General features: G+C 46.3%; 1 protein-coding gene across 1 annotated transcript; it reads left to right on the top strand.

Moving 5' to 3' along the window:
- Positions 1-77,777: 77,777 nt before the first annotated feature.
- celf2 (cugbp, Elav-like family member 2) lies at positions 77,778-138,898 on the top strand. Its single transcript, XM_061094909.1, has 14 exons — positions 77,778-77,797; positions 78,118-78,314; positions 90,184-90,266; positions 103,907-103,955; positions 107,641-107,775; positions 113,345-113,424; positions 120,503-120,664; positions 122,461-122,524; positions 126,900-127,034; positions 130,234-130,335; positions 133,498-133,677; positions 134,944-135,087; positions 136,464-136,636; positions 138,590-138,898. The coding sequence occupies exons 2-13, from the start codon at positions 78,137-78,139 to the stop codon at positions 136,589-136,591; spliced, it is 1,440 nt and encodes a 479-aa protein (XP_060950892.1). The 5' UTR covers positions 77,778-77,797; positions 78,118-78,136; the 3' UTR covers positions 136,592-136,636; positions 138,590-138,898.
- Positions 138,899-144,179: the final 5,281 nt, after the last annotated feature.

Here is a 144,179-nt window from a genome sequence, read left to right as displayed (position 1 = left end):
GTCTGGATAATATTACAGCTTATTATTTTTCATATTTCTACCGCTCCCTTTGCCCATACCGGCCTGTCAGTCAAGCTGTCATGTGTGATTTGGAGCTGTCACTCCAGCTCGGGGTTCTGGGCGTGTGGGTTCGATGGCTTGTTTACTGAGATGTGACTGGAGGTGTCACGCTGAATAAGCCCACCTCACCCGCCTCACCCCTTCCTCCTCCTCCTCAAACCCCTGCACTGCGGGTCCAAGAACCCCCCCCCCCCCCCCCCGTGGACGCCAGGGCTGGGTGGCACAGCACACGCGCCACGTGGGATGTGGTTAATGACCATCTCCCAGTGCCACCGTCGATTCTGGGTGTCGGGCTTAGCTCGTGGGTGCAGGCATGTGATCGGGTGTGCGTGTCAGAGAACGTGTGCAGACTCATTCTCTCAGCCAACCAATTACTGTCCTGAGGAGCCGACAGCTGTCGCCACCATCGTCTTCTCTTTCACCGCCATTGCTCTTCCTCCTCTTCCTCCTCCTCTTCCTTCATCCCTCTTCTCAGTTGACAGAGGGGAGTCGGAGGGGAGCCTCAGCCCCAGGTCCTGCTCCCTTGGGGAGTCATTACACCACAGTGGGACTCTCTTGTGCACACACACACACACACACACATACACACACACACACACACACACACACACACACACACACGTGCACGGAGCAACACACAACTTGTCTCTTCTGTCCCCTTCTATCTATCACTATGCTTCCTTCAATTAAGCCTGTGGCTTTTGCTTTGGGGATTTGATGCACATGTGCATGCACACACACTAACACACACACACACACACACACTCATCTAATCCTAATGCTCCCTCTATATTTGTCATTACCCGCTCCACAGATGGGACTCAGTCCATTGGGTTTTGTATATAATAGAGCCTTGCTTATCGGGGGAGGTCGTATGGAGCTGACACTTTGTCCTCGGACGCTCTGACTCTTCGTTGTCTTTTGGACAAATCCATTGAAAACGTCAGCGTTTTTCTTTCTCGTGCACACTTTGACTCTCAGTGGCCGTGGGTTAAAGAGTTTGTCGCCGCTGAGGTGCCATCACCTCGGAGGCGCTCCGCTATCTTCCCCTCGCCACTCTCTTTCTTTATCTGAGACTGTGATACAAAACCATATTGGCCTTATCTCACGTCTCACCCTCCAAACACACAAACACACACATATATATATATATACACACTCTCCAACCTAGCCTGCGTCTCACTCGCTCGCTTGCATCCTACATGTAAGCACACTCACCCGGAGCTTACACGTGCTATCGCTCTCCATCTGAGAGTGGATTTTCAGCTTTTTCACTTACCCATGCAGGGGAGGGTTGTTGGCGGTTGGAGGGAAAAATGGAAAATTTGGAAGCGACGCGGAATATTTCACTTCAACCGTGAACGCCGGGTGTAGATAAGCGGCGCCTCGCTCCGAGTGTGTAACTGTTTGTACATATGTGCTTGCACGTGTGTGTCGGCCTTGTTCGAGATTTACCGCCGACACACTCGTTAATCACAGAATTCATTAGTCGCTGATTCTCTAATTGTTTACTTTCCCCTGCGGCGGCGGCACTACACAAGGTTGCCGGCCCTCCCTGTTACAATTTTGGAAGAACATAATGGTTAAATTAATTTTCCAGGTAGCTCCGATTCGATTAGTCATTTCCCGAGCACACTCTATTAGCGGGGAAACGGTGCGTTCGGAAGTCGGAATGGAGAGACTTGGTTTGATCGTGTTGCTCACCTGGAAGGAAATTCAAAAAGACAGAGTGGTGGAGCTTGGGGGGGGAGGGGGGGGAGACAGAGATGTGGACACAGGCCCAGAGAGACAGAAGTGGGAAGATGAACAATGGCTCCATCACTAGAACCATAATCTACTCATAAAAGCAAATTGTTTGGCTAATTGGTAGGTACATCGCCAATGATTCAAATGAAACAAATACAACTAAAACTAATAGATGGAGATAAAATACAACTTCAAACACACTTTACTTTCTTTTCTATAGCACCTTATAACTTGTGCTATAAAAGAAATGTGATTACTTATTATATTACTTCTAAAAAAGCAAAATATTACAACTACTGTCATTGATGCCTGTTTCTATTAGGTAACATTTTTATAGTTTGTAACTTCCACTTACACACAAACAATCAACGTCAGAATAAAGTTTTTTCTCTTTGTATATTCGGGTAAAAAGACTGAACCAACTAGTGCATATTTCTTCATTAGCTCCATGTTGTCATCAGAGGCAATAGTTTGATTCAAAGAAAAATGTTTTAGATGTCAAGGTAACATTCATCCTAACCTTTGGTTTCAATGTCAACGACTAAGAACTGCACATGTTGCAGAGAATGACCTTCTCAGCTGGTTACCGATCATAACAGTGTCCAAAGCACCTCCACACATTTAAATAAAGGTTTGTTTAATGCTCTAATCGTGCAATATGCAAAGATGATCTAGAAGCATCAGCTGAACAAGTGACGAGTAGTTTCAAGAGCTTCAGTGTTGTATAGACAGGAAAGGAGCTCACTTTACTGCAGACTTTGACACTAGAGGAAAGAAAATCTCCTTTAAGCAACATATAGTGAATATCTTCAAACTGATTTGAACTCTGGGCCTGTTGACACCTCTGGCCCTGAAGCTGGGACGCTGACCACCGGCTCCCTCCCCGACAGCCTCTGCCACCGATGCTGAATCAGCCTCTGATAAGCGCCGCTGATAAGACCCAGCGGTTAAAGCTGCGGGTTCAGCTCCCGACCGTCAGGGATGATCTGACAATCTGCTGGTGTCAGGCCTCTGTGCACTCCCCGGGAATCATTCATGTTCCCGTTGCTCGGGAAAAGAAACTGGTGACTAATTGGCTTTGTAGCGTCTGCGTTGACCGGCGTGGAGAGAGAGCAGCTGTGGAAACGACTCCTCTGCATGTCAATGTATGGACGCACACTATACGGGCGTCACCGCGGTTTGGTGAGTCCCCGGTTCCAAGTTGCATATGGATGAGCTAACACAAGGCAATCTGCGCTTCAGGGCTCACGTGCACTGGAACCCGCACGCGCACGTCCACTTCTTTCTCTCAGCCCTGAAATACAGATGCAATAGACTATATCACAAGTGAACTTACTGAAACTATGCATTATAGATCAACACACACTCTCTCTCTCACACACACACATACCTCTTCTTCCTTATTCCAATGAATCTCCACTCACGCTCACACGCCACATCACAAATGATGGGATTTAAACATCAACAGTATGAAATATTCATGTGTCAGCGCCAGCCGCTCGAGCAGAACTAACACCGAGGGGGATTTGCCTTCAGATCTGAGGATACTACTGCATTCATCCCCCTCTCTCTTTCTGTAACTCTCTCTCCCTCCCTCTCTCCCTCTCTCCCCCTTGTTGTGTTGCTGCATTCAGACACAATGTCACAGTGTTGTGTACCAGTGTTTTCCTGAGTATTGTTCTGGTTTTCTATGATACTGCCTTTTCACTCTCAAGTGCTGCGATGTGTCTGTCTTGGGGCTGAAGAGTGACGCACATCCTCCCCCCCCTGTTTTTACTCTTACCATGTGTAGGGGGGGAGGCAGGGGAGGCCCGTCGAGAGAGATTGAGCAAGCAGAGGGGGGGGGGGGGGAAGAATTTAGAGAGTCTGTACTTTATGAGTTTTAATAGTGTTGTGTCTCAAAGCGTTTATTAAATATTGAGCAAAAATTATTGCTTCAAACTAAGTAAAAAAACAAGAAAACATTTGCAGAAAAAACAGTAAGAATCAAGAAAACAATAAGTAAATGCGTTAAAGTAAAACTTTGTCCTCGATAAATTTTGTCTAGAACAGATTGAAACTCTAGGTTGAGTTATGACGTTCAACCCCTATTTTCATAAATTTGTTTATAAATAATGAAATATTAAATCCACCTTTAATGTATTTCATCAAAGAAAAGTCATATGATTTAGTTTACGGCTTAAAAACACATACAAGTGTGCATTGCTCTATAAAGAGCAGATATCTCTGTACCTTGTGTTCTCACAGGTTTTTGTGTTCTTGCCAAAGGCCGGATGGTCGGCTGGTGTGTTTAAACTCAGAATCAACACCATTTCTATTCCCGTTTCCTTTATTTCATCTTCGCTGCTGCTTCCCAGGGAGTCGAGGCTACATATATTAAAAACAAACAATTAAAAAGCGAGCGTTTGCGATTGCTCCCAGTGCCGAAAACCGCTGCATTCTGGGAAAAAACAACCCACCGTGAGTAGCGTTATATATACATGGAGTCTTCGGAGGGTTTGTAATGGCGCCTTTGAATCAATTCTGAGGCTATTTTTAGGCCTTGAGATAGAGGTGAAGACTAATGGGTCATTTCTAAGTGGCGCAACTTAACACAGTAATAATAAAGAGCCATTACACACGACTGGAAATGGACTGTTTACTCCCTAAAATCATATTAGCTGGGTTTTAGTGGAGTTGAACAACTGAGCGGATGCTTCACTCGATCAGACAAGCAAGGGGTGTGATTGTTTTATTATTAGATTTCCTGTTTACACCTTCTCCTATCAGCCAGGATCATTGGGTTAAGATTTTAATAACCCGGTGGTCTTGCAGAGAAAATGAGAACGCCGTGAAAAACTTTGGATGGAAAAGTATGAAACCACGTCAGCACAAGATTTTTAAAAAAGTCTGTGGAGTTGCGGGCCGACAGTTGTGGAGTGTTTGGCTCAAGAGGCGCGAGGCAGAGGAGTTTTTTCGCGGGAGTCTTAGATTGCTGCGTGAAAGCGAGTGTGATGGAGCACACTGAGCTACAAAGACCGCCAGTGGGGGGACTGGCGAGTCAGATATGGGTCCAGTGGTCATCGTTCCTCCAGAGATTCATCCCCCTTTTCCATTTAAAAGATGTGATTACACCGCAACAATGCGCGCACACACTTTCACACTCGCACTGCCGGCGGTGGTGATCCAATTTAGGAGGTGAGAAGGGAGGGATAAGGAGATAGAGGGAGCAAAGAGGGGAGCGGAGGAGAAGGGCGCTCTCTCTCTCTCTCCCTCTTTCTCTCTCTTTCTCTCTCTCTCTCTCTCTCCTCTTTCTCTCGTTTGTCATTCTGTCTGCGCTGTATGCAGATGAGGAGCTAATATAATATCTCTGCTGAGCTGATGGTTGTTTAAAATGATATGGCAACCCTGAGCTGCCTCGCCGCACGACGCCTGCCAGGGATGGTGTGTGTGTGTGAGTGTGTGTGTCTGTGCGTGTTTGTGTTTTGTCTCGCTTAGTGAAAACTATCCAAGTCGTCGCAGCAATGACACAAACTTCAACAACATCTGTAATTTTTTGGCTGCTTGTAATTAAAGGATATCTCAACACGTTAGGGTAGGATGGCATGGCGGTAATGAGGAGTTGTGGTTGGATTTTCTGGCAACGTCAAACTTGCAGGAATTCACTTAATTTTGAGTTCAACAACCCCAAAATCTGCAAAATACAAAGATTCAACACCGGAAAAGGAAGCGAATCCTCACATTGGAGAAGTTATGTTTGAGATTCTGACCTTTTTAGGAGCATCTCCATTCAATTTCATGTTAACTTCTGTGGAAACAGGGGTCACAGCACCTCAAATACTACGATGACTTTTTGTGCCTAGTTTGTCTAAATCAAACAAAAGTATTTATTTGCTGATCTTTATTCTGTTTGTATTCCTGACCCGACTGGAATATCATTTCAAAGACTTTGCCCAGACCACTTGTCCTACAGGACGCAGTGACCTCTCCCGACATTATGTTCACTCTAACATCGGCAGGCGATCAGCAGTAAAAATCATAAAAAGATCATTTTAATGCCTCCAACAACAGTTCCCTGATGTTTTATCATCAAGATCCATGAATTATTCTGTTTGGAAATTGATGAAAACGTCGAAACAACAATGTCCCATCTCACAATGTTAAAGGAAGTAAAACAACATCCTGTATCTGCTTTAAAGTTTAATAATGTCTCTCTCATCTCTCCACTAAGTTTTATATGAATCCGTCCGGTAGCTTGTTTCTCATCCTGCTGTAAAACAAACGGAGGTAATAACACGAGCTAATTTCTCAGCACTAGATTACCTCTCACTTCCATCGATAGTCGTGATTTGTCGGCGGAGACGGGGAAACGCACGTCGATGCCTTGTAGCGGTGAAACCTGAAACTGTGTCGATCAATATTCAATCAAACTGCATAATATCCATCATATTAAAGGTCAATTAGAGGCGCCGGCCGTTTTCTTTTTTAAAGAAATCGCTACCGCCGACATAAATCATAGTTTTTAAAATCCACAGCACTAACTGCCTCTGAGCCGGTGTTTACAGCGAGCGTCTGTCTGTGTGGATTTTCTTTCCCCCACGTTGTCATGGTGGTAATGAGAAGTGAGGGTGGCAGCGGAGAGTGAGGTGGGGGGGGGTGGTGGAGTGGTGGAGGGGGGCTGGGCAGGACTGATTGGATTCTCCACAGACTTCATTAGTTAAAACAAAGCCAGTTGTCCATTTGGGCTCTTTAACAGCCTAATTGATATTGATTTACTGATTTGCTCAAGGGTGATTTAAAAGCATGTTTGGCGTTATCGTCGATGCTGCTCCCCAGCCCCCCCCCGCCCCCCCGCCCCCGCTGGGTTTGAGAGTGTTTTCCACAAGTTGACTTTTCTCCGTGGCTCTTTACATCGCGTCCCCGCCCACTTTCCTCGTTTCATCACCGCGACTTTATGCTATGACATAATTGAGGGAGATAATTCTCTTCTCTACCTAATTTCCTTAGCCGGTGTTATCTCTCTCTATCTTTTGTTTTATTAATTTTTTTTACGTCGTGAAAACTCGTCAGCGACGCTCGCGCTGATAGATCGTCGCCATTCCCCATAACTGGATAATGATAGTTATCATAAATGGTTAGCGGTCGGCTAAGTGAGGCATTGAGATCAATGGCGCTGGTGTTAGCGTTAGAATGAAGGAGGCCTTTTATCATGTTGATGGATGGCAGGCCCATCTTTAATGTGACATGTTATGATCATATCAATTTGTCCCCGGTTCTCATCGACATCACTTTATTGCCTCTCGCTCTCTCACAGTCCATCAGCCCGCTCTGTAAATTCACACTTGAAATGGCAGCGTGCCAAAACGCCCCATAAACCAACCCTTTCTCTCCCTCCACCACCTCCTCCTCTTCTCCCACCTTCTGCTCCTTTCTCCTCTTTTAATACACCTCATTCTCTCTCTCTATATATATATTTACTCCTCCCCTCAATCCTTGACAGGCATCGGCCCTGAAAGAAAGAGTGAAGGAATCAGACTGGGATTAAAATGTAATATCAGACTATTAAAGAGATTAGTGGTTGACATTTCGCCGTCTGAGCCACCCCCCAATCTGAGGGGTAGCTCAAGACTCTGGCATTCATGATATTGATTTATTCTCTGGCTTCTTTTTTTTTTATCTGTTCACATTCACATTGGTGCAGCGATAGATCTGATATGGTGGCCTTTTATGAGGCACCTTGTCACCGGGGCCTTTGGCGCTAAGTAACCGCCGACCGGCTGCCGGCGAATGATTGTTTAGGGGGGAAGTGAAGTTTATTCATCCTAGTTTTGAAAGAGCAGCGACACGAGGGCGGGTGGGGACATGACAGATTTTTCTGTCGCTCGAGTGGACAAAAGCAAGGTCCCGCTATTGAATCTGCTAATGAACGATTCAGACGGAACAGCGTCGCCACAAAAGGGCCGTAATTATTTCCAATTATGACGAACCATCATTTCAGCTCAATTATTGTGCACATCCGTCAATGCTAACAAGGTAACGGGACGTGATTGAGGTTCCCTAGTAGTCTCTTTGTCAACACCTGCACAAAGAGACCCGAGCACGGCTAAAAGAGAACACTTGTTACATTCAAACTCCTAAATATCTTTCCATTCATACAGTTTTTAGGTGCTATTGTTTTCCCCGGATCGTGATTCAAACCCCTCGTCCACCTCTTCACCTCTCGTTGATGCAGCCTTTCAATCCTCTCGTCCGCTGATTAATCTAACAAGTGCCTCTGCAGGTGTTTTTAGAAACTCAACAGTGAAACATACATTTAAACTTGAACTTTATTCTGCAGTTTATAACTTCGGCGTTTTCTGTTTTTTTCTGGCCACAAACATCTGGGATCCACAAAGCATGTTGAACTACTTAGACGAAGACATAACATCATATTTAAAACTTTTTATAGCTGCATTTCCAGGTAGTAACTCAGAGTTTAATCGGACAATAAAGCGGTCGGCAGCGTTATTTTCTGCTCTGCAGCGTTTATCTTCGTCCTCCTGCAGATTTTTCAAACATGTCACTTTTCTGGACAGGCTCCGTTTACGTTATGCAGCGGAATCTACATTCTTAAGGTCAAGGAAAGGTCGCTGTCTTCGTTGTCAACACAAGTCGGCATGAGATGAAAACTGCGGACTGTGGCGTTCGAAGCCTCACGCTCTGCAGAACCTGTCGACCTCCACGTGAATCCTTTGTGGCGTCTGCACGTGTCAGAAACACGAGACAGTTCTGTGCAGTTTCGTATTTAAACTGAAAACATTGAAACTCTCTGGACTGTAAATATGTTCGGTTCCATTCAGCTCTGGCTGCATCAGATCTGCTCCTCTCAAAGTCTCTGAGTGCTTTTATGAACTTTTTGGAATTAGTTGTGTTGAATTCCTTTTTGAGTCTATATATAAAACATGGAGTTTTGTAAAGAGGCAGGGAAACAGTGGAGGCAGAGATCCTGTGAACTCAGCTACAAATTAACAGGCACTATGACCCTCATGCCATCGATTATAAGTGTTGTTCATCTGTGACCTTTAACCTCACGAGTTGGACTTCAACAACTGCAGGAAAATCTGTGTTGAATACGATTAAACAAAGTGAGAATAATATCCGACATTGAAACTACTCAGGTCTCTCCTTTGATTCGCCCTGTGTGTCTCGGTCCCGCCTCCTGCTCCTGTGATTGGCTGCTCCTCTCTGATAAACATCACCTGGGTCCAATCATCTCTCTGGTTGCTCTGGGGTCGTCTCTTTGGTTTGGTTCCTGAGTTTCTCTCTGTTTAGTTTGGAACCCTTTGCTTCCATGTCTCTGTGAGACTGTGAGTCTGTTTCCTTTTTATTAAACCCATGGATTTTCTAGCAGTTTATAATCTCGGATCAGAGGTTATACAAGTGGAGTGGAGGCCTTTAAGATGAGTAGAGGGGGGAAATAAAATAAGAATCTTTATATGTTGAATCTGTTCTAATCTTATCTTGACTTCACACGTGTAATTATCCCTCCTCCAACCTTGGTCCTCTACCCATGTTCACTTTGTACGATCTTATCATCCGGCCACCTGGGGAGGGCATCTCAATTTAACCAGTGTTGTAACACGACACACACACACGTGCACCACTCTCTGACAGACACACACACACACACACACACACACACACACAGTTTATTGTGTTGAGAGCACGGGTTTGGGGTGGGGGGTGGTGGGGGCGGCATCAATGCATGGTGCGTGCCTCCATAACGCCGGCCTCATTTGCATGTGTGAGGAGGTCTGGGCTAATGGAGCTGATCTGTTGGGCTGTTATTAAATGGGGGGGGAAGAGAAAGGGGAAGAGAAAGGGGAGGGGGGGGGTTGTTATTATTAAAGAGGGGGAGGAGGAAGGAGGGAGAGACTAAAAGAGGGGAGGTCTCCTCTCTTCTCCCAGAGGCATGATGGATGATCCAGGAGTCTCTGCTTCCAATGACTCGAGGATGTTGGGCAATTTGCAGTGGTCACACACGCACACACACACACACACACACACACACACACACACACACACAGCATCAGTGTGTGTGTGTGTGTGTGCGTATGTGTGCCTGTAACTAGTTCCCTTTTGAATATCAAGTGGTAAATTGGGCCTGACACACTTTAACCACCTTAACCTCACCTCACCACTCTTACTCCAAACACACATACACACACACACACACACACACACACACACACACACACACATCCTTCAGGTCGACGATCGCATTATTCATTCACCTTTTTTGGAGCAAAAGTAGAGTTATTGTTTTATGAGTGACTCCGAGTTGCATCTTTTCCAACTCACAGTGAACGCAGCATCAGTCAGATGATGATTAATGAAGCAGTCGCTCGCTGGAGTCGCCCCCCCCCAGATCCTTCGGGAATAGGACTGTAGGCCGGCGCATGCTTCTGCGTTTTCACATGCCCGGAAGCGCAAGAGCCCTTCCGGGCCCCTTACGTGCGTCGGCCAATTTTTCTAACTAGACGGCAAAGCCCCGCAAGCGTCACCCGCCCGCAAGGGCTGTGATTGGTCTGCTGACTACATCATTTCCGGAGTCACATTTCCGGTTCATGCCCGATAATACCGGCGGAAACCACGGAAGATTTAGAAGAACGAATATGGACCAGATAGAAGAGCACTTGGCAGAAGAGATCCGAAAACTATGTCCACTAGTATAACTCGTCACTGACCGGCGGATTTTTCCGCCAGAAAAAGGCTCTGAGGAGCCGCCGTGGCGATGTAAATAAACCGCTCTTCTTCGTGCCACACACGAAGAAGAGCCGACTTCGACAAAAAACATTACTCCACCTATTGTTCTGGCGAGGGAATTGCATGGCAACTCGCGCAACGCATGGAAAACCATGAATGACAACGAGTCCTGCGTCACAACTGCGTGAAAAGCCACAGACGCCGTTGCAGAAGCATGCGCCGGCCTTGTGTCGTACAGTCCTACCCCCCCCCCCCCCCCCAACAGCCCACAACTGACATCATCTTAAGAGTTGGCACAATTAGGCAGAATGACACTGAACGCACACACACATACACATACACAGACACACACACACGTACACATACACACACACACACACACACACACACACACCCAACATGTAGATAAAACTGAGGAGGAGGAGGTGGGAATTGTTGGGAGGGTGTGAAAGTCAAGCGTGTGAATGTATTTATCGAGATGTGTGTGTCTGAGTGTGTTGATTGGTCGGGGATTTGTGGGTACGGTATGCAAAGCAGGTTGTGTGTATGTGAGAAGGAGAGAAGTGTTAGAAACGAGAGAAAGAGAGAGGGGGAGAGAGAGAGAGGGAGAGAGTGTGAGAGTGACACAGATGGGACGCTGAGAGGATGAGGAGGATGAGGAAGGGGAGATGAACACGTTGGAAGACGAAGAGGAACCGAGCTGGAGACGTTTATCTATTCAAACACATTTTAACGACACACAAATCCTTAAATTATCTTATCCAGTTAAACAACACAAGGCTGTTTGTCCAGCTTGTTAATGTATGAATGTGCATTTGATTCATGTTATTGTAAGTTTAATATTTTCTAAGCTTTTCTCTGAGATAAAACAATAAAGACAATCTGTCATTTAAAAAAAATAATAGATTAATTCAAAATTAACAGATTAAATCAATAATGAAAATTATGTTACTTGAACGGAAACGTACATGAAAGCTTGAAAATTGTTATTAGGTCTTTTTTCATTTAGTGTAAATCAGTGATTCAGTTTCCATTATGAGGATTTAGAGAAACGTGCACAATAATAACAGCAAAAATATTAATAACAAACTTTAATTTATTTAATGGATCAAATCAAGTCAAACAAGCATCTGTTTCTAAGAGTCTTTAAGTCTATAAGACTTCTCACTCTGCTCTTTTCTCTGAAATAATTATCTTACTGCTTGAAAAATCACATTAAAAATCAAAATATATTATAGAAAAATCCCATACAGTGAAAAAGAAGTGTTTATTAAAGGAAGATATTGTTTCTGTGAGGAGGTTCCTGTTCGACTCCATTTTACTTAGTGGTGACAGAAAGGCTGGGGGGGGGGGGGGGGGGGGACTTTAAAAGCTGTTCCGAGGTGCAGTGACAGCTGGCTCATAGTGTCCCCTTCATGTTGTACTAGCGCAGAGTGTGTGTATGTGTGTGTTCGTGTCAGATCTTCTGTTAATCACAATGTGTCCAAATCCGCCCGCGGTCCTCGCCGGGTCGCGCCACCTGCTCCGTCCTGCGTGGGGCGCTGGCACCGCCGCCCTCGAGGACTCCCTCACGTTTTCAGCTTCGTTTTACGTCTCTGCCAGGCCGGCAGCGGCGAGAGGCCGGCAGGAGTTTGTGCACGGGTTTGCACGCGGCGCCAAAAAGCTGTCGGCCGTGAACCGCAAGTCTGGCTCTCCTCCACCTGGACGCTGTTTTCCCATCTGCTTCCATATCGGGGATCAATTCAGGCCCAAATGTGGTCGGCCTGTGCCGTCCAACGAGGGGCGATTGATACGCCAGGAATCAAACTTGAAAGCTCTTTGTTTTAAACTGTTAACTGTTTTGATTTTGATTGAAGCACTGTAGTGGGGGTGAGTGTAGATTCTGGTCACTTTGATGAAAGTGTGGAAAGGGTCAAATACTGTCTGAGGCTGAAATAGTCAGGTTTTTTTAAGCAATAACGATATTGACACATGAATAAAACTCATGTAGAAACCAGATTGTGTCCACATTTTCGTGAACCGGGGAAACTGTGAAACTTGGACATGTGGGAAATTATTTTCTCCACACGAAGCTCAATTTTGTCGATGAAATGATGAAGATCTCTCCAAATTCCCTGTAAAACTAGAATGATTAGAAATAGGCTTCGAGAAGAACATCTGCGGTTTGCTTTGATAGATGTAAACTCAGAGGACCGAGCAGATCACAGAGGCCGAACCATAGATGAGAGGATTTCTGGGATTTGCGTCACCAGCTTGTCCCGCCCGATGTCGCCTAGCAACAGAGACACAGTTTGAAGACGTGTTTTGATGCCGAGTTGAGCCTGAAATTTACATTTAAAAGTTTAAATATCAGACGCCACTATTGCCTCCTTTTTAAAGACAAACATCAGGTCTTTAAAAGTCACGATAACACTTTATGAATCCATACGTTCTCCGTGCAGCTCCATTTCTCTTTCCGGAACTTTCCCGACACTGTCATCATCTCGATGTCCTCTTGCGTCACGTGAAACGGCGAGGAGCGAGAAACGATATTTCATCCTCACAGCCAGAAGAAGGACGAGCTCCTCACTTCAGATTCCAGACATTACATCTGGCAAAGTTTTTCTAAAAAGTTAGTGAAATTCGTGTTTTTAATCTCAGATCCCGAGGCTTTGGATTCACCACATTTCATCATCCTGGACTCGTATCGGCTGCATGAGGCCGCTCTGCGTTGCGTGACCGAGTCGGAACCGTAAAATGACTTTAATGTAGTTTTATTAGCATCTTTAAAAACGGCTCCTGTAATCTGCAGCGGGCGTTTTAATGTGCCGCAGTATAATGGCAGTTAATAAGTAATAGGAACCATGGAGTGTAAACGTTTTGCGTGTTTATATGTATGTGTAGATTCAGGGAATATGAGCGATGGCGTGTGTATAGCGCAGCTTTTTTTATGTGTAGTGCTTTATCAGACTTTTGTGTCTGTGTGTGTGTGTGTGTGTGTGAGCGTGTGTGTGATGTGTAAAACCGTGAGTGCGAGCAGAGTGTGTTTGATGTTCCATTTACCCTCTTTCATAATTCATGGCATTGGGAAAATGGACTGAAGCGGAGGTGGCTATCGTGTGTGTGCGTGTGCGTGTCTGTGTACGTGCGTTTGTGAGTGTGTGAATTGTGTGTGTGTGTGTCGCAGCATAACAGGATGAGCGTTCTGCGGTTGGAGATGAAACAGACAAGAGTGTGTCTTTGAAATGCAAAGAGCGGTGATAGCAGTGATTGGCCACCGTGTTGAGGAGGAGCAAGGAGTTTTTTCCTGTCATTTCATCATAACATGCACACACACTTGCACACACACACACACACACTTGCCCTCACACCATCTCTTACACACACACTTGTTATTAATGACTGCATTGTTAATTCATTATTATTTTATTTACCTCTGTGACATAAAACTCAGACTAATTTGGTGCAACTCTTAGCTCTGGAGGGTTTTGTGCATGTGTGTGTGTGTGTGTGTGTGTGTGTGTGTGTTTGTGTGTGTATTTGACACACACACACACACACATACACACACACACAGTGTCTAGTGGTGGGGCCTGGGGACCAATTTATTTACATGCAGTGGAAGAGGAACTGAAAAAAGGATAAAACAAAATGGGAAGGAGAGAGAAGGAGTAAAAACAGCAGGGAATTATGGAGAAAACCCACTGGAACGAACCACTCCACTGTTCCCAAGGACGGACCAATTTACTATTTGGATGGCTCACTGTTTTAGTAGGTGTGTGTCTGTGTGTGTGTGTGTGTTTTGTTTTGTTTTGCTGGCATCATATTTCCAGACAGAACACAGGAGACAGTGTTTGTCTCGTGTTTCAGACGGATCAGACGTTTGTTGTTCCTCGAAACGAAGAACAACCTTAATTGCTTCGTCTTTATCGTAACCATGACGATAATGGTCCTCAAACCTTAACGACGCACTTAAATTAACCTACAGCTGTTTCCCTAAACATAACCTTGTTACCGGGACCTTTCTCTCATGTTGTTCAAATAACATAGAATGAAAGATTTCTCTTTAAAAAACTCTTTGTGTCCATTCCAGTGGTTGAAGATATATTTATTTTACCAGTGGAACTTTATTTTGGAATAATTCCAGAATAAGAGTTTTACACCGTCCTTTGTTTCAATTCCAGCTCTGACAACTGAAAGTTTTATCACGAACACGATGTTCTTTTCCCTTATTTTGACTTTATTCTATTAAGTAAATGATTTTTAAACAGTTTTTCACGAGTCTCTTTTTCTTCTTGACTTGCAGGCAGGACGCCAGCGACCTCTCTGGACCGATACAAAGGTACAGTTTTACATCTTTTATTCTCCTCCGCCCCCCCCCCCCCCGCCCCATCCCCTCTCTCTCTCCTCCCCCCTCGCCCCCCCGGCCTGGTTCTCAATGAGGCACGCAGTGTGTCTCCAGGCTTCCGGCCAGACTCCTGACTGCTGGTGTCGGCGGTGTTGCTGGACGGGATAACGCAGACAGACGGGACGCAGATGAGACGAGGTGCCGGGTTAAGAGCGAGAGGAATAAAAGGAGAGAGAAAGGGGAAATTGGAAGGGAGAGATGTGACGAGGCTCAGATCCGCGGCCGAGGAGGGTCATTAAACCAAACCCTTCGGCGACAGAGCGGCAGATCAAGCGAGGGGAGGGCAGGAGGGGAGAAGACGGTTTAAATAAGGGCCGCTCTTAAAATAGCAGCACCTATTTCTCATCTGAGGCCGAGTTAACATGGAAAAGGACGAATATCCTGTCCTGAAAATCATCAATGTCCCCTTCAATTTCCTCCGCCGGCGAGAAGAAGCGCTGGATGGGGATAAAAGGGGTCGGGACACTTTCACCACCTGTTCTATTCCACATCTTAAAGAAACACTCATGAATATTTATAACACAACACAGAAACACACATCAGTCTGTGTAAATATGGTTATTAACCGTTAGAGTGTTATTTGTTTTTTATTGTATTTCCCCCCTTTAAATCACGCACTTCACATAAGAACAGGGTTTGATTATTTTTGCTTTTGAGCGGCGGCGGTTTCCTCTCGCCGCGGCTGAGTAGCTCGTGGAGTGCGTGCTCTTCTCCGAGCAGTTGTCGAGATGAGTTTATTCTCCAGTGGTTTTTTTTGAATGAAGTGTTGTTGCATCTGAGTAAACCACCGCGGGTTCATGGTCTCACGTGAGTGTTCGGCGGTGTGATGCGTAGCGTGCAGAGCAGGATGTCACCGGGGCGTCTTCAAAACCATTCAAACCATTCAAACCAAACCAGACCGACCACGAGGTGACGAGACGTTGGCGGTGATGGATTTCCTGTGTTAAGTCTCCGAGCTGTTTTCTTTTATTCCCGCGGTGAAATGAAGTGAATCTAATGTCTCTGAAATCCATTTAACAAACTTTCAGTGCATTCGGGAACAGTCTCCAAGTTAATGTAAAGAATATGCGTTTTTAATGTGCCGGATCATAACCGACCCCTGATGGCGTCCTTCCTGTAAGTCAGAATTTAACTTGAGCTTTTCTTTTAATCGGTTTAATCTCTAATTAAGTGCTTTGGCTGTGCAGGAGGGAAAAGAGATGAATTCTTGTTGCGCTGTCACTTTGGTTTCTGGAAAAGTTTGCATAATTTTCCTCATAAGAGAATTGAAGGATTTGTATTTTCTTATAATAACGCCGCCTGAAGAGAATCCGACTGCAGCTTCACCTGGTGTCTGCTCGGATCAGAAACCGGATCCAGCCGAGCAGGAGGAACACGGGAGGAGAAGAAACAGGCGACGACTGTGCCTGTGAATAATTAGGCAGAATACTTTGCTTTTGTTTTTCTGTCTGATTGGAGAAAAGAGGCGACGCTTTGACTGTCGGATGAGCTCTCACACACACAGTCACACACAGACACACACAGACACACACAGACACACACATGCACGGTGTGCGTAACATGCTAATCCACCACACAGCTGCGTCATCTGGAACGTGTGTTTACTTCCTCTCTGGCTTCGCCCGCCCGCCACCATCACCACCGCCGACCCCCCACAATCCCCTGCAAACACAAATACACACCATTGCACGTACACTTACACACAATCACACAATCACACAAAAGAGAACTGGGCGTATAATTTGATCCTGTGTGCTCTCCTCCTCTAATGAAGCTCTCTGGCGGTTTGACTGACACCCAGCTCGTTATTTAAGCGTCTGTTTTGGGCCAAGAGGAGGAAGAGGAGCTGGGAGGAGGAATAGGAGGAGATGGGGAGAAACAAATGGGAAAAGTGGAAGCAAGAGAGCTGAGAGAGAGGAGAGGGTGTGATTTGGGAGGAGGGGGGAAAGACACATCGGCAGGAAACGAAGACAGGCTGGAAAGATGGAGGAGGGATGGAGGAGGAGAGGGGGGAGGGGGTGAGTGTTAGGGAGCAGAGAAGAGGGGGAAGTTAAAAAAAAGGAGGGAAGGACGGAGTGGAGTTTTAAAAATGAAGACAGCGGCAATCATGAGTAAAGAGGAGGGAGGAGGAGTAGGAGGAAGAGTTGATGCCGGAAACAGGGATGATAAAGGGTGTGAAGGGACAGTGTGTAGATCTGTGTGTGTGTCTGTGTGTGTGAGTGTGTGTGTGTGAGTGAGAGTTTAATTGCAGGTCTTTGTGCTGATAATGTTCTTTGAAGGCGCACAGCTGATAATTAGCGTGCGTGCTGCCACAGATGCCTTTCAGCTTCGGTCATTATGAGCCGAAAACCCACTATTGGCTCTGACATGACCTCGTGAGACAGGAAGGACGGAACGCTCGTGCACGCTCATGTGCTCTCGTGCACGCTCACGCACACTCACACATGTACCGTCCTCATACGAAATGAAAAAATTACACAAATTGGCGTAAACAGGCGTTGATTAGTGTGTGAATAGCATCAGCTCACAAGTGGAACAGATACAACAGCTCTCTAAAGGCCTCAAGTTCCTCTCTGGCACGAGGGCTGCAGGTGTGTGCGAGACGCACAGATGCACACACACACACACACACGTATACATAAACACACAGTCACACACACTTCCTGTTTACAGAGCCAGACGCACAGACAGCAGAGACTATAATTACAGGGATTCACACAATGTGGCGTCCCGGTACGCTGCGTCCGTTATTGCCTCCCCGGTTGCCACATGACAACAGCGGTCCCTCGCTGCCACGGCTGCTCTGCACGCCGCTCCTGGCCCCGCCTCCCTCGGCATTTCCACATCTGAATATGGATGAGACAGAGTCTGGCTCGCTGCAGTCGGAGACGCTGGAGTTTTCTCTCTCGTCACCGGTGGCAGTGAGCAGAGTCGGAGGCTCCGTCCTGAGCTGCACCTTTGTCCCGAAGGGAGAATCTGTCCGACCTTGTTTTTAATTGACTTCGTCTTTGAAGCCTTATTTCATACATAGTCATACATCTGAGTCCAGAACTTTTCCAGAGTTTCTGTATCCCATCTTAAGAACAACACAACTTTTTTGAGAATATCAGCGTCGGCCCTTGGGACCAAACGCTCTTATATCTCCGCTATGGTATCACCAGCTGGTTTGGTAACCTATCTGTTAAATCTAGAGCTGAAATCTCAAGCCTTGTCAAAACTGCTGGCAAGATTATGGGAATAACACCCCCCCTAAATCCACAGGACCTTTTTGAGCAGGCGACGATCAGACAGGCAAATGCCATTTTAACAGATAGTTCTCATGTGCTGAATAGTGAATATACTCTCCTGAACTCTGGAAGGAGATATAGGCTTCCCTTGTGCAGGCACAATCGATACAAACATTCCTTTGTGCCTGTATCAACCAAACTTCTCAACAGCAGGAAATGATTGCAATGTTTCTGTATATGTATACGAACATAGGCTATGTGTATATGGAAATGAATGTATTATGAGTCAAACTATGGACATACTGTATGTGAGTGAACGGATTAATGTATGCTTGAGGTTATGTGATGCTGATATGAATGTATATTTATGATTACAGTTAGAGTAGCGGTGTGGAAGCATGTGAATGCGTTCACGTCGGCTTGCTGCATGTGCAGGATTGTCCAGTGGTCTGTTTACTCCACCAGACTTTTAACTTGATGTTCTTTTTGTACTGTATGTGTTTTTATGAATGCAACATGTTCCCTGTCTTCACGACAAATTTCTCCCTGGTGGAGACCAATAAACTAACCTAACCTAATATCTCTTGTCTTTCTAAATCTTCGTCGGTTTCTTCAATGTGTATCGCTCTTCTTCTTCATCCTGTTGTGGACACTTGGATTCCTCTGGAAAATGTTCCAGAGCAACTTATTGTGCTCTCACATTCGGCCTCTCAGGAAAATGTCCAGAGTTCAGAGCAGATCTGAAAGCAGCTGGAGAAGAGATCTTCTTCTTCTCCTAATCACACGAGCTTTGTGTTTATCTCTACAAAATACCATGTCTGTATTTTTTCATTTTTCTCCTAGTGCCTCATGTCATCACCACCGTCGCAGCAGGGGACATGGGATGGAAAATTCTCATTGGGTTTTTTTTAATTGTGAGTGACTGTGCCGGTGTCATGATCACTCTTCATCCATTTTTCATCCAAACACATGAATTATGAAGGACTGCTAATGGCGGAGAGGAGAGGGGGGAGTGGGCTCTCTCTCTCTCCCTCTCCCCCCCTCTCTCTCTCAGAGGAGTGTTTTCTTTCTCGCTGAGTGACACATACACACACACACACACACACAGGGACACACACGTCTACACACCGGGTGGCAGGTGAACACACAGTGGCTCGGGAGCAGCGCACGTCTGTGTGTGTGATTCAGACCATTGACCTGGAACACACTGGGTAGTGAGAGAATAAAAAACCATTACACACACGTGCGCACACACACAGACTCACACTGCTGGTGTCTCAGCTCAGAATCATTATTACTGCCATTACAGTTCCTTCCGTAACTCTCACAATAATAATAATAACAATAAAATGTATTTTTTTAATTAGTATTTCTAACACAGTTTGTTTAACATCTTTAATTGCATTATTTTTAAATATTTTAGTCCTTGTTACGAAACTGCAGCAACAAAAAAATAATTACAAAACATAATTTGATTTTATTGTACATTTTAGGTCATTTATTTTTTATATATTTATATGCCGGTGAATCACATGATTAAATAGGCCTACACACGGGGGTAGTGTCGGGGGGTTACCATGGTGACGTTCTGTCGCTTGTGAACCGACGCACAAACACTTTCCAATCCGTACTTTGTCACGTTGTCCTTTCGCCTGAAACACTGCGGGTGTGAGAGCACGAACCACGTCTTACACACACACACACACACACACACAGACACACACACATGCCCTCAGTGCATTCTGGGATATTGGAGTGTTTCTTCTTCCAGCTGATGCTCTCTGAGGTGGAGGGAGGGGCGGTGGGGGGGAGATGGAGCTGGAGTCGTGGGTGTGTCCTCTTCTTCGTCTTCTTCTTCTTCACATTCCAGTGCTTCTCCAAAACAAACATTTATTTATTATACATGACTTGTAGTAACTGAACCTTCAGCTGCTGGCTCCCACAAGCTGCTCACAGTCGACCAGCAGAGAGAGAAAAGTCGTCATGGTCGTAATTAATCGCAATCACGCTAATTTCGAGTCTTTTGTTTGATTATAGAACTCGTAATAAAGAAGCATTGGGAGGTTTATGGTTATTAAATCACTTCTGCAAGTGAAATCTCTTCACTCACAAGAGTGTGACGAGGAAAAAAACGTCTTCAGAAAAATATCTGTCTCTCTGTTTCGATTGCATTTCATCGTGTGCTCGGCTCCATGTTTTTCTTTTTCATTTTCTGCACATATGCAAGCTTCTGTGCTTGCGTGTACGTGTGTGTGTGTGTGTGTGTGTGTGTGTGTGTGCGTCTGTGTGTGTGTGTGTGTGTGCGTGCGTGCGTGCGTGCGTGTGTGTGTGTGTGTGTGTGTGTGTGTGTGTGTGTGTGTGTGCGTCTGTGTGTGTGTGTGTGTGTGTGTGTGTGTGTGTGTGTGTGTGTGTGTGTGTGTGAAGCCGGGGGAACTCGGTGTGACTTTTTTTGAAAGGCTCCAGATGGTTGAGAGACAGGTGAGCCAATTAGCAAGTCTCACTACACAGCAACATCATCACACCGGCGAAGCACGACAGCCCAACACACAAGTGCACACAACACACACACACAGACACACACACCACACAATACAACATTCCACATGACTCTGCTGTTGTGTTAACATTACCGACCACAACCCTCTGATGTGTCTCCCAATCCGTCAATACGCCGTCACGTGCCCGTTGATATGAAATTGATTTTACGAGACGTTGTTGGAATGATGACAAACGATCCTCCTGATTCCTCCTCGTTATTGTTCCTGCGACACACGGCTCCTTGGTGCCCGTGGTGCGTCCCCATTATGCAGGTTTTATCCGACCCAGAAAACAGGCATAATGGGCAGATTTGAATTGATTTGCTTGTATATTCATTTATTTTCAAGGAGCCAAAAATATTTCAGCAAGCCTCGCCGATGTTCATTATAATTCTAATGAAGTCGAAGCCTTCACAAAAGAGGAGAGAGCGGCAGGAAGACGGCAAGTCTAAACACAACGACGACAACAACAACAACAACCTCCGTCTCTCTCTTCCTCCCTTCATCCCTGCGCCCTGCTTCTCTTTACATCCCCCTCTTTTTCCTCTCACGTCATCTCTTTCGCTCTGGTTCTGTGCTGAGTGGCTGGATATTAGATGTAGAAAATGCAGATTTCGCCGGTAATGAGCCATCAGCCGCGGTGGAAAACACTGTAACACCTGACCCCGGCGTGCTCCTCTTCCCCCGGAAATCTGTGCTCACAAACGTGTCCCCATGATGCAACACGGCGCTTGTTATGAGAACACCGCCCTTTTATTCCAGTTGTAGATGGAGATGTTAGATTTCTCCATCTGTCTGTCCGTACTGTTGACTGGAAATAAAGATGGATGACGCGTCTCAACGTTGTCCCGTTTCACCTTGTTTATATATCCTCAAAAACACTTAATTACGTATATTTTATCAGCCACTAGGGCCGATAGAAATGCTTTGCTTCAACTATCATTTCGTCCATCTTTGTTTAAAGTCGAATCAGTTTCTTTTTTCCAACACGGAAAGAGGGACGTTCTTTGATTTCTGAACAATGAAGTGTTTAGATTTTGACGGTCGATGTCAAGGCCACTGTGACCTCACCATTATGTCCATAACTGGGACGTTACTCAAGTGTCCCCACCTCAAACTGGCTGATTTTACCGATGGTCTGTGCTGAGAATCCATCGCTGCACTCAGTGTGTGACACGAGTCTGGATGTTCGTGGACGTTTGGTGGAACTTGGCTGCTCGGCGGAGGCGTTCAGCCGTGAGCGAGTGATTGGAGTTCTTTTTGTTTAGGGATAATTGAGCGGCAACGACGGCTGCTTTCCCACCTAATGGAAAGGGACAAATTAATCTCCCTGTGCTAATGTCTGCAAATGGAACAGGACCACTCCTGCCACCACCTCACTCAGCCGACCTGCGCATGATTGAGTGCACAAGGTTAAGGCTGAAATGAACCTCTGTCGGCACCGATGATGGATTCGATGCAGATTTATTGTTTTAATACACGTAAATATATTTTACAATTCTTCTAATGGACTTTGTTACTCACCTTGGAAGTAATGTACGACTGTTGTGTTTGGAGAATGATCCTTAGCACTGCACCTTAAAAGGTGTTCCTAACTGCAAGATTGGGGGGAAAGATAACTTTTCTGGGAGAAGTAGCCCCATGGCCTCAATCTGACATGAGTGTCTGTCGGTGTTTGTGCGTAAACATAACGATTTGTGGAGGAGAAGGAGGCGGCGGTTCGGGTGAAAGTCATCTACACAGCTTGTGATCCTGCAGCCGCTCCGCCCGCTAAGCTCCTTCCAGGGAACGACCTCCAGGGACGAGCGTGTTGCCATTGCTTGAGTTCAGACGAGTTGATTACGCCGCACTGCCGGCGCTTTGTTCCAAGCGTACGCTTGTCCTTGGCTTTAGAGAGAGCGAGAGAAAAGAGGAAGATGAAGAAGAAGAAAAACGAAGGGGAGAGGAGGAGTCTTATCTCTCCCTCGGGTGGTCTTGGCATCCTTTCATTCCAGATTGTCTCGGCGACCTTCTGGCCCCGCCTGGTTCATCCCGACCCTCCGCTGCATCGCTTGTTTACCGTCCCATAATGACATTGTCAATGGCGACAATACTTCCGCTTATCGCGAGGTGTCGGCCGCCACAATGGATGAATGGCACCGTAATGGAAAGGCGAATTCGTCCTGTTGTCGTTTCCGAGTCTTTGAAAGCACTCTCCTCCTCGGCCGCGCGTGTCGCTGGAAGATAAGATGAATTCCTCATAACGCCGGCTGATTGCAGGATCTCAAATCTAATGCTATTTCGTTTTTTTTTTATTTCTCACTCTCTCTTTCAAACTGCAGAGTCAGTTTTTTTTATTTCTGACTCTTTGGGGAAAAGAAATCTAAATAATTTATCTGTGTTTTGGTGCATTTTTCACCCGCCTCCCTTTCCCATCCTGTACTTAGAGGGAGAGTGAAGAGTAACGGAACGGAGGCAGACACAAGGAACGGCGGATGAGTGGGCTTTTTTTTTTCTTTCAGTTTTTTGAATGGGACGAACGTGAGCAGCATTCTGACGAGAGTAAGAAAGGGGGGGGGGGGGTGGACCCTCGCTCGGCTGGAGAGGGGCCTAAGAGGAGCCGGCAGACTTTGGTAATCCCTCTTTTATTAATGTGAAGCCGAGCTCAGCAGAACGCCGGCTCACAGACGGAACAGAGCTGCTCACGACTGACGTCCGACCTCACTCTCCGTCTCCTCTATGCAGATCCACCTCACTGGCCGGACTGGCCGAGTCCCACCCTTCCCAGTCCCACCCTTCCCAGTCTGCGGGCCAGGAAAGTGCCAGTCAATTTCTCCGGCCCCAGTCCAGCGCCCTTCCTCCCGCCGAGTCGAGCTCTCGAGCCTTTTGATCCCGCTGTGGTCACGGCCCCGGTGTTTGGCACGGAAAGCATCCTGCGTCCTTGCCGAGCCCTGCACGTTACCATGACAACCTCCCTTACATCACTCAGTGCCCACCATGTAGCCAATGGGCGATGACCTTTCGCTGTCAGAGCGTGTTAGGGAGCGAGAGACAAAGAGAGAGAGGGAGAGAGAGAGAGAGAGAGAGAGAGCGTAAAGCGGGCGCTCGCCGGAAACAACAAAACACAAATAGGTCATTAAATTGTAAACACACTTTAAAAAGAGACAGAGGCTCCTCGGTTTGAGCCGTGGCCTCGAGTGACTGCGATGTCAGCGCCAGAGTCTGAGCGTTTCCTGCGAATGACAAATGCAAGATGCTCGTCTTCGGGTTGCGTGATGTCACGGCTCAGCGGGGGGGAGGTGGGGGGAGACACTCCAGACAGATAACGTGTAAAAACAAGCAGTTAATGGGCTGAATTTGGCGCCGTACAAGTCGGAACCTTCTGGATTACTACGATGTGCTCCTCCCAGTAACCTGGAGCGCCTGATCCTCCCAGACGCCGCCATATGGTCCCTGTTCTCTAACCCTTCACCACAAAGGCAGGTTGACACTGTCATGTAGATACAGGCCTGATGAGAAGTCCCTGTTAGATTGAGTTCATCTGTCTGTGTCAATCTGTTGCAGATAAGTTGTCAAAGTTGATTTTCATCTTGTTTGTTTGCTGGTGCGTTGGTTGTTTCCAGAAATCCTGGTGGACGGATGGAACAAGGGGCATAAAGAACTCGATAACATTTTTTTTCTTTGTGATTTCAAAGATTATTAAGAGGAACAGTCAAAAAGGACGAAGTGGACAGGGTGTGTTGTTTTGGATCACGTCATGTGACACAGACGAAGTGGTCAAGAAACGTAGATTGTGTGATTTCCAGAGTGACTCACAATACAATCAGGTTTCAAGAGACTGTCTTGTTCACTGATGTCACTTGTTTGGTCCTGATGCAGCTTTAATCTCTGCATGTTGGCATAAATAAGCACTTTTATCAGTGTAAATGTCAAATTAGTCCTCGTCATTATCAGCCCTCCATTCCAAGAGCTTAATCCCGTATGGTAATGTGATTGCATCGCGTCGTTCCACCAGCTCGCTGCTGGTTTTATGTCCTGTGTCATTACGCTCTTTACATCCAGCTTCCACTGTAATAAACAGTCAGCAACATATGATCAGTGGCTGCAGCATCTGTTTGATTTGAGGGAATCATGAGGTCATTAAATCACGGCGCTGATTGGCTCCGCCGCCCGATCCGCGCTCCCGCTCGCTGCTCTTTTGTGGACACGCTCGCCATGTGTCAATATTTGTCACCGCCGCGCCGCCTGCCATCAGCTTTGGCCTGATGCGATTCGGGCGGTGAAACAACAGACGTGGAAATGGGTAATTAAGTTAGGAGTTAGCTAAAGTGTCTGCTGCATTTTAATGGCGATGGCCCATCGCACGCTGGATAATTTAGGATTTCAATTGTTGTTTTTCAGGGAAATGCAGGTGTTTGGTGAAGACAGACGAGTTTGCCCTGTACGCCAAACATTCTAATGAAGCTCACGTACAATCCATAATTTTAACTATCCCCCACCTGCCAGCTAGCCACACACACACACCCCCACACACACACATAGTACACACACACACAGACACACAATATGCACTAATGAAGCTGTTCTCCTCTCCTCTCTTTTTCGTTCCTGGCTCAGTGAAACATGCATAAATCATAATAAACAGAGAGATGAATTTTTAATCAGTAGCTCCCTGCCTGTGTCTTCAGCCCCAGCCCCCTATGGGGAGGAGAGGCTGTGATGTGCCAGGTATACGGAGCCGGATCTGGCAGCGCCTCCTCCGGGAGGGCTCCTCACAGAGACATGCCTGTCTGAGCTGCCTCTTCCTGGTCACGATCTGCTGGTCCGGGCCGTGTCTCCGGAGACCAGACTGTCCCAGACCAAACACCATGCTCATACCTGCAGGAGGGTCCAGATAGAGCGGGACATCTGAGGATGGGGAGACTCGTGGTGGTTGCAAGCGTCATGACACAATCTCACCTGTAGCTGGTGTTCATCAAAATGCACGAACACGAATAAAATATATATATTTATTTGTCTGAAAGGATGGGAAACTAAACAAATGTTTGAAATCTGTTTTTCATGGATATTTATAGTCGGGACCTTGATGCCTCTGGGTTTCCTAGAGACACACGTTTTCCAGAACTCATTAATTTAGTTTCGTTTTCATGAAGAGAAGATTTCTAAGAATCTAAGACGTGCAGACATTAGTCAACGTCCAGCGATGGCACCAATTAAATCTGTATTTACTGTGAGTGACTAACATCTTGCTTTGAGTTTATTTACAGCCCTCGATGATAAACTGTAACTATTCAGCTCACACTTAACTGGGTGTTTTACGTGGCTTCTTTCCACTGGTTCAACACAACTTTGCTATGATGCACACGATTTATTCACCTCATAAAAACTTCATGAAAAAGTGTCAAAAAGCCGAGTTAAGGTCAGTTGATATTCTGCTGCGCAAACCAACCACAGTCTGGTTGCCTGGTTGACTGCAGAGATGGTGTGCAGGGAATGGGAGCGTGCTGGTCTGTGCTGGTCTGGGCCGGTCTGGGCTGGTCTGTGCTGGTCTGGGCCTGGTCTGGACCATGTGGACTCGCAGGCAGTCCAGGTCTGGACCCGGGGCTCGGCTGCTCCTGAGCTGTAGTGTTGGACTCGAATAGGCCCACAACATAACAGCAGGAGCTGAGCTGTCACAGGGGATTACTTCAGCCAGGCAAGCCAGCGGGGTCTCCACTGCTCGGCTGCTCCACCAGAGAGAGAGCGAAAGAGAGAGAGAGAGAGAGAGAGAGAGAGAGAGAGAGAGAGATAGAAAGAGAGTGGAGGAGCAGGGTGGGGGGGTTGGGAGGGGGGGTGGGTGCTTGGTTCTGCGTGAAGGAAAAAGGGAACAACGGCAGAGGCTGAGAGGAACAAGGCGAGAGACAGAGAAAGCAACGAGAGGCAGCTTGTTGAAGACGACAGGCAGCAAGAGGAAGAGAGAGAAGAGACAGAGACACAAAAGGACAGAGAGAGAGAGAGAGAGAGAGAGAGAGAGAGAGAGAGAGAGAGAGAGAGAGAGAGAGAGAGAGAGAGAGAGAGAGAGCGAGAGAGCAGCTTGTAGCCTGATAAGGTGCATTTGTTTGTCTGTAATGTTGGAGCACTCATCCGAGCTGGGCTTTGTGGGCAGAGTGTGTGTCGATGCCGTGTGCTGCCCCCCCGCTGCAGCCGCCAGCACAGGATCCATGAGGACTGACGAGCGGCTGCTGAGGTACACACACACACGTGCATCTGCGCACACACACATTACAACATACACACACACAACACACTCGTGAGCACCCATTTTTCTGACCCAGATGCTGCGTCCGTGCTTCCCTCCCGGGGGATTGTTACACTTCCAGTGAAGGTGTGGCGTTGTTGCATGGTTGCATTTGGATCAACAAGCTTCGCGAGCATCCTTGTGTGTGTGTCTGTGTGTGTGTGTGTGTGTGTGTGTGTGTGTGTGTTTGTGTGTGTGTGTGTGTCTGAACAAAGTGCAGCTCCTGGCTTTCTCCCTCATTTGAGAGGATTGGCTGTTAGGAGTCTACCTGGACACGCTGCCTCAGTGTTGTTGTTTGATGGCAGGAGATTTGCCCAGTCGAGCATAACATCCAACGCTTGTACCTCTCTCTCTCTCTCTCTCTCTCTCTCTCTCTCTCTCTCTCTCTCTCTCTCTCTCTCTCTCTCTCTCTCTCTCTCTCTCTCTCTCTCTCCATCTCTGTCTCTGCCTCCCTCCTCGTCTTTGTCTGTCTCTCTCTCCTACTGCGTTAGCAACACCGTTTCCTGGACGAGCTGAAATATTAGGAAGTAGAATCTGGCTCCGTGTGGCAGACACAGATTTTTAATTTTTGTATTTCTCCTGCCGTTGAAATCCAGCAGCTGTGTGTCATTGACCTTTGACATCTCACATCCATCTCAGTTGTTTCATTTATATACAGTGCTGTTGTTGTCTAGGCCCTTCAGCTTATTTGCATTCTTTATTTTATTCCGCCCACATCTGCATGAATATGTAACGTTTGTATTCTTAGATTTGTCTTTGGTCTGAGGAGTCGTAGCATCTCGTGGTGTCAGCGAAGCTTCTACTCATGCAAATATCTTATTCTAAAGTTTATGAAGTTCCTGAAAACACTGATTGTTTGAGCCTTACTACTGTAAAAGGAATGAGGTTTTACTTTTATGAATTTTTATTTTTGTCGTCATTGATTTATGAATAATGATGCATTTATCTTGTTTAAGTCCAAAGGCGACAAAAGTATTCAATTTATTTGTTCATGCAAATAGATTTTTAATAGCACGGGGAAGGATGGGAGAAGACCAGAGGCCTCCACTCGACCGAAGCAGGATTTGACATTTAGCTGCAACAGCCTGAGTTTGTGACTTTGGCATTTATTTAATTTTATTTATTCAGGTCCGTCTAATTTCCCGTACGTTTTGTGCACAAGCAGAAGGATGACGGATGAATGGAAAGGTGAAGGGACGGAGAAATGTCAGCTCTCGTTCTGCAACTGTTGAGAAGTAGGAATAACAAGAGGAGGAGGAGGAGGAGGAGGAGGAGGAGGAGGAGGTGGAGGAGGAGGAGGAGGAGGAGGAGGAGGAGGAGGAGGAGGTGGAGGAGGAGGAGGAGGAGGAGGAGGAGGAGGAGGAGGAGGAGGTGGAGGAGGAGGTGGAGGAGAAGCAGAAAAGAAGCTTCCCTGCAGCCAAACAATTGAGATTCCCAACTGTTCTCCCTCAACCTTTTTCTTCTCCTTCCTCACTGTATCGCATCTTTCGGGAAACTAATCATTTTTCTTTTAAAGTTCCCATTACTGGTAAATTCTACAGCGATACCCCAGGAGCCACAATTTGTCTGCTCTCCCTTCCTGTTGCATAAAAGATTGAGACAAGCGTCTGCACCCGATCATGAAAAACACTCATGCTGAGGTCGACTTGTTTTGCAACAAGTCAACATATTTCATTGATGTTTGCAGGTAGTAATTTATTGCACCATAATTTACTGACTGAATTGGTGAATGCTTCATTGGGTGACAAATGAAATTGCTTTTGAGGCATGCACTTCATTTGCAATTTCCCGATGAAAAATATGACTTTGAACGGTTTCTGCATCAAGCGCTTCGCTCTGAGCCAGAAACACGGGGGGGGGGGGGAATATTCCAGAGGTTTAGCCGGTGAGCAGAGCGGCAGACTAACGCCGGCTGGGTTCAGGAGGCAACAGGAGAACAGTTTCACACTTAACCCCCAGAAGTGGACCCTGGGTTTTTGCCTGATCCTGTTTAAAATCTGAAATAAAACCGATAATAGTTTGAACGTGTGCTCTTTTTGCAGCAGAAACAAAAAGGCCTCTGTCATTAGGTTTCGTTATGAGCTGTGCAAAACATCTTATAACCAGAGGGTGAAGAGACAGGAGCAAAAAACAATGTTCAAATCTCAAAAATTGAATAAATCTACGTAGCCCCATTAACTTATGAGTGTTTCTATATTTAAAAAAATTTCGGATCAGTGTGCTTTGTCTATTTTGCTGAATTTGGAGGAAGAACATGTCTGATTTTTGTATTTTATAAATGTATCACACAATTTCAGTAGTGTTTGATGATATGAAGCAGTTGTAGATTTTCTAAGAAAAAATAAGGGTCAGGCGGATTTCTCTTATTGCATAAGTTGTAAGTTGAAGTTAAAGATGACAACATCGAGGAAAGAACCAAAGTTTCTGCTGATGTCACTCGACCCTCAGAAACTCCCTCAACTTAAAGCTTAAAGGGGAAGTCTACCAATTCTACAAATCAGGATCAGTTTCAGTATTACACCGCCCTGTGAGGACACTTGTGTAATAAGAGATTCTTAGAAATGACGCTCAGGCGACGTATTTCCAGTATTGTGGGTTACGCCTGATGATAAAGTGAGGATACCAAGGGGATGGGGAGTTTAGAGCACGTGGATGTTTATCAGGCAGCGAGCGTCTGAGGTAAAAATGCTTAACTCCGGATATCTCAGTCGCTGCAGCATCACTTTGCCCGTTGGTTCTTAATCCGTCCCTGAACTTTACGGATCTGCAGCGCTCAGAGTTTCTCTCCAAGTCGCTGCCTCACTTCCAGCTCAGTGTGTCCGTCTGTCTACTCACAGACGATTGGGGAGGGAAGTGTGCAAGAGGAACTTCTCCTCCTCTCTCCTCCCGCCCGTCCTCTGGGTGTGCTGGCAGTTAAACCAGGCGTCCCCCCCTCCCTCTCACCCCGGCTCTGTGTGCCTATCTAATGGTGTGGAGGATATTAGACTCATATTAGAGATATGACCGTTGGTTTAGAGTCACTGTGTCTCCTTCTCATTTCCCCAGATGGGTCAGGGCAATGGGCGTTAAAACGGCCTCTCTCCCTTCCTCCTCCTCCTCCCCCCCACCCCACCCCCCCGGCCTTCTTGAATCTGCTAAACCAGCCGTCACAGCCCCGGCGAAGGGAGCGCACCTTGTCTCCGCTACAACGATTTAATCTGCCGAGCACCTTTTCAATCACAGAGTGTCAGGCAGGGCCGCTCCCGACACCACTCTAATACAATGCATGGACACACACGTACAGGAAGCGGGGGGGCGGGCGGGCGGGCGGGCAAAGAGAAGGGGGGGGGGGGGGTGCCGGCGAATACTTGCACACACACGTGTGCCACACGAGATCGATACCCGCAATCGCACAGGCGAAAATGGACGAGGGTTTATCGGCCCCTGATTCCCACCCTGCTGTCATCACCTTCACACAATCACACAATCAAGGTGGGCGGGGGGGCGTAGTACTTTGAGGGGAGAGGGTGCATATGTGACAGAAGAGGGAGGGGACGGAGAAATGTGTGAATATGTGCGTGAAATGAATTGAAATGGGTGTGAAAGTGCATCTATTTGCGGGCGGATGTGTGTACACCTCTCTTTGTGCCTGTGTGTTAGAAAAGTGGCTTCTTTCCATTGTGTGTGTGTGTGTGCGTTGGTGTATTCCTCCATTTTTCTGAGAGTGTGTGTGTGAGAGAGAGTTTGTGCACTAATAGTATATCTGTGTGTGTGTGTGTGTGTGTGTGTGTGTGTGTGTGTGTGTGTGTGTGTGTGTGTGCACGCCGGTTGTTATCAGAATGACACCATCCTGCTCTTTCTCTCTCTCTCCTGCAGCCCCAGAGGATCAGTGGAGCTGCACCAGTTTCAAATGAAAATAAATGAGAGGCAGTGACCGCTACTGCCTGGGTCCCACTTTAATGAGGAAAAGGAGCAGAGAGGGAGGAGAGGGAGGACAGAGGTGGAGGGAGGGAGGGATAGACAGGGAGGGGGGGGATTGGAAAGTGAGGGAGAGATTGGTCCGAGTTGGCAACGGAGAGGGGCTGAGAGAGAGAGGGAGAGATGGGGGGGCGGTGGGGTGGGGCTGGTGATGAATGGAGGGCCCCCCCGCTCTGTCACCGATGCGATGGCCAATTACAGTTGGAGCGCGCTCCGATGCACCGCAGGTGGAGCGGACAGGTTTTTGAGTGGCCAGAGAATATCCCTCCATCCTCCATTTGCATCGAGAGGAGAAACGAGTGCACAGTGTACAACTTAGACCGGCTTTAGGGGGGGGGGGGTTAGTGTGCGATTCAATAGAAATACATTTAGCTGCACGAGTGTAGACGGTCTCCAGCTGAGAGCCTGCTTCTCCCCCCGCTGCAGGTTGATACAGTGTGTTTTTAATGGCCAGCATGATGCTTGTGTATGTTCACATCCTGTTTTCTGATCGGTAATGTGATTTAAAACTTTTCCAATTATTTTCCACGGCTTTATGGCTTAACTGCAGCGATCAGCCACAACAATAAAACCAGTTAATGGTTTTAATGTTGTATCTGCTCCATTAGGGATTTTTCTTCCTCTACCTCTCGGGCTAATTAAACCCGAGAGAGCATTGCTTTCTGCGGCCTGTCCCCACCTCGTGCACATATTTAAAAACCCGGCTCGGTGCGTCAGCTGGCTCTGTAGCTTCCCCTCGTTCTCCTGCTAACAGTACGGAGAGTGACAGCGAGAGCTGAATGTGCTTCGCTCTCGCTGGGGGCATAAACACTTCTTTTTTGCTGACACGGGTCAAATAACCTCAAAATCTGTGTGATGTCATAAAACAGGATGGAGTCCGTCGGCTCTGCTGCATCGACGCAGGAGTCGACATCAAACTCCAGTTAAAAGCCCTTGAAACAGCATCTCAGAGCGTATACGTGCAATACTAATGACTCCTTACACTATAATACTTCATCATTCACATACACTGAATGTTTCAACAGCTCAACGACATCATTCTTCAGCTAATTACACTTTAAAAACCCATTTAATCCTATGAAATTTGAGAGACACCTGTTTTTTGCAGGAGATGGAAGATTTATGAGATTTTATTTCGCTGCTGTCAACAGGAAACGTGTCAAACGCTCCCAATGTTCAAATGTTTACGCTTGTTTCATATTTCCTGCGCATCAGTGGCCTCGCATGGCAGCAGGAGGTAGCTGTTTGAAATTCGGATACGCCGGCGCTAAGTTGTGACAGCCTGCTGCCGTTCAGGAGACAGGTTTTAAACCTTGTGGGTTTCATTTGTTTTTTAACAGGTCCCGTGCTCAGCCGGAGGGATTAACGGCGACGACAGTTTACTGTGTGCAAACGCTTAATTTGGGCAAAGAGCAGATTTATTCCAGGTGCCTTTAAGTACATTAGGATTTAAAAACATGAACATCTATGTGATTGTTTCTGTGCAATGGTGCCACCCGATGATGTGAGCTACAAATAATGTTGCTCCATTGTTTTAAAAATCGTTTTGAAGATGAACCTCTGCTCCACTTGCCCCAGTTCTCTATAGCTTTGAAAAACAGGATGAAACCAAACAAGCGTTGGAGCCTAAACCAGCGTGGAACCATCTGGTCGAGAGTCGGGAGATATACGAGGTTTTTCCCCCTGACAGCAGCGATATGTTTCTACTTGAGTGCGGCCGAGCGTTGTCCACTCCAGTCGGGCAGAGACCATTAAAACTCGCAGGCAGCAGCAACAGTATAGCTGCGAGGCCTCTTCAGGGGCAGAGGACATCAAGTGTGTGTGTGTGTGTGTGTGTGTGTGTGTGTGTGTGTGTGTGTGTGAGAGAGACGGACGGACGCACTTTAGGTCATGTCGAGACCACCAGTGCGGACATTAGCGTGCGAGGATCAGCGAGCAGGTCAGGACGTGTTTGCTGGACGGCGTGGGACTCCATCACGATGTCCTGTGCACGTCTACATGTACACGTGTGGATTCAGGTCACATGGATATGATGGATTTTTCCTTTTACCCTCTGAGGCAGGAAACACCCTGGACAGGTCGCTGGTCCATCACAGGGTCGACATACAGAGAAACACGCTTTAGTTTCCAAGTCAAATGTAAACATACCTGCGTTGCTTAGTGTAAAAATAAAAGTTTTTATACCAATAAGTCTCCTAACATCCGATTGTTAACGGTTAAATCGGTCGTGCTCCGCTAGCGATTCTGTTCCTGACATGATGACAATAGACCTGATGCATCAGTCCGGACACAGTGTGTCTGAGTTTGTGTGCAAAACAGGTCAGTGAGCATTTGGAGGCTGCCCCCCCCCCACAGGTGGAGCCGGGCTCCATGTTAACTGGAACACAGTGTCCTACCCAGCGTCCAGCACGGACCAGTAACAGCCCCACGGAGAGGGAGGGAGGGAGGGAGGGAGGGAGGGAGGGAGGGAGGGAGGGAGGGAGGGAGGGAGGGAGGGAGGGAGGGAGGGAGGGAACCATGGAGGAGAGGGAAGCATGAAAATGGAGGAAAGAAATTTGAAGATTGAAAAGGGAGTGATGGAGAGAGTGTGGCAGGGGGGAGAGAGAGAGAGAGAGTACCACTCCTCCTCTGTTGTTTGGTTTCTTGGACTTAACAGAATACAGAAGGAGTAAAGAGACGAGACTTTATCGGGACACTTATTATTTAGTTTAGTACATGATTCATATGCAAACACACGCACACACACACACACACACACACTCACACACACACACACACACACACACACACACCACACAAGTATATATATATATGTTTGTACACATATACATGCACGGATCAAACCGGATTCCTTCCTGTCTGTTCGCTCTGCTTTCAGGCTCCTCACATGTCCACTTATGCTCAAACGCAGCTGCTTGCTTTTCTGAATTATTCATGAGCACCTTATTAAATATTCACGTGTGAAAAGCCGGTGCCATTAGCTACCCACAATCCTCTCTGGGTGCGATGCGAGCAGGAAGCACGGAGAGGCCGGGATGATGGTGTCCAGTGTCTTGATAGTGTCGTAGGATTTTTTATTTCCCGTAATTCGCCCTGTAAGACCAGATATTCCTGGTCCCGTCTTTGTCTCTTTCTTTTTCCTCACCCCACCCTGACTCCTCCTCCTCCTCCTCCTCCTCCTCCTCCTCCTCCTCCTCCTCCTCCTCCTCCTCCTCCTCCTCCTCCTCCTCCTCCTCCTCCTCCGCCCTCCCCACTCCTTTCTAAGTGATCGATTTGTATTGTTCGGGCAGCTGAGGCCCCCCAGCCCGAGGTGAGAGAGATGAAGGCGGAGAAGAGATAGAAATAACTAGACGGAGGGGAAGAGACGAGAGAGACAAAAGTGGGAGAGCGAGCGAGGGAGGGCAGGGGCAGACCTTGCCATGGGGGGGTATCCGGCAGAACACGGGGCCCTCGGGTGAGGCGATGGAGAGACGGGAGACGTGATGGGTGAGGGCGGGAGACGAGCAGAACAACAGAAACCACAGGGAGAAGATAAGGTGCAACAGCATATATGAAGTGAGCACTGTCCCTGAGTCAAACACAGGCTCAAGGACGCTTCTCTCACGGTCCCAAGGAAGTGGACGCAGCTGTGAGACATCGAGGGTCACTTACTCAAGTCTTCCCCCGGTGGTATTTTTATACAGCGAACGTTATTGCTCTTTCCTCACCATAGTACTGTGGTCTCCGTTTGGTTTGGAGTTGGCAAAAACATATAGTGCTGACAAAGATGGACGACGGGGCTGCGCTTCCTCCACCTGTCCAGAAATGAAGCCAAAATGTGCTGGATACGAACGCTGCCATCTTGTGGCAATGACGCTAATTTGGAGCGAGAGCCCCGGTGGTCGAGATCTAACCAATACACACCAATTTAAACCGATCTTACAGGAAGAAACTAGAAATTTGACTTTTTGTGTCGGAATGAGGTGGGATTCATGATCTATTCTGCAGCCGGACACCAGGGGGCGATGGAGGCGCTTTGGCTTCACTTCTGTAGACTTGTCAAGTTCTCCATCGTGTCTTTGATTCGTACGTCCGGCCCTTTTGCCGTCAACACAGAACGTGTTTAAATAATTCCCTTTTTATATTCCAAACACCTACCAGACTTTTATTCTGAAACACAGGTTTTTTTAGTTACCGTGAAAGATTTGAACCGGAACCTGACGTCCGTTCACAACTGTTGCTTATATTGAAGCATTACAAATGTCGTGATGGAATAATCCTTTTTCCTTTTTTATGTTTTTCCAATCTGGAAGTCTCATTACCTCTCGTCTTATTATCCGATGAGGTACATCCTGCAATTTATCACGTTGATGAGCAGCGTTTAACTGATTCCTAAATCAATTGGTGGCTCGATCGACCAAAATTAATCAAGAGTCCCGATGATCTGGGAACCATCGAGGCTATTTAACAAGACAGAAAATGTTGTTTCAGTTTCTGAGATGTGAGGATTTGGATTCTTCGGGGGTTTGAACCCTTGACTGGACACAACCATATGTTCATCAACATCTCTGATCATTAACCACAGCACCACCGTTCACCCTCTTTATCTTTACTTTGGAAGGTTCTTGTCTCTCGAGGCTCCTTGACGCACACTCGGCTCCACCCTTCTTCAAAAGGTCAACAAATGTACATGTTCCCTTTGTCAGGGAAGCAGCCATTTGTTGCCTGTTTGATGAGCGCCCCCCCCCCCCCTCCTGCATGGACGTCGCAGCTCGTTGTCTGAAGCCAGTCGTTCAGGGTCGGGCTGTTCGAGACACAAGAGGAACGCCCACGTGCAATTTCTCTCTCTCTTTACACTTTCCATCATCTCCCACATGATCCAGTTTTTGATCTTATATCGATTTGCTTTTCATTATACTGTGGGACAGGGTTGAGTTTCTAGCCTTCAGCCTTTATTCTGTGTAATTGTAAGTTAAACGTCTGTGTTTGGACGTGTGATTGGACAAAACCCAACGGCTCACCCTCTTTGCTGTTTGCTGGGATGAAGGTTGAGTTTATAACAAGCACCTCTGAGGACAAAGGTCAGAATCTCATTCACCTCCATTGTGTCGGGGTGGAGGCTGAAATCTCCGAGACTGAATTCTCTCCCAAAACGATCTGGAGTTCATTGAGCTATTTAGAGCAAATCAGCATTAAGATGAGCAGAGGAACTTTCCTCTTTCTGTGAGCTGCTGTTGTCAGTTTGTAAAGAAAGTGTTGGGTTCGGGTGAGGAACTGTCATCTGCAACAACAGCTCTGAGCGTCGAGTCGGGGGGGCCTGAATATGAAAGGCTGCGACGGGAGCGCAGCCGAGTGTGATGCAGCAGCCGGTTACATAACGTCCTCGACAACCCTGGTTCTGTGGAGGTTCACGTGCGGTGAAACACGCAGCGCCGTCCCCCCCGACGCCGCGAGCCCCGAGGCGCCGGTGTACGATCGGGCCTTTCCCATCCATCCCATGACCCCGGCCCTTGCAAGCAAACATGCGAGCTGACCCCTGAGCAGAGCCGCGGGCCGAGTCCCACCCACGGCATCCACTTGCCCCGGCTGTACGTGTGCATACTGAGCACTCTGCTGCTTTTTTTTTTCATTGACCCAGATACTCATATTCTTTCCCCAGAGAGCTGCCTCTCTCCGTCTAAGAGAGGCTCATTATTTCACTGGAGTGCCCTCCCCTCTTCCATCCGATGGAGGAGGGAGGAAATGGGGCAAACCTGGTAGACGCTGCACAGGGGTGCATTCAAGTCCACTCGGGTTCCACAGGGAGGCACACCGCATCCACACAATTAACGCAGCGATAAACGGAGTCAGCGATTTCGCAGCAGATTATGGGCTGGTTCATTATTACAGGCCTGTCCCCGTGCGCACCCTACCCAAATTCGGCAAACTCATTTGATTGCAAATCACAGAACTGCCCATGTTTTCTTTTTATCAGGTCACCACTCTGAAGCCGGTGTGGTTGTGTCTCACGTTAGCTGTGGTTGCTTTTGTTTTTATTTGTTTGTATCAGTGAGTTATTTATTCTTTGAATTTTTGTCAGAGAAGATGCAGTTATCGGATCATTTTTTCTTGAACCAGAACTTAATGTATTAGTTTGGCAAATTGGTCCATTACTACTCTGAGTATTTATCAGAATTACGTGATATTCAGGTAACAAAGTAATTTTCCAGATTCGTGCACTTGCAAGTATCTGAGTGGATGCACGGTGCAGCTGAACGTGCGTTTTGTTTGGTTGTTTGTTTCTTCTTCTTCTCTGCATCAACACAGCTGCTGTTGAACTGCATGAGGAAATTTGAAATTTGTGTATCGCATTAAAAAGAAATTGGCTCCATCGTGATATTTTTACAAGTCAGGAATATGTTGTTTAAAATCCCTCCTCCGGCATTGGGTTAGAACACCCCCGAGCAAATCATCCATGAATCCATCTCCTCCCGCCTCGACTGCCTCCTTCTACTTGGATTAACTCCTTATTTCCTTGTTTAAGCGACTCTGCAATTTCACGTGTTGCTGGTTCAGAGCGTTGGTTCAGAACGCAGCAGTCAGGGAGCACATCAGCTCCCATCTGGTGCCATCGCTTCCAGTTTGAGATTCTCCTGATCACAGTGGTAACAGAGAATCAGGAAAAAAAATATCCAAAGATCCAAGAGGTTCTAGGCTACACTGAACATTTAAATCATGGTGTAATTTATACAGAAACAATATAAGATCAACTGCTTTGCTTTTTGTTTAACTTCTGTTGTCCTGGGGATTTTGGTGACGTTTTTGGCAGCGATTTTCATAGATGAGATGAGATTTCCACAGGTTCTGGTTTCAACCTGATAAAGAAACATGATATTCAAACCATCCTGACACTGATGGTGCATCATTCAGGGGACGTTTGGAGCATCTTGGTGCCAGTTGGTGCCAGAGCCCAACATCCTTACATAGAAACCTCCCAGCCCCAGTGCACATGAAGCTGTGCCCATGAAGCTGTGCACTGACTGAAGACAGGCAGTGTTTGAGACACGTCCAGCACCGAGGAGGAGACCTACCGGTTGAAGATCAGCTGCAGCCACGCCTCCCCGGCGCGGCTGCTGGTTCCCAGTCCGTCGGGTGCGCGGCTGCAGAGCTGCAGATTTCCAGACAGGAGCCGGCGGAAGAGAGAAGCAGTGGAAAGGGAGAGGGAGCATGTGACAAGTGCTGGATGCGGACTGAGTGTGAGCGGCTGGATTCTCTGCCTTCGGGGAGGCCTCGGCTCCCGCACCTGTCCCGGTCCCGGTCTCTGTCCCGGTCCGTCTCTGCGTCCAGGACCAGTTTGGACGCTGTATTCATCCGGACGCACGGCACAGCGGGGGCGCGCACACACACACACACACACACACACACACACACACACACAAACTGCACACACACACACACACACACACACCCTGCACACACACGCAGGGGAGGCAGGCAGGCAACATGACTTCATCCTACAATCTGGATTTTCTGCCCGACATGCTGGTGGAGAGCCGCCTGCTCGTTCCCGGAGACAGAATGTGAGTTACCCGTCTTCTCTCCCCTTTCCCCCCCCCCCCCCCGCATGTGAGGTGTGATTTCTGCGTTCTATCTCCCATTCCCCCCCCCTCACTGTCCTGAAAAGCGTCTGCTGTCCGATGTTGGAAACGCGGTGGATGTGCGTGTGCGTGTGGAAGCGGTGCGGTGCGGTGGAGCTGTAGTTGTGTGTTGTTTCTTATTGATACCCCTGGATGAATTGTTTTTTTTGGGGGGGGGGGGGCAGGCTGCAGACAGGACGGTGATGAATGATCGCCATTATAGGGAATTAACGCCGCCGCCTAGAATAACCCTCGTCCTAACGGAGCTCTATTCTCCGCTGCGTGTCGTCAAACCGCCGCCACGCGTCAAACTCCTGGAGCATTTGTGTGTCTTCCGGACGCGGAGTTGCCGCCCCGGTGTCTCACAGTGTCTCCCAGTGTCTCCCAGTGAGTCTCCCAGTGTCTCCCAGTGAGTCTCCCAGTGAGTCTCCCAGTGTCTCCCAGTGAGTCTCCCAGTGTCTCCGTGTGTCTCCGGGCTGCAGGCGGTGGGTTCGGGACCGTGCAGCCGGGCGGGAGCGCACCACGCTGGGACACATTCAGAGCAAAGAGCCGATCCCTCGTCTGTGCAGCTCCAGTCACATGAGACTGATTCCACTGTTTTCTGATCGTTGCATGTTATTCTGCTCACTTCGGACACTTGAGGATGCAGATTGTGCAGAATAAAGCAAAATACTAAATCACCATGAATAGAAAAGAGCAGAAGCACAAGGGCTTATGGGTTTTTTTTTGTGGAGAACCTGCAAGAATGCATGGATGACTCGTGTCCCGTGCTTTTCTATTGGATTTGTGTAATTCAGTTAAACTCTGGAAATTCTAGAGCAGGGACAAAGGAAGGGTTTCATCCCCACACCCCGGTCCTGCCTTGTGTCCCTGTCCTCCACGCTGCATGTCCCACTTCTGTCTCCTCAGCTCACAGCGCCTGGTGGCTGATGGATCACGTTCCCTCTCCTCCCAGCAGAGACGATATATAGTGTGTGTAGTTCCCCCTGTCAGCCTCTTATGGAGCTCTTTATCTCTCCTTGTGCTCCTCACTAAATGTTTGCATGCCGCACTCAACTTCTGACTCATGATGTGAAAAGCTCTTGCAGGATATTTCAGGATAATGTACAAGGCTCATAACTCGTGAAAATCGCTCAGCAGCTGCAGACGAACATTGTTCCACGGTGAATCCGTTCGGAACATGAAATCCTGCTGATCAAATATAAAATGCCATAAAATATATATGGAGATATAAAAAGCTTCATGAGCCTATAGTAATTATTTATAAGACCGTTTATAAATAGGAGCCGTAAACCCTGCGCTTATGGCTTAAAGCTGACTACTTTATATGTTATTATGTTAATATTGCATCGTTTGCTGTAGGAGAACTACTAGAAATGTATGTGGCTCCTTTATTTCGAGTTTATTTTATCGTCTGGACACTATCTACGACTTGTGATATGTGAAATATTAATAATAACAAATAATACTGACTTGATATTGATGTAGCGCCATTCAAGAGACTCAAGGACACTTTACGTGTGTCGGTATAAACTTTGAATAGACCCGACCAGCGCTCTGTAGCATCAGAGGTTCTGGACTGGGCTGATTTCACCGGTTCAGGTTCCGCAGGTCGAGTTTCGCTGAACTCTGAACAACACAGGCGAACAGCTCTTTGTGCGGCAGCTTCAGATTCTGTAAACTCAGTATCATCCGTTCTACACCCGCGTCGTTGAAGCCATATCTGAGGACGGGTCCACAATATCGGACCGCGACCATCTGAGCAACCGTGGTGATGATTCTGAGACTCGATAACTCCAACTTCCTCGTTTGATTTAATCACTGTGGCCTGAAAGTCACATAAAACACATTCTCTATATCCCTGTTTCCACCATGGCGTGCACTTTACCCTCTATCTAGTCTGTTGTCCATGATGCTGCAGTCGGCTTTCTCATTAATCAGTGTCATCAGCTCTGACGGCGCGGGCCCCCCCTTTGCACAACCAGCGGGGGTGCAGGAGGAAGCCATCATACTTGCAGCCGCCCTTCTCTCTCTCTCTCTCTCTCTGTCTCTCACTTCCTCTGATGTGTCTTGCATCACCAGCCGAGGGTCTAACGGACCCCGGTGTGAAGGAGATGTGAATAATGTGTCTCCGGCATTAGACGGGCCGATCGGTGAACTCGTACCCAGCCGCTGGAGAGGCGGACAGGCTGAACCAGGTAGCGTTTATGGAGATGACACTTTGTATTTACGTGAACTCGCCTCTCGGGCCCCGGCTGCTTAGCTCGCCGCCGCCGCCGCTCTGGGAGATTTCTACTGGTTTTGTTATTGGCGTGACATAGAGCAACTCTTTCCCAGCGTAAATCCACACGCTGGCTCGCTAACTCTCTCCTACAAGAGCTCTCTCTCAAATTATCTTTCTACTCAGTCCTGTGTGTGTGTGTGTGTTTGGGTTTGAAATTGGCCGCGTTCCCTTTCTAGGCTTTGTGGCTTTGTGGTAGCGACTCCCCCCCCCCCCCCACCACCCATTGACGCTGACAGCCCCTGACAACATCAGACTGGACAAATATTAGCTGAAATCATATGAGAAGCGAGTGGAACTAACAGCCTAATCTCCCGCCATCCACTCCCATCAGGGGCTGGAAACATGAAACGGGGGCAAAGTGAGGGAATCAGGAAAACTGCTGCAGGACCTCCGGCCTTTACTTTCCACTCGGAGTGCGACTGTGCAGCCGAGGTCAGGGTCCGTCTCTGGGAAACGTGTGACCCCCCCTCACCTCCTCGGACTCTGTGTGTGTCCAGTCCCAGTCCGCTGCGAAGCTGCAAGGACCTTCGGGGTCTTATCACACTCCTGTGCAGCATTCACTAATGATTCTCACCAAGTCTGTGGAGGGGAAATCTGAGAAAACAAGAACACAAGGTGGTCGACTGGAACAAGTTCGCTGTGTGCGGCGGCGGCGGGAAAAAAGGAACACAACTCGCGATGATGCTCGAAGACGCCACATTCCTGCAAAGTGTGTACACAACCCACACAGACAACCCCTCACTTGGTTCACTGATTCTCTTCATGACCGGCCCCACCCACTCATCCCTTCACTTCCCCTTCCTGACCCCCCCTCCTAAGAGGAAGGACACAAATCACAAAGCCAACAGCTGAAAGGTCCTCTGACGGACAACATAGGCTCCTCGTGAGAAATGTATATGTGTGTGTTGGGCTTCTTAAGGGAGCCTGGGAAAGATTTATACTTTGTAATTCTACCTCAACATATGTCCAAAGCAATTTTAAAAGAAAAGACGTGTGCACGGTTTGGTCCTGCACTCACACAACCTGTACGAGTCCTTTATAATTGGTAGCATTACTTTCTTTATTGTCAGCGTAGAGGAAAGTGCAATGTGCTGATCACGGGGATTTCAGCACTGCACCAAAAACACATGAAATTGGAAGAATTTCTCCAAATAACGTGATTCACAACGAACCTGGTCAAACAAAACAAAGCCGTCAAATCATTTCCACAAATATTATTGGCTGCAGAGGCTTTTATTTCCCCTGTGATTGCGTCTTCTCAGGCTGCGGATCAGACCCGTAAACAGTGACCAGTAACAATTCTTCATTTTTGTTCTTTCAGTACTGACCAAAACCTGCATCTTAAATAATTATACAGAGGGTAAGATTATACGTTTTGGCTGATTTATGAATATTTTAGGTCTTATTTTGGGGCTGATGCCAATATTTATATTTAAATGATTCCTAAGATGTCGTTATCGAACCCTAACGACAAAGGGTTGATATTTTAAAGTTTAAACATCAACTTTATTATAAGGAAACACCATTATAGCCAAATAAAAAGAACTAAAATAATAAATGTTATCATCTTATTGGCCTGTTTCATTCTGTTTGACAGCGAATTCGATTCTGTGGATGGATTGGAATTCTGTTCTTATCTGATGTGGCGATTAAGAGAAAATAAGCGAGGGTGAGGGGGGTTAAGAAACGTGGAATCGGGGTGTTAGTTATATCTTTTGGCCGAGCTACCAGTGAGAGGGAGGGCTTTTTGCTGTGTGATGAGAGGATGACACCCCCCACGGAGGAACGAGGAGAAACGTAGCAGCAGATGAAGAAGAAGACGAACCTCTGTTGTTTCTCTTATGACTGCTTTATTCATAACGCAGTTATTTATGCAGGAAACAGGCACAGGTGGCGTGAGATATATACCGTGATGGAGTCGTCTTCATGCATCAGCAGCTGCAACATTGGCTTGTGTCGTCTTCTCTCAATGTATGTGCTGTGTGTGTGTGTGTGTGTGTGTGTGTATGTGTGTGTGTGTGTGTGTGTGTGTGTGTGTGTGTGTGTGTGTGTGTGTTGTCATAATGATGAATGTCTCTGCTCTGCAGGGGTTCAGGAGCAGTTGTCTGTGGCTGACACCGCCGTGTGTAGGTGGTGATGTATCTCGACCGTGTGTGTCTGAGGTCTCCGGGTGGAGGTGTGTGTGTGGTGGAGGTGTGTGTGTGTGTGTGGTGGAGGTGTGGTTGGAGCAGGTGTGTGTACAGACACTCGATGGGGTCAAAAAGCTTCTTTCTACGTTGTTATTACCGTAAAGAGTTCGATTTGGCTCAAGCAACACTGAGTAACTCTACATCTTCATATTCTCCATATTGAAGGTGTGTTCACTGCCTCTTCCTCCATCTGCGTATCTCTGAGTGAATCTCACCGTCAGCCGTGATGCGTTCAAGGCCTGCGTATCTTTTCCGTATTTTTTCCCACACGCCTCCCTCGCCGCTCCTCATTCACTCTTCTCATCTTCATATCATTCGACTGATGAATTGATTTGACTCGTCCTGAATCGTGAGGTGGTGTTTACCTCCCTTGGTTCTTGTTTCCGCTCCGTGTTGTGTTGGTCTGCAGCTCCTTGGTTTGTTTATGCAAGTGCAGAGACACACAAACAAACACACACACACGCACTCTACCTTATGAATTGAGTTGTGCAAAGTGAGTATTTTCTCGTGCGATTGTCTGTGTGAGACAGTGTTGTGTGTGTGTGTTTGTGAGTGTGTGTGTCTTCTGTTTTCCGAGAGGATTATTTCATCACTTGGCCTTGAAACGAATGAAGCATGCACATGCTTTCAGTGTTGCACACACACACACACACACATTGCCACCCACGTAAATACACAGAATACACACCACGTCTCTCGCACACACACACACACACACACACACACACACACACACACACACACACACACACACACACACACACACACACACACACACACACACACACACACACACACACACACACACACACTTGCAGGCGAACACAAACACAGTCCCCTCGTTGTTCACATCGTGTCCCTGGGCTGTGGTGATGGGCAGGAATATAGAATCCTAAGAGACTAAGAGAAAACAATGATGATCTCTTTCCTCTCTCACTTTATGCATATCTCTCCTCTGCACCAGCCGCTCCTCTTCCTCTCTTCATCTCTTCGTCACTGTGCTGTGGCGTTACTCCTCCTTGCCAGAGGGAGAGCTTACCTCATGCATGTCTCAGTTCTCTTTTTTCTCCTACCCCCCTCTTCTTCTTCTTCTTCTTCTTCTTCCCCCCCCATCCCTCGCTTTATCCCTCTTTGGCCTGTATCTTCCTCTCTTTTTTCTCTGCACTCCCACTCTCTCCCTCCTTCTCCATTCAAGCGTGCTAAATGCTTTACCTCTGTCAAGTCTCCAGTCTGAGAGGAGCTCATTATTGCGGAGAAGGAGAGAAATTTGGGATTAGGGGCAACCATCATGGCCCGATGCTCTCGTTCGGCTGAAAGAGCCGTCAGAGTTACGGAAAGGCAGAGACTCACCAGCGTTAGTTGGCAGTATTACCCACAAATCATTAGTGTGGAAGGTTTTACTGTGATTATTAATAGTGTGTTTATTCAGTTTATTTCCAAACACAACGAATCAGCACATCCTTTGTCTCGATGTCACAGGTTCACAGAGATTATTTGTCTAAAACCTCCGCACACAGCTGCTGTCATGGCGTCATCTTGTTGAACGACCAAGGACGACGGCGTGATGCTTTTAAGGACGGAGCCTGTGAGAGTGCGAACCCTCGTCTCTATTTGTGCAATTCACGGCGTCCAGACGACAAAAGGCACCAAACAAACTTAGATTTTGTTTAGCCAGACAACAAACAAAGTCCCATCAGACGACCTTCAGCACCTGGTGCTCCACCTGTTGAATGGTGCTCCGCCATCCGGCCTAGAGACGACATTTAAGTTTGAAAACGCATCAACTCTGCCATACAGACACATCTTTAGAGCCACTAAATAGGAAACTGGAAGAAAGAGTTCCAGAAGTTCGTCAGGGTCAGACTTCAGTGTCTCTCTTTGCACAGAAGCTTTCATCAAGTACATAAACCCAAGTTCTGCAGACGTACTTAAGTAAATAGCACAAATCCTCGTTGCGTGTATTCAACCTTTATAATCTCCTCAGACACAGGATGCACAACTTGCTCGACTTCTCTCTGCAGTCGTCGAGCTGGTTAGCTTGCGTGAGCACATGACAGGTTCGCTGACAGTAGCGTGAACGTGAGACTTCAAGGCTACGATCACATGGCAGTCAAAGGTCACAGAAAGGTCGGCACCACCCGAGCAGCTCCGGGAGTCGCCTGCTGATCACAACCCCTCGTGTCTTTACTGCAGCTGCTTTTTGTTTTTTAAGGAGATCATCCTCCGTGTCCTCATGGTTTGATTGCGAATCGCTTCCTGCTGCTAATTAGTTATTTATATAGTTTCACTTGTCAAACACACAGCGCGACCAGTTCTGTGTGTTTTCAACCAGGTGGCTCTCATTTCTGTGTCCGCTCATGCGCGAGCTAACGATCGAGTTCAGCTCCTATTTATTCAGGATCATAACAGTGGATCGTGTCACTTCCTGCTCACAACAGGATGTTTGCCAGGAAAGACGAACCACAGAGTGAAAGTTAAGAGCAATGTGATGGTTCTGGCGACAGATGGAACCGTTGTTGTGTTTGGACTCATGAGACGACGGCAAAACTGTAATGTTTTTAATGAAAAATTATGCGTCACTTCTTTGAACGTTTCTTTAAATGCCAGCGAAAGGAGTTGTGGGGTTGATTTACATCGGTATATGTACGTGGTTTATAAAGGCGCGGCTAAATGAGCGCACACACACCGACACACACACCGACAGTTGCAGAGCTGTCAGGTCTAACCTTGAATAGCACAGAGAATGAATTGTAATGCAAAGAGGAGGGGGGGGCACAAACAGGATGTCAGAGAGCTTCTGCTCCTCTCGGCCCGACCTCCCCCCTTCTTCCCTGCGGAGTCCAACTCAGCACAATCTCTCTGCTACAGGTTCTCTCTCTCTCTCTCTCTCTCTCTCTCTCTCTCTCTCTCTCTCTCTCGCTCCTTTGACTCCACCACAATAGTTACCTTTACATTTTCTCTCTCATCCCACCGAACACGTCCCTGGAGCTTTAGAGCAAAAACGCAGTTGTGGGAGATTAGCACATTTGGTCAAATAGTATTGACACAGATGCCAGAATCATTCATACATCCTCGATTATTCTCGTTGTGCGTGCCAACACAGACAAAAGGTCATTTGAATAACATTAGATGTGAAGTTGCACCGGTTGTGAATGCACGCACGCAGATGTCCGAGTCTCTGAGGACTTTACCCGCCTGGTCGCTAGAAATCCAGGTCTGCTGCACCCGGCTGCTCCACCTCTCACCTGAATGATGTGGAGGATGTGTTGCTGTTGTGGACACACCACTCTGGGTGAAACTCCGAAGCCAATTGTCCGGATTTTAGCTGCAGGTCATGTCTGAAATCGAGTCAGTGTAAAGTTGAGGCTTCCATCTTTGCACAGTGTCTCCTCACACATCTTATACAACTCAGGCGCCCAGACGAGTCGGCTCTCTGGGTTTTCTCCTGGCGTGGAGTATTTTAAAGCTGGCCCCAGCCCATAATTGGCTTTCACATTCGGATGCGTTTTGCAGCTGCGGGCGTGGGTCAGTTTACTCTGAGAATCAGCTCCAGTCTGCAGCAGCCTGTCCAGCTGTGGGCCGGTGTCGGCCAATAAGATCCATTCAAAATCCATCTAAATCATGCACCACATCATCATTCACCACAAGACTTGCAAAGCAGGTGCGCCTGATTCCAGACAAGCTGGTTCGATCCGTGTGAAGCTGAGAAGTGTTTGCATGGAAGCAAGGTTTCAAAACGATGATGCATGAGTCTATAAACAGGATCTTAAAACATAGGGATAATACAGTATTGTAACTTTATGTACAGGTGAAGGCAAAAATAATAAGCTCTCCTGGCAAATTTTATGAGATTGTGATCTTGGGGGCCGACTCGTTGTCGATTCGGGGTCCGTGACATGAAAACATTTGCAGCCGGGCCTCCAGTTGGCACCGAGCCGGCGGTGAACTCCCTGCGAGTGATAGATGTGTGTGTTCCAGATAGCAAAGTGATCGATGGGAGTATTGTTGAGAGGGGCGTTCGGAGTCGCTATTATTGTGTTTCGGAAAAGCTAGGGGGAGACGGGGCGGAGGGCGCCGAGGAGAGCTTGACGGGTTTATTGAGAAGCGTGATCTAGTGCACCGCCCCGGGACTCTTAGATGTAGTTAGAGAGGGCAGGAAGAGAACGAGGGCTGGAGTGGAAAAGAAATGGGGGGAAGAGGCGGTGACAGCGAATGGATGGAGGTGGAGGAAGTGTGCACCGGAGGAGAGAGGGGAGGAAATAAGAGGCAGGAAGTGAGGATGGTGCAGAGGTGGGAATAAACGTGTAGGTTATCTGTTGATGTTTATCTGCGCTGTCCTGAGGGCTTGTGCAGTCATAACGGTGATCTAATCTGGAGAGCGCACGCACACACGCACACACACACACACACACACACACACACACACACACACACACACACACACACGCACACACACACACACACACACACACACACACACACACACACACACCGCCACCAATCATCCGTTTAAACTGTCATCTATCTGCCCTTCATCCAATCCAGCCATTCAGCCCACACTTCCACTTTTTAATTTACCCCTCCACCCCCCCCCACCCCTCACCCCCCATCCTTCAGTCCGTGCTTCCACTCTCACAATCTGCTGAAATCCAATTGGCCTCATCTTCCCCCCCCCCCCCGTCCATTTACCTTCTGCCGCCGACGGTTTCAGTGGACTTAAAAAAAAAAAAGGCAGCTTCAATAAAGCTTCTGATATTTTGTGAAGATATTCAAGGATCTTTAGATTTGCCAAAAAAGTCGTGCAGGTTACAGGTGGGAGATGAGTTTTTGTGGGTTTGAGCGATGTTCCTCTGTATTTTAGAATAAAGATACTAGATGGTGAATGTCCCTCGTACGTTTAAAGGTCCTGTGCACAAATGAAGTTGCTTACTAGCATTAGATAGTAGTAATTTAATTAACCTTAACGAAATTGCTCATTTCTGCTCTTAATTTTACAAACTTTTAGAATTTTCACCTTCTGCCTTGGCCTTTGCTCGCTAGCAGACTCCACTTTTAGAGAAAAACATCTCTGGGGTTTTACTTTGGTCAAGAGCACACAAGACAAACTACACTTAAATTCAAATAGGTCATTACAGTTTGAATATGAGTTTCTAATCTCAAATAAAAAGTGACCGTCTGCTCAGTGCGTGTTTTCTCTTGACGTGTGCATGGGCTTGGTTTTAGCAGACTGATATGTTTGTCCCCTGAAGCCGGGCTGTGTTAGCTTCCACTTTGATTCCAGGCATGCCTTTCATATGAAATGTCACGTAAGAAGCTGAGCTGCTGTCACGCAGACACACGTATGGAGCCTATGTGCCATGTGACAGGTGATGGAGGGGGGAACGAGTGGGACGGTAAAGTGTGTGTGTGGGTGGAGAGGACATTCTGCATGTAATGACACCTTTGCTGCTGCCGGATGGGGGGGAATTGTGGAGGTGTGTGGGGCAGAGCATTAAAAGAGGTCGTTGCTTTTTAAACATTAGCCTCTCGCCTCCCTACCCCCCCCCCCCCCCAGGGAGCAGGTGCTTCCAGTGTATTTTTTCCGATGACGGCACGAGTAAACAGTCGTAATATTCCAGTGGAGCCACGACGTCTCTTCTATTCTCCTCGTTTCACTCTCGTAGATTCAGGAGTAGCATGGCTAAACTGCGCTGGAGGACCGAGCTTAGCAATTTGTGATTTCTCTCTTTTGTGAGAGTGTGTGTCTGTGTGCGTCTGTGCAGTCGTACGCCCCCGGGTGCGTTGGCACAGGTGAGCATATCGGTCGCTTTGGCACAATGCCGCGTTTGATTGAGGTCAGAGAACTGCCGGACGATAACGGCCCCCCCAAAAAGTCCCTTTTCAAAGAAGTGCCAACAGGCGGCGGTGCTCTTCCCTCAAACACCAGCACTGAGGTGAGGGCACTGTAATTTGCCACTGAGGAGCAGAAACACGAGCTGTCTTCTGAGCCATTGATTCCTGTTGGCCCGTGACTTTTCAACAGCAACAGGGAGCGAGAGGAGGAAGAAAGACTAGGGCAGCACAAACACCCTGTACATTTTAGGACTTAAGCTTCCCTTGCACATATGCTGTAACACTTGTCTGTGCATGCATGTGTGCACTGAGCAAACCTGTGAGTGGAGCTGCTCATCCATGCATGCATGTATGCCCCCAGGAGACTCTTTCTATTGTCATGACTACCTAGCTCCCAGTAGCCATGACAAAAGGGAAGACTGACACCGTCGGGTAACGTTAACAATAACTCAGGTTTATTTAACAAAACGGGTACAAACAACAGTCTCACAACAGGGTGCAGGCAGCCTTACGGCGTCAGGCCAGAGCTGGAACAGAGAGAGCTTGGAGGTTCCGGGACACTGCTTAAATACTGATGACAATCACCTGGTGGCCATCACCTGGAGCCCCGCCCCTCATCAACCACAGCCTGCTCCTCCTACGTGTTGCATGGGGAGAACAGGAGAATGCACACATATTAAACACAGGGCCTAGTGTTATAGCCGAGGCGTCACACTATATTCTGTAATAACCTGCCACAAGGCAACGGAGAGGTGTGGTGTAGCCTCTCAACCCTGATGGGAGGTGCAGGAGGGGAAGTGAAAAGGACACTGGGCCCAACATCGCTCATTTCTTCAGGCTGCTGCTGATCAAACGGGCATCGGATGAGCTGGAGAAGTGAAGGCGCCGCTGGAAAGACATTAACAGAAGCAGGGAAAAGAACCTTAAAGGAGCCTAGTGGCAATCTCCACTATTTGGATCATTTCCCGCGCCACAGATCTATTTTACAATGTCCCAGACCATTTCCCACCCGGGATGCCGAGCCCGTGTGTGTGTGTGATCGCTCTCCGCATTAGGATGTGGTTGTGATCAAGGCCCCCCCTTTAAGTCGGCCTAATTTGTATAATTGAAAACAGTCATCTGATGTTTGGTTCAGATGTAGTGCGGTGCTAAGATGTCACCCGGCGACACATGAATTAGCACCTTGCCTAGTTTAGTTCGGCCCGAGTGCCAAAGCTGTGCGGCTGTGAAGCCCGGCCACTTCAAATGTTTTATTTAGTTCGTCAAATAAAGATGATTACGAGTCCAAACTGTTTGAGTTTGGCCGGGGAGATGATATTTTTAACCTACTTTGAGAATGAAGTTGTTTTTTCCCAATTGCTGTCAGGCTGGTTATTTGTTAAATCGAAGTATTTCATGCTCAGAAAGTTCAGTAAGTGTCAGACTTCAGAGACCCTTTAAAAAACTTATTGGCTGAAATGAAAAAATACACAGCAATCAAACTGGGCCAGTTTTATTTCCCCCCTGACAATTTTCAAGGTGTATTTTAGAGGTACAGTTTTTTATCCGACTGCGGCAAATAAATAACAAATATATTTCAAACATCTCATTTTAGAACAAAAGTCTTGTTGTAAAGACAGAATGATTTAAACCCAACTCATCCAGCTACTTGCTCCCAGTTAACGCTGATATGGAGTGACTGAGCAAAGCGCTAAACGCTGCCAAGTTGGAGGGTTTGATTTATTTATTTAATCATCTCCAACAATCAAGAGTAATGAATTTCATAACATAATTCTTCTGCTACTATAGAAAAATATGTGCTAGAAGAATAAACCTTGATTATTGATAAACGTTTACATCAGGAACATATCTAGGAACCATGTAAAAGCACAAAAGTAATAAACTAGTAAAAAATTAGGCCCCTGGAAAGTTCATTTCCACACCAGAACCAGCACGTAGCCTGCAGATCTGGTGGTGAGTCACCTGGAGGCCCTCACCGTCCTAGCTGCTATTATCACTCAGTCGTATGTACAGTCCCCAAATCATTTTCAATTACAGTTGAAACACGGTGCACCTGGAGCTTTGAGGGGTCCCTCGGTTCCTCGGGCGGCTCCCGGCTTCGCCTGCTCGGTTAAATCCAGCCTTAGTTATTATTGCAGGAGTGAAACACGCCGGTGCCGGTGATGATGAAAGGCGCTTGATTGAGTGCGCGGCACAGAAAGTGATTGTAAAAAAATAATTCTACCGACAAAAAAATAAATAACTGCACCTGGAGCGAAAGACGAAAAACAGAAAAACACACTTGCAGTTCAAATCAGTGAGGAAAGTGGCCGACACACATGTACACACAGTCACATGTGTTGTTTACATGATGAATGTGTGTTTGAGTCCAATGTAGAAAACAGAAAACAGTCCAAGACGGTTTTGAAACTGAGTCCATCAAGCAGCCATTACCGACAGATTACACATGAGTCACCATCTGGGGGATTTATAAACCATAAATCCAGGGCTATTTGAGAAATGGCCAAGCCTTTGTCTATATACTGTGTGTGTGTGTGTTTGTTTGTGTGCGAGTGCGCAGCCTCTGGGCACATTGTGATGGCGTTTTGGACGGCTGCCCTCATTCTGATGTCCCCATCGACTCCCTGGCCTACATGGCCGAGAACAGGCCTGTTTTCCACTGCAGGTCGATACAGACGCAGAGCTGAGGGGACAGCCCGGGGCTCGCACACAGACACGCACACAGACACGCACACACACGCACAGATGCTTGCACTTAAACACTTACAAGCATGGAAACACAATAGCATCCCCGCGGTTCAAGCTGTCAGCATGTTCCTAGAAACACTAACGGAGTTGAGGAGGGATTAATCTGTCCGGGAGAGAGTGTTATTCTGTGTTCTGATGGGATTTACAGATTAGTGTTTGCAATTCCGACGTGTGAATCGGTCATTATCGTGCGTCTGTTGGCTTTTGAAGCTGATCTTTTGGCTTTGAGGCCAATATTTATATCGATTATGAACATTTTTTTGGATGCGTTTGGCGTTTTATGTAAAATTTTTCAGCATAAAAGCCTCTGAAGCAACATTTACAGGATTCAAACAATCACCTGTGCGTGGTTTGAATCTCGGTGTGACAGCTTGGATTCACAGCAGCCGCTCGCCACTGGTGATCCACATACAACTGCAGCCCATCGGATTAACTCTGAGACACTGTGAGGTTTAAAGGAAAATACAAATAACTTCTCAAGAAAGAGAGATATATCCTAATTACAATCGTCAGAATCAAGATTCAAAACCTGGGGGTTCTACACATCCCCCATAATGCAACACGCAGCACCGTAGCACGGAAGTGAGTCACTTTTAAAACCGCACAGCAAACACACTTTGTAAATGGGAATTAGTATTTTCGTAAAGTTGTTGGGTTCAGCCCGAGAAGAGTCAATTTCAGACGGATGTTCAGACACAGCTTGTTCTTCCTCTCCACCCCCCACACCCTCGCGTCAGTTCCCTCTCCACTCCTCCACTCCTCCACTCCTCCCTCCTTCCTCCCTATCTCTCTCTCTTCACCCTAACAGTCAGAGCAGTTATTACTACTTTAAGTACTGCACTTGCTGAAATGGGGGTTTGCGGTTCCGTGTGTTTGTGAGTGTGAGCAGTAAAACACTGCTCTGATGGCTCTCGTGGGGATTTCAGAAGCTGCAGTCGCTTCTCTAAAGTTCAAGCAATTACATTTTCCGACCGGGTGCCATTTGCCAAACAGTCTCTGGGTTGGGGGGTTGGTGTGTGTGTGTGTGTGTGTATTAGCTTATTGCATGTTTGTGTTTCCTCTCCAAGTCATATACTGGCACGCGGCGATCTCCTTTTCTTCCTCGTCTTTGAGGAACTTGTGATGGACATTTTCCAGAAGTGGAGAAAAAGCAGAAATCTCATTTTTTCGAAGCTGGAACCTGCAGTTGATCAGAATCATTGTGCGTGTTTCTCCCCCCCTGCTGCTCTCTACTAACCCGCTTATTCTATCGACAGAGGTTCAGCCCTCACTACAAAAGATCTCCTCAGGGCTGTAAAATGAAGATTCAGCAGACTGGACGTAAAACAGAGCAAATTCAGCTGTAACGTCAGGTTTTAAATGCAGCGATACATCAGTGGGTCAGTGTTCTGCGGGCGGAGATGTGTTCGGCATGCGGCAGCAGGAACGTACATGACCGGAATGTGTCTGAGCAGAAGGTTCCTGTCAGACCGGTGTAGAATTACCGACTAGGAGTGCACCATCAGGTCCGTGCGCTGTCAAAGGCCAACCAGATAAATTTGGGATTGCGTGTCAAGTGGTTGCAGCACGGAGGCCACATGATGAACGTGTTGAAACCAGAGAGCAGGGATGACCGAGCAGTTCTTAAGTAACTGCACATGCACATAACAGTATCTGCGTTTTGCAGAAAACACAGAATTGTTTGTGTCTTCTATTTATTTATAGTTATTTAGTTGTATATCATTTATAGTTTATATAATTGTAACTTAAATCCTGTGTGAGATTCTAAAAATGTACAACGACAGATGCAAATCAGTACAAAGCTTTAAAAGTTGCACGAATTAATATTTTTCTGTTAAAAAGTGGATAAATAACAAAACAACCCATACGTCTTTCAGCCTATTGTTTGGGTTTTGCTCTTTAAATCTGCAGGAAGTTCCTACAAGCAAAAAAACATTCAGTGACCTATTAAATATCAAAATAAACCAGATTTTTCTTTCCGAATTTTAAAAATAGCAGCAAGCTCGACTAAACCTGTAGATTTGTGCATTTGATGACATCAACCACCAGAGCATTGTGACAACATCCAGTCCCAGTCGGTTGTGTCCCAGTTAACTTTGCTCTGCAGGTGTTTGAAGTTGCATCTGTTCCGTTGTTGATGCAGCAGTTTCCCTCCCGCTTCCAGACTTTGTGCTAACTTCACCCTATCACGTCTATAAATCTATCTCTGCACACCGAGAATACACTGATATCGATTCTTCTCTTTTGTCGGAATACGTGTGTGACAGGAATCAAGAAAAGTCATTTTTGCTCCTGTCAGATGTTGTTGCCGTTTCCTTAAGGGAAGAAACAGAAGCAGAAACCAGTTAGTGGCTGAAAGCTGCGTTCGGCTTCTTGTGTGTCGGCAGCGAGCGATGGTCCTGGTGGAGTCGGCTGGTGGACTGGGAGAAAACTGGATCCACAGGGCCTGTTAAGTTGGAGAGTTGGTGTGTGTGTCTGTGTACGTGTGTGTTTGTGTGTGTGAGTGTGTGTGTGTGTGTGTGTGTGTGTGTGAGTGTGTGTGTGTGTGTCAGTGAGCAGAATGGGCTGCCAGATCTGCCATCGCTGCCATGGGCTTGACAGGATGACAGCTGTCACCAAGGAAATAGAGAGAAGAGGAGGAGAGAGGAGAGACGCTGCCTCATGGGGACACACACACACTCTCTCACACACACACACACACACACACACACACACACACACACACTCTCTCTCACTCTTCTCGCTTTCAGACAAGGCCCAGGAGAAGTTGTATGTGTGTATTTTAGCATGTTTTGTGTGTGCAGCCATGTTTGTTGGGAGCCGGAGAATTGCAATGTGAGCATAATTGGTTTGTGTTTCAGTAATGTACACTCTTATCTTCAGATCAGCAATTACAGTATGGGCATTGAAAAGGAACAAAGGGACAGTGTCGGAATGTGTTTACAAGGTGTGTGTGTGTGTGTGTGTGTGTGTTTGTGTGTGTGTGTGTGTGTACGTTATTGTGTGTGCATACCCCCCCTGTGCCGGTGTGTGTTCTATGTATTGAGTTTGGTCTGCTTCGTTAGTTTATATTGTAAAATCAATGTTCCCCATTGTGGTACAACCTCTGTTATTGTATGTGGTGCAAATGCTGCTGTGTGTGCATGTGTGTGTGTAAGTTTGTGTGTTTGTGTGTTTGTGTGTGTGTGTGTGTGTGTGTGTGTGTGTGTGTGTGTGTGTGTGTGTGTGTGTGTGTGTGTGTGTGTGTGTGTGTGTGTGTGTGTGTGTGTGTGTGTGTGTGTGTGTGCCTTGTAATGGTGACCCTGGGGAGAGAGAGTGATTGGGGAGGGTGGGGTCGGTTAAGTAACCTGGAAAGCAAACCCATCCATCAGCTCCTTCTCCTCTTGATCCTTTTGTTCCCCCTGTTGTCTTTTCTCCTCTGTTACAGTCGAGCTACAGCGAGGACATGTGTGGTCGTGTGTGGTTGTGTGTGTGTACGTGTGGTTGTGTGTGTGCATTTCTGGGTTGCCTCTTCCCCCCCGTCGGGAGCAGCGTGAGGTTATGTGTATTTAACTCAGGCTAGCTGGCCCCTTGCTAAGCTGAATGTTCTCAGTAAGATCGAGTGGAGAGTGAGTCCCAGTGAAAGAGGAGAGGACGGGAGACTAAGAGTGAGGACAGACTGAGGAGGGAAGACGGGGACGAGCGGATGTGGTGTCCAGACGAGATGAAGTGTAGAATGTAAACTCTCTACTATAGATGAATATCTCTTTACATACAACTGATATCTAATCTAATTCCAGAAATCCCCCTTTGTCCTTTTCATTCCAAACTAAGTTGGATCCTTCTACGTGTCAGACAACATGAAGCTGAGATTGCTTTAGTTTTCAAACGCCATTGTAGAACCGAATCCAAGATGCAAACAATTGAGAAACAAATCTATGAAAAGTCCAAATACAAGGAAACAACAGGTCCAAAGAACTGACTGCAAAAAAAAGGTCCAAATCAGTGGCAGATCCTGAAAGTATTTGTTTACAGAGACGCCACCAACTTCAAATCCTAGTATCATTCAGTATGGATCACGTCTGGCTGATATGCAGTTTCCCTAATGAGATTAATATCAGCACCGATACCAATCCACAGCAGCACAGACCCATCACTGCTGGATTATTGATCGTTGATATGACTTTTCTACAGTCGTAAAAAAAACAAAAAACGGATTCCAAACAAACTCCAGAGCAGAGGAACGTTCCAAAGATATAAAACTGAGACGAGCGGCAGAAAATCGGCTTTTGTTTTTGTAAAAGACTGAAAATGTTTCATTAACCATCAAAGCTGTTGATTAATTTTCTCTAATTGTTTCAGCAGAGATTAAAAAGGGAAAAATCCTACACAGACCGTTTGTTATCCAGCTTTGTGGAGCTCACATATTTAATGTTGTGTATTTGAACAATTCCCCCCCACCCCCTATAAACAAACCACCAGAGAGACAAGAGATGTTTTTATCTGGGGACAAATCCCGGCGCTGCTCCGTAGACGGTGAATAATGGAGCGACTCCCAGGACGCTGTGACAGAAGCCGGGAGATTCAACCAGGATTTGAGGCCATTTTCTCGTTCACAGCTGGAAGTCATACATTCAGATGAAACTCATTTGGATCAGGATACCTGAAGCAAGAACTCTTTGAGCTCAGGTATTCAGTGGATAATTTGATATCAGTGGAACGGGCCCCCGAACGGTGTCACATCACATATCACATTAATTAAAATCCTGATGCTGGGATTTGCAGCTTGGGGAGGCAGTTGGCTCTGGTTGTTAAATATTGAATTTTACGTTTCCAAATTCACTGGGACGGCGCAGCATCAATAAGGTGGTAAGGTGCATTGTGGGGCCGGTATGTGAAGTGAATTTTCATATCGCTTCATTTGACAAACGCCCGTGTCTTACTCGCCGGCTGCTTCAGGTAACGGCAAATCACAGAGCAGCTGCGAGAGAGGGGGGGGATGAGAAATTGCAGATCAGGAACGTACAGATTTGTTAGCGCGCGTCGTCGTGGGTTGTTTTTTCTTTTTCTCTGCCAGTGACAAATGTGCGTTTGTTTTGAAAAAATAATGAATGTGTGCAAACTCCAGCCTTCCTCAAATAGGATGAAACAGCGAGAGAAAGGGGGAAACGTAAATCATGGTTAGGTGTCACCGTGCTGTGGAGCGGGGGGGGTCTCGTCTTCACTTTGAGCTGCTCTAATCCTGGAAATTATTCATATGCATTGTAGATATTGGCCCTTTGCATTGTTGTCTGACTGTTGGAACCCGACAATGTAGCGTTACTTGACTCGAACCACATTTTGATCGGATGTCCGCCGAGAAATATCAGCAGCAAATCCCTGCAAAGCCCCCGACTCCGCTGAGAACCAGTGGGCTGGGGTCAAATAATGTGAGCTGCCCCGCTGCGGCTTCGGGCTGCGGAGGCACCAATCAAAATCAGGATCACGTTCCATTCACCCAGCGTGTTGCATCCTGCGAGGAGGCGAGGTGTCAGGCTCCGCGGAGAGGGAGGGGTTAAGAAGAGATGATTAATCAGGGGGCTTGCAGTGTGTGTGTGTGTGTGTGTGTGTGTGTGTGTGTGTGTGTGTGTGTGTGTGTGTGTGTGTGTGTGTGAGCAGGGTGAATGGGGGCCTGGCATCCAAGCGGCAAGGTAATGAGTGGAGCCACAGCGTGTGTGGACCTCTAGCCTCTGCAGTGGAGAGGAGGGGGGGGCATGAGCGGAATACAGAGAGGGGCTGTTTCTCCCGCTGATGGCTCTGTTGGTTATGGATGAAACAGCTCCAGCCTCTTTTCCAGGCAGCCCAGCACTGTGGGAAGCCGGGTGTTTTTTACGGAATAAAGGATTTGGACTAATGTGGATCCTCTCAAATTACATGTTTCTTCAGCCCCAGAAGGAAAAAATAAATATTTTACGATGATTGTGCAATAGCTCCAAATGGAATGGATGCAAAGCACCGACGTATAAAGACAAGTATGATACTTGTCCTTGTCTCTGCTTCACAAGGAGTTGCAGATTTAATATATATATATTAAATAACCTCCTGAGCATGGTGCTCTATGCAGCCACAAGTGGTTTAAATGTGCCTTTTATAAAGAATTCAGCTTTGGATGCTTGTGTAACTACTTCTTGTCTGAATAGGCCAATCAAACTGCCACTGCTTGTCTCCAGGCTGTTCAACAACCTGCTAATGTTCAGATCAATGTGGAGATGTGGCTCAAAGTGTGCGTCTCCACTTTGTGACATAAGAACCTACGTATAGCTCTAATATCCTCAGTCCAATAACACAGAGCGGTAAGGAATGGATATAATGGTTTGGATTGAAATAGTTTAAGAGAAACGTTGGAAGAAGAGGAAATATGTCAATGCCTCCGCCCGCGTCCCCCCCCCCACTGCCCCCCCCATTGAGACTGAGAGCTTTTTGAGAGACGGAGAGATGCAATTAAAGCTTGAGAACAGGTGGCCACAGATGATTACTCAGCATTTACAAAGCCGAGGGTCACGATGGAAGTTTGAGACCACGCAAGCGGGAGCACGGAGGATCCGTTGGAGGAGAGAACGCGGCGTTATTAACTCCCCCTGCCTGTTCTGATCTGTTCCCACTTGACATTAGCTGAAGAAAATGACATGCTTTTAGCAGTGGCTGCTCATATAAGAGGGTTACCTCTGCCATTTAGAGGCAGGAGCTGACAGGAGCACCTGCTTCTCAAGAATAACCTGGTTTAGAAGATGGACGTGGAGGAGAGGGGGAGGGAGGGAGGGAGGAGAGGAAGGGAGGATGAGGCGCTGCTTTGCAGAAGAGACGCTCTGCATTTTAAAAAGGACACGGTGACTTACTCAGGTGCGTGAATATCTCCGTTGCTTTAGATTTCCCCAACTCAACCCCAACCGATCATCTTGTCAGAACTTCCGCTGACAAATTAATTGGTTCCCGTAACCCTTGAGCTAATGCTAATTGTAATCTGGAAGCTGCAGCACGGGGAGTTTTCAGCTGCAAATGCCAACTGTTAGAAAGCATTTGAACTCTGCATCCCGGGAAAACCCTGAAAGATCGAGGTGAATGAATGTCAAGGAGCATGTTTTCACTTTTGTCTGTAGGTTGAACAATCTGTCTGATAGTCACGAGGGTGTAATTTGGTGCAGATTCCCTCTAAAAACCGTCTTTTGTGAGGATCATCCTCATTTCCCTCCTTGTGTTCTCCCTTTGTTCTCTCCGTACGCACCACTTCAATCAATCCTCGCCCTAATTAGGCCTCTGCCTCACCTCGCCCGGCTGTAATGATGCCGTGGCCGCACACAAAGATTCATGTTTTCCTCTGCTTCAAAAGCCGTCTCCCCTGCAGACCACCCCTCCACGATTTAGCCCTCGGTCTTTAGGTTTGTTTGTCCTCTGTTTTGTTTAGTTATTAAAGTTGTCACACTCCGTTTAGATCAAATCGGCTTCGGGAGCGGCTCGAATAAACCTCTTAAATATCAGCGGTGACACCTTGTTAATGGGATGTAACGTGTCAGAGGGGGAGCTAAGGGTCCTGGGAATGGCTGTAGCTTATATTTCTCTAGACGAGGAGCCCTGGCGGCGGCGTTTACATTATGTCGAGTTGTGGTTTTGCACGGTGCAGGGTTAGTGGCAGCGGCGGGTGTAATTAGGAGTGCTGGCCGGGTGCTGCAAGACATTTTGCAGGTTGTCAGGCGGTGGGTGTGGCGGTGAAACGTGATTGACGGCGAGTGGGCACAGTGGTGGGCATTGCGGCGGCCGTGGTCGGCTGAGATTGGCAGGCGGCGCTGTGTAAGTGCTCCTCTGACTGGCAGACATTACAGCCTTTTGTGGTTCTCCGGAGTGCTCTCACACAACTACAGCCAGTTAGTGTGTCCGCGAGTGTGTGCATCGGCGCCTTGATCCCTCTGAGGCCAGCGGTTTCCTCTCAAAACACACAGACGGACGCACGCTTGTGTTTACCTACTCACAAGTGTGTTTAAAAACTCGCTCTGGGCCAGAGCCACGTGCCGAATCATTCCTCGTGTGCACCGACGCCGAACACACACGCTAATGAGACAAGTTCCAAATTTCCAGGCCGCGGCTCCGTCTCACCTCCAGTGGTAAACAACAACAAATCAAAAAAGCACGCCCGGCTCCTCGTCCACGTGTGAGAGAGTTAACTTTATGTTGAGAGGTTTGTCTTGCATCCCACATTTGCCTGGCTCGGGGCGCTTGTTAGTATTATTGTCAAATTCCTTGGTGAGCACACACGCACTCTCGCCCGCAGGCGCACACACACAGATGCTCACAGCCAAATCAAATCTCAGCTGGCCACAGTGACGTTGATGGCTTTTCGTGCAGCTGCTGTTTGCTCACATACACACAAGACACACACACACCTAATCGTTAAATACTCGTGCAACAGACGCATTGACGAGTGTGTGTGTGTGTAACGAAGGTGGAGATGGGGGGGGGGGGGGGACGACTCTGCAGTTAGCATCGGCCTCCTGTGTCGACAGTCTCACCACATGGCTGTCAGCCTGCACTTAGCTTAGCGTCTTCATCGGCACAGGATTAGCATGCAGCACTAGCCCGGTGCTATGAGCTGAGACTCAATCTGTGATTAGGCCTGATGCATTGTGTGTGTCAGTGGCACAGTGGTGCACTTTTGGTTTTGTGTTGTACAGTCTCACACTTAGAGAGATGTACCTGCAGTAATAAGAACAAGTTCCTGTCTGGTTCCTGGTCGATCTTTGGCTCTGAGTCTGGAGCTTCTCTTCCAGGCCATAAGTATACGGACAATGTGCCCAAACAGTGAACTCATATATATATATATAAATTTTGATTATGTCTAAACAAAGGGTAGGCTAATGATCTGATGCTTGGAGATGTTCCAATTCCATGTTTCCCTTCACGGTGCCCAAGGTGAGCTGTCGGGTTTCCAGAACTTGCTTGTTTCAAAATCTGGTTTGTACCCACCTCCTGCACTCGGTCAGATTTTCTCCTTGCAGTGAAGGAAAAGCCCCTGGGACGGAGCTGATATTGCTGCTTGTGAGGACGCTGTTATGGAAATGGGCGTTTAGTCTGTCTCTGGCCCCCGGGGACCATCGGAGGTATATCCCAGAAGTCTGTGCAGACCCTTTTTGTTTTGTGAACGGAGCTCAGTGAAACTTTCCCCCGAGGGCTCATTATGGAAGATGTTGCTTGGTAAAACAGGCCAAAAATGTGAATACACACACACACACAAGCCAGGAATTTCCTCTGCCTCGTGTGGTTCAATCACATAATTGATGACAGCGGCGAGTCAACGGGTCAAGACGATGATGAAGATACATATTTCAGCGCGTGGAATATTTAACCTTGGGCTTTAAAGGACCAAACACAGGTTGCAAAGTACGTGAGAGTTTGCTCTTAATCGTAATAAATTCATAGCTCCTGCGTGATCACACCACAGCTCAGTGCCTCAGCCTCCCAGGTCTAAACTGTAACAGCCTTTTGTATGAGGGACACATTTTTAATTAAGTCCAGAAAACATGACCTTGATTTTCCATCGCTCTCTTTGTTTTTCCATCGCAGCGACGTTTGTAGTTTGGGGGAATGTTTGGAGAGCGCTGTTGTCTGCTCGCCTGCTCGCCTGCGGAGTTCTCTCTACAATGACGCAGCAAAAAAAACTGAAGCTGCCAAACTGGCAACATGTGGTTTGAATCAAGGCCTCTTCAGATAATTGTTTGAAGCGTCAGAGTTTAGAGGGCAGCCCTGTAAGCAGTGGTGAAAGAAGGACTGAGATTCTTTACTCAACCCAATTAGACCTGAGGCTCCCTCTAAAAATCAAAACACTGTTTGAAAACAACCTGTTCGAACCCGGGGGGTTTCTGAAAAACACCACGTTTGCCAAAAACCTTCATTTCTCAGCCTCTGAAACATGAAATATAAACCCTTCAAAGGGCTTTTGTTTTGAATTTGTGGATCTGGCTGAAAAAACAACATTATAATAGTTTATTAAGTTGTTTTTGGACTTTATATAAAGACGGATGAAGTAACGTCTCGATCGCCACCTGTTGGCTGGCTGCAGGAAAGGTTATGAAACCAGCCTCCTCCATGTTGGTGAATGGCTCATGGTCAAGTTTGAATTCTTCTGATAAGTTGGGTTCTAAATTAGTTATTTGATGTTATATAAACAGACTGAAGCGTCATGATTGACAGCTGAGAGTGATTCGAAAAGGGCTTCATTTCTGGATAGTGGGAGGAAGTTGAGATGTGTCTATGGGCTCAAACTGCCAGAAATACAAAGAAATCACATTTCCTATTATGGTTTTTATCATGTAAAACGTGTTTTTATGACGCATCCAGTTCTAAAAAGGATATATTTATACATTCCATCCAATCGAAACGGGTAAAGAACCATAAAAGCCTTTTTACGGAAGCATTCAGGGGCAAAGTTTCATCAGAGTGATCTGTGCACTACCCCAGATAATTTATCAACCTGTAGTATCTTGTCCAACTCCACTGGAAATGCAAATGGTATAAACAGGTTTCAGCGCTCGTGGCGAAATGATGTGATTTGATATGAGTGATACGAGTCTCCTGAGGGAGCCCGGAGTGAAAGAGGAGGGGAGATGGAAGAGGAGACCGGGGGTGGGATGAAGGAGAAGGAGGGCGAACAGGGAGAAAGAGAAAGAAGGTGAGACAAAAAGAGAGAGGTAGCTCCCACACCCTTGGGTGGCGAGTGTGTGTGTGTGTGTGTGTGGGGGTGTGTGTGTGTGTGCGTGCGCTGCAGATGAGTAATGGCCTCTGACGTGCATGTCTCTCTTGTCTCGTCCTCCATCCGTTTCATCATTACATGCCATCAATCTCCCCATCTCTCAATCTCCCTGTCAGCTCCCTCTGTTCCGCTTCTCCCTTTTCCATTTCCCTCTTTTTCCTCCTCCCTTCTTCACCCCCCACACAACCCCCCGTCCCTCCATCCCCCCCCCCGCTTTAACCCAGACAGGCTTATTCTGCGTCGTCTGCAGAGTCCTCTGGGTGTTTAACTCCTCGCCGCCACTCCTCTGTTCTTCCCTCTGTCTCCTCGCCGAAGCCGCTCTCTGTTTCTCACCTGAGCCCCAGTTTAATTTCACCGTGAGAGCGGCGCTCACGCACTCGTGCACACACACTCAATCATTCACTGCACCTCACGCACACACACACACACACACACACACACACACACACAGACTCTCTCGCACACACTCGAAAAAGGAGCTGTCAAGAGTAATGGTGTTTAGTGTAATTTACTGTACCGCCGTTGTAGCCTCTGCTTTCTCAATAGGAATCATTATAGAGATTACATAATGGGGGTAATTTTTCTTCTGCCGTGTGCGGCGCTGTGATGGCAGTACAAAGTGTTTGGGAGGCAGGAGAAACCCTGTTAGCTGCAGAGCTGAGGAGTAAATGGGTTTCGGTGTTGCCCGGCTAAATCAGCGCCCGTTAGACTCCCTCCCTCCTCCCCCCGCTATCTCTCTCCCTCTCTCTCTCTCTCTCTCTTTTCAAATCCATGCCTATTACTCTTAACAAACCAGAATGGATCCGGGGTATTGATCTGTTGGTGAGGGAATGCTCTCTTTGGTCGTACGCACGTGAACAGGAGTAGGCCGCGCTCGTGTTGATGCTGGAAGTCTTACAGTACAACAGTATTAGAGCACGCCACGCCGACACCGACACCGTTAACCTCATCGCCCGTAATGCAGCCTAAGAAATAACTCTACGGTAACGGTCTCATCTAAAGGAACACTGTGCTGTAGAGTGTTCCTTCCTGGTGGGAGACAGCAACTGTGACGGATTCCAGCAGAGACCCAGAGGCCCGATGGTATCAAACCACGAGATCCAACCTTTTAGATACGAGTCACAGAGACACGGTGGTTTGATGCCGTGTAGGGTCGCTGTGCTTTGTTAAAAACCCTGTAAAAGGTCTGAATGAATTTGCATGGCCTGGGCAGCGTCTGGCCACCTCTGAGGATTCTCCACTTCCCCACTAAGTTTGTTTTACTGCATTAATGTTTCAGCAGCTTGAAATATCAACAGCAAACATTTGGGATTTCCAACTATGAGCACTCACAGAGGAAGAAATCCAGAGAGGAGGAAGCAGGAACTAATTTGTCTCTTCATTCACCTCAAAAGACCGAGCAGCCACGTGATGTGTCTGGTTTTGACCTTGAGTTCTGCTTCCAAGTGCAACGCTGGATGACTCAGTGGTTTCTTTGCTTCTTCAGAAGTTCAGCTTCTGATCCAGAGAAGGGTTTTTAATTGTGGTCCTGGTTAATCTTTCAATAATCTACAGATTTAAAGAATAGAGAATAGTCGATGCTCCAAAAATCAATCACAAGAGATCTTTGCTCTAAATCCAACACCCGGTGGTGGTGACTGTGAATTCTGAAATCTCTTTCTTCTGGATTCTACTCTTCTTTTTAAACGTGTCGTCTTTATGTTCAGCCTCTGGCCTTGTAGTTTGATCCAGAAACCTGCAGGTGTAAGTGACTGTAACCTGTGAAAAGTCACTTATTAAATGTTCACACTGGGAAAAAGTCTCCCGGCTTTAACAAGAATTCAATTTGCAAATTTCAAAGAGTGCGACAAAAAAATTTAAAAAAGTAATTTGAAGAATTATGACAAATTAATGTTTCCACTAAGCACAACAGAGTCATAAAATCTCTTCTGGAATTAGTTATAAATAATGTGTAACGCTGCCAGGTTCCAGGGTGATGGCGTAATTGACTCTCCTCTACGGTGCTCCGAGGTCATTACCTCCCCAGCGATGATTCATGTGTTCTCTAATTGCTCTGACATCATCCATGTTGGATACACACACTGTCTGTTTAACACACACACACACACACACTTAGGTTCCTCTCTTGGCTCAGGAGCAGGCGAAGCTGCCAATATTGTATTTACATTAAAAGCGTATAATCTGATAGACCCTGGGAGGAAGCAACAATATGGCCGCACAGGTGTCTAACCTTGACTCCTCACCCAGCATGGCTATTCATAGGCCATTAATTAGAGCAGGTTCCTACTAATTAACACACAGGCACCTTTCACTCTCTTTCTTTCCAACACACACACACACACACACACACACACACACACACACACACACACACTCTCTCGCACACACTCTTCTTCCCCTTGCACTCCACTCTCTTCACGTCTGAGTTCCGTTTAATGCGCCCTGTTTGATTTGCCCTACTAAAGTAATGAGTTTGGAAAGCAGACAAAAATTCTGAAGTGTGTTTTGGAGGAGCCTCAGGATAATTTCAAGTCCTGGGGCTGGGAGGAGAAGTACGCCCGCTCGCACCCACACTTGTGTTTTTTTGCATGCACACAAACGCACGGAGACACACACACTCGCAAGTACAACTGCAGATGACGTCCTGTATCGCCGGAGAGGATTTGTTTATTAGTTTATTAATAAATCAAGTCTCATGTCAAGCAGGAACCGTTCAGCTCAAGTCTGTTTCTCGTTAGAAACAAACAAGTCGAGCGTCGGTTCGAGCTCAGAGTCGATTCTCCAGTCCTGCTCTGACAAGTTAAAGATCGTTAATGCTACGATTGTGTACAATATTCGAGAAACGTCACTGCACACATGCGTCCATGTGTTAGTCTGATTAAATCAATCTTAAGTCAAGCTCTGGTTAACAAGTCCGATCAGTTGTGATATGTAGTTAAGTCTTTCCCAAATAGTCGATCTTTACTTTCAGCTCTACCTGGATCCAGTCTCTTAATCTGAACGTCATTAGCTCAGTGGAGTGTGACTGATTTTCAAATCTCACCTTCTGTGGATGAAGATTAACAGTTTAACCTGGAAACTGTGTATTCACAGATTTACCAGAGGCTGTTAAACAGGTAAAGAGGAAAAGAGGCAGTTTATTCAGGTGAAAAGATAAAGACAGAGTGCAGTAGATTAGGTCTAATGAAACAACACAGTCTTTATCTTGTTGTCTGAACAATAACAGCTGCGACTACCAAGCCCACAAACACCACAGCGGCGTTTTCACATCTCTTCCTCGTGCCAAAACAAAAATTTGCCAGTTACAGTACAGGCACTTAGGAGCTGGATCACTGCCGCCGCACGATTTCCTTGTATGGTTAACGTGGAAACAACACGATGCCGGTATCCACGCCAGCCTGCGAGAAAACCGTCAACCCAGAACCGTCCCATCAGAGGAGAAACGCAAAGTACAACATCTCAAAATATCAAGTCAAAAGTCAAATGAGAACAAATGATATATTTGGCGAGGCTGGATTCAGGCCAGAGGGGGGGCTGAGTTAGTAAGGGAAATGGGATGCAGATGAGCTGTCCTCTTCCTCCTCCTCCTCCTCCTCCTCCTCCTCCTCCTCCTCCTCCTCCTCCTCCTCCTCCTCCTCCTCCTCCTCCTCCTCCTCCTCCTCCTTCTCCTCCTCCTCCTCCTCCTCCTCCTTCCTCGTCAGCATTCAAACCTCATCCCCGGACCGGTACGGCGCTGTGGTGTCTGTTCGCCCGCAGGAGGAGAGAGAGAGAGAGACGAACAAACAAGGATGAAGTGAGAGAGAAGTAGACGATGGGCGAGGGCGGAGGAGTGATGCGAGAGAGCTGGAGAGAGAGACGAAGGGAGGGAGAGAGATGGTTCATTAAACATTTAGAGGGATGGAGAGCAGACAGGCGTCTCCATTTCTCCCCTCTCACTGTTCAGGAGAGAGGAGGCTGAATGTGGGTCTGCCTCTCCATCCCAACACACCCGTGTTAGCGCGGTTGTGTGTCTGTGTGCGTTGTGTCACACACTGAAATCCCTGCTCGTCCCCACAGGTCCAGATAATGGCCTGAAAATGTAACAGCATGACCCTAAATATAGCAACCTCACTTGTGCTGTACATCTGCACTTAATCCGTGTATTACAACACACGCGCGCGCACAAAGATACACAATAATGCAATTCCAAGGTTATCCAAAGGAATTACATGTTAGCCGAGCTTACCCGCAGTGTATCCGCCTCTCCGGACGAACAGGAGTGTATTTACCCTTGTACACACCTCTGTGTATTCTCCCATTTAGCACAGTTTCCACTCATGCATCCTAATGGCCCCAGAGAGCCAGAGAGTCTCTGCTGTCTGTTAATAGTGAGCAGCCACAGATCAATAGGCTCTGGGACTGCGGCGCTGGCCTGTTAGCGCGTCCCCATTCAGGCCCACTGAGCCGTGGCTAACACCGCGGCTAAAGTGTTTGCTAGTATAGAGTCTCTGAAGTGGGGCGGCGCACCTGAACCCGCCCCCCCGAGCCTTCGACAGGAGTAAAGCTCTGAGCTCTGCAGACGGCGAGGAGTCGGAGGGCGACCGGGGACAAAAGAGGAGGAGTCACTGAAAGGAAGGTGGCATTGTTCGGGTTCAGTGGGTGTTACAGGGAAGATTCACTCAATTTACCCCCTAAAAAAAGAGAGAAACGTAACACGTGTAGTGGTATCTAACGGTACACGTACATATACACACATATTTGTCAGCCGAGCATTGGACGTCGATGTGTTGGGAGGGCAGTAAGCTTTCTGATTTCATTTAGAAATGTTTTGTTGCCACTGTGATATCACGGCTAAGAAAAAGCTAAAAAACTGACGTCTCTTGTGATTCATCCATCTTTTACGATGCTCCCGGACATGAGGCAGGTTTTTTTTCTGTAACAGAAATGATCAGTAAAGCAGTGATCATGTGTTGAAGTGGTGCCAAGTGATTATTTCAGCCTTTTGTTTGAATTATTCACCAATATACCCCGAGACGGCTTTTATTTTCATGATTAGGATCATTATTATGAGGGAATTATATTATCATTCCCTCCGTTTCTGTATCTGTTGAGCGTCTCAGTGGTTTTTCAAACACTCTCAACTCTGACATGAATGCAGCTCTGAGAAAAAGCTGCTGACTTTTAAAACCCAAAATGCAGGCGAGAAAAACAGATTGACGAGATTGTGAATATCAAGTCAAAATGTCATCGAGATACAGTCTGAAAAGCATCGGTCAAACCTTTGTGTCGGCTTGACAGTGTTTGCTTTTGGGATCTGGCGAGACTCACACACAGACTCACACACACACACCCACACACACACACACACACACACACACACACACACACACACACACACACACACACACCCACACACACACACACACACACACACACACAGACACACACACACACACACAGGCATAATGAAGCTCCCTCTCCAGTCCATCAGCATATGTCAGCATATGGCTCCCTCCTCGGAGAGACTGTTGAACAGACTGATCCGGGTTTGATTTTGCTCTGGAGGTCTTGACCTGGGATGGAGGGCAGACAGGAGAGAAAAAGGGGTGGGGGGTGGGGGGGGTGGAAGGAAAAGTGAAAGGAGTCAAGGAAAGTAAAGTTTTGGGGGGTGTGACTGTTGCTATTAACAGCTGTCAGGCTGAACTCTCTCCACCCGTTGACCGGCCTGATGCTGTTGCGTTGGTTGTTATTGTCAGACTCCTGTTCCCCCCCCCCAGACACAGACACACAAACACACACACACAGACATAAACACACACACACACACACACACACACACACACACTTGCACATGCTCTGTGAGAGTGTGCGTGTGATGAAACATACAACCATACTGAGCCATCTGTTCCCGCGCTAATTGGTATGCATGACAATGTTTTTCCAACCCATAAAACCTAATGAAAACGAACACCCCACCCGCCCTAATATCCCTATAATGCTATCGCCCGCTCCTTGCCCCCCCCCCCCCCCCCCCCCCTTCTCACTCCTGCCCCCTCCTCTTCTACAACCTTACAGGCGTAATTACACCACACTGGGCATTAGCCAGCTTTCTTCTACAGGCGTTTTCAGTCCAGGAGATGTCCTGCCGCTCCCAGTGGAAATCTGTCCCGACCCTAGGCCCTCCCATCACCCCCCCCCCCCCCCTTTAAACTTGGCTGAGAGGATGAATTGTAGTATTTTGTTGGGGAGTAAAACTCTTGGAAACAAGAAGTGATTTCTTCCTCTCTGCTGACGGCACGCTCGAGGAATCGGACGAGCAGAGAGGGAGAAGGAAAACAGGAGGAAGGAGGAAGTAACGTAAGAGGCAATAACTGGATGAGTGGAGGTCGTTGACTCATCTCAGCTAAATTGGAGACTTGACCTGGAATCTGTGTTGGACACTTTAAGGCTGCATGAGTCAAGATTTGCTCTTGGAAGTTTCAAATGTGGACGCTCCATAAACGAAGTGGACGTCTCTCAAAAGACAGAGAAGTTATCTTGGGATGAGACTTTTGTTATTGGCACAGACTGACTTCAGACTTGATGAGAGACTTTGACCCTTGTTGACAGATTTCAGGTTTGACTGGACACCAGACCTGAGCTTGAGGACCTTGGTTTGACGTCTCTTAAAGTTGGACTTATTTGACTGATTCTTCCTTCAGACATTATCAGGATGTCTCCCAAGAAATTGAAAAAACAAAAATCTGATATGAATTGAGCCTTGGTTTGACTTCCCAAACACCTGATACTTATTTTGACCAAAGTCTGGACTTGGACTTTGTTGCCTAACCTGAGACTCGATCTTAATTCTGACCTTGAGACCTTGTGTTTTCAATTCGTTTGCAGAATCACGCAAAAGCAGCTGACTGAATTTCCATGAGATGTGATGGGGTGGTGGAGTGTGTGACTCAAAGAAGGAAACTCTATGATCCTGATAAATGTGCAGGTCCACTTCTCCCTCTCTCTCACCTTGGAGCCTTGGTGGACTCTATCTAAAATCAGTGACGTTTGTGTTGCTATGACAACATATTGGTTTTTAGATCAGACTTAAATGTGAGAGTGAAGAGAGATACAGAAGAAATACATGTGGCAGGAAGAGAAAGAAAACAATAGAGTGGAAGAAAATGGAAGAGAGGAGGAGATGAACTTGGTGAAGGCCGATTTCATTCATATGAATCACAGCAGGGAAACGCTGGATAGCATTCGGGATGGCTCAGTGCGCTGCAGTGTGTGTCTGTCGTATTGTGTAAGTGTGTGTGTGTGTGTGTGACACCACACTGAAGAATGTGTTATACACGTGGACAAAATGCCCCAGTTGTATTTTGTGCTTAAAGGCAGCCCGAGGTCAGACTCACACACACACAAACACACTCTGCCGCAACTCCCGTGAAATGATCTACGAGGGAAATTACAGTACAAACAAGAGCTTACAGATGTGCCCTCGCCGAGAGAAGTAACTCCTCAGCCGTTTTTTTCACAATCGACCACACGAACACAAACACACTCGCAACAACACAAAGGAGAGAACGTCGCCCTCCCTCGCCAGCCAATAAATATGTTTCCTGCGGCAGTCTGTCTCTGGTCGTGTGTGTGTGAGGAGCGGTATAGGTGGTTGATTAAACCCTCCGACGTGGCGTTCCCGGTATCGCCACGGGAACGCACCAAGCGGCCTCTGGGAGAATGGCGAACACACAATCTCAGCAACCCTGTGCGGCGTGCTCCTGTAGTTTTTATTGGCGTCGGTACATGAAAACAACAGCCTCGCCAAATCCCTAACAGAGCTTTTATCCAGGCTTTTGTAACCTTTGTGCGGCACACGGCGCAGGGGCTTACTCACAATGGGACGTAATTGTGTGGAAGCCAGTTCGACGAATGCACTCGTGTTGTTAAATCAGCGGTGTTTTGTTGTGGGCAACCGGCTGCCGCTTCCCTCCCCTCTCCCTCGCTCTCTCTTCCTCTTTGTCTCCCAGCGTTGCCCTTATTACGCCATTTTCTGTCCGCACCCTGTGGTTTCCTGCTCGGTCGTGCCCTTTAGAGGTGTCACGGCCGATGTGCGTGAACACACCGGGGGGCGTCGACATGTCGTTCAGGTGATGGCGCACAGTGACACGCAGTAGAGATGAAGCTGTGGAGGCCGCGGCGGACTCCTGTCGACCTGCGTCTCCAGTCCGGATCCACTGAATTAGGCCGTTTCGATATGATTCTCCGCGGCAGTCGCTCTTTCCTCTGTTCGTTGGATCGGCATTGTTGGCCCGTTTTGCGGAGAAGCATTAGTCAAATGGGCCATCATCCCCTTCGGCGAGTCAGATGATGACTTTTGGCAGAATGCAGCCGCAGCGCGATGCCAGACAATCAGAGCCGTTGCCATTTCATCACACGGTCGCATGCGGACGCGCGGGCACGCACGCAGACTCACACCACAAACAAGCTGTTTCTCATTAAGCCCGCAAACACGAGAGATTGAGTGAGACGAGCGGTAGGTGATGAAGGAGGGGAGGCGGCGAGCTGAAGGCTTTTTTCCCAGCGAGAGATACGAAAAAAAAAAAGAAAAGAAAATCCGGCAACAACACAAAAAAACGAAAGAGAGACGAGTCAGGGGTGCGTTCGCTGCGCTGTCATCCAAAGAGACGCCCGCCTACCCAACACCCAGTACCCCCGGCTACCCTCACCCCCCGGCCCGCCGACACGGCTGTTCCCATAGCAACAGGATACAGGAAGGAGGGAGGGGGGGGGGGGGTGTAGAAGAGGAGAAGTGTGCTAAAGATTACGGAGGAATTTTGCTGCTGTTGCTGCTGCCTGTGCCTGGATTTGACCAATCTGGTGTTGAGGCTTTAAGATGCTCTAATTCCTTCCCCCTGCCTCCCTCTATCACGTGCACACACACACACACGCACACACACACACACACACACACACACACACACTCACAGACACACACACACACAGGAACTCCAGGTCAGGCTGACGAAAGCTGGAAGGCATCATTTTAGAAAGATAATTCTAGGAACCGCGCTGTCCAAGCAGAAGTGGGAAAGGTCCGACAAACTGGAGCAGGGTTTTCAAATTAGAAAAAAAACATTAAGCCAGTGTTCGATAAGAACTTTCCCCCGTGTGGTAATATGTTTATCTGCAGCAGTGGTAATATGAAACCTGAAACCTCTGTGTCCAGATGTGCATGAAATCCACTCTGCTCATTCACGCTCCCGAGAGGACGAACCCCATTGATTGAAGCGACCTTATCACCTTTCACACCGCGGCGCCATTAAGCCGTGTTTTCGATTTTCAAATGAGAAAATCTCCTAATCCTTTAGTTGTAAACGGGCGATATGTTTGGTCCACGTTCTCGCTCCCAACAGATATGAACCTATTGATTCTGGGTGACCACATCAAAACTGTACACTTATCATTAGTCGATTTGTATCGGCACAACAGTTAAAATGGAGTCATTTTAACCCCTTAATAAAAGTTAATTACTTAGATGTGCAGGATGTGACACAATGTGGAGAAAACTGGTGCTTGGTTCAGCAACAAAGTACAGAACTAGAAAATGCTGGTTTGTAATAATAAAAGACCTTATAATTCCAAGTGCATGAAAAGGTCGAGGGTAGTCAGAGCTTCAGATTAAAGATGGACTCTGTTCCGCTCTCACTGCATCTCATGTGACAGCGTCATTACCTTGTTCCTCAAGTAGCACATGAAGTGAAGTGTGTGTGTGTGTGTGTCTGTGTCTGTGTGTGTACAGGAGGGAGGTTGTGCGATGATTGATACACAGTTTCTTTACATCTCATATAGAATGAATAATTCATTACAAATAGCTTTATGATCTGCAGAAAAACCTTCAGCTTGAATAGAGATAGTTATTCAAATACCAGTTTTCAGTGTGACTGTCGTCTCCCAGTGAACAGAACTGCTCATAGGAAGGATGGGGTTGTTTTAATAAAGAATCAGATCTGGACTTTATTCCAAAATTACTGTTCTGGACCCAGAAGACACAGAAAGGATATTGTTTAGTAGAAGAGGAGAATGAAATCCTTAATAATGATTTTTTTTCCTGCAATCTTTGATTAAGTCATTTCTAACGTGCACCTGCAGCATCTTACTAAGCAGCTTAATTTCCGAGGAAACAGTGTGAGCTCCTCCTCTGTATTATACATGCATGTTCTACACACGTGTGTCATACATCAGCATGTTGTCGTCACTGTGTATGTTGTGTGTGTGTGCGTCTCATTAGCGGGCGGCGGTGTGAGGTAGCTCGTTAGCGCGGAGCTAGCTGAGCGTCAGGGCATCGGTGCAGCTTCATTAGCTACTGTGACATTTATCTGATTGTTTCTCCTGCGCCACATGAACCGCCACGTCTCCATGGCAACCACAAATGCGTACACACACACAGACACACACACACACATACACACAAGAAGGCAGCCACACTCTCACGGTCATTCACAGATGCCGGCATCATCGAAGATGCTCGGCCCCCCCCCCCGGTAGCACAGCAAAATGGATAATGAATATATGAGCAGCGTGTAGCAGTGGGCGGAGCTTATAGTAAAGATGAAGTGAATCACGGGCGGCGGCGCTCCCTCGTTTGGCTCCAGCACGCCGGGGCCCCCGGGAGCCGGCTCACCTGACTGTGAGTCACTTTACACAGAAACTAAAAGCGTTCCAAAATAAATCAGCCGCCACGGTTCGCCACTCATTTACTTTGAGTCACTAATCCGCCGCCTCACTCTGCCGACGACAAGATCAGCCACAGACTCGGATCCGGGGGTTAAAAAAATAAATAAAAAAGAAAGCACGCCTCTTACGATGTGTTGTGGCGAGGTGGATAATCTCGTTTACACTTTGATGCAGCAGCAGAAAATATTCAGGACTATGAAATGAATTGTGGGTGTTTGTCGACGTGCAGTTGTCGTGCACACACAGCTGTTGTGTGTCAGTGTGGAGGTGTGTTTCAGCCCCACTGGGGACAAACTTAAGTGTGGTTGTGTTGACTGTGTTGAGGAGCAGAGCCCATTGAAAGCCTCTTAATTATCACACAACCCTACAGATGCATCTCAACACCTCCAACCTGCAGCCTGGGAACGCTCTCTTCACATAAAGATACAAGTACATCACAAAACGGCAAAGTACACTCAGTAAAACCTTTATTGTGTGTGTTGAAGTATCTGTAGTATTACAGTATGTGAGCCAAAACCTGTCTAAAATCTTTTTACTACAGAAAATTGCAGTTTTTGAACCAAATCTTGCACAACGATCAAATCATATTATTATAAAGTCATGATTTGTTCACTATGATTCAATATCATCACACAGGAAGTGATAATTAACCTTCACTCTGAGGTCTGTGATTCTGTTTGCAGCACCAAAAATATTTTTTAACCTGTTTGTGTGTCTGGGAAAAAGTCATATGAGGAGAAATGAGTCCGGGTCTGTGTGTGTGTGTGTTTGTTTCCCAACATGTGTGTGTGTGTCTGTAGGTGTGAGAGTGTTTAGCTGACCTTGGTCGCCCTGCTCCCTCGAGGGGGGGGGGACTGATGTTTCTCACTCAGCTTGTCAACAAGATTAGTTCCCCTGTGGGACCGATACACACCTCGCAAACACACTGCCAATAAGAAGACGCATGTGACAGCTCGGCCCTTCCACGAACCCACTTAGTGTGTGTGTCTGTGTGTGTGTGTGTGTGTTTTGTGGCGTGCGCGTGCTGCGATTAAGGGGTTAAGGGAATCTAGAGAGGATGTGTGTTTTAGAGCAGAAACAGAAGTGGAAAAACAGGAGAGGGATCAACGCAGCCAACCTGAACCGTCGCCTTTGTGTGTGTGTGCATGTGTGATATATGTGCGTGTGTGCACACGTGCGCCTGGTTTTCTCAGAGAGCCCACGCTGAGCTGTGCTTACGCCTGGACCGGCCTCATCTGCATCCCCTCTCTTTTATCCCCCTCTTGTTCCATCCTCACTCGTCCTCGCCCGTCCTCCACGTGTCTTCTCGTCCTCGCCAGCGTGCAGCAGGCTCCTCTCCTCTCCTCCGCCTGTTGGACTCCAGCTGTGAACGAGGAGAACACAGGAGATCGCAGCGTTTAATGGAGCGCGGGTCGCTCAGCGCTGTCAGCGTTTACTCCTCTTACGCGGAGGCAGAGCTGATTCTCCCTTTTTTCTTTCCACCTGTAAAATCCACTATACATACTGCAGCTTGATTTTTATTTATGATGCAGCTCAGGATAGTGACAATCCCTTCTTTATACAGAGGCTGGCGCACAAGAGGTGTGTTGAAATGCCTCTAAAGCTGCACAATCATCTTTTATAGGTCACAGACTGTAACAACAGGGGATTTGAAAGGTGTTATCATCCTCTTCTGCAGTTCGCTTCGACTCTGATGCACTTTCAGCATCTTTCAGCTCTTTATTTTGGTTTAAACTAGATATGTTTTTCCCTGATATTATTTCCAGGTGGTAATTTTGCCTATTTTCCTGAAATTTGAGGAGGGGCTGTATGTGAGGAGGAGCCAGAGTCAGTTGCTGCCGACATTTTCATTCGCATTTCCCGTCAGCCCTCCAGTAACACGTCATTAAACTGATGTAGTAATGGAGTCTATCTATAGATACACCCCCCCGACCTTCTACTGTTAACGCTAAGCTATGCCAACCCCATCCTGACAGAACACTAGATTTACATCGATCCACTCATCTCGCTGTCGGAAACACAAAAGCCAATTAGTGTGTTTCCCAACATGTGGGACATTGTCTCTTTAATGGAGGGGCGGACTGAGGAGCTGCGGATGTAAAATGAAGATGATGAATGAATAAATAAACAACCATCGTAAGATTTTTATGATCAATACCGTGCAGCTGTAGTCGGGATGAACGAGCCTGCTGTCTAATGTGAGTGTGAGGTGAGGGAATAGCAGCCCTCAGCAGCTGCTTCAAAGACCCATCCAGACAAGTTTTTTAGAGTCTGGCTAAGCGCACACACACACACACACACACACACACACACACACACACACACACACTCGGTGTATATCAGCCCTCAGTCACGGCCCTGTGCTGCAGGGAGACTGGAGTGATGGAAGCAATAGTTAAGCCATTAAGGCAAACAATTGGCTCAAATTGAGAGGGAGAGCGAGAAAAGAAAAGCAGGAAGAGGGAGGGAGATGGAGAGGCTGTGGCAGGAGTGGATCCACTCAACGACTTAATCCGAGCCCCAGGACACTCTCCTGCTGAGCTCCGCACACTCGCACACACACACACACACACACACACACACACACACACGCAAACACTAAGGCCCTGTCTACTTGCAATAACACCTTGTCAGTCCTGGCCACAGGGGCGAAGGCAGAGTCGCTCGTCCTCTTGTCGTGAGGAGAGTCAGCTACTTGCAGCCACCTCAGGAAAAGACGGAGCAAGCAGTCGACACAGAACGGCTCTGTGAGTGTTGCTGCGCCCAATGGCTGCGAGGGTGAAGCCGCTCATTGTCTTAGCGGGCGGAGGGAGCACAGGGTGGACAGTGTCCTGCACGGGGGGGGGGGGGACGGTCCTCTGACACCAGCTATTGTGTCGTCTCCCCCGAGGACTCGCTCAGGCCGCGCAGGCCGCACATAAACAGGCAACAATGAGGGATTGTCCCCAGCTATTCTCCGTGGTTCTGTCCACACACACGTCGACTGTACATGTGTCCGAGGGCGAAGGGATGATGTGCTCCCGTCTGAACCCAGCCACCGCCGAGTCTCACCCGATGCAGCCGCCCTCGCCGTTTATGTCCCCAAACCACAGCCAGCCATCGGGGCAGTAACTCCTGGCTGCCGCCGCCGCCGCCCTTCCCTCCCTTCCTCCCTTCTTTCCTCTCCTCCATCAGCTGCCACCCTCGGGGCTCCCTCGGCGCCCGGGCCCCCCTACAATTTATCGGACAGCTTAGCAAGGAGTGGTTGCTTCCCCGAGGACTGTTAGCCCTGGTTTGGCTCGTTGACTCCTTCTCCGGTGCTGGCGTTTTATTTGACATGTCCTTTAAGTCCTTTAAAGAATTGGGCGTTTCTGCTGAGCGCCTTGGCTCTTTGTGCAAAAGATGGATGGGCCGCGTTCAAAGGTCTGGATGTCTTTTTTTTTTTTCCCTCCTCCATCCCACTCTCCCTCTTCCTCTCCCTCCTTCCCTCCCTCTTTCTTTCTTGCTGAGCTTTATGGGGTGGTATTAGTGTTGTCAGCGAACCAAGCTCGGGATTTGGCTTTGTTTTGCTTTTGCCTCTTACGATAATGCTCTTTCTCTCTCCTGCCGAGAACAACAAAAGGGAAAGTAGAGCAATAGAACAGCACAGCCATCGACTTTGGTTTCATTAAATTGGTTTTCAGCCATCTTAAATAGACCACAGGCCTTGATGACAGCAATGTTTTTTGTGTGTGTGTATGTGTGTGTGTGTGTGTGTGTGTAGCTATGTGCGGTATGATTGTTCTCAAAACACATCCACCCTTCGCCTGGCGTGTGCTCGGGTGCCGTTCTCATCTCAATCGAAAGCCTTCACTCGCCTGTGTTTGTTCAAAAAACGCTGTGTAACGTTTGCATTCCAATCACGAGGACGGCGGCGTGTGTGTTTTGTGTAGATAAGCATTGTACCTCGGCGTTAAAAGACGGGGGGGAAAGCACTTCACTTCCATTTCACATGCATTCCAGATGTGGAAATATAACCACGCTGATCGGCGTGTAGGCATCTGTGTCCTGTTAAAAGTGCCCGCAGGTTTACTGTACAGGTGCTGCAGCCTAATCCATCGCACAAGGCCTCACGGTAACACGCTGCTTATCCAGCGCTCGGCCGTGCATGCAAACGTGCACAAACATTCACACATGCTGGATGCAAACATTCGTCGCCACCGCTCGAGCATCAGCAGATCTCACGTCAACAGATGCACGGTTGTTATTTACTGTGTAAATCGCCGGCTTCAGGGATGGAGGTGTGTAGAGCTGAGAGCTGAGAGGAGCTGTGTGGACACGTGAGAGGATTTGATACCTGTGGCTCCCTTTGAGTTTCCCTGTGATGGTGTAAAGGATGTTTGAAAGGCTTTTTCATCTTGTGAATGGAAATCTGGGACAGCTCTTTTTAAACCTATAGCCGTTTGCAACATATCAGGGTCCTGAGTTAAGATGCTCCACATTTCTTTTCCTCTCTGACAAACTTGAAAGTAAACTAGCACATCTGTAAACTCTGGGTGGGTTAAAAACAACAAATGAAGCTGAGTTGTATTTGCATATAGAGCAGGAAGTGAGATCCAATCACAATCGGTCACCGGAGACACATTCAGGACAGATTTCATTCTTCAGGTGTGAAATTACGAATCTAGAGCTTAGTCACAGGCTCAGTGAAGTCACCTCGTTTGATTTGACCTCTTTTACAAGATATTTGTTGGTGCCACACGCGGAAATTCAACAGCACTTAATCACAACATTATTACTTTTGACAACACGAGGAAAGAGAGCTTGGTTTGGAGAACTGCAGCCTGTGCCCGCAGCGTGATGGGAAATTAGCTCGGTTTGTGTTACGCCACAAAACTGCCGGGCGATGCCAAGACAAATGGAGCTTCAATTTGAAAAAAGGTCAAGCTTCTGGTCAAGTTTGTTTCACACGCACTGAGGAACAGTTTAGCCCAAGCTGTGTAGGAAGATAAGGAAATATTGTCCAGAGAGTTTTATCACACCGCAGAGATGATGAAGAACTTTGCAGCGGTGAATCAGAGCAGAAACCACCAGATGGTTTGTCACGGTATCACCAGACGAGTGAATATCGTGTGCTTAATGTTTTCTCTTCCGTCTCCTCCACAGCAACGGCACGGCCGGGAAGATGAACGGGGCGCTGGAACACTCGGACCAGCCGGACCCGGACGCCATCAAGATGTTTGTGGGTCAGATCCCACGCTCCTGGTCAGAGAAGGAGCTGAAGGAGCTGTTTGAGCCGTACGGAGCCGTCTACCAGATCAACATCCTCCGAGACCGCAGCCAGAACCCTCCACAGAGCAAAGGTACGAGCACACACACACACACACTAACACCAGGTAATCGTTTTTAATGTGTGTCTCATATTAGGGATCCTCTACTTTACTTTGCACAAACATGGATGCAGGCAGGAATTTGCATGAAGGTAATACAAGCAAACATGGAGGATAGTGAGCGTGATTCAAAACAGGTAAAAGACAAAACACAGAGAAAAGTCTGACCTGGACCAGAGAATCATACTTCACATCGTCATGCTACTGCAGACCCGTCCCCACAGCCGACTCAAAACACCACTAACCTCTTTTAACCGCCCACGCACCAGTGATATCAAACAGTGTGGAGAGAGTCTGCAGATGAAGAACGTCGAGTGCACTAAACAAACTCACAGAAAATCACAAAGGTGGGAAGAGACAACCTGCATCCGCAGAGACGAGGCAGCCAATGTACATGATGGAGAAACTGCACCAGATATAAAATGACCTTCGGCTGACGTGAGATCTGGGTCATGTTCCGTGGCTCGAGTGGCCGTCCCACCTTGATACGGCCAGAACCAATGATATATGTGCAGAATTACACGCATTTTGTGCACCATTTGAAGACAAAGACCCCCCTGCCAGAATTGCACAGTCAATTGTGTGAAACTGCATGATTTGCAGCTATTTTCTCCCATTCTCCCTTTTCTTTCTCCTGTGATGAATTTGTCAAGTGTGAGAGCAAACAATGGAGACAGCAGCAAGGAACGGGCAGACAATAGCGCTGCCATATTAACAGGCATCAACCCGGAGGGGGGGCTGATGACACCCCTGATGAGACACGGAGAGTGGGAGGAAAGTAAAGAGACAGACAGAGAGAGAGAGAGAGAAGTGAGAGGACAACAAGAAGGGAGAGACGCTTCCATCCATCCAACTGTAGAAGCAAATTTCTAGAGAAGTTTTCAAAGTGTCAGGCGAAGCAGAGTATGAATCAGCGAGTAAACACCAATCTGCCAGGAAATGGAATTGAATTAAGAATTTTTCCTGTCGATCGTCGTCGAACCCATCCTGGAAACAAACGCACGCACCTGCTGATGCTTCTAGTGCAACAGCTAATGGTAATTAATCCACAACACTGAAACCCTATACAGCACAGAATACATTTAAATGCCGCTAATGAGCTTTGGCAGATACATTAGGGAGGAAATGTAATTGCCGCCTGGATTACGTTCGCTGATGGAGTTTCCTTCGAATTCAGGAAGCGTGACAGAGGCGCACGGAGCAGAAGTCATGAGCCCGGAAGCTTCTGACACGTAAACACCACCGACAGGTTCACGTCCCGGGGGGGGATGGTTTCACTCACCTCAAACACTTTGTTACGGTCGGGGACAGATTGTGGTTCTTGTCTCAGAATAAAAAGCAGAAACACTTTTTGTCTTGTGATTAAAATCAGTGTTTACTGTTTCACCATTATCGTTCCCAAACTTTAAGTGTTTCCAGTTGTCTTAAGATGAAATATAAAACAATTCTTCTTTCAAATGTCAAGAAACAACCAGACCTATGTTATATATATTTATTACAAATGTTAAAACTGTGAGAAATCAACAGAAATCAAAAACAATTTTATTCAAACCAGACTTTACATTTTGTCATAATGAATCCTGATCGTTTCGGTTTACAATTTAACCATAAACCATATTGTAAATAATTATAAATATAAAGAAAACAAATACAATCGAATATATTGATTTTGAATAAAAAAGGGCTTGATAACTAGCTGGCTAAAGGAAGCAACTGTTGTGTTGATTGAACTCAGTGCAGGTTAAATCCCTATAAACCTGGGGCCAGTAATGTTCCAGTACAGCAGCACTGGTTGTTGTGTGGTTATTTAATGAGGGCAGTCAGGGTCCAGCAGCAATTTTTTATCCTGGGGCCCCGTGATCGGTTAACACAGCCGTGTCTGAGATAATGTTTTCTTATTGTGTTGATAATTACCTTCAATCCAAGTGGACTCACACAACCTACAACACACATCAGCTACTACAGAACTTAAAAAAATACTATTTTTAAATTCCCTCTTTGATATAAAACGTTCGTTGCTCAGGTGAATGTGTGAAAAGCTTCTCTGGAGTCGGCCAGAGAGGGAAGACGAGCTGCCACAAATACTGGCTTATGACTTACTATTGAGATCATGCTTTGAAATGGGATTAATGATTTGCTTCTCAGCGGCTTAGAGGTGCGACGTCCTTCACCATCCGTCACCTGCCCACTCCATCACGCTCTGATTTGAGTTTTCCTCTCCGAGTGTGTGTGAGTGTGTTTCCTCCCTCTCGTTCTGAGTCATCAAGCCAGCACCGAAATCAACCCGTTCTTTTTCACACACACCAAAACACTCCCTCACGGGCTTTGTGTCCGTGTGTCCTCAGCCTCGAGTCGACTGCTTCTCTCCTCACCGGCGTCTTCTCTCTGCTCTCGTTCTCTGCTGCTGCTGCTGCTGAAGAGGGACAAACGGTCCAGAGTTCCTCCTCTTGTCCTTCACCTCCTTCAAAATCCTTCCACCCTTGAAATAAGTTGTTTTTGTGGTTGATGAGTGAAGAGTATCTCTCACAGAGGATAAAAGATGTTACTGCTGCCGCATCATAAACGACCAGACGGGTCCGAGATGAAAAGAATCAGGAAACAGGACCGACTCCTCTTCCTTAAAAAAATATAGTGACTGATGTTATTTGTCTGCTGTGACCTTAAATCTCAGGACTTCCGACATGACAAAACGTTGGTCTATAATTCAAAGGCTTCAGTATGTGTCGGTGTGGGAAGAGATGGATGTAGGAGTCTCGAGCAGCGGCGGTGGCGGTGGCGAGCTCGGTGGTAATTCAGGGTCTTGTCCGTCTGCGCTGCGAGTGGAAGTGCTTTAAGAGGAAATGTAGCATTTGATTGGGCTCTTATGTCCTTGTTATTCACAGGCTCTGAGCACGGTTGTTGTTTTTCTCAGAGTTAAGTAAGCCGCCTGGCCTCATCTGCACTCCTTCAACTCGAGGGAGCCGTGATGGCCCCCTCGCCGGCCCCACCGCCGGGCTGGATGGTAATTTCACTGGTGTCAGGGAAACCGTGCCCCCCCCCCCCCCCCCCCCCTCTTCCCTCAGTGTGTTTATTCTAAATTAGCGACGGTGTTGTTTGAAAATGATCGGGGCCTTCTGGGGCAAATGAACCCGCTTCGATGCCCCGGTGGCTTTCTTTCTCTTTTTTTTTGCCATTAAAGCAGCAGTTTGGATTTAAATGAGTTTGTTAGTCCCGCTGAGAAGCAGGAAAAAAGTTCCACGAGCCTTTTTCACAACTCCAACAACTTGCCTGGTTTTTCTTCATCCGCTCGTGTTAGGATCCTCATTAGCCGGAAAAACTTGAGCAGCGGTAACAATACAAAGACAAAAACTTGACAGCGGAAGTATAAGATGACTCCGAAAAGACATGACAAGTCATAAATGTCTGGATGTAAGAGGCTGGAACAGGCGGCTGTTGGAAGTTGGGTGTTGACGAGTTCTTTACGATGGATTTAAATCCGTATTATTGTTCGATTGTTGTTATTTTCTAATTAGCATCTCATCTAAGGGAAATTATACTTTATCGTTTACGTCTAATCCCAGCTATTCTTACGATAAAAATGTTTAAAGCAGCACACGTGGGATTCTTCACACTCTCACTCACTTAAAGCTGCTGGCGAAGTTATCTTAACTTAACAACACCACTTTCCCTCTGCATAAGAAACTCTTAAGCCTCTTAAAAGTGCTCGTCCCCGCTCAGAAGCGTCTTCTCACCTGCGTATCTCTGAAGGCCTGAGACGCTTTGTGCTTGACTTTTATCTCCACCAGAAACTTGAGTCTTAAAACTGTGAAGGGAATTCTTAGAAAACGTCATGTTTCTAATAATTTCCAAGGAAACGCTTTGTACGAGGGAAGCTTTATGAAAACGAGCCCTGGTGCATTAGGATGTTTTAGTCCCGATTCACTTCTTTGTGCTGGATCTGAATTATTTCTATTCTTTATCTTTCTATGAACTGAAAATCATTTTTTTATTTTAACAGCATGTCTGGTTTATTAAGTATTGTTTTAAAATATCAATCAGACTCCGGCACACGTCAGTCCGGCACATGGTTCTGAATAAATTCATGTTTAATCGCGTGGAACATAAACGCGGATTCTTCATGCTCATTCGGATCTTGGGCTGAAACGCACGTCAAAAGCAAAGTGGATATCTGTGGATCAGTTTAATCCCCCTCTTTTATTATCCTCATCTTCTGACGTCACATGTAAAGTGCTGCTTGAGACTCGTCTTCAGCCTGACAAGAATAAAACTCCTCCGGCAAACACAAGGCTGTTTTGTCATGGAAGAATATCATTCATCCAAATACCCATATTTCAAAGTGATCACTTCAAATCTGTTGAGGTTAGAATCCAAAACTGAATCCAGAGATGAAAATAGCTTGAATAAGTTCCTATATTTGTGTATTTTTGTGGCACTTCTTTGTTTTTGCAGGATGCATTGTGCAGCCTGACCCAGGTGTGTGTGTACTTTGTGTGTTTGTGCTGACGACGGCGGTCTGGGGAATACCGTGGCTCTATCGTTGCTCTAATGTGTTTGGAGTTAATAACCAGATGAGTGGATGAACGGGGGGAGGAGGGGCGCGGATGAGAAATGGAGCAATTTGGCATTTTATGCTGAAAAAGAGATGGAGATGGAGGGAGAGATAAAGGCAGAAAGAGACGGAGAGAGCCAGAGGGGTAAACAGAGAATGGTCCTTTCTGCTAAAACACAACCTTAAGCGCCATGACAGGTTTGTTGCAGTGTGTGTGTCTGTGTGTGTGTGTTTTGGCAGGGGACGCACTGTGTCATCCATCTTCATGATACAGCCTGAGCCCACATGAGTAACTGAGACACACACACACACACACACACACACACACACAGTCAGTTGAATGTCTTCATTAAGAGGTTGTTTCCTGTACAAAAGTCTCATGAGGGACTTGAGTGGAAACAGAACTGAATGAAAACGAGACAATATTCAAAATTATGATGAATTAAGCCGTTTTAAACTAATTAAAACCAAACTTATCACAAAAAGGAGCAGAATCCATCTTTGAGACATATTTATTAAAACATGCACTTTGAGTTTTCTAGTCTGTCCCATCTGCTAACATGGAGTAGACAGGGTTTACGACCTATACAGCAAGCAGCCACCAGGGGCGATCAAGACAATAGACCCATATTTGTTATTATTTAAACCACAAATACTGAACTGTACATTGAATGAAACTTATATTGAGATATCATAGTGAGATATTTATTCAAAATCACTCAACGCCTTCAAAAACCAGGAATCTGTGATTTCTTTTATGAATAAACCATTTCTCTGCCGCCCGACGCTGATTACTGCAACATCGTGATTCAACTCACAGCCACAGCGTCGTGGCTGAAACGACAAAGACTTAAAAGAGCCACCTCCAGAAAAATCAAACCTTCAAAATCAAGAGACAACACGCCGCCACCCACACGGCCTGATTGACAGCCGACCTCTGGGGACGCCAGGCAGCCGCCGGCGTTCAGAGACGGACACAAAGACTGTCGCAGATTGGCTCCTCGAGTTCCACGATAAACGCTTCTCGCCCATTAGAGTTTGTTTTTGTCTCCGTGGGAATCACATTGGAAACCAAAGAAATCTATAAACCATCAATACCGACCCCCGAGAGGTGATTTAGTTTTTTGACGTGGACACCTGACGTGGATTTTACATCAATCATCATTTTTAAATCTCTGGATGGGGCAGAGAAAAACACACAAACCATTTCCAGCCTGGAAATAAACACATGCAGGCAGATTACGGCTCAGATGGAAATCTTGCTGCCTGGGTTCCTCTGATGCCGCGTCCGGGGATCCGCCAAGCGTCCGACATCATCCGCTTTGAAACATGGAATCCGACTGTATCCTCCCGCTCAGCTGCGGCGTCGCCGAGCGAGCGCTCCGCCGTCCAAGACAATTATCTGCTGTAATGGATTCAGTTGAGACGGGCCGACCTGAGATGGAGGGCTGATTTATTTCATTCTTTCCTAAAGCAGAGCGTCCAATTATATCGCCTTAACTAGACATTAGATTTTTTTTTGTGCCGGCTACCCGGGCCCAATTAGAGAGCAGCTGCAGGTGGATTTTAATGGGAGATATTGTGTGTGTGTCTGTGTGTGTGTGTGTGTGTGTGTGTTTTCCCTCCATAGTTATATTTCTGCATGCCTCAGCGACAGAGGGAGTTGCTCGGTTATGAGCGAAGTTGCAGAGCTGGATTTTCCTCTCGAGCACTTCGGGGTCGACCAGGCAGAGGCTTTGATTTCCGGAAAGCGCTGTTGTTGTTTATCGCAGCGAACCGACGCCGTATAGATCTGTGAATTGCTGCGAGCTGGACCGGCTCCTGCGTTAACAGGATTAGCACGCCAGCCAAATGCCCGTCAGAGACGCAGCATTGTTCCAAGCCATCCACTCATCCTCTCCCCATTTTATCGTTTGACAATTTGTTCTTTATGGCGTTGTCAAACTCAGGATGCGTTCCCTGCCGCCGCTTCCTCCTCTTCCCGTCCCTGCTGTCACTCAGCGGCTCTTTGACACACGTGAATTATACACATTAAAGGGGCTTTTTTGTACAGCTGCTGGAGGAAAGAGGTGGAGCGTGTGTCCCATGCCACCCAGAGGCCTGAGCCGGAGCAGTAATTGCAGTGGAGTGTAGTTAATGTGGGTCAGCGGGTGGAGTGGAACCGGCGAGTGGGAAGGAAAAGGAACCGGAGTGATGGAGGGAGAAAGTGGAGACGTGAAGCTTCTACCGGCATCTTTTCTTTCATACTGCATTGTAGGAAATATTTATATCATGAGTTTTGTCCAGACTAATTACAAGGTGTTTCAGGAGCTCCAGGGTTTTCTGTGTTTGCTTTGGGCTTTTTTAACTTTGCAGAACTTCGTACTTGCTCGAACTAGAACGGCGCTCAATAGTTTGTCTGTCACATTTTGCAGCTGGAATAGCCTCTGCAAGCTCCAACAGTCTTTTAAGATATCATTCTTGTCTGATTGTGTTCATCCAGATCCACGACTGATCGCCTGAGAAATCAGTGCCCGAGAAATAATAAATCATGCGTCACCTTTGAATTTGAACAAACTTGCAGGATTGTCCATCGGTGAAACTCATATGTCTGGCAGGGGAGGCCAAGATGTTCCCTTCAAAATTAAGCTTTACCTTTAAAAATCATTACCACCGTGAATTAAAGGTATAATAGAAGTGAAATTGCAGGTTGTCACCTCCACAGCGTCTCTCACCCGGACTGGACCGACGGCCGCAGTCACACACACGGAGAGAACTCGGCCTGTCTGGTGTCTGGCTTCAAATGAAAAGCCGGTATCGACCTCACATATAAAGGCTTGAGCCCGATCGCACCTTCTCAACTCGCCGGTTCATCCTCCCCTCGGCTTCTCCGCGGCCGCGCTGTCGCCAGCAGCGGAGCCGGGGTCGCCCTGTTGTTACAGAGGGTAGAGGTGTTGACAGAGCCGGGAGGGCTGCGGGTCTCCGCTCAGTCAAAGGCCCCCTTCAGCAGCCATGAAGCATTTATGAACAGGCATCTCCCTCCTCTGCTTTCTATTCCGCTCACAGCCGCTCTTCCTCTCCCCTCCTCCTCCTCTTCTATTTCTTCTTCTTCTCTCTGCCCTTCTTTCCCCGACATCCTCTTCGTCTGCCTCGGTCTCTTACACACACACAGACACACATTCACACACACACACACACGCACGTGTCAGTGTCTAATAGATTTCCTCCCCTCAATCCGAGTTTGTGTGTCTCTGGTGTGTGTTTTTGGAGTGTCCCTCTTCAACAGCACAAGCAGAGTTGTATCTCTCCGCTCTGAGCCCCCTCGGCCTTCAGGTAAATGTTTGTGCTGCGAGAAAAGCGACACACACTCACACACACACAGACACACAAATAGATGGAAAGAGCTTATTCATGCTGGTCTGCAGCACTTCTTCACCTGCTCAAGGTTGTCGTGCAGGGAGTTTTTTTTTCTTCTTCTTCCAGCAAATAAAACACACATATGCAGAGGTACGCTTAAAATGATACGCGTGCTCTCGGTGGCTTTCTGTAGCTTTGTGTGTGTGTGAGGTGCGAGTGTGCTGACTCTTAAACAGGTGCAACCGGAACACCGCAGGAATATCTATGTGTGTGTCTGTGTGTGTGTGTGTGTGTGTGTGTGAGGTCCACTCCTCTGCTCTTTGATCCTCGTCTTGACAGCCCACCACCTGGGACGATCCGCCACACGCCGCATGGCTCCCGGGCCCCGGCTACACCGGGGGAATCACAACTCGCAGCGGCTAACCCGGCGCTTACAGCCGCCCCCCCCCCTGCACTTAATATGCTGTCAGAATTGCTAATGCTAACAGCAAACAGCTAACCCTCCCATTTCTAGATATGCAGAAGTAAAAAAAAGAAATAGAAATGCCACCAGAATCCTAATTGAGCGGGCGCAGGTTAGCAGCGAACCCGGGTTCTCTGCTGCTGGAATTGCAAATCGCACACGAGGGACCAAAGCTTGAACACAGGTGCAATTGGAATTATGATGGAATTGTAATGTTCAATACTGAGGCAATGCTTAAAAAGCTCCCTCTTGTATACACATAGAAGTCACTCTGCAGAAAGCCGGATAATTTTTACATCACTGTTTAGTCGAAAAGTTTAATTTAAGGGCCAGTGAATGATTTGTTCCACTGATTCTGTTCATCTCTGTATTAACGTGCATGAATGAAGTCAAGGGGAAATACGTATTTTATTGATTTACTTACTTTTAGTGTTTGCTGTGTTAATCAGAACTGTTTATACATACTATATTTATAAATCTCACGGATATTTATCCTTTAAATTATCATGAGTTTTATTTAATTTCTCTATTTTTTAAGGATTTCTGTCAGTCCATCTCCAATAATTAGGATTTTCAACTCAATAATCGTCTTTTGCTTTTGACACTTTTGAAACTTTACTGCAGATATTTGGTTAACTTCACTTTTCAATGAGCAAGCATGAGACCAGTATGTGGAAGTCACCACTTTACCTCTAGGTCACATGAGTCTGTGCCGTATCAGCTGTTAGTCTCTTAGTCTCGACTAATTTCTCCACTTATCTCGGCGCCTTTAACTTGTAGAAGCCGATGAGAAACTCTCCGCGGTGAACTGACGGCGGGGAAGTGGAAGCGGCGGGTTTTAGGGTTTTACTGAAGTGACACTCGGCGCTGCCTTTAACGCTCGAGGTCGCAGAAGAAGAAAACACTAAGCTGAGAGTTATCCTCACTAATGCACAGGCACTGCAGCGTCTGAATCGCAACACCGGTCACGTTGCTGACGCCAGGCTAAGGGCCAACTCTTCAGCAGCCCTGGCACCCGGAGGACACCACAGGAATTCAGATCCATTACGCTCCCAGCCTCATCAAAGGGACTCGGGGATTCGGATGCTAAACCTGCTCCAGATGCTCACTGTTGGATTTCACTAAGATGCACTGCAGGGCAAGTGTCACAGGGCCGGTGTCTGCGCCGCGGACAACAAACCCGCAGCCAAACCGCCTCATTCACACTGAGCTGATTTGTGTCATAAACACAATGGGGAGGACAACAAAGCAGATGTGTGCAGCTGCGCGCTCTGCTCATCTCTGGACATATAAATACACATCCACAGCACCTGATGAGAGAAGCTGGAGGCGAACGAATCTGCAGCAACAAAGACCGTATGGAGGTTCACCTGACATATGCTAATGTGCTGTATGGACCCTGTTCAATGCAGAATGATCTCAAGTGCAGACAGGGCCTGGGATTGTGTTTCTGTGGTTCTTCTTTTAAAGTGGAGATTGACTTTATATCAGCTCTGTTTGCACTGTGGCCACAGAAAACACTGGTTTCTGTTTAATTAACTGTCTGGTTAAAAGTTGTCAGTCAAACAGTTTAACCAGGACTCAAACACACGGTTAACGGTTTATTTAACAAGCAGCATCTGCTACAGACACAGTGAAAGGTTCAGATCGAAGAAAGTTCCTGGTTTGAATGTTTGAAAGTTTTCAAGTTCTCCTAGAAATGATTATGTTTGTCAGGCTGATGATTAGTTTTAAAGCCTTAAATATCTCTTGTTTTGGCCTGAAATGTTCAGAAATGTCTGTGCTCACCTTGTTGGACTCTGCAGAATGAAAATGTTGTCGGCAGCAAACAAGCTGCTTCATATTTAAAACACAGGCTGTCATTGATCCTGATGACGCCTCGTGGATCTCAGCGCCTCGTGCTTCTTCCATCAAGCCGATGAACTCACCGCAGAGTTCATCCTCCATATTTCATGCCGCGCTCGTCTGTGTGTTTACGCATCCCCCCTTTTTCAACTGTTTGCTTTTTGAATTTCCCTTTGGCTGCGAGATAATGATGTCAAAGTTTTCACGGGGACAGAAAGAGAGGCGTGAATCCTCGGAGAGACTTTCGCAAACAGCACATTTGACAGAAATCAAATAACGGCTGCTGTGAATATGAGGAAAGTAAAGTCACACCTCTGTGTTTGGCCTAAGTGTCCTCTCACCGGAGCTTCCCCTGACTGTGCAGGTTCGCGTGCTGACAGAGAACGGCCCACGACTGCGGTGTTTTAGCTCCACTCTGCTGGGATTATACACAGATTAATAAAGTGGCAAAACCCCATCTCTCCCTCGTTTGCTCTCTAGTTTTATACGCTCTTGTGTGCACATGCACTTGAGTGCATAAAGAGTATTGTCACTGAGGGAGTAAGCGACTTAGTGGAAACACATTCAGGACGTCGATACAAAAATTGGGCCAAGCACAGTAAAAAAAGGAAAAGTTAGAACTAAAGAATTCAAAGCAATTTACTGCACTAGATTATTTAAATTTTGAGGCCAATTCAAAAGTTTCATCAATTTATTATCATTTGTTCACACAATTTATCTTCTATGTTTAGAAAAAAAAAAACTTTTACACTACACTTCTTCTTACGGGGCGTTTTCTATCATGTGTCATGTTCTGGGAATTGAACCAACAACCTCCTCAGCCACAGCAACGCTCTGTTGATTAGAAAATGTTGCACAAAGAAAATTGTAGGATTATTGGATTTCGATCAATGAGAAATGAATTACAATGTTAGCAATTGTGTTGACGTAAAATAACTTAATCCCTTTGTGTGTTACCTTGTTAGTTTATAAAGCCATACAATATGTTTGTTGCCTTTATACAAAAGTTATATTTAGCTGAGCAGTTTGAAGTTAAAATATTTAATGTCACTTGACAATTGGACTGAGTTGCTTTTTCATTTTCACTTCACTATCTTGTCTGACCTTGTGTTTGTGTTGCTAATGTTCTGTCTGGGAGGTGACCCTATATTTCGAGCTCGACACCAGACGAAAAAATGTTCTGTCCTCAGGTACCAAGTAATATTGTTTTGTCACTTCAATGTAGACATCTTCAGATCTGCAAATCAGTAAATCCGTTAGAATAACTCAAAAGTGAGTGAGCAATAAATAAATAAATATTTCCTTTAGTGAATGAATGAATAAGAACCTGTTGGCTCGTTATTCAAGGATAAATGAAGAGAGGCGACCACATCCTCCGTCACCTCCTGTCTCTGAGCCTTTGTGTCGCAAGTGTGGCGTTCGTGTGCACCGCGGCGTGCGCACGCTTCCTCGAGGCTCAACTCATCGGCGTTGAAACTAATCCAAAAGCATTCTCTCTCCCTTCGGCCGCGATGTGTCGTCCTTAACATTCACTCAGCGTCTGCCGATGTCGACAGGTGATGCCAAGCAGATGAATAGAGAAAATGCTCTTTGTTGCTCCTTATGCTCATCCCCTCTCTCTCTCTCTCTCTCTCTCTCTCTCTCCCCAGGCTGCTGTTTTGTCACGTTTTATACACGGAAAGCTGCCCTTGAAGCCCAGAATGCACTGCACAACATAAAGACCTTAACAGGGGTGAGTGTCTGTCTTCGATTCTCCTCTGCCTACTTTCTCCTCTAATCACAGACTTACAGCATTACCCTGAGGCAGTCCCGCCCCGACCTGTGTGTGCACATCAGTGTGTTGCTCTGCTGCCGCGGCGCTCGAGCGTCCGGACGCCAAGCGGGCGAGCCACCGACTGTCAGAGCTGGTTTGTGAGAGAAAGTGTGAGTTCCTGAGTGAAGACGCTTGTGTGAAAGTTTCCTTGTAAACAAAAACACTTCTCTCTTTTCAAACCCTCATTTCTGTGTCTCACTGTGGGGAGCGCATCTCTTAGGGTTGTCTTCACACGCCTCCACATCGTTATTCCAGTTGTGACGCTCGCATCAAGGCAGACCTCCTTGCTGTGTCTCCTGTCATTCACACTCCTCTTCCTCCCTTTTCTCAGAAAGCATGTGTCTGTTCTGCTGCCTGCCGACGTGACGGACTTGCTAAACATTCCAGCTGGTTGAGCTGAGGCCGTGGTCACTGGTCACTGGACCAACTCATGTCCGTCAACGCGGAAAGAGCATGTTAGCATTTACTAGACACTACAGTTGGGCCAACCAAGCTCACAGTGGAAGCTACAGCCACAAAGCCATGTAGCTTAAGTGGTAGCTACCAAACCAGTTAGGTCCAGAGAGCGTAGCCGCCAAACCCAATTGGAAAAAGAGTTCCACTAAGAGCTCTATGTCCTTATATCGACAGGTGAGGACATGTAAAGACTTCTGATTGGTTGTACTGGTCATGGGTTGAGCCCCTATATGGCCAAGCCCTTCCATTGGTAAGCAATGCGTCTCCTTTAGGATTGTGGGGGTAATTGATATGACCTCCACCAGCACAGGACTAGCACCGCCTGCCGCGCTCTACGCTCTTCCACCCCACGAGTGGAAACTACCCGGGACGTGTGGAGGTTCTGTGACTGGTGAAGAAATACATTGCATTTCAAGCTTTTATACTTTGGATGAAACCTGAATCCCACCTTGGTTTTTTTTTTTAAAGATAAGCATGTGTGGAATACAGGAGTCTGTTTAACCCCGTAGTGCACTTGCTTATAAAGTGAGGATGAGTTGACCTTGTCTCGAATGGCATGTGACGCTGAGTCAGCTCTCGTAGACTGAGCTCTGCCTTCATGCAAGTGTCTCGTCTGGAATAAGGATGTGGAGGTCGAGGGTGTTTTCCATAGTGAGACACCCGACTTACCAGAGGACAGAGGTCACAGGATAAAGAGATCAGTGAAAGTGGTTCCTGCCTTAGTTTGCATGTGTGAAGAGTTTCAGTTGATGTGATGCAGAATAGTGAATCTCAGTCTGTCAGATTCATACATTGTGATTTTACATATATATCAGTAGAGAGAAAATCTAATATTCTCATAGTAATTGACATTGTTTAGATGTTAACTCGACCAGCTGATACTTTCAGAATCACCACTTCTCTGCAGTTTGATGTTTGTTTTTCTTCCTGCTACCAAACTGACTGAAACTCATTCAGTGGACTCATACGTGTTTGCTTGTAACTGCTTCCTCGTGCCCGGGGACACTTTTACTGCTGCTACTACAACGGGACTCGATGGTGTTGTGGCACCGTCTCCTATACTATCGCTCCCTCCTGTAGCCCGGGAGAGTGATAATGGAAGTCGGCTGGCGCTCGCTCGCGCTCGCTCACGCTCTCACTCTTTCAGCCCTGGGTGGATGTTTAGAGGCCCCCAGATCCCTTCGGCTCGGGCTATTGGCTGCTTACCCGCCTTTCTCTCCTTGGCTGCGCCAGCTAACTGGAGTCTCATCAATTGAGCGCCTTCACTCGCTCGCTTGCGTCAGCTGGATCAGTGGATGGCCCTCCTGGGCAGGACAAGGTGGATCCTGCGAAATCCCACAGGACTCGTACGTGGGATTTCACTGGGATTCTGGATTCGCAGTCGAGCTTGTTGTTTCTGCTCGGAGTCACCGTGTTAATTGCTTGCGGAATAAGAATGTTAAGTTTGCTCTGTTTTCCTGCGCTGCGACGGTTAGTCACTTATCCCTTGTTCGGAGGTGTGAAGCTGCCCTGGGGGAGGACACATGCTGCAGCAGCTCCAGGATTATAGGGACATGAAATCGCCTTCTTCTACACCATAACACCTTCCCTCTGTTGTGTATGGTCATCCTCACTCGCTTTCCTCTCCTGCAGCATCTCTGGTTACGTTTGAGGCTTTTTTGACGTCAAGTAAACTCGGATTGTTGTACTTTCTTCAACCTTTATCCAAAAGCTGAACCAGTATAAATGTGGTTTTGTGCTTAAACATAATTACATTCATATCTAAGACGACATCCTGACAACAAGTGAATTCTTCTATTAACCGTCTGAGCTGTGAGACTAAATGTTTTGCAGGGAGAACAGCAGATTTCAGTCGTCAGTAACTTTTTTTTTGCTCTTGGCAGCTTCGGGAAAGCGCCTGAGATGAGGTGAAATTAAAACAGAGACGACATTGATCAACGGCAAAATATGTGCGTAATTAAACGGCATCATATTCATCATGTCGGAGCCGGACACCACTGACTGGCTCACTTCCATTTTCTATAATAAGTCCAGTATTGACAGGCGGATGTGGTTTAAAACCTAATATACAGGCAATAAATGCAGCACACTCTCGAACACACGCTGAATCAATAGTGACATGATGACAGATAATTCCAGTGGCTGCTGGAGGGTTTGTTTATAATATTTTAAAGGGTTTTTTTTATGTAAAAAGGCATAACTGCAGCGTAAGAATAAAAAGAAAGGGGCATGAAGAGGTGAATGGAAGAAGTCAGCGAGAGACGGAGTAAAAAGAATAAAACAAGCAGATGATGAGGAAGCAGAATTAATTGCTGAGCGAGTCGAGTCAAGACAAAAGGAGAAGCGGACACAGAGAGGGAGAGATGGAGCGGGGGGGGGGGGGTTCGCAGAGGTGATGGGCAGATGGACAGGAAAAAGGTGGAGTAGAGCACTCCAGCACGCTCGAGGGCAAAGCAATAAACGGGCCGCAGTTAAAAACCAATACCTGCTTATTAACTTCCCCGCTCTCCTGGCTTGTAAAAAGCCGGCGGAACAATGTTTGTGTTGGCCCCCGCCCCCCCCCTCGCTCTGCCTCTCCAGAACCAAGGCTCTAACAGGGAGAGATGCAATCAGAGTGAAAGGCTGGACCGGCGCCATATTGGAGGGAAAAGGGCGCTGCCGGCCTGGCAACCATGTTGGTGAGGGGCAGAGGCAGTTTGAACGGCTGCCATTTTTGTATTTACTAGAAACTAGAAACCTCATCTCCAAGAGGTGATGGCGCTGACGAGCGTAAGGATCTGAGGTTATCTCGCCGGCGCCGCTTGGCCTCTCTACGTCGCTCCATCTCTTCCATCGCTCTTCAGCTGCTGGAGATTTGACAGCGCGTGTTTATCAAATGCACATATATGTGATTTGATGCGTGCAGGACGTGTACGTTCCCGTCAGCTCCGGACCTGTCAGGCGTTCTTCTGTGATGAACTCATGTTTCCTCAGCATCTGCAGGTCGGAACAGGAGCTGCTCGCGTTTCCAAGGCTCCTTGTTTTGTTACTTTTTTACGGATCCTCATCACAAATATCCAGATTTTTCTCTTGTTTCCATGCCAACCACAAGGTATTGGGTCTCCTGCTGGAAGACGACGCTGATCGCTGTGGTTTCCAGTAAACCGGGTCATGTTGTGATGATGGGGAATCGGAATAGCTCATGTTATAGAGGAATGTCACTACTGCTTTTCAACTTGTAGCTTTTCTTAAAGAAACGTGAGCACAACAAGCCTCCGATTGTTCCTTTAAAATGGTCTAAAGAGTTTGTTCCGTTGTCTCCATTGGATCTGGTGAGGTCTGCGACTACCGATCCTCAACACTGATTGGTTTATAGACGGCATGAGTCTGACGTTGGCGTGTTGTCAGTTGGTGGGAGGGGGGTAGTCTTTCTGTTTGAATGCAAGAAAAATGAATGAACCCTCTTGATTTGGTTGCCATGGTGATATCTTTATGATTTTAACTACTCAGCAAGTCCACACGAGTTCAAATGCACCAAACGAACATTCCTCGTCATTCAGATATTTTAAAATCGTCGGAGGTGAAGACTGCAGCAAATCCTGCCTCCTCTTCTTCCTCTTCTATCGCTGAGGCTCCGAGGCTCCATCATCAAACGCTCCAGCAGGAACACCAGTAAAGAAACAGCACAACACCACTTTCACTTCCACAAAAATATATTTATGTTATTATTTAACTTTCTTTGTAATCAGCACCGGATTCAGTTTGGCTGCAGCGCATCTGTACCATCAGCAGGTGGATTCATCCGAAGAAATAAAGAAAACCAAAAGAATAATGAATCATCCGCCCGTCGTTTACGTGGCGTCTTTTCATTGAAGAGAAGAACAACAGCTTCCACTGAAGTCGGTTTTCTAATGACCTGCTAATGAAGTTTTCAGGGGGGGGGGGGGCACAGTGTGTGTCTGTGTGCACACGAGTTGCCTAGAGAGCTGTGTGTTCATCTCTGCAGCTCTAATAGCACGAGTGAGGTCTTAATACACACACACACACACATGAAAGACCCCCCATTACAACCCATCTATCGTGGAAAAACATGCCCTGTACCCCTGGAGCGATTTAAAGCCATAAGACCCGACCCCTGCTGAAGGGGCGGATCCACACCCCTGCACGACAAACACACACACACACACACACACACACACACACACACACACACACACACACACACACACACACACACACACACACACTCATACACATCCTTTTTATGTGCACAGTCTGAGTTCATTGCATTATTTTTATTACCCCCTCCTCATCCTCTCCACCCTCCACGCCAACACAACACACACGCTGAGACTCACACACACACACACACGCGTGCGAGCAACAACACGGGGCGAGTTAAAGCCTGTCAGCCCGCCTGTCTGACAAGGTTGTTTGAGATTTTCCACTAAATTGAACTCTTTCATTAGCGGCTGACAGATGTCTAAATGCCCGGTGTCTCCCCTCTTCTCCCCCGCCCCCCCGATGCCCGCCGTGAGGGCCCCGGGGCCGGCGCTCCCGTCTGAAGCCGGGCGAGGTGGATGGCAACATGGAAAGATGAAGGGAGGGGTGGGAGCGAATCTAGGACGCGTCCTCTGGAGTGCCCTCCAGCTTGGAGAAGTTCAGTCTCTTTATCCTTGTTTTCTTTATTTTCTCACTCTCTCTCTCTCTCTACCTCTTGCCCTCTCTCCAACCCCCCCTCTCTCTCTCTCCTTCTCTTTTGTCCTGTTGAATCTCTTGTTCTCTCGTTCTCTCTCTCCATCGCGCCTGCTCTTTGAGAGAAAGGATGAAAAAGGACTTTGATTCACAGTTTCTCTCAAGGATATTTCATTCTGACACTGAAGGCGGAGGGGGCGGAGAGGAGGGGGGGTGATCAGGGTGCTGGGTGGGGTTTGTGTGTGGGGGGGGCGGGGGGGGGTTGCTTCAGACACGATCAGTCGAACCCAGTCCTCCATGTGGGCGGATCAGAGCGTTTGTCGAGCGCCAAGTTTGATAAGAAGCGTGGGGCTCATTAAAAGCTACTGTCGCACTGGGACCACTCACACACACACACACACACACACACCCAGGTCCCCACCTCCCTTACCTTTCTGCTGGCGAGATAATTAGTGATGCTCCGCTGCCAGAACGCAGGCGCAAGGTTGTGTGTGTTCGCGGTGCAACCACAGGCACATCAAACGCCCTCATCAAAGTAAGTGCTATCTCCAGCAAGGTTGAGTTTTCTAAAGCAGCAATTTATAATCCAAAATCCAAAAGTCCTTTAATCGGCCATTTATTATTTCAAGTTGACGGACGGAGCTGCAGCTTCAGAGCAGAGACTGTAAGTGATAATGTGAATTAATAACTTTCAATGATGTGAGAAATCAAATTCTTTCATGCAAAAGCCCCCGTGGTCTTAAGACTCTGACTGTTCCAGGCTTTGAAAGGAGCTGTGTGTGTGTGTGTGTGTGTGTGTGTGTGTGTGTGTGTGTGTGTGTGTGTGTGTGTGTGTGTGTGTGTGTGTGTGTGTGTGTGTGTGTGTGTGTGTGTGTGTGTGTGTGTGTGTGTGTCTGCTTTGAGAAACACTGGTTGCAGTGGTAGCTTCTGATGAAATATGTTGTTATTTGACTGATGTTGGAAAGTATCTGATCATCGTGTTCTGATCACATTGTACTAACGGGGATGAAAAAAATCCAAATTAGCTCTTTCGGACGTTTGTTCCAGTTTTACTGTTGTGAACATAGTTTTATTGATAATAATAATTGATCATTATAATGAGGTTCAACTGACCAGAGGGTCGTGCATGGTTCAGTCCTCTGTCTCTGAGATACTCAACCCTCTAATTGCTTCTGTGCCGGCGGTGAGATGTGACACAGCTGCATGCACATCGATGCACAGTATGAATGTATTTGTGTGTGTGAACGTGTGTGTGTGTGTGTGTGTGTGAAATCGTCATCAAGACTTAAAAGAGCTCCATATAGATGCAGTCCATTTTCATTTAAAGCTCATTTATGACGTTTCAATAAATGTTTAACTTTCCAACCATTAGATTGAACTTTCAAACCTTGACTGACACTTTTCCATCAGGCCGTCACTTTGTGGGAATCGTGCAATTTCCACAACAACATGTCAGATCTAGTTTTTTGGCAGTGAAGCAGCTCGGCCCGCGTTCCGACCACCTGATGATGGCGCTCTCACTCGATACCTGAGACGAAGCTGAATCTGAGCCGAACGGCATCGATCAAATCCATAACACACGCTGAATATGATCAATGATGCAAGCAACGGCCAGCGTCAGGCTCATTTATCAGATAACTGATACCTGTGTGTTTGTGTGTGTTTGTGTGTGTGTGTGTGTGTGTGTGTGTTGTCAGTACTTGTTAGTCGTTCAGTGAGAGGAGGAATGCTCCATGTCCGCAGCCTGTCAGTCCGTGTATGTTGTTTGCTCAGGTGCGAGCCCATTACACATATCGCTGCTCTATCACAATCGCTCTCAGCAGCAGCCACGAAGCCGACTGGCAGGAAAGAGCGATACGGTGACTCCACCTGACTGATAGAGCGTCTGATTCGCTGCTCAGCCTCCTCACCGCAGACGAGTTCCCTCGTGGAACCCGATCGCCGAAAAAACCACCCAAGGGCCCGAGGAGCAAGTTGTAGGTTGGTGCTAAGCTTTGAAACAGCGGGAATATGTCAGTGTAGGATATTAGGTTTCTCATTTACTAAGTAGTGTGTCATCAAACATTCATGTGTAATAGCCTGGAGGAGATTATGCAACAAGCTGAAAGGTTAGAGCTCGGACAAGCGATTCAAAAAGACAGCCGTTCAGTGGTCGGCTATTAGAGGAGCATGAACCAATGTTTTAAGTGTGTGTGTGTGTGTGTGTGTGTGTGTGTGTGTGTGTGTGTGTGTGTGTGTGTGTGTGTGTGTGTGTGTGTGTATGCTGCTCACACATCATTTAAGTCCAGAAGAAAACAACAGTAGCTCACTCATTGCAAACACCACACATACACACACACACACGTGCACACACACCATTCCCACAGCGGTGTCATTACAGCAGAGGCTCATTATCAAAATCAATTCAATTAAAGGCTGTAATTGCCGTAGTGAAACTCGAATGCTAACGCAAACAGTGCTGAAGGAAGACAAACCTCGTCGATGCACCAACCCTCACAGTGTGTGTTCACTTGTGTGTCTGTGTGTGTGTGTGTGTGCTCTAATTTAACGAAAGAAATATGAATCGCTTGTTTCAAATTAACTTCCCTAACCCCTCTCTTCTCTCCGACTTGGTGGCAGCGTTTAAGTATATTGACTCATCGAGAGCGAGAGAGAAAGAGAGAGAGAGAGAGAGGTAAATGCAAGCTAACTATGTTAAACACTTGTGGAGACATGACACGGAATAGTTATGCCGCCATCCTTCAATCATTCTGCTCACAAACACACACACACACACACGCATGCCGGGTTAATTGTTTACCGAGCTAAACTAAGTGGGGATAATGTCGGGCAAACTGTTCGCTGCGCGCTGCTAAGACGAGGGATATCGTATAAGGACAGTTTGATTTATAGTGGTGTGTTTTTCTAAAAGAGGAGAGTGAGGACTGGAGTCACACTTCATCTACGTCAAGGTGTTTGTCAGAGCGACGACAGGACTTGAGGTCTCCTTTTTATTTATGGCTTTAAAAAAAGGCATTAAGTCTTTATGCTCTCGGCCGTATATGGTCGTTCAGAGACGTGCTGATTGGTCGGGTTGACGACCCCTAATTGATCTGACGTGTGAATCTAAAGGTGAAAACCCTTGTCAGGCTGAGACGTCTCTAACTTCAGTGGAAGTCGAATCCAACTGATGCCAAGTTGTTTTGGAGACGATATTGAGCCACACGACACCACCACCACCGAGAGAGTGAGGTTTGGAAAGTGTCGTGATGAGTTGGATGACAGTAGCGAAAGGAAAATCGTGGTTATTGCACCACTTTTGCAAATAAAAGTGTGAAATGTTGTAATTTCTCTTTCGTCTGGCAAGAAGGTTCGGTTTTATTTTTGCCGTTTGTTTGGTGGTTGGTGATAATGTGTTCAAAACCACTTTACCAATGAATGTAAGCAAAGAGTTTGTGTTGTGATGATGCCCCTCCGGAGGTCAGACGTATGCTGTTACTTTGGATGTGTGTGTGTGTGTGTGTCTGTGTGTGTGTGTGTGTGTGTGTGTGTGTGTGTGTGTGTGTGTGTGTGTGTGTGTGTGTGTGTGCCGCCGGTGTTGGTCACCGACTAAATCCCGGCTGTGAGGGCCATCTGTCTGACTTTGACCCAGCAGCTCACCGTCACATCTTCAGAGAGGAGGGAGGAGAAGCAGTGTGCGGTTGCCGTCTGTGGCAGAGTGTGTGTGTGTGTGTGTGTGTGTGTGTGTGTGTGTGTCTTTGTGTGTTGTTTGATACCTTACAGTATGTGCACTCCCCAGATTTTGGCACAAACACTCTGGTCACATGAACCTGGCTGTCGCTTCGTAGCTACCATGTGGACGCACACACACACACACACACACACACACACACACACACACACACATTGACACACTCCCTACACACTTGTTCTATTCCCAGCGTGAGCCTCAGATTTGTCCTCTGGCTCCAGGACAAGACGACCTCTGACCTTTTAAGCACGAGGGCGTTCTTGGGAGACGTCTAGAGGAGGCGACAACGTTAACCCAAGAGCGGCGGTTAACATTTAGGAAGTGTCGGGTTTCCTGCTCTCGCCGCACAGGGAAAGGGAGATTATGACGGGCAGCGTTTGTGGTGGGGGGGTGGCGGTCTGAATGCCGTCCGGGTTGCCAGGAGTCTGCACATGATGAGGGTATATCAAAAGAAGGGGAAAAGAGGAGGCTGACATTTCATCAGCTGGTCTAACAAATAGACACCTCAGCCTCAGCCAGGGAGAGGGGGGGGGGGGGGTGATTGAAGAGACTGTCCCAGAACTGGAAGGTCATAAAATCTATCTTGGCTGCCGGCTGCACTCTGATCCCTGTGGTGTAATGAGGACCTGATGGCTTCACTCATCCGTAAATATCTTCTGGTGATTGGACGAGCTAATCTCGGATAGCCGCAGACTTTCGCCTCGTCATGCCGACGGACGAGTCACAGCTCGCTCACGTTAACGGTGAATCAAATGACATTTTAGTGAGGGACCCTTAGAGAAACATTCTATTCCCTTTCGGTTTAACAGGACATTTACCATGTGATTCAGTCTCGTATCAACCAGAAAACAAGCTCTTGTAAAAACTTTTGTCGGTCGCCTGCTCGGCAAAAAACAGACAAACAGACTTAAAGACGATCTGGTGACGATAGTGGAGATCAGAGACATGTAAAGATGAACTAAATGTCCAAAATATGGTCTTCTTGCTCATTAGGAATCAGAGGGAAAGTCCAAACAATCTCCTTTCCTCGCCACTTTCCCTTGATCCAGAAGCAAAACGCCACAAGGCCAAGGAAAGATGTGAAGGAGAAGCCGTGAAAGGTGAAAGATGGCCGGGCCCGCATCCTAAATATTTTGGCTACAGGAGGAAGAGGAGACGCAGCCTCCATCTTTATTTAGTCACAATGTACTAGAAGACGTTATGAATCCCTCAGTGAGGAGGAGGAGGAGGAGGAAGAGGAAGAGGAGCTTCTCTCCAAACCTCTGAAACAAACAACGAATCAGAGCTGAACCGATTAAAAAAAACAATCATCTCCCGGTAGAATTCATGGAATCAACAAGTTTAATTTCATTCAGTTACAAATGAACCGATAATCACCGCGGCTCCTGTTTCCCGTGTATAGCAGCCGCTCAGCAACTATAAATCCAGACAAATTTTATGGCGGAGTTAATAAATGTAACGGCTCTGCAGTAATTGTGCAGCAGCTAAGAGGAAGATGTTTATTTCTCCGCAAAGTCGATCTCGAAGAGTAACAACGTCTCGTTATTAGCAGCGTTTCCTGGTGACTTTCAGTTTTGCACATTAACATGTAAATTGAATGCTAATCGATTTTCAAAGGTGGCACATTCATCGTGTACTTTACAGCAGAAGGGACTCAGTCAATCAGAACTGAACTATGCAGGTTCATAAGAAGGTGCTGTTAAAAAAGAAAACAGACAAAGGTGACACTTTAGTTCAAGTGCAGTGCCGATGCTTTACGAGCAGATAAAAAGACCCTTAAAACTCACACAAAGTTTAACAACGCAATAATCAAACATCAGGAAATTGCACTGGATTTGACTTCCTGTGATTAAGAGTGGAAGCTGCCCTGTAAAGTGCTCGGCTCTTTTCTTTATTTACATTTTTGTAAATCATCATGTGCTGATTAATTATGAGATAACGTGAGATAACAAATTTATCTGTGTATTTACCTAAAGAAAACAGACTTTGTTCTCTTTGAGGAGGAATGATGAATGAAAAGAGGTTTTCTTGGTGCAGGAGGAGGAAGTAGATCATGTCGGGATGCAGCAGGACAGGAAGTCGTTCAAGCCGCCGTCTGATGAGACGGATCCAGTTGTAAAGATAAATGCCCGCGCAGCATCAAGCCTCCTGAACACATGGCTTCTGCCTAGTGAAGCTTTTTGGGGTTCTCTGGTGCTTTTTATGAGCCTGAGCGCGGCAAAGGACTTAGTAGTTTTGCCAGGCCCCTGCTGAGCGCATAATGAATGGCAGGCTGCGGCTGTGGGCCTGCCAGGAAAGAAGAAACAGCGCTGTGGAATTGTGGGCTAGCGGAGGAGAGTCTCTCTTTGTGGGTCTCGGCGGGAGCTGGCGCAGATCAAACACGTCGACAGCGCCGCCGCCCGCCGGGCATTCTCTGCAGACAGACCTGAGGAGGAGACGCCTGAAAGCCAGACAGACTTTTTATACCTGTGGGTGTGTGTTTGTGTACATGGTGTGTGTTTGTGAGTGTGTGTGTGTGGCAGCGTTTGCCAGCGCTTTTCAGGAGTGAATGACGGCAGCGCGGAGGATCCTGTCATTTTAGTTTTTTTGTTTTTTAAGGGACTGACTTTGAAATGGATAACAAGAAATTACTTGATGTGACTCCCAGGTTTGCTTTGACTCTGCTTCTTTTGATGTGGCTTCAACACACACACAGACACACACAGAGACACACACACCTCCTCCATGTCCCTGCCTCTGTCCTTGTGTTAGTGATACCTCACAGTGATGCAGCCTGAAGGCCTCCCTGTCCGTGCAGCGTCTAAAGGTCCGAGCGCCCGACTCCACAGACGAGTTTGTGTTGTTCTCTGCTTGAAGGACACGTTTCACACACATCCTGCAGATCAGAGTCTTCCAGGCGTGCGCTCTAATGGCGACGTCCACGCCACAGGAGGAGTTGTCTTTTTGTAGTTTCTCTCTTTCTGTTCTTCAGCTCGTGCTCAGTTGGCGTCAGTTTCAAAAGCGTGGACACAACAAACTGTGAACGTCCGCAGAGCCTCACGTATGCCCTCTGATGTCAGGCTTTAGGTCACGTAGACGTTTCGACCCTCGTTCCCACATAGACAGTCACGGATGCAGAAAGTAATGGCTTAACCTTCATCCCTCCTTCTTCCTCTCGTCCTCCCCTGGACTCGCCTCACTGATCCTTTGTCTTCATCGTTTTATTCCTCTCCCCTCCTGATTCTTATCTCTTTGTCTTTGCTGCTTCCTTAACTTTAAATCCTCATTTCTGAATTTAAGTTTTCTTTTGTTTTTTTGCATCGCTTCATTCGTCCTCCTCTATCCATCCTTGTCGCTGCCTCCTCCTCCTCCGTGCACTGCCCCCTTCAGGCATGTTTAGGAACTAATCTACAGACAGACTAGATGAGAGTGTGAGTGAGTGTCTGGAAGAAGAAACAGAGAGTGAGGATGATGATAAGGAAGAGAGCGGGAGAGTTGGGATAAAGGTGTGTGATAGAATTGGAAGATCAAAGCCTTCTGTCACGGCGTGACTGAGCCCATGGGCATTATGGGTAAGACAGGGCACACTCGCATGGACACACACTCCGACGTGCACAAGCGTACACACACGCACTCGCGGCTGCTGTTTGACTCTGAGTGTGATTGATACTGGGCTAGATTTGGAGAATCACTGTCATTCATCTCTCTGCAGATCAAACAGCCACATAATCTCCCATAAAGCAAAGAGAGATGGAGGGAATAAAGAAAGGGTCTGAGGAGGAGAGAGAGAGAAGGAGAGAGAGAGAGAGAGAAGGAGGGAGAGAGGTGACAAAGCCCTCATGTGTGAAATGTTTTCTTGTTTTCCATAAAAGATGATCCTTTAAAAACACATCCATCATTCGGCTCCATTAAACTGCTGCTTGGTCACATCACAGGGAGACGACAGCGTTTATTACACCTGCTGCAAACACACAACCTGAATGTGTGTCGTCTGTGAGGGACACACACACACACACACACACACACACACACACACACACACACACACAGAGCAGAGCCGGGTTCGTTCAGAGCTGCCGGGTCACGGTCTGAACTCGTTAGCAGAATCTGGAGTCACTTTATTATTGATCTAAATGGTCGGGGACATCCAACTGTTCTTCTGCTGAAGTCTGTTCATCAGAATCACTTCTCCACCAGCATCAGCGACATATTGTGTTTTAATTTCCAGTCAGTTCTTCTTTTTCTCCTCCTTCTTGTTCTTGTTCTTGTCCATCTTCATCTTCTCCTTCTTCCTCCCTTTTTTTTCTCCTTTTTGACTGGATCTCCATCACCTTCTTCTCTTTCCTCTTCTCATCCTAATCCCTGTTCTTCCTCCTCTTCGCCTCATTCTTCTACTATTTTTCCCCTTCCTTCTTTGCCATCTAGTCGTTGTCTACTTCTCCTTCTTCTCCTTCTTCTATACATTTTTGACAGTTACCAATCACCCCGTACGGACTGAGATATTCAGATTTGTGGTTTGTGAACTCGATGTGATCACATTTCTTCTGTGGGAAATAAAATATGAAACTCATTTACAACACATGTATATGAGTGTGTATTGAATCGTATGTGGATTCAAATTGGGAATGAAATAGAAGAAGAAATATATCTGACACTCCGGACCCCACAGTGTGTGTTGGATCAGTATTTAATGTGTTTGTATATTTTTGTGTCTCTGCAGATGCACCACCCAATTCAGATGAAACCTGCAGACAGTGAGAAATCTAACGGTGAGTGGCCCCATTCACACAACATGCACACACACACATACAGACACACACACACACACACACACACACACACACACAGAGGCAGCAGCATCACACACATATGCATCATAGCCGGGGAAGCTATTCAGCGAGACACGGCGAGAGAATAAGACGATAGAGGGGCGATGGCATCCGGTGCTGATGTATATAAGTATATATTTTTTTAAGTGGGATGAATTATTAAGGTGCTTCGCAAGGGGGGGGTCAGTGAAAGTTGAATCGTTTTGGCCTCGTGCTGAACCAGCCGCTCTCCCCTGTGGCTGTTCCCTCACACAGAGATGCTGTGTGGGCTCCTCTCGCTACGCACATACACACACACACACGCACACACACACACTCACACACACTCACACTCACATTTGCCTTAATGCATTTGTCTCAGACTCACACACACACGAGCACCGTCGACCGATCCGTCCTCAGATCACCCTTCCTCCAAACTACATATTGCAGATCCAGCTCAGAATTGATTCCCTGTGTCGAGCCTCCTCTTCCTCCTCCTCCTCCTCCTCCTCCTCCTCCTCCTCCTCCTCCTCCTCCTCCGTTCCTTCTCGTCCTGAAAGGAGGAAGCTGTTGGCCGTATGTACCAGAGGACGTGAGGTTTCTTAAAAGGATGCAGACGCTGGTTCTCATATTGTCAACAAATCCCGTCGGAAAGACTAGTTCAGCCATAAATGACCCACTGGATAAATATCATAGTTTCATTGTTAAAGAAGAGAAAAGTGTCTCTTAAAATAGCTGGATATTAGTGTTCTGGTTTTCTGGCTCCTTTAAAATTTAATGTGAGAACATTTCAGGGCTTCTGACCTTTAGGATCTTGGAGTCTCTGAAGAAGTGAAGCTGCATCTTTCACCTGAGAGTCAGATAGATAATGTTGGGAGTAAAATCCTGTTTCCCTGACATTAACACAAACAAATCCCATAGCTACTTACTAAAACACCATAGTCTGTGTATATGAATGGACAGCAGGGACCCAAGATAAGAACTTTAAAACTTTTTATTTCAGTTTCTCCTGCGTTTAAAACGTCTGACTTTTGTCGCTGAATTACTCCGCTCTGTTTTTTAATTGGTTTCATTGAGATGCAGCAGTGGTGGTATTTAGTGGCGGTGGATCAGGGGAATAAAAGGCCATGTCATCAATCTTCTGGTTCAGGGTGAGACGTTGTGGATGTGGTGTCCTTAAACACAGGCTGATTTAGTTTCCCGTGTTAAAGATTCTGCTGAATTACTCAGCTTTACAGGTCAGCTCACACAAACGGCTAAAACATCTGTAGTTTCTCACTCATCGCTCAGACACTTTGGGACATTTCACCTGGTGACTGACAGGAAATGTTGTTTTCTCACATACAGCACATCTGGAAATATGATATGAAATGTCCAGATGTCAGTTCTGGTCTGAGCAGCTTGACTTGTCCAAGTTGTTGTTTTCACCCCACAAAAAAATCTGTCCTCGTTTTTTACTTCTGCAGCGAATGAAACAAAGATTAGCGTGATCTCATTTTTATTACTCTGCAAATTTAAACTCAAAATCTGAATTTTAAAACCTAACAAATGTCTGAGAGACGTCAGGATGGAGAGTGTTTTATATTTTTACATATTTGCATGACTTAGTGAGGAAATGTGGGTTTTCACAGTTCAGGTGATCTGACCCTTGAAGCAGAGTAATTGAGCAGAATATGAAAATGGACGAAATGACCATTTAAATCCAGTTTTAAAGAACCCTGTGTGTTCATGTAAGAAACACAGAGAGAGACGATGGCCCTGCATCAGGAGCCGCCTGATAAATCACTGTCCACTGCAGGGAAATACAATAAAAACGAGTATCCAGCAAGGCAGAGGGGAAACTCTTCTAAAAGCCATCATCCGCTCCACTGAAATATGGCGAAATACGACTTTATAAGACATAAACGTCAGGGTAACGACGGTGGAACTTAATAAAGTGGCCGCTCCTCACAGCTGGGACGGTAAATATGAAGTAGCCCATACGTAACCCATCCATCCACTTAATGATAATGACCTTTAATAAACCCGGCGTCAGAGCAACTGTAACGGTGACAAACGGCGGCTCGGAGCTTTATTGGTTCAGTCAGCGCGGGAGACAAAGAGACGTACAGTGTCGCGCTCAGATAAGATTATTGCTGAATCTCGTGCTGGTTTATTTTTCTTCCCGGTATCTTGTTTATGTGTTGAATCTCAGCGTGAGGCCAATTCCGCTCCAGTTCCTCCCAGAATGCAAAGCCGACTCCGGATCATCCCGTCGCCCGAGTCGTACGAGTCTTATCGCCCCGCGCGCCAAAAGACAGAAACAGTCAATTGTAACGATATCTTCTCTCTTTCTCTTCTATCGACGCCGAGTAAATTAATTACATCGCTGTTAGACCGGTGGTAATCTTCCTCTGGAGTGATGCGCACACACGCGCGCAGACACGCTGTGTACAAAGGAGTTAAGGCTTTTTGAAACAACACTTATCTTGGCAGCGTATCCCGACGGTTTGTCTTTTAAACACACAAACAATTCAAACAGCAAAATAAACAAGTGCGCTATTGATTTCCCAGAGTGCAACAGACCGCTTATCTCTTTCGCCTCGCGGTAAGAGCTGACAGTTTCCTCATTAAAAATGAATTGGATTAGCATTGCATTGAATGTGCTGCAAACACACACGCACACACACACACACACACACACACACACACACACACACACACACACACACACACACACACACACACACACACACACAGACACATTGTTTCTGACTTTGCTCTCAGCTTAATTCACACTTAACCTCACACACACTCACACACATGTGCACTAACACACACCGCTACCTGCAGCCGCCTCTCGTTCCTGGAGATTGCACCTGCGAAGGAGGGATTGTGTCAGCGGAGGAGAAAGTGAGAGACCCGTGGGGCAGGAAGAATGAGGAAAGAGGAGGAGGAGGGAGAGGAGGAGGAGGAGAGGTGGAGGGAGGCCGAGGGTGAGAGAGGACGAGCGGCAGAGTCTCAGCGAGCAGTTGGTGTTGAAGTGATAATGAGACATTGATCAGAGCCTCGCAGATGGAATGATGAAATACACGAGCTCTGTCTGTCTTCATCTCTCTCTCCCTCTGTCTCTCCTCTTTCTTTCCCTCGTTCCTCGACGCTTCTGTTTTGATTGTTGTGTTTTCGTTCTGTCTCTTTCTCTGGGTTTTTTTTTTTTCTGTTGCGTCTTTTGATTTTTCTTTTTGTCTTTTTCTGTCTCTTTGTTCTCACTAATCTTTTTTTTGTTTTGTTCTTCTTCTTCGTCTTCTCTATTTTTCTGTCTGTTGTCATTGTTGTTTGATTCAAAGAGGTTGGGTTCCAGGACAATGAGACGCTTCGTGTGCACAGTTGAGTTCAAGGTTTCAGGAAACAGGTTCATTCGCCCGAAAATCTTCAGTTTAATTCTCCAACAAAAGCCCCAGATTAGAGCCAAATCAGTAGGAAAAACGAGCACTAATCATGTGCAAATACTTTATACTAGTCGTGGTTTCTACTGGTGAAAAGTCATTTCTATTCCTTCGTACTGAAAACACAAAGCATCAGGTCGACATATTAAATTAAATCCACTCGTTCATTCACACTCTCTGTTTCTCTCTCTCTCTCTCTCTTCTCTGTGGCTCCGCAGCGGTGGAAGACAGGAAGTTGTTTATCGGCATGGTGTCGAAGAAGTGCAACGAGAACGACATCCGGGTCATGTTCTCCGCGTTCGGACAGATCGAGGAGTGCCGGATCCTGCGGGGGCCCGACGGACTCAGCAGAGGTGAGGCTGCCGCTGCCACTCGCTTCCATCCACACCCGATGCTCCTCGTGTGAATATCTGTGGCCGAGCGGCCTCCAGCTGCCGCGGTTCATCGTGTCCACTTGACTCGTGACTCAAACTCCCGGAGGACGTGTGTACCTCCGACTGTGAGACGAGAGCTGAGCGGTTGAAGAGGAAGTCTGAGCTGTTTCTCAGAGAACAAAACAACTTTTCAAATCAAAGTAAACGATAATAAATAGGATGGGCTCATTATTTTTGTTTCCGTGCGTCCCAAAAAAAACATTTATCTGTATTTATTGTCATTATTTAAGAAAAAACACAGACTTCCTGTTTAGTTTAAGCATTTCCTGAGTGTTTTACTTTCGCAGACGTTTCTCCTGCATAATCAGCAGCTCATTTAATCTCAGATGTTTCTCCTTCACTGTTGTGCTGGAAGTTTTTCCCGAGACGTCAGTGTCTCAGGATGTTGTTTACTCTAAACCGTGGTGATTAGTGTCGTCTGGCTGCAGGAAGCCTTCAAACTTTCAGAGAACTAAGAAATCAGTAAAAAAACTAAAAATGAGGAGTCGAAAAGGTTTTATTTACCTGTGACCATAAAATCAAACCCATCTTTTTACAGTTGTGTTTAAACCGCATATGATCTATACTGCAACCATTCACCAGATTATGATTTAAATAATTTGGAGCCGTCATTTCGTCCATTTTTATTCTCTGTCTATGGATGAAGTATTTCAAACATCCCACTCAGCATGTTCTGGCGGCTTAGGTCTCGGTTTTCTGCTTAGACTTCAAATAAGCCGATCCTGTAATATTGCACAGTTTAAATCTGGTTCTAATCATAGCTTAATAGTTTAATTAGCCACAGAATAAATAAATTATAACAACAGTGAAGAAAACAAACCAAAGACCAACAGACGGTGAATCTTTTTTCCAGATTCTCTCTATAAGTGTTGAGGCGTCACACTACAATTCACACAGATATTCCTCTCTCCTGCATGTTGTTGCTTCAAATCCCCGTAGGGACTCCGATGTGTTGTCGGCAGCAGGAACACAAACTGCAGCTCGAAGGATCCACACACCAAACAAACAAACAAACCTCACACACTCAGAGAAGGAGAAACGTTCACATTCTATTCCCTGTGACATGTTCTGACCTGAACGGTGGAAGTGAATCTGTATAATCGTCTCTTTGTGCTCGAGGAGCCTCGAATCAGATCCTGTCGTCAACCGGCTGCTTCTCTGAAAAACGCTCGAGATTCTCTTCAAGGTTTTCAACGAGTCATGCTCGAGTGAACGCAAATGAACCACAGTGACACCTGGAGGCCGCTGTGAAGACATGATTCTCCTTTTTTTCGCTCTATATATCTCTTCTCCCTCCCCCTCTCTCTCTTTTTTTCTCCCCCTCTCGCTCTCACACCTCCCTCCCTCCTCCTCCTCTGCCCTCCTAACCTCCATTCATACCCTCACCTTCCCTGCCGATCCAGTTTAGCCTCACTGTAAGCCACTGAGATTCTCCCACACCGACACTGGAGGCAGCCGCTCTGCCACTGGGTTGGTTGTATTTTAAAAAAGCACAATTCCTTTTTCTATTTTCTCCTTTTATAGAGTAAAACACAAAATAATCATGAAGGAAATTATTGTTATTTTCACCCTCTCCATTGGGTTGTTGAAGTTTCTGCAGGGCTTCACAAAAAGTCCTAAATCCATTAGGAAACAAACCTTTTCCCTTTATTTCCGTCAATGCCTGAATTTTAATGCTGAAAAAAATCAGACAAATTATTACGTACAGACTGAAAATACAAGTGGACGACACGTCTCTACAAAAATGAGGCTAAAAAAATCCTGAGGACGCTGCCATCTTGCACATTTGGCAACATAGTCTGTCCAGTGGTGATCTCCGTCGGACATCAACGAATCATTATTCTATATATACATAATTATATTTATATTGTCAAATAATTCAGAATCATTTATTTTGTTGAGTTGTTTTCTAACATTACACAAAATGTTTCTGACAATGTTCAAACCCAGAGAAATCCACGTTTTTATTCAAAGCATCTGGATGTTTGAATCACAGTTGTTTGTGACAGTTTTTCTGTTTAACGTGAATTAAACTTTATCATCTCATCTGACAGAATGATGATAATGATCTCACATAATGATTTTATGAGAAGTGTCAGGTCGTTTTTTATTGGCAACGACGGCAAAGACAACAACACCCATGATCCCTCGCTGCTTCATCACGTCATCAGACTTTGGTTATTGCTTTAAATGAGAGACCTCTAGTGGCAGAAGTTAATCATTGTACCTTTAAAGCAAATCATGATAATTACTAAACTAAAATCTCAGAATCCTCATAAAAAACCTAAACACTGATTTAGCTTCTGTCAAACCCTCCACAGCTTTTCTATAGAACATCTTCATCAACTCTTCCTCCCTTCACACACACAAACACACACACACACACACACACACACACACACACACACACGTCTGTGTGTGTGTGTCTGTGTGTGTGTGTCTGTGTGTGTGTCTTCCCCGAGGACACACACATACAAACACGCACACACAATCTACCACTCACTCACCTGATTTCATCCTCCCACGCTCCCTTCACCTCCCCCTCCCCCTCCCCTCCCCTCCTCTGTGGTCTCTATGTTCTGAGGAGATGCAGCCTCGTCTTCCTCCTCCTCCTCCTCCTCCTCCTCTTCCTCCTGTCACACAAGCTGTCGCTGTCATCGTCAAGCCGGCTCCATGTGGATCTGTCGGTCACGTTTTTTTTTTTTTTTCTGTGCCTGTCGGACGTTCTGAATGTTTTTTATTGTTGACTCCAGTCTGATTTTCTCAGTGTGCCTCTTCCTCCTCCTCCTCCTCCTCCTCCTCCTCCTCCTCCTCCTCCTCCTCCTCCTCCTCCTCCTCCTCCTCCTCCTCCTCCTCCTCCTCAAGGTCGTCTCTATCCAGAACCGATCTTTGCCTCAAACCCAACGACTCAAACTCCCCACGATCTCCCTGCCCGTCCCTATAATCACCCTGACTGTCCTAGAATCCTCTCTCGCATCAATTTGTCCTCGTTCTTTTCCCAGACATCCCTCATCGGCCTCCTTCCCTTCCTTCCCCTTTCTCCTCCTTCCATCCCTTTTCAGCTTCTCTCTTTTGTCCTCATGAATATTTCAGGCGTTCTGGCCACATCCCTGTTTCTGTCGAGCTAATATAAACCACTTAGCGGCTCAGGCGAATCAAAGAGAAGATGCTTGTCATACAGTTTGGGTCTGGATAGTAAATAAACACCTATAACCAGGCTGGAGATGAATGGGTCTTTGAGGGTTTCTCTGTGCCTGCAACTCCCAGGGGGTGTCGGTCCCACCTAGCTGAGCGCCTATTAAATCGCGGTATCAATCAGAGGAGCGCGCCGCCGTCCCGCTATTAATAAAATATGGATCACACCACCAGTGGACGGCCGGGCCTGGGGAGCTACCCTACTTTTATTAAAGGACTGTTTGGTTCTCGGCTGACGACAGAATGCGGCCTGTGAGGTATTTTTAGCGCTCAAGCCAAGTCCCTTCTCTGCGCCGGGAAAAATAAGACAAGCAGCAACCAGCAGGAAAGCGCCAGTTTTTTCCTGTTGTCATTAACACATTTGACATTAATGAATTCATGTTCTGACGCTGAGGAATTCTTTATTTAGAAGCCTCAAGGTTCAAGCTGCAGAAACTGGCTAAAGATAGAAATGTGTGTGTGGGGGGGGGGCAGGGGTTATTCTGTCAGCAGGCTGAAGACAAACCCAGTTTCTGTTGACGTTATAGCTTGACCAGCGTTATGAACAGAGTCAGGAGGGTTAACCCAAATGGACGCCCCCCCCCCCCCCCCGAGGGCTGATCCAGTTCTGGGGCACGGCCCCCCCGCAGAGGAAGGAGCAGCCTCCTCCAACACAAGCCGTTAAATGACAGATTGTGGCTCGTCTAAAATAGACTGTCAGAAAAAAATGACCCCCTTTTTCTTTCATGAATGTCCTATCTACATTGAAGGACACATGGACTAGGTCGGTGCCACAGCATCTGATAACCTTCACCGTCCTTTTATCACCTTTTCAACATCTCTAATGTTAGGGCACTGATGGAGTTCTATATAAAAGATGAATAAACTACATTTTCCATTGAGCAAGGACAGAAATATATATATATTTTTTAAAAGAGGTCTGATATTTATATTTTTAAAGGATCAGAAGCAGGAGAAGTTCACAGAAGTTCAGACATTCACGCTCTCACATTTAGCCCCTCGGACTTCAGTTCTCGTCTGAACTTTATTTTGACGAGGGAATCCTAAACAAAGTCGTCCGAACAGGTGATTAAACCGTTACCATAGCGATGAGTTTCCTCTCCAGGGACGTTCCTGTGTTTTCTCAGGGTGAAGCCTCGGTGTGGAAACTTGTGGAGTGGATTTAAATCTCACCTCTCACGGCCTCGTTCTACCACAGAGTCCTGATGGAGGTGGACGAGGACAATTACCTATTCCTCGACTCATCTTTCTCTCTCTCTTTTCTCTCTCTCTCTCTCTACGTCTGTTGCATTCTCCATCCTCACAATTCCTCCCCTCTTTTTCCGCTCTGCCCTTTCCCCCCCATCCACTCACCCAGGTTGAGTCTATCTGATGACATGAGATTTTTCTTCCTACCAAGCCACGCGTCTGTCGGCCGAACCTGAACGTGTGTGTGTGTGTGTGTGTGTGTGTGTCTAAGTGTGTGTTGGTGTGTGCGAGCATGTGTGTAATCAGTTCAGGCCTTGCTGCGCTAACATGGCTTGGTGGGTTTGTTAGCATATTATTAGCCAGGGGGATTGACAAAGCACTTCTCACATTATCTCCTCTGATCACTCCCTAACCAGCCAGACAACCCCCCCACCCCACCCCACCCACAAACCACCAATAACAAAGTCCCGTAAAAACAACGCTGGCGGCTTCGTCTCGATTGGCTCGGATCAGCGGTGGTCGGCCACGCCCCTTCCTCTTGTCTCTTCCTCCATCTCCTTAGTCTCTCCTGTTCAATCAGACGCACAACGGAGGAATTGAAATACATTCAAATCACCTTTAATGGGGGGGGGGGCAGATTTACATTTATTTATTTAGTCAGTGTGAAGCAGCGAGAGGAAACAATAATAGATGGAGGAGGATGAGGAAGAGGAGGAGGAGGAGGAGGAGGGAGGTGGGGAAGGCAAATACAAAAGTCCCCCAATTGTGTTGCTTGTGGTCGTCTCAGATGTCCTGTGGTGGTGGGACGGGGGTCGGGTAGGGGAGATGGGGGGGGGGGGCTCGTGGTTGTCATTACACTGTGCTCATTTCTCCGCTGTTGTTCCTCCAAGCGACCTGAGAACGATGTTGTCCACCTGTGAGCTGTTCTCTGTATCAATCTCTGTTTTTATTTATAACGACGACGTGTCCAACCCTTTTGTCTTGTTTTTGTTCTTTCTTGTCTCCCCCCCCCCTCCTCCTCCTCCTACTACTCTTCCTCCTCCTACCCTCCTCCCTTCCACTGTCCCTCCATCCCTCCCTCCTCTCCTCCCCTCCCTCCCTACAGGATGTGCGTTTATCACGTTTTCCACCAGAGCTATGGCACAGAATGCAATCAAAGCCATGCACCAGTCTCAGACTATGGAGGTACTGTACTCTCGCCCTTTCTTCAACTCTCTCTCTCTCTCTCTCTCTCTCTCTCTCTCTCTCTCTCTCTCTCTCTCTCTCTCTCTCTCTCTCTCTCTCTCTCTCTCTCTCTCTCTCTCTCTCTCTCTCTCTCTCTCTCTCTCTCTCTCTCTCTCTCTCTCTCTCTCTCTCTCTCTCTCTCTCTCTCTCTCTCTCTCTCTCTCTCTCTCTCTCGCTCCTCTTCAGTCTGTCATTGTGGTGACACTTTAACATGTCGGCCTCATGTTTGAATATGTGTGTGTCTGTGTGTGTGTGTCTGTGTGTGTGTGTCTGTGTGTGTGTCTTCCCCGAGGACAGAGGAAGCAGATAAATCCCTATCATGCTAATATGAATCAAGGAAATTCAAAAACTGCCACACACACATACACCCACCTTGGATGAGAGGGTGTTAACTGCAAGGCGTTATGAGCCATAATGTAGTTTTAACGTCTGCATTTATGTGTTTCGTCAAAGACGTATATTTAGTTTTCTTACTTACTCATCATGTCAAGACTTTTAATCAAGATCCTTGAATTGTTCTCTTAGACATCTGGGGAAATGACGTCAGAGAGTTCAGGGGTGAAAACCTCCTCAGTGCAGGTAAATATAGATAAACTCAGCAGCTGTATGTTTTCAGGAGGGATGTAATAGATGATACAGATTCTGAGGAGTTTGGTCTTTAAAGTGCTGACACGCAGGTTTCATGTCTTTTAAAACCATATTACACAATGTTCCTAAAAGTCATGATGGAATATTTATAAATACGGCCGAGAGGGAACAGTGTTGTTCAGCAGGAGCTGCTGATTCAGTCCCCTCCTTTTTCTCTTATTCACCTTTTTCTGGTCCCAGATTTCTAAACCTTTGGCAAAGTCTCCAAACCGTGACAAAGAGCAGCACCTCGGCCAGGTGACATTACAGACCTCATCAGCTGCACAGCGACCCCAGCCGCGCCTTAATGGGCGACTGGGCCGCCGCTCCTCTGTGTTCCCTCCTCCTGGTTTAGGGGGGGGGGCGCCCTTGTCAGTATTGTCAGGCTGGCGACAGGGCGGGATGACAGGCCTGCGATTGGGAGAGAATTACATGCTGCGCGGCGACAACTGTGAAGCGCCCGTGCGTGTGTGAGTCGGACAGGGAGACAAAAAGTGGTAATAACAAGCTGTGTTAAAGGAAAAAGATGAGTGGCGTTCACCCCGGCGCCCCCTCATTAGAGCTGATCATGGTAATCATGGCTGCTATTGATGTGCCGTGACCCTGACACGGTGGTAAACGCACTCTCCGCCCTCCGCGTGTGCTTTCACGTTGTCGTCCTGTGTGTGTCGGTGAAGTGTTGATTTGCGTGGCCGGGCGGCAGCAGCAGCAGTTTCTGTCTTTCCGAGGAGAAGGAGCGACACTCTCCACCGACGGCGTTGATATTAAGCCAGAATTATCCTCGCTCTGAGCAGTCGTCTGCCACAATGGACCAGTAAACACTGCCAGTGTCCCCTGCTCTTATCGGGCGCACGGAGGAAAAGGCTTAAACCGTAACACAGCGATATTGCAGTGGACAATGGCAAAATACCTTCATTTCCATTTGAAAACACGCTGTGTAGCCTCGGGCGGACCTGAATTGCCGCATCCGTTTGTTAATGTTCCTCAGTTTTGCAATTTAAAAGTAATTACTTTGGGTCCGAATGAGGGAATGAGGTCTGGTAAATAGAGTTTGGTTATTGTCTTGGCTCTATTGCACCCAACTGTCTCAGATAGAGCGAGATTGTGCATTTGAGTGTTTGTGTGTTCGTGTGTGTTTTTCCCCGGCACATGTCACGGGTGGGGGGGAAAGGGGGTGGGGGTGGGGGGCAGCATGGGCGCGCCAATTCGTCGATGGCCCTGTCACTGTCATATCCATTCTCATTACGCCGTGACATTCAGGTGCACGCTCGCACACGCGTCCGCCGGCTGAATGTCAGGCCGTAATGAAAGTGGATACGAGCAAGACAGGTAATTCACTGTCGAACCTCTAAAGACATTTGAGGAGAAGTGGGTCGGCTTCATTGTGTTGGGTTTGTGTTGGGTTTGTGTTGATTTGTGCGTTGCATTATTCACTCCAGTTATAAAGACTCATTTAGCCCTCAGCTCCCCCCCCGTGCGGCGTTCTATCAACAGCTTTTTTCTTTTTTTGTGCACATGACACTTAGAGGAACACTCGCACGTTATCCTGCCCTCGCCGCACGCGCACACGCCCCTCACCACCAACACACAAGCGCTGGAGCTCATTGAGACAAGGGCTTGAGTAGAGCATGAGAGAGAGAGAGAGAGAGAGGGAGAGAGAGAGAGAGCGTTGTGTTGAAGTAGAAAACAAACACAACCGTCAACTGAGCTGAAGAGGAGCGACGGATACGGACAAAAACGGATTCGATTAATCAAGGGATGATGTCAGACAACGTATATAAAGATGGATGATCCCAAGATGGATTAAATCAGGAGTCAGGGTCTAAATAGAGTTGTGGGACACCCCCCAAAAAGCTTCATGGTTGGCGGGTTTTGACTCTTCTAACCCAAACTCCAGATAATGTCCGATACATAAAGATCTGGAGATTTTCTGGAGTTCTCAGAAACATGTCAAATCTCTTCGTCAAGTTGACGTCAGCGTCTCCTTCGTCCTCGGCTACTCTGTTTCACCACAAGACATTTGTATTCTTCCAGTTTCACGTCCGTCTCATGTTGGAAGCTGTGAACTCTGGACTCATTCGACATTTTCTGGACATTCTCCATTTGGAACGTTTGCGTCCTCACATGCCGTCCCTCTGGAACATTTCCGTCTGTACTGCAGTTCACGGAGCAGCTTGTGAATCTCTCCCTGTTCTTCTGGCGCGTTGTTGTTGGAACATTAGGTCAAAGCAACGTGCTCAGAGAACTCCCGCCGCTAACAGAGCCTCCCGCTGTCCCGTTAGTTAGCGGAAGACGACATGGTTTGACATTTAAAGGCTGCGTGAGTGGTAAATAAATGAGACGGAGAAGGTTCACAGCACATAAACTCTCCTGAAAGCTGTGTGAGATTGATTTTCAAGGTAAACCGACCGGAGCTTATAAATTCAGTTTGTGTGAGTGCTTCTAAACATCTTGGGAAAGACGTTGATGTGATGTGTGATGCTCGCTCCGTGGTTGTGTGCGAGATTTCGGCCTCAGGGAGCACGGGAGCGTTTATTGGCTGAGTGCACTCTCGTGGTTACGTCGGTGGCAAATCTGGAAACTTCCGCAAAAGTTTGTGTGGACGAGGTCAAACCGGAGACCGAAGCAGGTGCTGAGGTTTTTCTATTTTTGCCAACAAGCTGTAATTACATCGTTATAAGGTTTGGATATGATAATTACACCAGGAGCTTATTGTTACGTCTGCGCTGTCACACTGAGACCACAGGTTGTCATGACATCATGGACATCTGTCAATCACAGGCAGAGTGTGAGACCAGGACATTAAACTTCTTAACCTTAAATCAGCTGAACAGGGAAAATGTTTCCTCTTTCACTCCGGAGAGAAGTGAGGAATAGACTTTAATCATGTTCCTATATTGGTCTTCAATGATATCTTATTATATTGACTAGTAAAGAACCATTCACTGTATCTAAGGCTGCTTTATAGAGTTAAAATAATAGAAATAAACCAAACCAAGTACAGAAAATAATAGTAGAAATGGAAGTTGTCATGTAAGGCCTTGGTGAACAGTTAATTATTTAAGAGTTACTGCACTTAATAAGAACATTATAAATATATATCTGTGTATATGAAGATTTTAACACTTATCTAATCAAAGGTGGGTTAACGTGAGGCTCTAGAGGGCGCTGTTGCTCAGTGACGCTTTAGAATGTCAAATCCCAATATGAAGTTTTAAAGAAATCCAACAAAAGTTTTCTTGAGGGTCAGTCGAGCTGTTAAATAATGAAAACACTTTAATAAGTTTATATGAGGTAAAGTTGTGAATCTGAAAACAGAAATAACTTTTAACTCCCGTAGAAACGTCTCCTGATGAGACTTTACTTTGATAAAAAGTGAAAGCTGTGCAGCTCTGGTGAGACGCTGTCTGCAGATAAAGAAATTAATGGACGCCTCACCACCGACACAGAGTTAATGGCATGTTATTATTACAATATCTGAAACCAGAGACTATTTAAGACAAAACAGGAGCAACAGCTTTTACGAGTGTGAATTATCAGTCCTCCGCTGAATGATACTATTACTGTTATTGTTGAATTCCGTGTATTTTTAGGTGTTAACAATGTGCAGGAGACTCGTGAAATACTTGGAGAGGTAGAGCCATCACATCGCCCCCTGCTGTTTTCGTTCAACAGTGGCCAATTGAAAACAAATCAGCTGGGTTACAGATTTAGTTTTAACACAACATGAGGTATAATTGAAGAGCAGCAGGATTTTCACAAGACGCCCATTGACAACAAACACCGATAAAACATCCGCGGCTCCTCGAGCGCTTGGAAAACAAAGAGATTCGAGGATGATGACAATTTGAGGAGGTCTCAATACAATGCTTGATTTTTTTTTTTTAATTATGCAGGTTTTCAAACGTAGCAGATTTCTATCTGTTTACGGTGCAAACAAGTAAATCAACGTTTTAATGAGGACTGATTCCACTAATCATCTCACAATGTTAAAGAGATTGAAAAATAATTCCTGGATCAAGATGAAATGGCTTCTTTCCCGACTCTTCTTTCCCGTGGCTCCTTCACAATAACACTCCACCCTGTGCTCTCCACGTCGGAAGCTTTTATTGTGAAGCAGCAGCAGTTCAAATCTGTGTAATAATCCTGCAGCACTAACGATGAAAACTCCTCCTGATTACAGAATATAAATACATCTGGTGTAAATTGGGATGTAAACACTTTTAAAATGACATCTAGTTCAATGTCGTCCTTGGATTGATGTGAAAACTCAAAAAGCAGCTCAGTTAAATTTGTTATTTTCTTGTTTTCTTTATCCGGAGTCACGCAGCGTCTGATTTATGAAAGTTCAAGCTGTTAGTAATCTGTGATGAATTATTAAAAATCCCCCTCCGATGAAACCAAGGGTGATTTGTTTCTTTGAGTGAAACCAACAGATGGTTGAAGTTGCCGCTCTCTCCGCTCGTCTCGTCATCATTTCAGGCCAAAGTTGAGTGAGAGAAAATTCAACGTGCTGCTTTAAAGAGGTTTTTTAAGGTAGAACCGGCATCAGCGGGCGTAGAGGCCCCTCGTCCTCGGCCCCTCTCCCAGGGCAGGACTCTCATTCTCGGGCTGAATTTCCCCCGGCTCACTGGGTGTCAGCTGGAGTAATGAGATATTTAGCCGAGCGGGATGGGGAGCTCCCGTCTCGGGGGGAATCGAGCGGCGAGGCCCCTGAACTGACACTCCCCCCGAAATGCAATTCTCCCGTCGTCTCCTTTTATCTGTCAGCGGTCGGAGCCGAGAGGGAAGATGACTGGTGGAGAGACGCAGTAAACACGGCCCCGGCGTCGTCGGACAGGAGACACGCTCATTCGGCTGATAGAGTCGAGCCCCGGCCCCACAGAGGAGGCGTCGTCTGGTCGCACACACACAGACACACACACACACACACACACACACTGTCAGAAACACACAACCTGCCAGGAGGTTGTCGTTTCATTTTACTCCCTTTATTTGTCATCTTATTGCATATTTCCTTCCCTGACTTGGAATGTAATATTTAAAAATTATCAGAATGTGTAAGACTCATCTGGATTTCCCCTGGTGGCTGGATTTCGTATAAAGATACTATATCATTGAATAACTAATTAAACCCAAATGATAGAGAGGTACCTACTTTTTAAGTATGGCCCATTTGCCAACATGGAGGAGGTGGGAATTATGAGCTACACTGCAGCCAGCCACCAGGGGGCGATCAAGATGATTTGGCTTCACTTTTACCATCACGCCATCCATCTTTATTTTCAGCCTGTGTCCTAAAACCACCTGATAAAATATATCACACGTTTGCTCCACGTAATGATCACATACGACACACACATGCATGCAGACACATTAACATCACACACACACACTTGACACACACACGAGTTCTGACTGTGCCGTTTCCATCTGTAAAAATAAAACCCGTTTCTCCGCTGCCGAGGGGATCGAGTCTCAAACTAAACGTCTCAATCAAAAGCTTTTTATCCTCCGGTGGCCGATCGCCTTTGTTTCACACAGATTTGCCGCTAGTTAGGCTTTGATTGCAGAGAGTGAGAAACGCAGAGGTGTGATAGGTTCGCTGGGCTGCAGCTTTAATCAGGTGCATTGTGGGATTTTATTCTTTTAAGTCATAGTTGTCAGTATGAGTGTGTATTAGATGTTTGATATGTTACTCACCTCCACACACACACACACACGATTAAATACACTTTTTTATAATCGTACAGATCTCAAAATCTTCCTCTTACCCTCTCAACCTCTTCTTCAGCCCTCCCAGTCACTTTATCTAATTTTCCCTCTCTCCCTCACACACACACAGACACACACACACACACACACACACACACAAGTCTTTCTTCGTACGAGGTGATGAAATAGTTGGAGAACACAGGAAATCTGTTTCTGCTGAAACCATTCTGGACTCGGAGATAACTGAGCCCTTGTGGGGGGAAGACGAAAGCCCAACTGGATTTAGAGTCAAGTTTCCTTTGTGACTCTGTGTGTGTGTGTGTGTGTCCCGTGTCAGCAAGTGTGTGCATGTGTGTGTGTGTGTGTGAGAGGTTTTAATTGAAAATAGATTATTTTTTCTTTACTTTTTTGCTGATGCACAGTTTTTAAAAATGAAAATTTGTGTTGATTGGTCTTTGTGGAATCAGTTTTCTAAGTCCTTCTGGGTGTGTGTGTCTGTGTGTGTGTGTGTGTCATCATAGAAACATCCCATATAGAAAATTGACTTGACTTTATAATAAGGGTACAGAATATGAGTCATTATCATTTAATTATTTGCAGCCTTTATTTTGACCGAGTTTCAAGTTCCATAACTATCTCTTGTGTTTTCTTCTCTTCCTCTTCCTCTCTTCCTCATCCTCCTCTTCCTCCCCCTCAGGGCTGCTCGTCTCCCATCGTGGTGAAGTTCGCCGACACGCAGAAGGACAAGGAGCAGCGGCGTCTGCAGCAGCAGCTGGCGCAGCAGATGCAGCAGCTCAACAGTGCGACCACCTGGGGGAGCCTGACCGGCCTGGGGGGCCTCACCCCGCAGTATCTGGCTGTAAGGAGAGCCGCCGCGTCGCCCACCATCATCACCACCTCCTCCTCCGCCCCTTACTGCAGCCCCATGGCCAACGCCGCCGCAGTCAGTGCCCCAAACCAAAAACATTCAAGTCCCAGAACACCTCTTTTTTCCTTTATCCTCTTTCTTTTCTTCTTTGATTTCTGCCCCTGTTCCCTCCCCTCCACCCCCCCCCCCCTCCCCCCTGAGGGGGTGCAGTGGGGAAATGAGGTCTCTGAAGACAAATGTATATCTCAATGATTTACCACCAGGGAAAAATTAAACCTAAATTCTCCATGAAAAGTCAAAGTGAAGTCAACTTCAAGAATTATGCATCCTGTCAAATGTTTCTGCAGAGAGAACAAGAAATTTCATTAACTGATTATACTACTGATTATTTTTTAAATACTGAAATGTAAATATAAAAAAATACTATTTAGGGAGCTTTTTATATCAAGATCAGAAATTATTGTGACTGCAAAGGAACTATTTAGTAAACTTTATAGAACTATTTATTGTATTAATATAAGTGTGTGAGTTTATAGAAGACTTCCTGAAAATGTAGAACATATTTCATTTGTTCTTTACTATCTACTCAGTATTTTTAGTTTTAATATTTAACAAAACCAGAATTCATATATGATACTGTATGTCTAAATTAATTAATAGTTTAGATGAATTTTTCTAAACATTATTGTTTTATTTTTCCTATATCATAGCTTAAGGTAATGCCTTAACATATAACATTTAAAATCCCAATAAATAGACTGAAAAATATTTTGTACAAAGGTTAATATTTAGTTTTCCGATGGAAACACGGCAGTAAAAACCTGTTTTCAGAGTAATTTTCCAATAGAAGCTATAATTGTGATAAATTCTTGGGGCTTCTGGTGGAATTACACAGAAAGGTGTTTGTCTGGGGGACGCTCGGGCCCCCGGGACTCCACAAATCCCCAATTTGCGAGCGGCTGCAGCAGAAGCTCGACTGGTAATTTGTTTGATTGGGAACTTACTGGGTTTCTTTGTTTTCAGACGCCTCAGTCTCTCCCCCCCCCCTCGCTCCACGGTCCTCAGCCTTTTCAGGACTCCTCTCGTGCAGAGATTTTGGCTCCAACACTCGACTGGTCGCTCTTCAGCTTCTAAATTAAGCTTTAAAATAAACGTCTTAAAAAGGCTGCAGGATTTTATTCTTTATTCTTTCTCTGTTTTTTTATCCAAACTGCAATTTGCACCTGTCTTGTCAACAGAGCTCAGACAAACGTCCCGTCTTCACTGGATATTGCTTTGTCTTTTTCGGGTACAATTAATAATAATGAGATCCCAAAAAAAGGGTTTTGTGAATTTTTCAGTCCTCTAATCTGGAGGAGAAAGAAAAAACCAGAGACTCGCCCGCACACAACAGGAAACAAGATGTTAATTTGCTGTTAATTTGAGTCTTTGAAGGATGAAGTTTTTGACGGCATCAGTATTCCACTTTTGTTTTGGAATCTAATTAGTCGGTTAGATTATAGCTTTCATGCTCAACTTGTCTGGAAGAATCACGGTGGAACACAAACAGCGTTCGCTTTGGAGGAGAGATCAAACTACATTAGCAGCTCATTTACTCATCGGGCGCTGATGCAAAAACCACATCGCTAAACCCGCTCATTACGAGTTTAGCTTTTCCCGGCGTAGCGTCGCATAGACACGTGTAAAAGCTCCCTGTTCCCTCTCAGCTCGCTGTGTTTCTCCTTTTCCCCTTTTTATCAAACCTCGTCGCTCATCTCCTCTCTCTCTCGCTTCTCTTTCTCCATCAGCTTCTCCAGCAGGCGACCTCCTCCAGTAACCTGGGAGCCTTCAGCGGGATCCAGCAGATGGCCGGTGAGTGCAAATACAAAAAGAAATCGGTTCGATGAACTCCCCTGGAATCAGGATCCACTGTGGCACTCCCGCTCTTTGTTGCACCTCTCGTGTTATTTCTTTATTTTCTACAGACTTCTTTAAAAAAAAAAGAGAAAGGACCAAAGAGCATAACAGATGAACTCGCGTGGCAGAGTAGAGAAGGAGAGAGAGATCTCTGCCCTCAAGATTTATTAACTGTTGCTAAGATTTATCTTGATCTTTTAATGAGGCCAGACAAGAGCGGTGCCCTGGGCGTGAAACAGTAACACCGAGGCTTTGTCAGGGATAGATGAATCACGGCGAGGAGGGAAAGTAAAGGCGCCGGAGAAAATGGTTAAAATAGTGGCTCTGTTGTGGTGGAGACGTTGCACTGCGGGCTGGCGCCATCTACTGTTCTGTTTCTGCGAGGGGGGGGGTCTCTGGTCTGTCGGCTCTTCTCCTTTGTATCTGGATGAATTGAAGCTTATTGTTAAAATGTAGGAGGACAAAAACAGGCATTTACAAACTTACTTTACAAGATGTGAGGAGACAGACTCAGGGCTCCTGCAGGTGAAGTTAAAGATCAATGTCAAGTACGACAGATATGAAGGAAAAAGGTAAAACTGGAAAGAAGCAAAAGGCAAAACATAAGCTTTGGATTAGTATTAGGTAAATTAACTATAAAATATATATTGTTGAATTTTGAAACATGGTCCCATCCCAAGTTTGTCAGATTCTCTGTGTTTATATGACGGATGAATCTGGATCTGGATATGTTTGTGTCAATAACAGAATTTAAGCTTCCTCATTACTTTGGATGTTGGCCCATTCTTTTTCTGTAAATTCTGAAATCTGCTCCCTGTTCAGTTTTGAGGGAGCTAATAGCTTGAAATTATTAAAGAGTGAGTACTTATGCATTTTGAGGGCTTAACATTTTGTATTTTTAATAAACTCTGAATTCAATTTCAGCCATTTTACGGCAACAAGGCTCGAGTTTAAAACCCAAATTAAAGAATAAAATACAGACATTTTAAAAAAGTTTTCTTTTCTAAATGGGTTGAATAGGAAATAGGACACAAGGATATAGGAAAGCGAGTGTTGAGGGACAGTGTGAATCTCTGAGGTGAAGCTGATGCAATAAAAAATGCATATTGTTTTAACCCAGTTCTGGATTAACTTGAGGCCTGAGCGCCTCCTACTAAACACAGGAGAAAAAACTGTCTTTAAGAAATATAATTCAAATTAATTTAAGACTTTCAGGGACTCTCTCTCTATCTCCCTCTCTCTCTCTCACCTTCACACTTTTCCTCCCTTCCTCTCCTTCGTCTGTTCCCATCCCTCTTTAGCTGTTCTCGGTCTGGAAGGTTCCAGCTCTTACTGTGCAGGGAAACGATAACGGATATGAGCGTGATGGGAGTTTGTGGCGAGGCCTCGTCTTGTTGTCTCGTGTCGCGTCCCCTCTAGTCCTCTCCGTTTCCCCTGTGGCTGTTTTTGAAGGTTTTTCTCCACCTTATCCTGTCAAATAAAATGTTAGGATTAGATTTGGTGAGTAGCAGCGTCTGAATCTGGAGATCCGCTCGTCCTCCCATCTGCGAGAGGCGGCGAGCGGCGGCGGAGGGAGAGCGAGCGAGCATTAGTGATTGGCAGGAGATGTGAGGCAGCTGAATGACATCTGGTCCCAGTCTTTAACACGAGGAGCCGCCGAGCCGAGAGGCTTCAATTACACCAATGAGCATTCAATTAGACGCAGCCAACGCCAGCCTGGTGCAGCCCGGCGCCGCCATACAGGCTGCACACACACAGAGACACACACAGAGACACACACAGACACACACACGCCTCCTCGCAGACGTATGTACTCCCAGTGTCTCACACACCATCTGCACAGCCCGGATACTCTGATGTGGGAAGTGGATTGTATTTGTCTCATTCTGTCTCTCTGCCTTCTCTCACTCTCTTCTTCTTCCTCTTCTTCTTCTCCTCCTCCTCTCGGCCTCATCTCTTCTTTATTCCCCTCTAACCCAGTTATTTTTATCTCCTGCCTGCTCCTCTTCTCCTTATAACTGTCTGGGAAACGTATGTTCAATGAGGGAGATAGCCTTTGACAAATGCATGTAAGAATTGGTGTCGAGCTGCTCTGAGAGATGGGGGGAGGAGAAAAAAAGAGGTTGCACGGAGAGAGAGAGACAGAGAGAGAGCTGCTGCGAAGTCGTCTTTGCCATCCGTCTGTGGAGGGGAAAAGAAGTGGAAGAGTTTGGGAACTGGAAGAAAGGAAAGAAATGAAAGAGACAAACTTGGAATGAAAGAAAGGAAGTAGAAATTAAGGAGGGACAAGCAATTAAGATACGGGAAATTGGAAAAAAGGATAAAGGACAGAAAAAACGGATAGAAAAGGCGTCGGAGGGCAAGAAAAGGAAATGAGGATGAAGTGGGGATGTTGATAAAGGGAGCGAGGGAGGGAAAAAAAGAAAGGACAATTAATTAAAGGTATATAAAAATACAAAAGGAAGGAGAGCAAAGGAAAAGGGATGAAAAAGAGGACATGGAGTGGCATAACATAAAGTGAGTAACAGGGAAAGAAGAAGGGGAAGGAACAAGAGATGAAAGAGGAAGGAAGAGTGACAAGTGGGAACAGGACAGGAAAAAAAAGAGGAGGGGAAAGACAGTGAGGAAGAGGAAGGGAAGAGAGGAAGAGGGAGCAATGGTTAAAAAGGAAAGAGGCAAACAGAAAAATGGGATGTGATTTAAAAAAAGACAGGAAAAAGGAAAAGGGAATCTGAGGTGAAGGAAGTGAACCTTCACCCTCCGCTGCTCCACGCTCACACTTGTTACACTCGACAAACACTGAAGCGCTTTTAAAGCGTCAGCGTGGGCCGATCCCAGCCTCCGCAGCCAAATCCGCCCAATCAGCAGCTTTTTACCGAGGCGGCGGAGTGGAAAAGGCCAGTAAATTTCAAATCTCCTTACGTTCCTGTGAAGGAGCCGTGAAGAAGAAGAGCTCTCGTGAAATCTGCTTCACGGCGTCTGAAGCTCAGGGAAAAAACACACAAAGTCTGAATTAGTGCGAGATGACGAGCGATGGAGAGAGAGAGAGACGAGCAAACATAAATCTATTCTGGCTTTTTTTGGGGGGCGTATCACGGAAAAATTGGAGAAAAATGGCTTTGAAAACCAGATTGGTTTTGGGTTCGTACAGTAACCGCAGAGTCACACCCAGGTGTTCACGCTCGTTACTGCTCACACACACACACACACACACACACACACACACGTCTCACCTCCTGCAGCAGCTCGACTCCAAAACCTCAAGAGGAGAAAAGATGGTTTAGACGCTGGCAGCCGTCTCTGCTTCTGTTTTTTCGGGGGTTTTGATTGAATTGACCAGTCGTTGCTGTGGTGAACCAGGCGTGTGTTGTGATTGGCTGCGGTCGTCAGCCTGGTCGTCTGGATTCAGGAAAAAAATTGTGTTTGGATGTGACGACCACGGAGTCGGACGAGATGGACGTTCTTCGTGGTGTCTTGTTTGTGTGTGTGTGTGTGTGTGTGTGTGTGTGTGTGTGTGTGTGTGTGTACTCCCATGATACTGTATATACATCCAGACTGTATATACGACACATATACCTCACATTGACAGTGTCCACCCTTGTAACCTGTAAACTCATGAGTCAGAGGAAGCTGCTGAGGCCTCACACATGCACACACACACACACAGACACACACCACCGAGTGTGACATCACAATGAGAGCCTGACTGATGGAAAGCTGATATTGATTATTGACAGATGATCATAATTGATAGATTTGCAAATAGAAACAGTTTTGTATAAAAGTTAAAATATCTACGTTAACCTGGGAAGTCTCAGTCAGGTTCTAATCCTGACCCAATATTTGTCTTTATTTATTTTAACTCAGCTCAGCTGAAGGAGCAGAACTCACCTCCTAGATAACCAGACCAGAGAAGTTGTATTTTTTTTTTTTCGGCCTAAACTAAAACTAAATTGTTGAGTCTATTTCTGCCTCAGAGGCAAAAACCTGAAAACTCCAACAGCTGCTTCCACTGATCTAAACTCATCAGGGACTTATTAGTGGAATCAGCTATTGTGGTGTTTGTCCTCCACACACACACACACAAACACACACACACACACACACACACACACACACACACACACACACACACACACACACACACACACAGTCAGAGCAGCAGGATCATTTCCAGGAACACACGACCACACACTGTTACTCTTGTTCGCCTCCGGACGCCAAGCAGCCGACTCATGCTCAGTGACCGTCCCGTGCCGCCAGGTGACCGGGCCGCGCCTCAGCCTCGCCCCCCAGGTTTGACTCCACCCTCTCTGGCTCCTCTCTCCAGGTATGAGCGCTCTGCAGTTGCAGAACCTGGCCACTTTAGCGGCGGCAGCGGCGGCGGCCCAAAACTCAGCCAGCCCCTCCAACGCAAACCCCCTGTCCTCCAACGCCGCCTCCCTGGGAGCGTTGACCAGCCCAGGTAACGCCGCAGCCTCTCGGGTTGGGGGGCTCCCACGCCGGGGGAGGGGAGGGGGGGCCCAACGCCTGCCTTGCGTTCTCCGCTCTCCACCGTTGCCATCACCAGTGTTGTCGCCCCACTGTGATCCCGGCACCATCACCGAAACCATCCACCGAAACATAACCATCATCATTGTCCAGATCCTCGTCCGTGTCGTCCTCTCTCTCTGGTGTGTGTGTGTGTGTGTGTGTCCACCTCCATCTCACAAGATGTGTTGTGGACGCGCCGCCTTCCTGCGTCCCACACGTCACTTCCTCACCACGTGGCCCAACGCCGACGCCATCCCGTGACACACGCCCTGTCCATGTGTGTGCGTTCTGTGCTTCAATGTCAGGATTGTAGGACTTGTTGTTGTTGTTGTTGTTTCACAGCAGACTGGGTTTGTGTGTGTGTGTGTCTGTCTCTGTGTGTGTTGTGTCTCTGCTCATGGCTGGGGGGGTGTAAGAACTACCGGGTTGATGTCAAAACTCGATTCAGCTTAAACAACGCTACCTTCAGATTTCTCTCCCTCCTTTTTTCTCCTGCACCGTCTCATCCTCTCCTCTCCTCCTCCTCCTCCTCCTCCTCCTCCTCCTCCTCCTCCTCCTCCTCCTCCTCCTCCTCCTCCTCCTCCTCCTCCTCCTCCTCCTCCTCCTCCTCCTCCTCCTCCTCTTCCCCCCCCTCTTCCTCCCCTCTTCTCCTCGTGTTCCCTCTCGTTGCCCTCGTCTTTTGCTGCTGCCCTCCTTTTGACAAGCTCCCTGTTTCTGCTCCATCATTCTCCCCTTTCATGTCGGCTCGGCCTCGCTCCAGCAGCCGTGGCTCTGCCGTCTCTTTTGGAGCGCACTCCCGACAGAGCATGAATATGAAGAGCACCTCCCCTCCTCCTTCACACACACACACACACACACACACACACACACACACACACACACACACACACACACACACACACACACACACACACACACACACCTCCTCCACGTTAATGCTTGCGCCGCTTCCATCCCGGCTCTCGTCTCTCGTCTCTTCCTCTCCTCGCTTTCATCCCAGCTTCTCTCTCTCTTCTCTCATCCTCTTTTTGTGACTCTGAATATCAGTCCCACCTTGAATGGTTTCGCTCTCAGGTTGAGCCGCTCGCTGTGAACGAGCGGCGCTTTACTTGCATGTGTCAGCGAGACTTAAAACGCCGTGTGGACGGGTCTGCATGGAGACAGAGCGCAGATCGGGTTTTCACTTTGTCTCGTGGCATTCCTGCTTTGTTCACATCTTCACTCTGACGAGGCGCTAGAAGAGTATTTTTAGGTTTTCGAGCTCTACTCACCATCCTCCGCACCATTTCACCCACCACCTCTCACATCATGTACAGTACACGTGTCCCAGTGGTGTGTTCAGGTGTATGTGTGAGTCTGTCTGTGGTGTGTTTGAGGCCTTGTCTACACTACTGCGGATATTTTCCCCCCTCGGTTTTTGAAATCTCTGTCCACATGACCTCTTGTTTTACAAAATATCTCTGCAGACAAAAACAACTACAAACACTGAAATAAGCACGTCGGGGCCAGTAGGTGGCGATAGAGGCTACAGCTATACTAATGCATATCACATGACCTGTGCATGAATGTGCCGGTGTAAACAGGAAGTGATGCAAAACATGGGAGTTGTCGCAGATTGCACGAATAGTAGCTCGTCTCCTGCACGTGTAAGAAGTTGTAAAATTTGTTTAAGGTCAGCAAAAAAGAAAATGCACTTTGTACGGCGCTTGTAAAAATCTCTTTGTTTGGAACTTGAAATGTGGACGAGAGGCTCAAACAGGAAAAACTTTGACTTGCAAAATATCCGCGTTAGTGTGGACAAGGCGTTTGTGTCGGCGATGTTTTGCAGCTGTAAACATTTTTCAAGTGGTTTATTTGTGAGCATAAAAAGTCTCTTCAGATTGTGCTCTTGCTTTTCTGTACATTCGTCTTGTTTTTGTTTCGGCTGGTCCTTGTGGGTTGTAGTTTTTTTTACTTTATGCCATCACAGCCTCGCTTTGAATGCAGCGATCCTCCGCTTTACCAGCTTCAGTGAACAGACCATACAGAGCTCTATCTTTTAAAGTGTGGTTGTGAGGTTTTCACATGCAGGGTCAAGGTGCTGCAGTTTGTTACATCAATATAAATATGCTACTTGTAATATTCTTAAACGTCTGCGTGCTGTAAAATCAGCAGAGACACTCGGGTGCAGATCCATGAAAAAGAAAGAAACCACTGCGGAGAAAACTGGTTCAGCTCAAGTGTTCTCGTCAAGAAGATGTTTCTCCGTTGACACCGGCTCCCCTCGAACCATAAACATCTTGTGAAGGGACTCAGAAAGCTTCAGCTCTTATCGCCCTGGAGGAACATTTCATCTGTGTCTCCAAAGAAATTTCACCACGCAAACCTTGCAAATGAGGAAATGTGATATTCAACAAATTAGGCCTGCACAGCTGAGTTTAAAAAAGGAAAATGTAAGTTTTTAATCTGCACGTGGAATCGGATTTTCATCAAAATACATCACAAAATATCAGGTTCAGACTCTCAGCTGAGGAAATGTCCGTAGTTTGACATTAACATTTCTTGAAGTGGTTCCTCTCTCCTCTAATTTGGTTGGAACGTCATGGCCGGACTTCAATAATCTAGAAAATAATTAAAAGCAATGATTGGATCCTTCAAAATAAATTAAAAAATCTATTTAGGAAATTGGTGAGCTCAACCCAGAAATCCCTGAAAGCAGATTCTGTTTGTATTTCCTGATGATGCGACCTCCCTCACTTCTCAAACCTCCATCACTTCTCAATCCTCCCTCAGTTCCCTCTCTGATCCTGAAGAGATTTCACACATGAGAACTGACAAGTGACAACATGACCTCAGTTTTCTCAGCAGTGGTTTCAGATGTTTTCAGTCATATAATAAATGTTCCAGGTGTAGCACCCTCTGCATAAATCCTACAAAGCTGCACAAGTTATTAATTTGTATGTGATAAGAAACCTTCACCTCTTCGTCCTTGTTGAGGTTTGTTCAATGCTTTTATAAGACGTATGCTTCTTTGTCTCCTCCTCTCCCTCTTTACCTCCATCCTCATCACTCTCCTCTCTTTTCACTCTCTTCACCCTGGCCTCCTCCATCCTTCCTTCCTCCCTCCTCAACCCTCTTTTCCTGCTCAACAGCCAGCTCCAACGCCAGCGCCATGAACTCTCTGACCTCTCTGGGCACCCTGCAGGGCCTGGCAGGCGCAACCGTCGGCCTGAACAACATTAATGCACTAGCAGGTAGCATGAACAGTGAGTATTCACCTTCTCATCAGCCACTCCACCCCCAACAACACCCTTCCCCCCGCTGCCACCACACACACCCATCTGCAGCCTCATCAAAACAACCTGCAAGTCGACACAGAGAGACGCACAATTACACACAACACGCCCATCGGCGGAGTTTGACTCTTATGGATTTTCATGTCATGTCATTTTATTTTGAAATGTTAAACAATTTGTGTAAAAATTTTGGAGAAAGGAGAAATTTAACTTTATTTCTAAATATGAACTGAAAAACCATGAAGTCGTCAAACTCTGTCAGTGGCTGAACAAAGAAATTGGACATCAACTTTGAATTTATGGAGATTTAAATGAGTCGGTTACACATTAAACTCCATAATTTACCAAGTGAAAGAAAACTTGTGAACAAAGAAAGTTCAAATAGAAGAAAAGATATTAGAGAACAAGAAGAAAAAATAAAAGCCGACTCCGGTCATCTTTCTGTGTCGCTGTTCTACTCGTGAATAAACTGTCCTCACGCTCAGTGACGCTGCCTCACTCATTCATCTGGACACAGATATTTCAGCCATCCACTCATCCATCTTCCATCTATCCTCCATCTATCTCTCCATCCGCTCCCTGGTTGTGTCCTGGGGTTGTGCTTGCTGTAAGAGTGCTGGTGTGTTGTCCTGGTAGAGGTGGCGTCGTGCCGCTGTCGCCTCACGCCACTGTCTATGTGCGACTGTGTGGTTCACATCCTGTTGGTTTGTTCGTGTCGCTGTTGTGTTTTTTGTTATTTTCAACGTTTCAAAAGACAAAACTCAAACTTTATTTAGTTTTGCTATAAACTGTTATACTGCTGCGGGAATGTTACAATTTAAAAAGACCAAAAAATATAGAATATAGAATAATTTTCATGACTTAATGTGATAATATCCCTTATTCAAACCATCAAATTTAACCAATTCTTAGCAACAATAGTTAGAATGTCTCTCAGTATAGTGCATTTGTCCACTAAGAAAGGATTATTTCTTGGCTCAAATCCCGACCGAGTTCCGTGGAAATCCGTCCCGTAGTCTTAACATAATCAAGCTGACAAACTAACAAACGGTAAAAACATAAAATTTGACCTTTAAGCTAGAAAATAAAAAATTAAATGCCAAAACCTTACAGCAGTTGACATTTTCCAATGCTCGGTAAATATTACATTTGTTCTTCCTGAAAAATCTTTGTTCTCGGAAAAAGATAGCAAACAATAATACTGGTAAACTCTGTGTTTAAAATCCAGTGGAATGACTTTTAAATGTTTTTTTACAAAGTTTATCGGTGGCTTTAAAAGTCTAGTCGGAGTGTGTGTCTGTGTCTGTGTGTGTCTGTGTGTGTGTGTGTGTGTGTGTGTGGGGATCGTGTCCTGCCTTTGACCTCTGGGGAGACGAGGCTAGGATCTTAATCAGCTGTGTTATGACAGCACAGATCCTGTACTACCGGCCTCTTCCACCACATTATTCTCCTCTGACCTTTACCGCTCGTGGCTCGAGTCGCCGTCTCCGTGTGTAAATCATATATACGCGTCTACACGGACGCACACACGGGGAAACACGGGAACATGGGAGGCACACGCAGGCTCGTCCCCTTCAGTAGGAACAGGTCTCTTTCGTTTTGCATCACACATCGTCCCCCGCTAACCTCCCTCTCCTCTCCCTCTCCCTCTCCTTCCCCCCGCCGAACGCCCTCATTTAAACACATCTAGGCTTTAATTGAATTGCAAAGGTCATCGGTGCAATTATTCCTGAATAAATGAGTGACCTATAATGCAGAGCTCGGCGGTGGTAATTTATTTCACTGTGTCTGACGGCGTGGCGACAGGACGCCGAGCCAATGTCAGACCCCCTCAGACAAGTTGCCCTCCATCGTGATATTAAGCCGTTACAAGCAACTAATGAGTGTTACCGCTGCGTCTGCCCCCCCCCTCGCCACACGTGCCTGTCTTCTCCCCTGAAAGTGAGACGTCACCGGCTGGAAAAAGCACCGATTATCAGAGCTCGCCGTCTGCGTTTGACGTCGCCGCTCTGACTCTGACGGAGACGCTCGAGGGATCCGGAGATTAGCGTCGAAAATAGTAAATCGTGAAGATGGACACTTCCCCCATCGATACCTGCGCAGCTTCAGTTCCTGATTAACTGACAAATCTGGCAGTTTGTCTTTGTCCTTGTCCTTTTAGTGGAGGGACTTTCTGAAACAAATCCCCCGGCCGCCACGTCTCAGATCAGCTGTGCTCACATTCTGTTCCATCAGTGGCAAATCAGCCGTATTGATTTAGCAATGCAGCTTTATTTGTAAAACACATTTCACTTAGAGGCCAATTCAGAGACTCGGTGGAAACTGGCAAAAAACATAAATCACAAGATATCGTACACAAAAGTCAAGAGAAAGAGAGAATAAGAATAAAAGTACAGCGAAAGAGAAGTGAAGGAATAACATATGACTCTTTTGAATGCGATATTCTCTATAAACAGATTCAACAAGTGAATTTAAACAGAATCAAATTAAAGATAAAGAAAGAAACATATCAAAACATGATATATTCAATTTTAAATTTAATTCACTAACAATAAAGTAAATCAATGGTGCCAAAAAGTTTTGACTCTGAGTTTTGATCCGTGTCCCTGCTCGTCTGTTACAGAGTCTGTTTCCACGCCATCGTTCACGTGTTGTTTTTGTGTGTTCACTGTGTATTTGTGTGTGTGCATGATACGCTGTGTACTTCCTATGTGGAGGACACCTGTGTGCAGCTCTGGCTGTCATCAGCTACACTCATACTGTACTTAACTGTATGTAAACTAAATACTGTGTGTGTCCTGTGCTCTGTTGTGTTATAGACAATTGTACTGATGTGTCTTTTTGTCTGTTGTGACATGTCATTGTGTACGTTACAGTAAAGTCTGTGTGAGCGTCACTATGTGTGTGTGTATGTGTGTGTGTGTGTGTGTGTGTGTGTGTGTGTGTGTGTGTGTGTGTGTGTGTGTCTGTGTGTGTGTGTGTGTGTGCGTGTGTGTGTGTGGTAACAGTTGTGTACGTGTAAGTGTGATGTAACACAACCTTCAATGGAGCGCTAACGAGTAAGTGCACTCTTCTTTCTTTATTGTTGGGTTTTATGTAAAGTTGCTCAAATGCTCTCAGGTATGGCGGCTCTCAACGGAGGCCTGGGCGGCGCAGGGCTCACCAACGGCACGGCGGGCACCATGGACGCGCTGACGCAGGCTTACTCAGGGATCCAGCAGTACGCCGCCGCAGCGCTGCCCACCCTCTACAGCCAGTCCCTGCTGCAGCAGCAGGGCGCCGCCGGCAGCCAGAAAGAGGGTCAGTAACACGGCGTCGCGTGACCGCTGCTCGGCAAGAGGTCGACTTCACACTGTCTGCAGAGACACTGAATATAAATGTACTCAGTGTTTCCTGCAGGATTTCGACACCGTGAGACATTGAAATGCAGCTTGATTATTGTTATGATTGTAATTGTGATATTTATCTTCCTAGTCGTGTTTATTTGGTTAGCAAACTATATTACAATTTAAGACATTGTTGTTTTTAAATACTTGAGGCTCATTTATCATTTTTTTACGGTAAGATGGTTGTTAAGGAATATGTCCACTTGAGGTTAAATGTGACTTTTAGATGATTTGATGAAATCAGGGCTCTAGGATTATTATGATTTTATATTTGAAAGACAAACAGTTGTTAAGTTTCACTTCAGCCGACGGATCAAATCAGATCAAACTGTGTTTCTTAATAATCCTTAAAATTTCAAGGATTTGCTTTTCTACCGAATCCCAAATTCACAGTCAATATGAATTAGTTGCAGAATCGCTCTCAGTATTTAACCAAGCTTCTATGAATATTATCAATGTTTTGGTTGATAATTGAACATTGATTTTATTCTACGATGAAGAGAAAATGTAAAATGGATCATCCGTATATCAGCGCTGGTGCAAAGTGGCTCCTTCGCACCGAATCTGACGGCGGAAGTTAAATTTACCCAAAAGCTTTGGACGACAGCTCTGAATACAAACCAGCTGATGAAACGTCTCGTAAAACAAACAGAGCCACATCCTGTTTGTTTGTGCGCCTCTCGTCTCGGCTTCCAACAAAGATATATATGCAAAGATGCTCCATGTCTTTGATGGCCCACGAGGGGGGATCAGAACCCGACGTGACAGATATCCGGCTTCCCCCCCCGGCCTCATTTAGCAGCGGAGTCTAATGACTGAGAGATGTGACCTATCGGGATTATCGGGACTGAGATGGAGGCACGGAGGTCGACCTGCGGTGCCGGAGGCTGAATGAATCCAAAGCAGGAGAACAGGGAACAGGCAGAAATATAATCGTTAAAATGAGAAAGTAGAAAGCTTCCGTCTTTGTGTAACGTTCAGTGCGGTTGCAGAATGTTGTTCGAAAGCAATAACAAACTCAAGGTCATGCAATATTGTGCTAAGCGGCGTTCTTCAGTTCCGTTCCTATGACGACAGCGCACACAATGCAGCGCTCCGTCTCCTGCAGCTTATTTTTGCTTGAATGAAAATAACCGCTCTGACCTGAAACCTGCTCTGCATCCCCCCCCCCCCCCATCAGGTCCCGAAGGTGCCAACCTGTTCATCTACCACCTGCCCCAGGAGTTTGGAGACCAGGACATACTGCAGATGTTCATGCCTTTCGGAAACGTGGTCTCTGCCAAAGTCTTCATCGACAAACAGACAAACCTTAGCAAGTGCTTCGGTACGGCTTCAGCTCCCACCCCACACACACACACACACATACACACACACACATGGGAGACGAACACAAATGCCTGCAGATATGTTGTCTTTTACTTTGCTGGTTGTGTCTTGCTCATGTCGTGTGGGAATATGAAAACTTGACTCAGATATTTGTGATCTGATTTCAAACCTCCCATTTTGATATGAATTTTTATCGGTCTATAATAATATAATGACAGGATATTATGATTTAAATACTTCAAAAACATTGTGATTCTTATTTAGTCTAGACACATTGTGTTTTCTTTCCATCTGCTGCTAGGGAGCTTTTGAAATTTGGAATTAAAAAAGCATCGTCTCTGATATGTATAAAAACTATTTGACCAGACTGAAACGAATCAAGCGCGGCAGCAGGAAGGAAGTTGTCAGAAACAGGATCGTGAGGTTTGATGCCAGACGAGAGAGAGAGATGGGCAGTTCAGAGTTTTAGATGTTGTGAATGTTACAGGAGGAAGTGAAGTGTGAGACAACAAGAGTCAACAGAAAAAATAAAACATGGTAGAACTTCACCGTTCGCTCCACAACGCCGTGTTCTGACACTCTGACCCTCGGTGGCCCTCGTCATATATAGCTTTTTGAATTCATAGTATTTCTATTTCTGCTTTCCTCTGGACGTGCTTCCTCTGTTTGTTTCACTTTAATGTCGCATCCCTCTGTCGTTGTTTGGTTGCAACAACTCGTGCAGCTTCCTCACGGGAGTCGTTAGGGTTTAATCTTTTCTTATTGTGCAGCAGAGGAGTGTTTTAATGTTTTGTAGATGGAAATGTAATCACATCTGGAGACGCAGACGCACACGGTGTGGGTGTCTCGTGTAGCATTTTAACATTAGCTCATTATTACACCTTAATTTTGAAGCAGTATAGTTACTGTAAGTAAAATAGAGCCTCCTCAGAAATGGAGGGATCATAATTCAGAGGAAACAATGAGGATTATGGGAGATGTCTTCATTTTGAGAGATTCTAACATAAATACGAAGTCTGAGACTCAGAAAAAGCTTGTTTCTTCCTCGCAACACATTAATTTGTGTAGTTTTGCTCAGTATGTGATCCCATAGACACAAAGAAATTCTTTGACATAACTTCAGATGAAACCCAATACTTGAAAAGGTCTGTTCTAGGGTTTAAGTTTTAAAACGACACCTTCTAACAGAAATATATGTGAATACAGCCTCTATCTGCTTAAAAGATAAAACTCCAGCTCAGTCGACCAGAAACTCCAGCGTGCAAATCTGAAAATATACCAACTAATCTTTAACTCTTGAACAGTAATTTAATCTGTCGTCTCATTCTTCTCAGTTTGTTTCTAACCGTCCACTTTCCTCCGGTGTCTCCGCAGGCTTTGTCAGCTACGACAATCCGGTGTCGGCGCAGGCAGCCATCCAGGCCATGAACGGCTTCCAGATCGGCATGAAGCGGCTGAAGGTGCAGCTGAAACGCTCCAAGAACGACAGCAAACCGTACTGATCTTAGCACTAGGGTCTCTCTGCTCCCCATGTTAGCACTGCTAGGGTAAGTCCCCCCACAAAAGAAACAACAAATGAAAATGGAAAAGAGAAAAAACAAAAAACAACAACAGCAAACCGAGCCACGACCTCTACACAGGGACTGGGGCGGGTGGGGGGGTGGATGATGGGAGGAATGGGAGGGAGGGGGGAGACGACCTCCAACCACCCTGAGGGAGACACGCACGCCTTGTTTTTTTATTTTTGAAGATTCTCATGTTAGGTTTCAAGTATTATTATTTATTACAATTTCTTTGACACACATGAACGCTTCCATTACGTCATTACTTTGTGCAGTTTTTTTGCTTTTTTTTACAATGGAATGAAAAACCAATATCCTGGGTAGCTTTTGTTAAAGTTATTTAATATTTTTTTCCTTTCTCAACGATTATTTATACATTTTTGAGCACGAGTTACAAACAGAACCGACAGACAAAAGGAGCCATGATGATTTTTTTATTTCCTCTCTCTCCCTCAATGTGAACCTGAGGCCTGGTGAAAGGTTCTATTTTTATTATTTCCTTTTTTTGACACACTCGCCGATATGCACATTCGCCCTTTGACCTCCACGGTGTTGGTTTGCAGGCCGCCGCTGCGTCTCTAGAAAACCCCCCCACGCCTGCTGGTGAACCGGGAGCAAAGGCTGCAAAATGCTAGTGGCCTCTTTTTACAACATAGTCGGTGGCACCATTCGCCTGCCATACTATTTACACACCACCTCCACAGTACGAAGACAAAAAGAGACGCACACACAATCGCACACTCCAGCTACGTCTTATTATTTATGTCAAAATGAGAAAAAGAAAACAGCTTTTTTCATTTCTCAGACGATGGATAAAATAATTAGTAACTACTTTTCTGGGTCAGATCACATTGGTCTTTGTTGTGAAATGGATATTAAAGCATGTCGAACATTTTCAACAACATCATCCAGAATTTGATGAAGGCTATAATATTAATCATACTACTAATAAAAGAGTTTATGGGTTAAAGGGGGGTAACTGGAAAAATACTTGATGTTTGTTGAAAGATTTAAAAAAACTCAAAGTACAGAAAGCCACAGGCCTGTAAATTTTATTTGTAAAAAAAGCAGTTCTATTTTTATACAACATTTTTACTGCCTCAGATGGAAAAAAAAAAGGATTTTATTTATTGCCTCTCGTTAAGTTATTGGACTCCTATAAAGTATACAGCATCCTTAAAGTAGACCCTTGTGGAGAAGTCTCGTGGAATTGGGTTCTCCGGTGTTTTTTCCTGTTTTTTCGGTGCAGAAACCACAATCACAACATACTCCGCCGCCATTTGAACCGCAGCCCCCCCCCCCCCCTTCTCTGTCATTCATCCAATCAAACACACACACACACTTACCTGTGCTGTCCATCCATCCCTCTCTTTTCACCCCTCTCTCCCTCGCTCCATCGGTCGTGGGACTTCTTCCTCACTTGTCGAATTTCCACCTTTTTTCCTCACGTTTTTTTACTTTTTTTTTTATTTGCGTGTTTACGTTTTTTGTTTGTTTGTTCGTAGCGCCCCCTACCCTTCCTTTCAAAAAAAATGTTTAACTTTTTAAAATAGAAAGGAGTGAATAGACATCGCCCCCTACCCATTCCAAAAAGATATTACAACTACTTTCTCCCAAATGACAACATCCATCTGGGATCTGATGGATTAAGCTTTGGGTGCTCTCTGTTTTTTGTGTACGTGTGAATGAATGTGTGTTTGCTGTTGCCTATATAGACCTATAACATTAATATCATTTTATATTTACGTAAAAACAACAAAATCTTAAGCTAAAAATTGTCAATGAACTCAGTGAGTGTTGTTGCTGTTGTGTGTTTGTTGTTGTTGTCGTTTGTTGTTGTTGTTTCTCCTGATTTGATGAAATGCTGTAGTGGTGTGGTGCTCTGGCTCTCTGTGTGTAACTCTCTCCTCTCCCCTGTTTTTTCTTTCCCCCTTTTAGAACAACCCATCTCCATGCCTGTTAGCTCATCGTTTGCCTAGCATGTCTCCGTGGCGTCCAAACACACACACACACAAAAAAATTACTTTAAACGAAAACAAAACAAACAAAAAAAAAATGTCCCCCACCAAAAACAAAAGTGTCATCGTCCTCCTCCTTCGCCCGTCATTGTTTTTCTGAAGTCTTTTCCGAGCTCACCTGATCATAACCTGGTTCTCCTCCGCCGCCTACTGACCTTTTGAACTTTGAACTTTTTTGGACTTTGATTTTTTTTGATTTTAAGTTTTTCTTTTTGTGTGTTTTTTTTTTTTTTTTTGCATGTGACCTCATTTGGATCTGTTTTTTGGGGGGGGGTTTCAGGAAGGGAGGGAGGGAGGAGATAAGGAGAGGGGAGGGGGAGGGGAGAAGAAAATGAATCAATGTGAAAAAGATATAAAGCTGCATTCATATGAAAAAACTAAAAAAGACTTGAGATTTTTATGGAAAAACAAATGTTCTTTTTTGGAGAAAATACAAACAAACGACAACCTGTGGCAAAGTGACTTCCATTCAGTTTGTTTTCTTGCATTTGTTTTTGTTTCTTCTTCTTCTTCTTCTTCTTCTTCTTCTTCTTCTTCTTCTTCTTCTTCTTCTTCTTCTTCTTCTTCTTCTTCTTCTTCTTCTTCTTCTTCTTCTTCTTCTTCTTCTTCTTCTTCTTCAGTTTTTCCTTTTCTTTCCTTTTTCTTCTTCATTTAAAGTAAACTTGAAAGTTCACTACAGGAATTGGCGCGTCGCCGTGCTTCTGGCGCCGGTGAAACACAGAGCCGCGGGCCAGAAGCAGGCGGCGCCAGTTTCTCTGAGAAATAAGACTACTTCCAAACAGTTTTGAATAAAAACTGTCTGATCAATATTAGACTCTCTCAGAGCTCTCTAATGGTTTTTACATTTTTCAGGCAGTGTAAAGTTTTTTGATAAGGCCATTTTAAGTGGCTCTGTTTCTCATTCAAAGTCTATATATAGAACCACTTTTTTCTAGAGTAGTTTAAAGGTAAAAATAAAAAAATGACATTTGCCCTGTTTGGGGGGGAGAAATGCTACCTACTTGTGTCACCTTTTGCTGAACTGACTCACAGATAGACAATCCGTGGTTTAAATGCACATGATGAAATTACCTATATTTTCTACTGTTTAAATGTATAGAGGAAAAAAAAATACTAAGATACCTGTAACCCGCGTTAACGTCGGTGCTTCTTGTGAGTTTAGTTGTGGTTTCATCACAAGTCCAACAGTCTTAAGTGTCTCATGTTTTTCAAGAGAAGACTAAAAAATCAGTTTACTTGAACAATAGACAAAGCCTTTCATATTACTATAACAATTACTTTGTTCTTTTATTTCCCTCTTTTTTTAAGGAGTCCCTGTTTGCTAAATTTCTTGTTGGTTAATTAGCTATATAAAAATTCCTAAAAATATATATAAATATAAATATATCTATATATATATATATATAATGTCAGCTTGTGAAGCATCAATGTCATTATTATTTTATTTCTCTCGTGGGAAACAATATTTAGATGTGTTTTGTTGTTCGGCAAAATGTCTTATAAAGAAAAAAAGACAAGATCAGTGGAGTTTAGTGCCAAATTCTGAAGGTACTTCCTGCCTAGCGCGTCAGTGTATTCTTGTGAAATTATTTGATAACATGGGTATTTTATTATAAGTGTTTTGTATGGATCCCTCATATTTAAAAATATAGATTTAAAAAAGAGTTTGTTAACTTGCTATTCTGTGGTCTTGTTGCCTGAAAATGTCATGTTTGCTTTTTTTCTTTGTAAAGATGTTAAAAAAAAGTGCCCATGTGTCATATATATATATCTATATACACACACGCACACACACGGACACACACACACACTCTCGTGCAGACCTCACAGTTTACTTTGTTGCTGTGCATGAGAGCCCCTGAGAGTGAAAGCCTCCACAGCAACCGCTACTGCCCGCCAGCGTGCACACACACACTCACACGCACACAAACGAGAATCACGCACTGATATTTTTAGCCATTGTACAGCCGTTTTATTCATCAAAGCCTTACCACGAATCTTTGCACTCCTGTTCTCTCTCTATTAGTATCTCGCACACACAGACATCAGGCTTCGGTATATATATTGATTGTTTCTCTCGCACGCTATCCCAAAAACTGAGGTGAGACTCGTACGCGAAGCCTTATTTCTCCAAATCCTCTTACCCCTTTCGTTAGGTTTTTAAAAAAACATCTCTGAGTTGTAGCCCAGCGTCGTTTCGGGATCGCTACTTTTCCCGTGTATCACCTCAGATGAGCGCGCTCCCTTTCATGATGTAAGCACAGGGCAAGACTCGCTCGTTCAGGCCTCGATCTTTTGAGGAATAAGCACACGCAGCCGTTGGGACGGTCCGGATGCAAGTTCTTACTCGTTTTGGTTTCGTCGCTCTGATTAACTTATCCTTTGATTGTTTTCTAAATGGTTGTGAGACTTCTCCATCATGTGAGTCTTGTCGTGTAATGGGCCAAAATCATGTTGAGATGCCAAAGTGTGTTATTGACATTCTCATAGTCGAGCCGTTTACATGGCACAGTGTTGTCAGTCTATTCAACTGCCCCCCTTCCCCCTCCCTGAAAGCCTAGTTTACGGTCTGCAAAAAAAAAAAAAGGCAGCATTATTTTCTACAGAAGCTCACCAGTCGCCTTAACCAGGGAGCGTTGTATCAGTATTATAAGACTAGAAGATGTTGTCAGTCAGTCCGTGATTTGTGCCAAGTCCAGGTTCACTTCTATGTACAGTTAACCTCCCACTTGTCCAAAGTCTGGATTTCGCTCTTCCGCCATTTTCATCCAATGGGCCGGAGCAGGAAGGCTGAAATGGCTGTTTGTCCTCGCGGTGAATAAGCAGAGAAAACGAGTGCATCTGTTTGGGAGGACGCCGCTCGCTGTCTGGTTGTTGTCTCCCAGGCTAACCGGGGTTATTAGAAGCAGGGCGATGTGGAGAGACGCCTTATTGGAATCGCGGCAGGGGAAATAAAGCGCTCGTCGGCTGCAGAGGAAGGGTCACGTCCGCAGGTCCACACAGGCAAAACAACCGCCGCAGCCGAGATGAAGGCAATACAGCTTTCATTATCCTCGCAAAGACCGAACCCAATACCAAACTTTATCTGATCTCATGGAGGGAGGCAAGCAGACTTATTCCTTAATGCAGTACACACATGAGCAGTGCCACAAACAGCCATAACTACCTGTACGAAAGCTGGGCCGCAGGAGTCCCAGTCCAATCAGTGTTAACGGACCAGTTTTCTGACCAGCGTGCGTCAGATTCACGTTGTAACCGCTGCAAAGTCAAAATATTTACAATCCTATACGATTGCACATTCACACCTTCACACCTCACTCTCGCACAACTCGTATTTGTTACGTGTGGAGGCTACACTGTCGTAAGCGTTCGAGTCAACTTCGCTGCACCGCGGCCGTCCAAGACATTTCTAACTGTCCCAAAAAAAAACATGTCGTAAAATCGCCAAATCACACCGAGTTGCACACAGCCTGAAGTCGCACAGTCTAGCGTGAAGCATCTTTGTCTTTGTTTCAATGTCGAAGCACAAGAGGGTCGTGGAAACCGAGTTTCTGTCGAGCGGCTCACCTCAGGGGCTGTCATCGCCGATGCTTGTTGTAATCTTTCTATCTCGTCACTGTTCACTTCTCTGTTCTCCTTCTTTCTTAATTATCTTAAGTGCTATTTATCAAACAATGAAATCAGAAAGGAAAAAAAAATTGAACTTGTCGTTTCTTTGCATTATGGCTTATGTCAAATTTTGTGTGTTCTCTCTTTCCGTGCCGTAAAAAAAAAGAGCTTGTTGTCTGTAGAAATTATCCAATTCTTTTTTGTGTTTTTTTTCTTGTTTCTGTTACTTTTAATTCTCAAAAAATGGTTTTCAGTAGTTTCAGAGTTATTGTCTTGAGAGAAGCCAAAGTTAATGCATTTCAGTGGATCCTGTAAGCGTGATGTATGTTTGTTTGACAACACTTCGAAAATCTGTCACTGGATGGGATTTAAAAAGTACAAAAAATGCAGGCTTTCCTATTTCTACAACTGATTGTACTTATGCATTTTGTACCAGTGGAATTTTTTATACTGGAGATTAAAGGATACAACAAAAAAATCTTAGAAAAAAACTCTGTCTGGCCTGGTGGTGTGGCCTGACCCTGACTGGTCCCCGAGTATGATTTCTAGCTGGCATCAAGAAAGTTGGCTTTTGATATAAGATTTTCTAGAAGATCTTTGGCTTTATTTCTTTCACTTCTTTTTCCTCACTTGAGTGTTGTTCTTTCTTTCTTTCTTTCTTTCTACCTTTCTTTTTTGATTCGTTCTTTCTTTATTTTCTCAAAAAAGGGTAGGTGAGTGTCAGATCTTTCATTTTTGCTTTATAAATAGTTCTAGCAAGTTTGTCTATACAACAGCGGTAAGTTTCATTTGACTTCTGTATTGTGCCGTCTACACGATAAGACAATTATAGAAAAAGAAGGAATAGAAATATTTAGTCACCTTCAGTGGATTAATGTATTAGTTTAATAAAGAGATCAACTAATTAGAAATCTTTTGCTTTTAGCTGTTTAGATTTTTCCGGTTTCTCTGTCCTTCTCTGTGAACTAACTGTGTAGCTGAAGCAGTCAGAATTATTTTTGTAAACGTATGTTCTTGTGTGATGCAGTTTTTTGCTTCTGTCTCCTATATTAAACCATTTTTCCTAATACTTGTCTCTCTCTGTGTTGTTATGTTCCAGTGGCTGTCTGATGTCGTACTGTTTCACGACCTCCTCCCCGCCATTCGTTCATTTTCTATCTCTCTCTCTTCCTCTTCTCAGTCTCTCTCTCTCTCTCTTCCTCTCTGTCACCTTCATGTCTGTGTTTTTGTTTTTACCACATAGTGCAGTTAACTCCATTCCCAGCGACAACTCACTGTGCTGTTCTCACTAAACATAGTAAATATACATCGAGGTGTTATGTATGTATATTACTGTGTAGCCCAAGTTCCTGCGTGACAGTCGACAAAAAAACTAAATATGACGCAAACAATAAGAAGCACATTAGCTTTGATTAGAAAAACTGTTTGTTTTTTTCTAATTTGGCATTTTGGGAAAAATATAAGTTTTTCTTTAGAGGGTAGTTCAGGGACGACTTGGCTAACTAGCGCATTTCAGTAGCTAGCAGGCTAACACTCTGGCTAGCACTAGTCAGTCATGTTAGCTTATAAATGTACTGTATCGTGATATTTATAACTAGCATTTATAATGCTAACCGTCAGTTTGCTAGTGCACTGAGCTGAAAGCTAGTAACCTTAAGTCAGTACGCTAGTTTTAAACACTTACCAAATTTTACATCTTCAGTAAACGTTTTCAAAATTTTTGTCGTAGATGATAACTCCTTTTTTAAGGATAGTTTAAATAGAAGATGGTTGTAGCCGTGCTAGCTTCCTCTGATTGGTGTTCCTGAGTCTGAGAGTCACTACAGCTGGTAAAGAAAAGATCCGACTCGCAACTCAATGTAAACAACAAATTTTTGTGTTTTTTTCGAGTTTGCGTAGAT

This window comes from Limanda limanda, chromosome 1 (genome assembly GCF_963576545.1).
Source record: "Limanda limanda chromosome 1, fLimLim1.1, whole genome shotgun sequence".
Taxonomy (NCBI): Eukaryota; Metazoa; Chordata; class Actinopteri; order Pleuronectiformes; family Pleuronectidae; genus Limanda; species Limanda limanda.
The sequence above is the reverse complement of the archived record's forward strand: the minus strand, read 5'-3'. Positions and strand labels throughout refer to the sequence as shown.

Coding starts and splice junctions, on each gene's coding strand:
- celf2 (XM_061094909.1), top strand. CDS start 78,137: ATGAACGGGGCGCTGGAACACTCGGACCAGCCGGACCCGGACGCCATC. Junction 113,425..120,502: donor ACCAGTCTCAGACTATGGAG/GTACTGTACTCT, acceptor CCTCCCCCTCAG/GGCTGCTCGTCTCCCATCGT. Junction 122,525..126,899: donor CGGGATCCAGCAGATGGCCG/GTGAGTGCAAAT, acceptor TCCTCTCTCCAG/GTATGAGCGCTCTGCAGTTG.